This window comes from Toxorhynchites rutilus, chromosome 3 (genome assembly GCF_029784135.1).
Source record: "Toxorhynchites rutilus septentrionalis strain SRP chromosome 3, ASM2978413v1, whole genome shotgun sequence".
Taxonomy (NCBI): domain Eukaryota; kingdom Metazoa; phylum Arthropoda; class Insecta; order Diptera; family Culicidae; genus Toxorhynchites; species Toxorhynchites rutilus.
Genome location: NC_073746.1, coordinates 295,326,619 through 295,470,797, shown reverse-complemented (window position 1 = coordinate 295,470,797; position 144,179 = coordinate 295,326,619). Strand labels below are relative to the sequence as shown.

General features: G+C 38.8%; 4 protein-coding genes across 11 annotated transcripts; 3 read left to right on the top strand and 1 right to left on the bottom strand.

The window, feature by feature from the left end:
* Positions 1-5,707: 5,707 nt before the first annotated feature.
* On the top strand, positions 5,708-16,319 carry LOC129778816 (pupal cuticle protein G1A). Its single transcript, XM_055785929.1, has 2 exons — positions 5,708-5,816; positions 15,851-16,319. Exons 1-2 carry the CDS (start codon positions 5,805-5,807, stop codon positions 16,160-16,162), a joined length of 324 nt encoding a protein of 107 aa, XP_055641904.1. The 5' UTR covers positions 5,708-5,804; the 3' UTR covers positions 16,163-16,319.
* A 20,117-nt stretch (positions 16,320-36,436) lies between these two features.
* Positions 36,437-56,867, top strand: LOC129776429 (tetra-peptide repeat homeobox protein 1-like). Of its 7 annotated transcripts, none has more exons than XM_055782062.1 (3): positions 36,437-36,752; positions 39,312-39,731; positions 56,406-56,867. In XM_055782062.1, exons 1-3 carry the CDS (start codon positions 36,735-36,737, stop codon positions 56,658-56,660), a joined length of 693 nt encoding a protein of 230 aa, XP_055638037.1. In that variant the 5' UTR covers positions 36,437-36,734; the 3' UTR covers positions 56,661-56,867. The 7 variants fall into 7 exon arrangements, with proteins under 7 accessions (XP_055638037.1, XP_055638036.1, XP_055638042.1 ...); XM_055782061.1 differs by having other exon boundaries at positions 39,309-39,731; XM_055782067.1 differs by lacking the exon at positions 36,437-36,752 and adding an exon at positions 37,342-37,497.
* Positions 56,868-56,935: 68 nt separating this feature from the next.
* LOC129776430 (Golgi SNAP receptor complex member 1) lies at positions 56,936-58,292 on the bottom strand. The gene is made up of 5 exons (XM_055782069.1): positions 58,146-58,292; positions 57,806-58,068; positions 57,581-57,747; positions 57,379-57,513; positions 56,936-57,317 (listed from the first exon to the last, which is right to left on the bottom strand). Exons 1-5 carry the CDS (start codon positions 58,165-58,167, stop codon positions 57,215-57,217), a joined length of 690 nt encoding a protein of 229 aa, XP_055638044.1. The 5' UTR covers positions 58,168-58,292; the 3' UTR covers positions 56,936-57,214.
* Positions 58,293-75,139: 16,847 nt separating this feature from the next.
* Positions 75,140-140,253, top strand: LOC129775153 (uncharacterized protein DDB_G0283357). 2 transcript variants are annotated; one of them, XM_055779507.1, is made up of 9 exons: positions 75,141-75,444; positions 89,024-89,301; positions 90,422-90,518; positions 113,605-113,703; positions 124,985-125,683; positions 125,762-126,199; positions 126,276-129,399; positions 129,470-130,288; positions 138,197-140,253. In XM_055779507.1, the coding sequence occupies exons 4-9, from the start codon at positions 113,614-113,616 to the stop codon at positions 138,247-138,249; spliced, it is 5,223 nt and encodes a 1,740-aa protein (XP_055635482.1). In that variant the 5' UTR covers positions 75,141-75,444; positions 89,024-89,301; positions 90,422-90,518; positions 113,605-113,613; the 3' UTR covers positions 138,250-140,253. The 2 variants fall into 2 exon arrangements, with proteins under 2 accessions (XP_055635481.1, XP_055635482.1); XM_055779506.1 differs by having other exon boundaries at positions 75,140-75,444; positions 89,024-90,518.
* Positions 140,254-144,179: the final 3,926 nt, after the last annotated feature.

Below are 144,179 nucleotides of genomic sequence, written 5' to 3'. Positions count from 1 at the left end.
AAATTTATAGTACGAAGTGCCTGCGGGGAGTTGCGTCGTTCATCAAGAACTACCATAACATTTGAAGACGCGATATTCTGACCGGATCTGGCGTCGGTCCACTACTCAAAGCGAGCGTTAAGGCGCGTCCACATTATGCCGAATGATGCCGATCGGCCTGTACCAGGCGGCAAATTCGGTTCGTTATGTAATGTGGACGCAGCGTTGCCAATGTTCCAGTTTAAACTGGATTCTCCCAGTTTTTTTCTCTCGTTCCAGTCAAACAGTTGAATCCTGAAAACGTCCAGTTTTTTCAAATATTATCCAGTTTTATCCAGTTTTATTTTATATTTTGGCTTAATTATTACTGATTTTATGTAAAATGAATTAGCAATGTCTTAACATTATCCCTCACTCAACCTTGCTATCCCTGCGTGAACTGCGGAAAGAACTTTTTCTGAGTAGAACCTCGACAAATCGAAGAATAGAAACAGGTTGGGAAACATTATGATGAAAGGTATGCTAGCTACGAAAAGAGTATAAAGTTGATATATAACTACACAATGTACGAATAGATTCAATGATGTGCAAGGGAAAACGAAGAGGAGCAAACATGTAAAGTTTGTGTTTGTTACAATAAATATTTTATCAAAGAATTTGGTATTAATCTAGGTCATGCGGAGTCAATCAAATATATTTTTCAAGTTCGTACAAATTATTGCACCTTTTTTACATCGATTTTCTGTCAAATGTTTCTCCGATCAAATGAACAAACGTTTTTGTGACTCGGTATTTGTTTACTTACCTTTTTGACCGAACCAGAATTTCACCCAAGAAAGATTATCTATATTTCTGCTATACGCAGCAGCGTTTATTCGAAATATTCAAATTGATTGCCGGTTTCAATACTTATACCTAACTGTCATGATTTGAAGCGTTTTTCATCAAATCGTTGATACGGCACAGATTGAAGATGGAAAAACTTTGGAAAATGAGAAAAACAAAGTCTGACATCCGAAATATGTTCATTCAAATGTTATGCATTGATCCTGATTTACCATCTTTTGAATGAACTCGAATGAAATAAATGTGGTAATTTGTGTAATTCGTACTTTTCAGTTGTTTTAATGAAAGAAAAAAGTTCAAATAATATAATTCCAGCATTCACTATCATAAAAACTTAACATTTTGGGAGAAGTAAAATTGAATTATACACTGGATTCTTTTTTTACGCGATAGATGCGTGCGCGCAAAAAAAATCGCGTAATTTCGAGCAAATCGCGTAATTTTGAGCAAATTGCGTAAAAAAAAATCACGCAATTTTGAGCAAATCGCTCAAAGTAAAAACGCAAAAAAGTGTCCAAAAGCGCGGACGTAAGTGTGTGCGTGTGCGTGTATGTGTGTGTATTTTGGTTTGTTGGTTGATTAATTGATTGGTAGTAGAGTAGAGAGTAGAGAGTATAGATTAGACAGTAGAGAGCAGAGAGCAGAGAGCAGAGAGAGTAGAGAGCAGAGAAAGTAGAGAGCAGAGAGAGTAGAGTGCAGAGAGAGTAGAGCGTAGAGAGTAGAGAGTAGAGAGTAGAGAGTAGAGAGTAGAGAGTAGAGAGTAGAGAGCAGAGAGCAGAGAGAGTAGAGAGAGAGTAGAGAGCAGATAGAGTAGAGAACAGAGAGAGTAGAGAACAGAGAGAGTAGAGAGCAGAGAGAATAGAGAGCAGAGATAGTAGAGAACAGGGAGAGTGGAGAGCAGAGCTTTTAAAGCTTCCGGAATATATATTATTTTCGAATGGAGAGTTCTGAAAAAATAATGTATTACTCGTAACATTTTTGTTTGCAAATTCTCGCGATTGACATGTTCTTGATTCGTTTTTAAATAGAAAAAAGCTTACAGAACACGTCAATTGCGATAATTTGCACACAAAAAATGTTACAATGTAAGTTGGAAAGTTTTCAAAGAAAACATGAAGAATGTTATATTGGGGAAAACCTTTCCCTGTAGTAGTACTCTCTCTGCTCTCTACTCTCTCTGTTCTCTACTCTCTCTCTGCTTTCTACTCTCTCTCTGCTCTCTGCTCTCTCTGTTCTCTACTCTCTCTGTTCTCTATTCTCTCTGCTCTCTACTCTCTCTGTTCTCTACTCTCTTTGCTCTCCACTCTCCCTGTTCTCTACTCTCTCTGCTCTCTACTCTCTCTGCTCTCTACTCTCTCTGCTCTCTACTCTCTTTGCTCTCTACTCTCCCTGTTCTCTACTCTCTCTGCTCTTCACTCTCGCAGCTCTTTACTCTCTACTCTCTCTACTCTCTACTCTCTCTGCTCTCTACTCTCTCTGCTCTCTACTCTCTACTCTCTTACAAGAATTTGCGGGCGCGCAAAATAAAATCGCGTAATTTTGAGAAAATCACGTAAAAAAAATCGCGTAATTTTGAGCAAATCGCGTAAAAAAAATCGCGTAATGTGGACGCGTCTTTAGAAAAGATGGAGCGGCTCAATATCGATGTGGTACAAATATCGGCGATTCGCCCAACGTCACCCAGCTGCGTCCCATCGAGAATGTCTGGCCAAACCTGAAGCGTAAAGACGCGTCCACATTACGCCTAAATGTGGACGTACCGCCCGGGCTTGCCGACGTGCCGAAAACCGACTCGAATCAAACCGAACCCAAGCCGAAACAAGTGGGTCCGGTTCGAGAAAGTCAAACCAAAACAAAACGAAGTAAATTAGCGTTGACGACATTGTGCTTCGTGTGTTCGTGACGGCTTCGTACATCCGATGGGACTTCGGTTTCGTGCACCCGATGGGGCGTCCACATTACATAACGAACCGAATATGCCGCCTGGTGCAGGCCGATCGGCATCATTCGGCATGATGTGGACGCGCCTTAAGATCTACTCAAACAATTTTGTCGCGGAAACTGAGAAGTAATTGATAAATAAAATGAAAAAGAAATCAAAAACATGCCTACACGCATGTTTTCATCCGCTATGGCGAATGTTCCTGTTAACGACCGAAAGGCCGCTCGCAAGGGCCTAGATTTTTTTTTTTACAAATAAGCTAATATAATAACCTTCCATGGAAAATTTATCCAACTCAATTGGTCGGTGTTAAGTCAGAGCGAACCAAGTCGCAAAATTAAAAATTTCGAGTTATTGATTAGGTTAAACATCTTATAAGCTACATTCTATCGGATTTGAAAAATCACGCGTACAGTCGGAATAACTTATCGCAATTGTTTTGAACGCTCAATGAGAACCCCTTATAGCACCAAACTTTAAACTCGTTTTTCTCGAAATCATAAAAATGTCACATGGTCCGGTCTGACTTAACACCGACCAATTGTCTGTTCTAGTGTTTTTTTATCACCATCCGAAAAAAGTCCATTTTTTAATGCAAATATTAAACGCCCGAATAAATGTTGAGTCATGTTGACGGAGAAACTGCTCGAAGAATCCAAAATTCATTTCCGATAGAATACGAAGGCGAATTACTTCATAGTCCCCTGACTATCCTCAGTTGAATATGACTTAGCTGAGCCCTGATTGGTACTCCTGTCAGTGGTCCTAATGTCAATTTTGAGTGCGTCACCAAAGGCCAAATTCGTGGAAGGATATCACTTTTTTGGATTTTGGATTTTGCACCCCCGATAATGCGTCAGCGATCATTGTGTACGATTTTTTTAACCAAAAATGGCACGAATGTGATTGAACAAGTACCGTACTCTCGCGACATGGCCCCGTGTGACTATTTCCGAAACTCTAATTACCTTCGTGGCAACCATTTTGACAGCATTGAAGAAATAAAAACGAATTCGCTATGTGAAGCTAAGTGAAGGCAATTCCTGAATACAGCTATAAAAAGTGTTTCTTTGGCTGGATTGTTCGTTGCAAAAAGAATATCGCTTCAGAAGGGACCTATTATGAAAATTTTCTTTAAAAACACAAATTCCCAGTAACGTCTGGCAGAACGAATATTCAAGTCTCACGAGACTTTGTACGATTCATTGAAACCGAATTTGTCGTAATCCCCACAACACCCTTGTTTGCATTGATTTTGTAGCTTATTCCCCCAATTGATCACATATTGACATGATTGGAAATGACACCACACAAACCCATATCGAGCCGTCCTTCGAGAGGATTCTCGAGCGAGATCGGTGCCAGCTGCTATGTAGCGCTTCATTCCACCGCACTTGGTTCGCATTCTATCGGATACTAGAAAAGTTGCACATTTCCTTTGAAGCATCACTGATATTTTATTCATGGCGAACAGTTTACGTTCGTCGGTGGCGATGTGTTTACGCGAATAAAAAGTGCACGTCATTGATAAGGAAATGCTCCATTTGCGGTGGCATCAATATACATGTAGCAATATTTACATTCTCCTCGTCAGGCCGAGGGACCCTGGGAAAAATGGGGGTCGACGAAAATGCTAAGGATGCAAAGGCGGAATAGTCCATCAATAATTCAGCAGGTATCGGTATGTGAAAAAATTGGATTACTTCATGGATAACCCCACGCGGCAAGGATGGATTCGAGGAAGGAGGTTGAATCGAGCTTGTGAAACTTTGATTGACTCGTCGTCACCGGTTTTGTGGTTTGGTTTCTTGGTCGACCACCATCCGTTCTCCATCGGCGGATGGACGAGATAGCTATCGGCGCAACTATGCGGTACTATATTTAGAGAAGATACAAGTTTTGTCCATACCTTTGTAGGCATATCGTTTGCTAATTCGAGGCACTCAACGTGTTCCCATCAATGCTAGCAATTTAAAAATCGAATCACCGTTTGCGGCCGTGCGCAGCCTTTATCAAAGTTAGTTTTGTTTTCGCTTCAGGATATGCTGGATCCTTCGGAAGCATTATGTATTGAAATTATTCAAGCAAACTGGTAGTGGAAAAAGAACGGATACTTCGTTTTAGACCAGGAAGGGAAAATGCTCATTTGAATTCAACCTTTCGTAACCCGCATTCAATTTTATTCATAACCTCTCGCTGATGCAGAACGGTTCACGCTCGAATGAGCGGGGAAATCTGTTCCACGTGAAAAGTGTACGTCTCTCACAGGAGGCGTACAACCATGGTATGTTCAAGAGGACTCGCATTTGCGTTGCGATATTGCTCGTAGACCTTGAAGAAATTACGTCAGGTGGTCTTTGCAAAATCTCATTTCCGTCGCAGTTATAGGGGATGACTAACCAGCACCGAAAGCTCATTTGACCATGTTGGAAAGGTGTTTATCTCAGTTCCACAGCTGGCGCTTGTTTCGACCTGTATGGTGGAAACAATTTGGAGCACCACCAAAGTGGTCGTACGCTTAGCTGCCCCTGGTTCTGGTTGGACCACAGCTAGACAAGATCATAGGAATGCCAGACACACACATATGCCAACCATGGATTACCATTGTACATTTTAAAACACTCTCGTACGATAGCGCAACACGGTACGTGTTTACCCCGCAACTTTTGGGATTGCTTCGCGATACGCGCGCGCGCGAAATTGTTGTTTGTGTCGCACCATTCAATGATCGCGCCAATTGCGCCAAGAGAATGCAACGCTACCGACGGTTATGCTCGCGTATGTCGCGACATATTCGAGTTTTCAGGTCGATCTCTCCCTCCTCGCACGGTATGCCAAATCGGCGACCCTTTCGAGGGATCGACCCACAATCAGCGCCCTCCGACCGATCCGATACACACACGCACACGTTGGGCGTGTGCGTATAAAAGTGGTGACTTTTCCATGTTTAAGCTCATAAATCCTGCAAAGTTATTGCGCTTAAGTTGCACTTTTGAGTTCGCTGCTGACCAAAACCCTGTATCGGATTACTATCGTCATGAAGATCTTTGTAAGTATGGCCGTGGGGGATGGGATGGGTGTGATGAGTGATATCAGTGATGATCAAGTGATTCGGAGAAAATGTGAAATTTGATAAGAAAATTGAGGAAAGGTTCTTGGATCATATAAAGTACTTCTTAATTGATGTTTGGTGACATAGACCATTTAGAATGCAGTGTATTTTACAAAGATCCTGAGAAGATGATGTGTGAATGAATAAACTGTCAATGGAGTTTCAATGAAGTGTAAGATGAGGATCACATCCTCTCAAAGTGTCTTATGGGTAGCACGATAGTAAAAATTAAATCGTTTAGGATATTTTTGGATTGGATAGATTCAAATGCGAGTTTTTCTCGATTGAATCGAAAAACTGTACACAGATTTAAAATATGTTTTTACATGTATTATCAGAATAACATATTTATTCTAGAGCTTGTCTGAGTTTTTCGTCAATGCGGTTACGGTTCCCATCTGATCGAAATTTTCAATAATATTTGATCTAGTTATTTTGAGATGAATCAGGCTCCGTTCGTAGCTCCACTCTAATGGAATACCACGTCAATCCACGTTAATCCAATCAATCCACTTTCAGCTGCTCTGACTTAAACATGTCAAAGCAGTGGAAAAAGGTTTGTCTTATGCTCAAAACATAGGGACATATGTCCAGCATATTTCGCGGATTCATGTGTTTGGGCACAGTAATGATGCAAATCAAATCAGATTAGCTTCCGCGTAGTGACAGAATGATAAATCTGACTAGAACTCCACTGAACTCGTATATTGTTCACCACACCATTGCCTTTTGCCAACACTTTTGGCGACTTATGATTTGAGTTTTTTGCAAAAAATACCGTTGTGAATACATTTGATACAGATGTACCTACTTTTGACGTAGGACTACGTCTTACATTAAGGGTGCCAAATCAGAATCACGTTTTTATGAAATAAAGTTAACGTTAATAACTATTTTTGCGGCGAACGGATTTTAACGATTTGCACACCAAAAGAATCGAAAATTTTCTAAGATTTGTTCCATATGCTATGCATTACAATCCCATAGTCTGTCTATGGTTCAAATTGATGAAAATTGGAAGCATTCCCATTTCGCCATACATTTGTTCTGTCCATTTGTGTACTTTCCCGAACAGAGCTGTCGATAATGGGCAACTTATGCAGCTGCTAGAATAGAAACAACGAAGGGTGATAGCGAAACAAGAATATTTGCGAAGTGAACTCCACCCTTGCATACTAAGTAGGCTATCGCTAACGTATAAGTATTGCATCTCCTCTGAGGAATCTTCTCAGAATCTTTCTGTGCCCACAACAACAAAGGTCGCTTATTCTGCTCGTTTTGTGTTTTATGTTTCCCCTCGAGCTGTGAACGTTATCGAATATTTCACTTGAAGTGCATCTGGCATTGCAATTAGGTCGTTTCTAGCCATCAGTGTTTGGCTTTGTGTGTGTTGCTTGTTTTCGTTGCGCGAAACTTAGAACTTGTTCATTTCCTGTACATGTGAATAGCACACCTTCGATACTTTTAGTTGCCATTCGTATTTGCTCTCGTGCGCATCGGCTCTGTTCTGATGCAACAAGCTCCTAGCTTTGTTGACGGTTTTGACCGAAAGTCGAGAAACGATTTTTAATAAATGGTCATTCTCGCGATGTTTCATTTTCATCGCTGCAACTGGGTGCATCTGTTAGACGCGTGTTTGATGCTTGTTGATTGACGATGCACAGAAGATGCCTCTCGTTAAATACTCAGTGCAATGCGTGCAGTGATAAAAAGAAACAAATTGCGACATATGACCAATTAGTGAATTGTTCTCGCAAAGGCAAGAAAGAATCGTAGCTTCTCGAAATGATTGTAAAAAACCACGCAAGCAATTAAACCTTTTCATTGTCCCCGGAACTTTTTACTAAAGAGTTATTTATGAAATTTCGACGTATTCGCAAATACTATCCAAAATGATAAACCAACAAATTTCAAAAAAAAATATTGCGTAGGGTAAGTGTACCAATTATGGAGGAAATATGTCACCAACTTACAGAAATTTACGAATAAATAGTTTATTTTAGTTCAAAAGTATACAAAAGTATACTTTTTCTAGCAGTTCTTCTGTTCCTTTCAAAAGTTTTACCCACCAGGTCGATTATTACGGAACAGTGTGATCCGTGGGTTTGATGACAAATATTCACTAACTTTGAAGAGCAGTCAACATTTTTTTACTCCTCTTCTCGTGACAATATACATTTTGGCCCTGGTTTGAATTTGGTCTTCCAACATCCTCCAATTCTGAAACTTCCTTACGTCGGGGTGACATACTGCAAAACGTTGATAATTATTTCTAGATGTACAGTAGAACACTGATCATTCGCGAAAGTGAGTTCCATAGTAATTCTATACAGCTTCCCGAGATAATCGAGGTTCTACTGTATAACTATACAATATGTATAATTACCTGAAGCTTTAATGGTGAAAATGAAACCGTTATTCAGAAAGCTGAAAAAAAACCAACAAACAATACACTGTGACCAAAACCGACCGCGAAAAATAGTGATATTTCGTATGTTATGATAATCAAAACAATGTACCTTTCGCATGCTACGATTATGGGTCAGATGTAAAATTGAACCAACTATGGTGAGTACCTAATACAAAAATGCAATTGCACAGCTTGAAAACGTTAGATTTTCGTACAACAATAATAAGAGAACATAGCAGCTCTGCTTTTCAGCTTTGCAGCGATTTCGTACAACCATAATAGGAAGAGGGCAGATTTCGATACTACGATAATTAGCACATACATGTAAAATTGTACCAATTATATAGTACAAAAATACATGTTAAATCGTATAAATTGGTCGAATCACAACGTCAAGAAAGTTGTAATGCATGCGTCTACACTGTGTTTGCATCAAAATAGCCACTTCACAGCAATAAAATCCTATTATTTTGACCGCATATTCCTTAGCAAAATGCTAAGAAACAAGCATCAATGGGACACACTATTTTCAAACTAAATTTTTCAACAAAAGAACAATGTTTCGCATGAAATCAAATACAAAAATCGACAAAGAAGAGATTGCTGATGTTTAAAAATCATATTAGAGCATTTAAAAATAATATATGTTTTCTAAACTAATAGAAAACTCACTCATATTACCATAATAGGTACTAGTGCGATGATAGGTACTTCTACCCTAGTCCTACGTCCTGAGCGGTCGTGTCTCGGATACAACCCTTTTTCGCCACTTTGCGTACTGAATTGGTAATTTAAAGTTTCCTTGATTTTTTTGTCAATTTCTGGACATGCTGGACAGTCCTCGTTCGGTACAGAATGTAAATTTTATAATCGGCATTGAGGAGAATTATTTTTCGATAAAGCTTGATGCATTTAGGATCCGGAATAACAAAACCAGTTGTATCGCGGAATTCGTTAAAATTATTCCGTTACTGATGAAAACTGATGCCTTTAATCATAGTTTTGGAATCTCTGTTGGTCAACCTCAACGGCCACTTTATTCCACGATCTGTTTATGTCTGCAGCATGTCTGGAAGTCGAAAAATAATTAACTTTCGTGATTTTTTTTTTTCAGATGTTAGGAATAAAGTGAAGTGTTCTGGTATTTTGGTTATTGTTTAAGATATATTTGAAGATGTATTTTCCATTTTTTGAAGTACACGAATAATGATTATTACGATGTTGACAGCTGCATGAGTAGATGCTGTCTGAAAATCGATACCTTGCTGGTTATATCGGTTCTGAAGCAACGAGGTGCCGCAGAACGGATTCCAGTGAATCTTTTGAAACATTAAGAAAATACCAAAAGCGTTACATAGGGGTTTTTGAAAATTCTAAAAACGTTACGGCTACGTAACGCTTTAGATGATTCATTTTAGATTCTGAGATATCGATACCACGAGCTGAGAAAACATGGTTTCGAGAGAAACCCGTTTAAAAATTAGTACGGCAATACTATATCCCTTGAGGTGACCTCATACTTTTGGCTTTAATTTTCTAACGAAATCAAATAAAAAATCTTTCAGTACATGACATAAGCTTCCCAAAAATGCAAAAAATAAAAAAATAAATTTCTAGCTTCCAGACTACCTTCCCCCCTTAACAATTATTTTTTCAATTGAGCGGATCTTCTCAATATAATCGACCCCATTGTCACAGTACTATTGAAGCACCCCTCGACCGCAGTGACAGCTTACCAAATCTTCACCGGACCTTTGTGAGCTTCAATGAACGGAAGAAAATGTTTCTGTATGCACTTTTCCATATACGTTCCGAGTCCATTGTCTTATTTGTGACGAGAACATTCGTTTTCTGTCCACAGTCGCAAATCCCTTGCCAAATCAAGAACTTCCTAGCACACTTATTAGCGAATACGAACTCAAATTCGCTGGGGCGTTTCCTCTGGCAGTGATTGTATAGAATTTCAGGTCTGGGAGCTGTCCAAAATTCACCTTCACGTACGCTGTGTCATCCATCAGCATGCATTCTTCGTACTTCGTCAAATCCTTGTTGTGCAACTTTCGAGCACGTCTTTTGGCCACCAGTTTCCGCTTCAGGGTGCTGTTTGGTTACTTGAAGGCACGGAAATTGCGATAACCTTCTTGTATATGGATTATCCGGATTGTACTTTGATTAGAGTTGTGTTTTGGTGATGATTTCTTCTCTCAGCTTCAACCATACACCCAAACTAGCGTTGGCTGAAAACAATTCATCTTTGGCAGGAATAATGCCATTTCGTGTGCTGGAGAGTCAAATGCGCAAATAATGAGCTGTTTTAAAAGCTTTAAAAAAGGTTTGTATGTATGCGAGCGTGTGCTCCCGTGGCCGAGTGGTTAGCGTCATAACTAACATGCCGGGTGTTCGGGTTCGATTCCCGTTCTGGTCGGAGGAATTTTTCGTCAAAGAAATTTCCTCCGACTTGCACTGTGATCACGCGTGTTCTAGAGCTTGCCATTCAGAATGCATTCAAGGCGTGTTATTTGGCATAGAAATCTCAACTAAGTACTAATAAAGAATGACGCAAGTAATACTACGCTGAGACGGCGAAGTTCCTCTAGGAACGTTAGTGCCATTGAAGAAGAAGAAGAAGATGTATACGAGCAGAAATCTCTTTCTGTTTTCTTTTCTCATTTCATTTGGAATTGTGCCAAAAAAACGTTCATGCGACGTCAACAGGGATCGAACCAAGGCCGGCTGGAATGCAAAGATATTTCACACAACCACGCTATCCATATAGCTGCCAGCGCTAATATATAAAAGTGTGATAATATTACACCTCATCATAAAATGAAGTTGGAAAGTGTTTTCTAAGAGGATAAAGAAGAACATTAACGAGATTATATCTTTCTCTGTCTGGGCCATGTATTTGGCAACTATACGAAAAGCTTGCATATGCTTTCATTTAAATGTGTCTCCTGTTTCGCTTGCTCATATTGGCTCTAGCATATATATTATACAAATGATATACACGTATTGGGGAATAGACCATTTTCTGTTATTTTTCGGCTCATTTGATGCAATAAATCGGGATGACATAACATGTGCTAAAAATTAACTTTGGGTGTAGAGGTTTGCAAAACGGTTCATTTCAGTGATCGGCTCGTTTTTGAGCCGCGGCTCTTTTTTGAGACGAGACTCTTTCGAAAAGCCGCTCTTTTTTTGAACCGTGATTTATTTGAAAAAAAACCGTGGATCATACACTCGTTCTGACGAACCGGTTCAAATGAGCGGCTCGGCTCTCTATTCCATCCTGCACAACTTTCTCAAAACAAAACGGAACAACGTGAAATTTTTACCGTTGGAAAATACAGATTTGCTGTCGAAATATTCCAGATACGCCTACTGATACCGCTGCTATAAAATGAACTGTAATTCAACTGCATCAAACCGTAGTATCAACGTTGTAGACGTTATAGTTGTAGACGGAGTTGAGAATATTTATACCTTGATAGTTACTTCAGATGAGTCGTTGGCTCTTCTTGTAGATAAGGGATATGAATCCTTCCAATCAGTTACAACTAGTTTTCCTCGGTTGAACCTAAAATGTCCCGAAGAATTGCAGCTGCACAGCTCCTGATTTTAAAATTTCAGCCAGAATGTTGACTTTCCGTTTATTTTATAGGTTTTTAACTTTCTAAAACTCCTAAAATTGAATTGAGCATAAAAATTTAAAAAAGGTGATATCTATCCATACTCATACAGCATTTACCCAGGCAAGAAACGAGTTTGTGTATAATATATATCGGTCACAGCAGAGCATAAGGGCAGTATAAGAGGAGCAAAATAAGAAACTGTCTGCAAGTAAGTACGGATCGAAGGTTGCACACACAATTCTGATACTAAACATCGCTTCTCACTTGTGTGATGCATGCCTCGTTTTATACACAAACATAAAATTCTAGCGCCCGTTTTGTCTCCGCTCGTTCTAAGTAAAACATAAAAACAACAACGCGCGTCCATACCAACCGTATACGCTTGTGTGGAGAAAAATAACTCAACAGAGAAAGCCAACCAGATTCAAGCGGGGTGTAAAACAGGTATAGGAATACGGCGCGGAAAATGGTGTAAAACACAGTACAAAGCTCGATGCAAAACGGTTTCATCTGTGTTTCGGAACGTTGCTGTGTTGCTCATTCTCCAGAGCGCATGTGTATACAAAGAGTGAGAGCTCAATTGAGTTCAAAAAACATGTTACACATCAGCATCGCATTGCATTCTGAAGACTGCATAGCACCCGGATACGGTTGCACGTTAAAATAGGCTCTCCGTTCTACTCTCAGCAAAAAACTCTTTTTCGTGTATACTCATGAGATCCAATTTATTTTATAATGTAGTGTAATATTCGCACGCATCAGTATGACAGCACCAGTGGTCATGTGGATAGTGTGGTTATTCAATCCCTGCTTGGCACAGTTAGATTCATTTTTTCTATAATTCCAAACTGACATTCAGTATGAGAGAATGAGAAGTCTGCTCTAAAACATACAAACATTTTAAATTTCTTGAAAACAGATGCTTTTATTTGTATATTTTACCCTGTGGCACACGAAAAAGGATCTTTTCTGCCAAGGATGCACAATTCAACAAAGCTCAAAATTTTGCTTCCAACACCTAATTACCTCCACTTTAGCAGTAATCAGGTTCCCTTCGTTGCACGCAAGGGCGCTCAGTGCTGATGTTTCTAGCGATTTGGTAGCTCTTTATGATCTGTATTACAACTCGATGATTTAGAACAAAACGGAGGGTTCATCTCTTTCTCAAAGACGTCTACGGACTATCGTGATACCGCTGTTACGCATTCTTACTGTTGTGGTAACTTGTAAAATTCTGACAAAAACTTGACGAAACTCCTGTGGGGCCTAATAGTTGATTTTGTTGGAAGTGATGAAAACCGGATACTTCCGGCCACAGTAGCAGATTCCCTGCCAGATCATCAGCTTATCATCAAACTTGCCCGCAAAAGCAAATTCATATTTCCATAAGAATCCATAAGAATGCATCCGCCGAATTTTGGTTTACTGTTTTGATTAGTTTCTTAATACCTCGACACATGAAGAAACCTTCCCGAATGCGTATATTCCCAACTGTACTGCAAACAGGACCTAGTTTGTTGGCCTCATTCACAGCTGACAGTCCTGGATTCGCATTGAAAGTCGTCATATTGTTCTGATGCAGGTTCCGGCCCACTACACCGCTTCGATGCGTTGATTGAACCTTTTGGGAAACAGACAAACGTTCCTCGAAACCTTTGACAACTGTACAGACAGTAATTTTTCGGCCATTTTTAAATCTTTTGCGATCTTCGTACTCGACCAAGTCGGTAATTAGTAAATTGAGTGCAGAACTGATTCTTTTCTTCCATTGCGAAGAGATTCCACCAACGCCAACGCTGCGTTGTACTGGACAAAAGAAGTGCGCAGTAGGCCAGCATGAGTAACCAGCTGTCGGCGGTGCCGGTAGTGTAGTGGTAGTGGTGACTGCTATGGTTCACCACTACACTACAGAAACCGGCAACTAATAACTCATGATGGCAAACTGCGCAACCTTTTACCTAGTTTCAGCGAGAACGTTCCGAATACAACTACGAACCTCTCATTTAAATATAATCAACTCGAATAAATTAATGTTTCCATTCACTCTGGATATGACGATTGGAAATTTCACTACATTGCGAAGAATTTAAAGAACTTCAATGTGTAAACACTGTTTTCGACAGTTCAAGAGAAGAGATTTCGACACATCATTGCGCCAGATGGCAATGAGCTACTAATTTCAAATTAAAGCTCTTTGAAGCTTACTTGAAACTTTACACCCAGGAGGAGTCAACTTGTAAGGTCTCGCTTGTGAGAAGGCAGTAATTAGTGAACAAACATGGCGAAAGAGCTTCGAATGACCAGCACAGCAAATAGGGAAAGTTTTTGAAGATTCATACGAAGGCTTATTAGCATTTAGCTGTAACAAAGCCGAATTTAATTCGTGTACATGTCACATGTTTATCATTTCACTAAATAGAACATTACACAGTTGCCATTTTTCGGCATAAGAGTATTCCTTCTATAGCATTGCATATTGCATATGGTACACGGTAGCCATTTAGGCGTAAGAGTATTCCTTCTGTTCATCCATTATCCAGTTAGACCACCGGACAGCGGAGACAGTGGATATAATCATTGTTGTGTTGATAAAAGCACAACAGCCCCAAATTTCTTGCAGAGCAGAGCAGTTGTATGGATCAATCGATCTTATTTCAATCGATCTCCATCGCTGATAATTATTGCGTGGGCGTAGTTATGCTGTAACAACACAAAGATGGTCAATACGGGGACAAAACTGGTCACTTGAGCATCCTGAATCTTTTACCCATTGGACCAGCCTCAGAGATGAACAATGATTGGATGGAACCTAGCACCAATTATGACATTCCATACAGAGTGATCGAAGATTCTCGCTCAGTATGGGATGAAGGGTGCCCCAACGTTCGTAATGGTGCAATCATGTTCTACACTGATGGGACTGAATGGGAATCAGAACAGGTGCTGGAGTGTATGGTCCCAGAACAAAAATCTCTGTGGATATGGGAAACTGGCCAACAGTTTTCAGACAGAAATAGCTGCAATAATAGAATGTCTAAATGTCTGCCTCAAAAGAAAGTATAGACATGCTAACATCTGCATATTCTCTGACAGTCAAGCGGCACTTAAAGCTCTAAATGCCTTCAAGTGCTCTTCAAAAATTGTCTGGGAATGCATTGGACCGCTATAGCTTTCAGTCTACTCCTTCATCAATAAGTAGTAGATAAGCTTGAAGTGTAGTATAAAAAAGGGGTATACCACAATAGTTCAAAGTAATGGACGCAGTGGTTTTGAACTCACGATCGATCGCTTACTAAGCTAAAGCGCAACCAATGTGGCTACGAAGACCCCCAAGAATTTGCTTTGATGGCTAGTGAAATTCATATTCGGCATGTTTTTGCGTCTCCGATCTATTCTCCAAGGTTTGACCATTGTTTCATCGCCACCACTGAATCTTATATGATAATTTGTATGATGAGTGAAGTATCATATAATGAGCATTCATAAGTCATTGTCAACGGATAAATATTATAAATTTGCTGGAAGAGTTATAACAACGTAATTGGTCTAGCGCGTTTCTCCACATTGTAAGTAAGTTGAGTTGTTTTGTGTAGCTGATAAGTTTATACCAATACCATTTATATCGTCTATAATTAGCAGACGTTGTTAGTGATTTCTCCTTGATCATGTTGTGTTGGAAATTTGATCATAATTTTGAAATATTCGGCTAATAGCCGAATAATGGGATTTGTAAGAACATAGCTACAACAAAAATTGAGGCCTATTTTAGGAAACGATGCCTTACAAAAAATTACATTTGTTGGTAGTGTAGTAAGGTTTACTAAACTTTTCTAAACTTAACTAAAAATTTCAATACCAATAGAACACTGATAATAAGACATATTTCTGTTTTCTTTTTTTTTAAACATATCAATTCATTTTCCTTCCAGATCGTATTGTTGGCTATCGCTGCCGTCGTTTGCGCCGAGCAGATGTCCGAATCAATGAAGACCAAACGTGGTCTGCATCTGAACCTCGGATACCACGCTCATCCTTACTCTCATTCTTACGTAGCCCACGCACCGGTGATTGCCCACTCCGCGCCGTTGATAGCCGCCCCAGTCTACCATGCTCCGATCGCCAAGACCTACGTATCGCATACTCCGATTGTACACCACGCGCCCGTAATCGCCAGCTACCACCACGCACCTGCCATTGCCGTGGCCCATGCCCCTGTCTATCATGCTTTCCATCGCCGCTAAGCGCCCAGGCTACTAAGCGTAGGACCGTCACCATTGAAGCATTTTGTTAGATTAGTGTGAATTAGTTTTACTGTATCCGCTGAAAGTGTGTGTATATAGGTTTGGAGATGCCAATAAAATATCTTTGGAAATACATTGTACAACTAAACTGTTATTATTTATAAGTAGATTAAATTTCGTATTCAGGAACACCTCCAAGGAAGATTCATCATGTGAACTTGACAGCTTCATTCCCCCACGATACAATGTCACAACAAAGAAGACACCATATGAAAGACAATTTTCGAAACCCTCTGGAGTAAGTTTTTGCGTCCTTCAATACCGGTTGCAAAGTGTTAAGAAAAACACGCTGGAAAGAATAAATAAATAATTAAACCGTCATTGCAACAGTTAACCGTGACCTCATCATGCGAGGCTCTGGCATTTAACAACGGAACCAGAACGATGCAATATTGATCGGTAAATTAATACCGGGAAGCCAGGCAATACGTAGATGCTTTTTCTCTTCGCAACATGTGTTGAATTTCCACCATTTTATTGCAATGCGGTCGACGCGAAGCGTCAATGAAGGTCAAGGTTTGAATAATGTTTCCTCCTAAAATCGTTCAACATTCACAAAATAATTCCAATGAACTGCACTCTCAAGACGATTGAAATCAGAGAATAGAGTGCAATCGGATAGAGTGAAAGCAAATCTTATGAATTTTATAAGCATTGCTTTACTGCAAGCTCTCCATTTCGAACAAACGGAAAGGAAATGCAATCAGTAAATATGCTCACTGCCATAGACGAACAGATTATGTGTGTCTTATGCTAGCAAGCGCTCATTGCACAACATAGAAGAAGCTGGTAAGGGAATAAAATGCAGTTTCAAACTGCAAAGTCGTTCCCGCTCGTAATCAGCTTGTTAGCGAAAAACTTCTGATAACATAAGCATAATGTGAAGGAGTAATTTAAATCGTATTCATTTTTAATTAAATTAGTAATGCTTTCATTCCCATAGGAAGACGGGAGAAAATCTGTTTAACTGAGTTCGTTTTCAGATTGTGTAGAGGCTTTCCGCTGAGTTACTGCACAACACAGTTTGCAGGGTTATTTAAAGTAACTGCTACTGGTTTTAAAAACGGTCTTTTTCAAAATGGGTGAATTGAATACGCATTGCAGTGGTTTTATTTTGAAGTGTATATACAACTGTTCCATGCCTCACATAAATCATATAATATTTTTTTCAAAGAAGACTCATTGGTTCATTGGCTTCAATTTGATATGTCGATCATCGGAATCGGTTCTGTAGTTCAAAGGATATGAATTTTTGGAAAAATTCAATTTCAGAAAAACGGATAAAAATTGATTCTTTAGACCACCCCAAAATGGAAATGCGGGTCTAATATTTTGCGTTAAGGAACAAAACTATCAATTTTCACGAAAATCTGAAAACTACTATATCGGCTTGGCATGGAATGGCTGTATAAATGTGATTGTAATAAATGTAATAACATTGTTTTCGAAACTATCTATCGAGGAATTCAAGGGGACTGGTTCATAGAAGTGTCCCACATGCGGCGAAAATGGACAAACGGTGGATGTGCGAAATCCTTATTAATCTATATGGCCAGACAACTATGAATGTCTCAGTTATCCATCCAACGTATTTTGAAGAAGGAACTTCGACTTACAACTTACAGAAAATAACGCGTTCACGAGTGCACTAATAATCAGAAGGCAGCAATAGTTCAGAAATGGCGTGAGTTGTGAGATTCTTCGATGAGAAAATGTTTTTGGAAAAAGATTAACCTCACCTGCAGAATGATCGAGTATATGCAGCAAAACATTTAGAGATCCTCTAAAGTTTTCAAAATGTTTCTCGAGTGGGGATATTTGGATGTTTGCCAAAAAAAAATACAAATACCCCTCCTATTCTTCGCACGTATTTCCCCTGGTCAAACAGTAACTTAATTGTTTCCAACAAGACTCTACACCAGGGTTTCTCAAAGTGGGGTCGATCACGGTTTCCAAGGGGTTGACACAAACGAAAATTGAATTTGGAGGTCGACGAGGTCTAAAAATCGACCCTTGTTAATTAACATTTGTTCTTATTTGAAACTATCATGATACTGTTTATGATACTGTTTAAGTATTACGTGAAGCAATTTGTTACAATAATGACAAATATTTTAGTAGTACGAATGAAGCCATGATCCAATTCAAGTCCAAACAAACATAACAAGCTTGCATTTTGGTTGCAAGTTGATTGCAAAATAAGATGAATTCATTGTGAACAGTGCGCTGAGCTACCTAGTTCGGATCATTTTGGTTTACCACCAAACATACTTTGTTCATGGAGGACCTCGCTCCAATGTAGCATCGCCATGCGACAGAATGAGGATCTCTTTGACAAAGTCAAGTTTGTATATTCTCTTCTTGCAGCGCCTATGAATTTCTTCACCCACAAAAGGTCCAAACGTTCTTCATATCGACGATAGTTGTCTAGCATATCGCACGAACCCAAAGTATCCAAAAACTCGAGGAATTTCTGTTTACTTTTGTTCGCCACGGTATCACTGATTCTATTTTTCTCGACGAAATGTTCAAGAGCGAAATTCATGCGCTTTTTTGCAAACTATAAAAGCTGGATACACAAATATATCGTGTCTTTGTCGAGGAAACGACAGAGGTGATCGTTCCTTCATTTTTCGAAGACATTGAATGTAGTACTCTTTACAGTTCTGTCAAAAATCAAGATATTTATCTCATAAACTTGATTGTTTCCACAACACTGTTGATTGCAATGTTTACAGCGAATCCTAATTCAATTTTAGTCGCTGCTTAGCAGAAACGAATCATCGGAAAGATCGACTTTTATAAGGGACTTCAGATTCCCTTTCGAAAGTGCTGGCTTGATCAATTTATTCATTACTGGTTTAAAAAGGTTCATCAGTTCGAATAAAGGGTGTGTCACATCAAATTGCATCACGGAAAAAACGCTGTAGAAATTTAATTTTTAGGAATTATATCTTTAGCTTTCGCTTATAATCAGATAAGAGTGTATAGATCACGTTGGCCATGCTTCACTGTCAATTTTTCGTAAATTTGGAAAAATGTCGTCGAACGAAAAAGAACGTCGTGAATTAATCCTGCGCACTCATTTCGAGAATCCGGAATTGTCACATCGGGACATCGGTAAGATGCTGGAAATCGTCTAATCCACGGTCAGCAGAGTACTAAAACGATACTTCGAGAACCTAACCATCGACCGGAAGGTGAAGAACGGCAAAAATGGATGCTCCGTCGGTGAAAAATATCACAAGCGCGTAGTTAAGCAGTTTAGACGTGATCCGAGAAGTTCGGTCCGGGATGTCGCCAATAAGCTGAATTTGTCAAGTTCATTCGTACAGCGGACCAATCAGCGGGAGGGCCTGCGTACATACAAGGTTCAGAAGGCTCCTAACCGCGACGAAAGGCAAAACATGGTGGGGAAGACGCAAGCCCGGAAGCTGTACACCGGATTGCTGACGAAGCCGCATTGCCTGGTAATGGACGACGAAACCTACGTCAAAGCGGACTTTCGTCGGGCTGCCGGGCCTGTTGTTCTTCTCCGCAGAGGACAAATTCAGCGTTCCGGAAGAGATTCGCAAGCAGAAACTATCCAAGTTTGCCAAAAAGTACATGGTGTGGCAAGCAATCTGCTCTTGCGGAAAGCGGAGCACCCCCTTCGTGATGACCGGCACGGAAACGGGCAGGTTACCTTAAGGAGTGCCTACAGAAGCGCTTACTACCACTATTGAAGCAGCACGACGGCCCGACCATCTTCTGGCCGGATCTCGCTTCGTGCCACTATTCAAAGGACGTGTTGGAGTGGTACGAAGACAACGGGGTCACCTTCGTACCAAAGGAAATGAACCCGCCCAACGCCAAATAGAGAAATATTGGGCGATTATGAAGCAGGCCCTCCGGAAGAACCCAAAAGTTGTCAAATCGGAGGCGGACTTCAAGAGAAAATGGATTTCTGTTCAAAAAAGACTACAACCTGACGTTGTACAGAACCTTATGGACGGGGTAAAGAGGAAGGTGCGAGCATAAAAAGAAAATCTAAAATTTCTAAAATTTTCAAAAGGATCGGTCTACTGGGCGAATTTCTACAGCGTTTTTTCCGTGATGCAATTTGATGTGACACACCCTTTAGAAAAGGTGCTATAGGCTCGTCACTCTGAAAGCTCGTCATAAATGGTTGAACTGCAGCAGCTGATGTTAAGAAAAGCCCCCAACAATTTATCCTCAAAAGCCTCTGCGACTACTCTAAAGGTACTGGCTGTGACAACAGCAGCGAAGCTCCTACGGGAATCTGGATGTGTATCTTTGTACTTACGTTCTTTTTGTGCTTAGACTGCGGCTACGTCGGTTTTAAGGTATGGCAGCATGTCCAGGGCTATTTATCGTAGTTTTGGCTGCTTCGGATTTCAAGAATTTCTTCATTCAACTGCTTCACTACTCTCTAATTAACATGGGGACCGTCAATGCTGAGTTGACCCACTCCACACTAGGTTTAGCTTCAAAATATTTCTTCAATCCGTCGAACAATTCCAGTGCACGCGTTGAGCTTAGAACAGCTGAGCCAATGTACCTGGATTCCACCGTTCCCTTCATTACATTCCAGTAACGGACGCTAACATCCATTTGTTGCTTTTGTGAAATCTTATTTAACGTTTCGTCGAATCCGATAACGATATCTTTGCAATTTTCGAGTAAAGGATGGATGCCATTCAAAAAGTATGGGTCAATACCTATGTGATCAAGTAGCTCATTTTAGTTCTTCTGAGCTGCATCTTTGGTACCATTCCACTGTCCGGAAACATATGCGGAAAGAGCTCAACACTAGAGCACTAGAGATTCATGGGATCATGTCTACCACTTGCTGAGGAAGATTCATTACTCGTGCGTGTATTCTGCGTTACAGTGGAATAGTTTTTAAACAGCCTGAATTCTAAATCAATCGAATGAAATGGTGTAATTCTTTAAGTTTGTGTTTGCTGGAAGATGGAAAATCAATCTTGCGTCGACTTGAGACTCTGACTCTAGACGGGATTCAAGTGTCGACGAAAACTCCGTTGACTCTCTGATTGAAGATCAATGTATATAAAACATTTAAATAACAATTGAAAACATTAATCCACCTGATTCTTCCTGGTTTTGAATGAAAATTCCTGGTTTTCCTGGAGTGATAATACACTCGTCGACTAATTTAATTCAACAGATTACAACGTGATTACACAGTGAAAGTGGACTTAAATGAAGTGGTTAAAAATAATTTGAAAGAGCGTAGCGTTCAGGATACTTGTCACCGAAAGTTAATATGTTCGGTTTTCTTGGTTTTCGTTTTTTCTGTTCATTCACCACATTAATTTGATGCAAGGTGCGGCTACTTGATGAGTTTCCCCAGCACAGATTTCAATGAGCTTGGGGAAATCGGCATTGCGAAATAGATGCAAGATGCGGGTACTTTTGTATCCTCATGAATTTTTACACTCTGGAATATCTGCAGACTTCAGGAGCGATATGAACACAATGCTTTGGCTCGGTTATTCAAGAATGCATAGGAAGACATTCCTTGATGTCTTCAGCTAATTGAACTTCTACGTATACCGTTTGGCAAAATTCTGATAACAATTTGCTGCGATTGCGTCGATTGAACAATATGCGTTCAACTTACATGTCAAAATCAAAACTGAGTGCTTAAAGTTCAACAAATCAAGCCAATTTGCGGTTCGAGAAGTACGTACACTCGGGAGATGCAATAAATTCAGAGGGAAATTTAAAATACATTGATCCTTTAGCCATTCTTTCGTTCACATATTTTGGAAGTCCACGAGAGATGAATGAAATGAACAAGGCATCATGCTATACGACTTGCAACAAAGAGAGTAATCTTTCCACAATATATGAATTGACCTAAATTGGGATTTGTTCGCATCTGAATTCGGAAATTGTTTCATTTAATCACTGGTTTAATCAATAATTTAATCAATACACTCAAATGCCTACTAAGCCCACGGGAGTCATACGTCAACCTTGCGGTTGTATTTTAGGTATAACCCACCCATAGTTTTTGACGTAAGATTGCGTTTTTGCGGAACATATTTTTATCTTTACTTTGCAATTTTTAGATTAGTTTCAAAATTTAATTACCTACTTAAGTATTTGTAAGTAATGTGTATATAAAAATTATTAGTTACACTTGATAATCACAGGTTTTCATGTATATATTTATTTTGTTGAATTTTAATAAGAAAATAAGGTGGAGTTTTCTCATTTCAACGACCGCAAAGTTTTTAAATTGATGAGCATTATGTATGAATAAGAAAAAACTAGAGATTTTTAAAGAAATTTAGCTATGGGGGTCTTTGGTATCACTTCATTCTGGAAAAGGGGTCTCTCACCCAAACAGTTTGAGAACCCCTGCTCTACACCATCACATCAGTCAAAAGCTACCCAGGAACAAAGCAGGTACAATTTTCCGGATTCAAGTTCATATTCACCTGATTTGAATCCTCTTGCTTTTTGTATGACGTATATGATGCCTAAGTTAGGTACTAATGTGGTGCTCACCATGGGCTTACTCTGGATAGTTTCAAGAGACGTTCATTCTTTATTGAACAAAATTTCCCTAGACACCGTACGTTCCAACTGCGAAGCCTTTCCAAAACGAATGAAAAGTTGAAATCAGGAGAAAGGGGAAAAAAATCTTGCTTGACTAACCCCGGTTGGAGGTAATATAATCTTGCTTGAAACAAACTAGCAATCTAAGCAACTACAGTGTCGGACAAAACTTAGCGGTCGCGCCCATAATTACACGGAAACACAGTGGATGGTCATCTGCAAAATACCCAAGGTGAGCAGCAGTCAACGCGAAATCGCAGAGTACTTGGGACGATTCAAAACCTTCGTGTTTAATGCCCTCCACGACCGCAAAAAAAACCGAAACAACTAGACGCCCAAGGAAACCGACCGCGGAGGAAGAATCTGTTGTAAGGTGAGCCCCCAAGAAAGATCTCTTCAATGCCTCGAAAATGACCCAAGATGAACTGAACATGTCCGCGAGTTTACGGACAGTTCAGCAGCGGTTGGTGGAGCAGGGGCTAGGCGATATAAGCGCGCAGAAGGTCCCGATGCTGACGATTTTCACATGCGTGTGTGCAAGCGCTGAGCTTAAACCAAAGGTTTTGTATTTTTCAAATGTCAAGTTCCTATAAGACAAATTACATTTTTCCGTTGTTTTAGTTGTTTTGATCAATAAATCTGGAAAATGTCGAAGGGAAAAGTGCTCACGGAGAGAAAAGAAAGACAAATCGATGCATTTCATTTTCAAAATGTTTTTTTTATCCCATTTATTTATTTAAGGCTCATTAGCATTTTAGATGTAACAGAGCCGAATTTTAATCGTGTACATGTCACATCGTTATCATATCTATAATTATCACATTACACAGTTGTCATTCGCCAGTATTCCTTCTATACCATTACATATGGTACATTCACACAGTAGCCATTTAGGCGTAAGAGTATTCTTTCTGTTCTTCCATTATCCAGTTGGACCACCGGACAGCGGAGACAGTTGATTGATCATTGTTGAGTTATTTATAGAACAGCAGCCCGATGTGTCTTGCAGAGCAGAGCAGTTGTATGGATGAATCGATCTTATTTCGACCGTGGATCGATCTCCATCGCTGATGATTGTTGCGTGGACGTAGCTATTCTGTAACAACACAAAGATGGTCAATGAGGGCCCTGAGTTTTGAACTCACGATCGACCGCTTACTAAGCGAACGCGCAACCAATGTGGCTACGGAGACCCCCTTTGTTTTTTTTTTTCAAAATGTTGATATCAGAGAAATTTCTCGTCGAATTGGACGATCCCATCAAGTGGTGTTCAATTACTTGACGAATCCTCAAGGATACGGTAAGAAGGAGAGAGCTCCACATAAATCGAAGCTCTCTGACCGGGGTAAGCGGGAAATAGCTAAAACAGCTTCGAATTCCTCAAAACCCCTCCTGCAAATAAAGCAATATTTCAACTCAAATGTTACTCGGGTGACAATTCGTTAAGTTTTGGTAACAAATACTCACATAAAGAGGGTTTAAAAGGTTAAAGCTCCTCACCTTACACCTTCTCACATCGAAAGACGTTTGAGTTTTGCAAAAGCTCACATGAGTCGACAGTGGGACATAAGCTGAAAACAGAGCCGAATTTTAATCGTGTCACATGTTTATAATATCTTTAATTAGCACACTACACAGTTGCCATTTTTCGGCGTTAGAGTATTCCCTTCTATACCATTGCATATGGTACACATTTACACAGTAGCCATTTGGGCGTAAGAGTTTTCTATCTGTTCTTCCATTATCCAAGTTAGACCGGACAGCGGAGACAGTTGATTGATCATTGTTGAGTGTTGTGTGCTCAGTGTATAAATACACTGAGAGGAAAATTTAGTAAATATGACGAATTTTTTGGTACATGTTACCAATTGGTACATGTTACAAAAAGAGAATGATAGGCACATATGTCAAACAAACTACAAATTGTTGGTCCAACATTGGTGCAATAACAGTGAAAATTTTGCTTCATATTTGTGAGAGGTAATCATCAGGGATAATGACAATATTTTTTAATAATTATTTTTAATTTAAAAAATTGCATTTGATTGCGTTTAATTCTACATACTTAGAATACATTATACTAATAACTTATTCTATAAACAACATCAATAATTCTCGTTGGAATCATTCTATAAACTGCGTACAAGAGGCAAATTTTAATCGCAGCCTCAACCACCTCAATTTGATGAGCATTTCCAAAGCAAGTTCACGAGTAAGTTCCCGTTCCTCTTCCTGGTGCATCGCTCTGATTTGCATTAGCTGATTAGCAGCTGATTAGCAGAGTGACGGTAGAATTAGCACGTTTCATCCGTATTTTGTTCTCTCGTGTCCCTATGAAGAAAAGAAATACATATGTTAATGATATTAAATATGCAATAAATTATGTATGTTCACCTTAATTTTTTTACGGTCGATGATGTGTTGAAGAAAGATTCCAATCGCCGTTACCTTCAATCCCATAGCTTGGATGGTTTTTGGTAAACAAGTATTACGAGTCTGGGATCATGCCAGCTGTAAAGACAAGGAAAAAGGTCAATAGTGTTGTAATGTATAGAATATAACTGATGTTTATCCTTGGCGGGAATATGAAAATAGTTTCCCGACCGAGGTGACTGATGTAATGATGTAAAAAAAACGAATACTTATCTCCGATTTGTTTAAGATGAATGATTGTACTGCATATAATTTTAAGACCAACTAAAAAAGAAAAAAATGGTATTAGGTCAATTATGTTAATATGGATCAAAATTTCTTGTGATATTTTCCCCGCCGAAAATATGAAAACAAATTCTCGGGGGAGATGAATACATAATTGAATTCAATAAAAACAAAGTGCTTACCTCCGAATCGCTTCGTCTCCAAAAGACAAATGGCGATTGCAAAGTGCGCACATCACAGTTGTTAGGTATGACAATAAAAACAAACTTACTAATGGTATGAAGTAAAATATACGAATTCCTGGTAGGAACATTCATTGCGTCTGACATCTTTTTTACGCAATTTTAGTAATATTTACAAAAAATGTGTATATTTTACCAATATTTTTGCTACTAAAGATTTGGTAGCTGCTTTTACTAAACTATTTCTCCAGTGTAGAACAGCAGCCCGATGTGTCTTGTAGAGCAGAGCAGTTTGTTTGGATGAATCGATCTTATTTCGACCTCTATCGCTATCTCTATCGCTGATGATTGTTGTGTGGACGAAGTTATTCTGTAACAACACAAAGATGGTCAATGAGGGCCCTGAGTTTTGAACTCACGATCGATCGCTTACTAAGCGAACGTGCAACCAATGTGGCTACGGAGACCCTCATTCACGAAAGATAGAACAGTATTTTTCATCCAGGAATTTTGGTGGAGACTCGTGCAAGGTTTGGGCGGCATTGTGTGCAACCGAAAAGCTCAAGATAGCTTTCACATCATTCAAGGATTACATACATGTTCTGGAAACCTCTACCGTTTTTGCGTGGATATCGTCACAAAAAATTCACATGCCAGCAAAACATTGCTACTATTCATATCAGCAAGGAAACTAAGCAATGGATTAAGGACCAAAAACCTAATTTTTTGGACTGGACTAGTTCACCAGTCATCCTCGCTAGTCAACGCTAGTCAATTTATTTTCTAGTCAAGTCACTTTTTATTACCGGCGACTGCCGAAACAGTTCTAGTCGAAGCGAAGCTGCTGAGATTAGAGTCGGTCTTCATTTTTCACCTTCGAAAATTTCGGGCCCTGGACACTTTACAAGTATCAATAATTAAACGCAACAAAGCTCAATGGTCTTGTTTTCAAGAAATTGTACATATGTACGATCTCCCTTTGCTGCAATTCCAAATGAGATCGTCCTAAAAATGAAGATTTTAAAAGCATGCATTTTTTTTTTTTTTTTTTATAAATTCGTTTATTTTTACAGGCTCAGTTACATAAGTTTAAAGGAGCCGAAATCTTAAATATATTTTTAAAACTATATATATGAACAATTTTCTTAAATCTATGGTTAGTAATGTGAGAAACCAATTACTCGCGGTGGACTCGAGATTAGAAGGGTGACATATTTTTCTCAGGAAAAGGATGGGGTATAAGGAAATTATTACAATGTTGATAATCACACACACTCAATTCTTAAATCTATTCGTACATCTATTGTGAATTTACATTTCATTCTCCTGTTTATAGCAAGCGGACCAATTACTAACAAAGGAAGAAATGGAGGGTATAAGGATATAAGAATAATCACACACGAACATCGATAGATTTAAGGAAAACATATATTTGGGACATGTAATCAAGGTCTAACCGAGCCAAAAAATCTCTCACCGGCACATTGGGTTGCCTTCCTCTAGCCCGAAGGGAGTTCTCTAAATTCGATCTGGCAACAAGATACACCTCACACGACCAAACAACGTGTTCGATGTCGTGGTAACCTCGGCCACAAACGCAGATATTGCTGCCGGCCAGATTGAAACGAAAGAGTAGCGCGTCTAACGAACAGTGATTGGACATGAGTCGGGAGAAGGTGCGAATAAAGTCCCGACTCAAGTCCAGACTTTTGAACCATGGTTTGAGGCTAACCTTAGGGATAATCGAGTGAAACCACCGGCCCAATTCATCTTCGTTCCATTTGCGTTGCCAGTTAGCGATGGTATTTTTACGGACTAAAGAGTAAAATTCATTGAAGGCGATTTGACGCTGATAAATATCGCCTTCAATCGCACCTACCTTTGCTAATGAGTCAGCCCTCTCATTACCCGGAATTGAGCAATGAGAAGGGACCCACACAAAGGTAATGACATAACAGAGTCTGGATAAAGCACTCAAAATTTCTCGTATTCTCTCAAGGAAGTACGGCGAGTGCTTTTCCGGCCTCACTGAACGGATAGCTTCGACGGAGCTAAGACTATCCGTTACAATGTAATAGTGTTCAACAGGTCGTGAGGCGACGCTGTCCAGCGCCCAGTGTATCGCTGCCAATTCAGCAATATACACTGAGCAAGGAAACTGAAGACTATGGGAGGTGCTGAAAATTTTGTTGAACACTCCAAATCCTGTGAACTCGTTTATAGTGGACCCATCAGTAAAGTACATATTATCACAACTGATACCCCCATACTTTGCATCGAAGATCGTTGGAGCGATACTCGATCGTTGATAATCCGAATATTCATGTATATCTTGCTTCATGGACAGATCAAAATGTACAGAGGAATTGATGTAGTCAGGAAAACAAACACGGTTGGGAATATACGAAGAAGGATCAACCTGCATGGAGATGAATTCATGATATGAGCTCATGAATCCTGAATGAAAATTTAGCTCGATCCGCTGTTCAAAATTTCCGATCACCAATGGGTTCATAACCTTACACCGGATGAGGAACCGAAGAGATAATAAATTGAAGCGATCTTTTAGTGGGAGTACGCCTGCCAAAACCTCGAGGCTCATGGTATGCGTTGAGGGCATACATCCCAACGCAATACGGAGACAAAGATACTGAATTCGCTCGAGTTTAATTAAGTGTGTTTTGGCAGCTGATTGAAAACAGAAACTGCCATACTCCATCACTGAGAGAATAGTTGTTCGATACAACATTATAAGATCTTCGGGATGGGCTCCCCACCAGGTGCCGGTAATTGTACGAAGAAAGTTTATTCTTTGTTGACATTTTTTACTCAGATACCTAATATGGGCCCCCCAAGTACATTTGGAGTCGAACCAAACCCCAAGATACTTGAATGACATAGCATGAGTGATCGGTTTACCCAAAAGTTGAAGCTTTGGTTTTGCTGGTCTATGCTTCCTAGAAAAAACCACCATCTCTGTTTTCTCCGTGGAGAATTCGATCCCTAGCCCAATGGCCCAGGTTGAAAAATTGTTCAAAGTATCTTGTAAGGGTTCTTGTAGGTCGGATTCTGTTGATCCTACGACAGAGACCACTCCATCATCTGCAAGTTGTCTTAGGCTGCAATTTTGTGTAAGGCAATTGTCGATGTCGCTTACATAGAAGTTGTACAAAAGGGGGCTTAAACATAAGCCCTGGGGGAGGCCCATGTAAGAGACCCGACTTACTGCCGAATCTCCGTGAGAAAAATTCAAATGCTTCTCACAAAGCAAGTTATATAACATATTATTCAATAGAGGCGGCAGACCCCGAGGTTGTGCACCCGTGGCCGAGTGGTTAGCGTCATAACTAACATGCCGGGTGTTCGGGTTCGATTCCCGTTCTGGTCGGGGGAATTTTTCGTCAAAGAAATTTCCTCCGACTTGCACTGTGATCACGCGTATTCTAGAGCTTGCCACTCAGAATGCATTCAAGGCGTGTTATTTGGCATAGAAATCTTAACTAAGTACTAATAAAAATGACGCAAGTAATACTACGTTGAGACGGCGAAGTTCCTCTAGGAACGTTAGTGCCATTGAAGAAGAAGAAGGCAGACCCCGAGAGTGTAATTTGTCTGACAAAACCTCTATTGAAACAGAATCAAAGGCCCCCTTTATGTCCAAGAATACTGAAGCCATTTGTTTTTTCCGGCGTAAGCCATTTGAATTTCTGAAGAAAGCAACGCAAGACAATCATTCGTCCCCTTGCCCCTGCGGAACCCATATTGTGTATCTGAGAGTAGGCCATTCGTTTCAACCCATCGATCAAGGCGAAACAAGATCATTTTCTCCAACAATTTCCGTATACAAGACAGCATTGCTATTGGGCGGTACGAATTGAAGTCGAACGCGGGTTTTCAGGGTTTTTGAATAGCTATAACTCGTACTTGTCTCCAATCATCTGGAACAATATTATGCTCCAGAAACCGATTGAATAAATTCAACAAGCGATGTTTCGCCACATCAGGAAGGTTTTTCAGCAAGTTGAACTTAATTCTATCCGATCCCGGAGCAGAATTGTTACATGAAAGGAGAGCAAGAGAGAATTCTACCATCGAAAACTCGGAATCAAGATCGCACCTATCTTGTGGTATATCTCGAACATTTTTTTGCACAGGAGCGGAATCAGGACAAACCTTCCGTGCAAAATTAAAAATCCATCGATGTGAATATTCTTCGCTTTCATTTGTTGAAGAGCGATTTCTCATTTTTCGAGCCACTTTCCATAATTTTTTCATTGACGTTTCTCGTGACAAACCTCCCACGAAATTTCGCCAATACGCACGTTTTTTCCCTTTGGTCAAATTTTTGAACTGATTCTCAAGGGTTAAATACGTTTGAAAATTTTCAGGGGTTCCACGTTTCCGAAAAGCTTTAAATGCGTTCGATTTTTCTACATAAAGCTTTGAACATTGGCTATCCCACCATGGATTGGGAGGCCTTCGGCGAATGGTGGAACCTGGGATGGGTTTCGTTTGAGCGCGAACCGCGCTGTCATGGATCAAACGAGAAAGGAAGTTATACTCCTCCAATGGAGGTAAACCATCTCTGGAATTGATGGCTAGAGTAATCGCGTCCGCATATTTTTTCCAGTCAATCTGTCTTGTGAGGTCATATATAGATTCAGAAGAATTCGACCCAATGGTGATGGAAATTTTGATTGGCAAGTGATCACTACCGTTGGGATCCTGGATTACATTCCACTTGCAATCTAACGATAGTGAATTCGAGCAAAGCGAGAGGTCAATAGCGCTTGGGTTAGCAGGAGGTTTAGATACCCGTGTTGTTTCCCCAGTGTTCAAAACGGTCATATTGAAACTGTTACAAAGGTCATATATCAACAATGAACGATTGTCGTCGTACTGTTCCCCCCAGGCAGTTCCGTGAGAGTTGAAGTCTCCCAAGATCAATCGTGGCTCAGGAAGGAGTGAGCACATGTCATCAAGTTGTTTGCGGCTAACCGCAGCTCTCGGAGGCCAATACAAGCTGACAATACAGAGGTCTTTGCCTCTGATGTTTGCATGACAAGCAACAGCTTCGATCCCTCCAATAGGTGGAAGGTCAATTCGAAAAAATGAGTGGCACTTATTGATCCCCAATAGCACCCCTCCGTATCTATCATCACGGTCCAAGCGTATAATATTAAAATCGTGGAAAGAGAGATCATCTCGCGAAGAAAGCCAAGTTTCGGACAGAGCAAAAACATCACAATTGAACTTATGAATTAAAAATTTGAATGTATCCAATTTAGGGATAAGACTACGACAATTCCACTGTAAAACAGTAACATGCATTTTTGATTCCAATGAAAGTGTGTATTCCGTTTGGGTTGGAGGAAATATGAGTTTTTCACAGCAATTGGGATTTTTTTGACTCAAGCGTAACTTTTGAAAAGGGCGTATCGATTTTAGTAGGAGAAATCTTTGATAATTTATATCTCAAAAACTATGAGTTTTTTGAAATAGTGTCTTAGAAAGAGTTATAGAGTATTGATGGTTGAATATGAAAAAAAATGCACACTGAGAAAAAAAATTATAGGAGGTTGTGTTCAAGCCACGACCGCTTTGTTGACGTAGAACTACGCTGTAGTTTAATTCAAGTCGATTGTTTATAATTGCGGATATTATTTTATAATGCTACGAAAATTTTGAACCATTCTACCAGTTTGGTCGCCCTGAAATGTTTTTTTTTATTGTAGAATCATTTGACGATAATTGTTTGATGATTTATTCCTATGCTCGCAGAACAATACATGCTCAAGATAAACGCAGCTGCCATCCTTAGTGGAGAAAGTTTTGCTACTGGCAAACTAAACCAAATCACATACAACATTTCAGAACGACATTTACTTTTTTGGTGACTAAAAAAACGAAATAAACTCTATCTGTTAATCTCAACACAACCTCGAAAAGAGTAGCACTGCTTCATTATTATCAAGATTAGTGCAATGTAATCCTAGTTGAAAGCAGTTTTACGACTGGCATTCGTCTGTAACCTTCAAAAAGGCTCTTGGAAAACTTTACTTTATCCAGAATATTACCCCTCCACCCCCGTTGCCCTGAGAAAGGCATTCGATCCCTCGCTGTCCAGCTCGCCCAGCAACGATGTTGTTCAGTCGATTTCCTCACGAAGAATGAAAGTTTACCCCAGCGAGATCCACTCTAGGCAAATATTCCCCTTCGTTCTTCTTCTTTTCCTTTGTTTACGGAGACTTTACATCTTACGATTTCCCCTTCTTCTTCTTCTTATTGACTTTAAGAGGGTTTAAACATTTCAGTTCATTCGCCTCTAAGGTTTCCCCTTCGTTGCTCGTCGATAAGTTGCTCGTTATTGAGAGCTCTGTTCGGGAAAGCAACCAAATGGACAGAACAAATGTATAAGGAAATGGGAATGCTTCCCTTTTTAAATAATTTAAACCATATACAGACTATGGGATTATAATGTATAGCGTATCAAACAAATCTTAGAGAATTTCCGATTCGTTTGGTATGTGAATCGCCAAAATCCGTTCGCGGGAAAGATAGTTATTAACGTTAACTTTATTTCATAAAAACGTGACCTGTTTTCTGATTTGGCACCCTTAATGAAAGACGTAGTTCTACGTCAAAAATTAGTACTCTTTTTTTTATTTACAAAATAAAAATTCAATTTGCAATATCCAAAATACATATTTTTAAATTTTTTTTAAATTTTTTCATACAAAATAGAAGTCATGCAGAAAATTTAAAAAAATTGCGTTTACGATCGTTATGGTAAAGACATATGTTTAGGAGTTACGTCACGAAACATTCGAAGACATGTAGGTTAATACAAAACGTAGCGAAACTAAAAAATCTTTTTTATTTTAATACAAACTACAATCAATCAAAAAAATTGTTGGAAATTATAAGAAAATTCATAAAATTTCATGAACATGACGGTATAACACGACAAACATATTAAAAGAGATTATTTTATAAAAAGATTATAAATTAGAAATATTTTTTTAAATATCTCGAGAAAGGTTGCATTTAGAGAAGATTGATAATAACCTTTTTTGTTTTAAATCACATCAGAATTCACAATTTGTGGCTAAGAATGATTGCTAACATACAAAAATTCGAAGTTTCGAAAATTCCTAAAATTTCGTCAAAAATAGTTTTACCATCTTGGGCCCATTTTTTAAATTTTCTACATGACTTCTATTTTATATGAAAAAATATAAAAAAATATACAAAAAATACATATTTTTTTATATCTCAAATTAAAATTTTATTTTGTAAATAAAAAAAAGAGTACTAATTTTTCTTCTCAGTGTATATTTTTTTCAAATTAAGCCAACAATACTCTATAACTCTTTCTAACACACTGTTTCGGTATGACTCATATTTTTGAGATATAAATTATCAAAGATTTCTCTTACTCAAATCGATACGCCCTTTTCAAAAGTTACGCTTGAGTCAAAAAATGAACCATGATGATGTATTTGGAAAAGTTGTTGGAAATTATAACACGTATAACACGACAAACATATTAAAAGGGATTATTTACTATAAAAAATACAACATATTGAAAATATTTTTTTAAATATTTTGAGAATGGCTACATTTAGAAGGAGATTGATAATAACCTTTTTTGTTTCAAATCACATCAGGATTCATAATTTGTGGCTAAAAATGATTGTTAACATACAAAAATTCGGAGTTTCAAAAATTCCTAAAAATTCAATGTTCCACAAAGTTCGTCAAAAATAGTTTTACCATCTTGGGCCCATTTTCCAAATTTTCTGCATGACTTCTATTTTGCATGAAAAAATTTTGAAAAAAATTAAAAAATATGTATTTTGGATATTGCGAATTGAATTTCTATTTTGTAAACTAGCTGACCCAGCAAACTTCGTCCCGCCCAAAATTTGTTTTTTGACATCCGGCGATCCTTTTTTGTTATAGATAGAAGAAGATATAGGAGTGCGTTTCATCACATTAAAATCCATTTTCAGCTTCGAACAAAAATCAATTTCGCTAGCGCAAATCTAATTGGAGAAGATATGGGAATTTATTTTTTCGAATTTTCCCTTTTTCCTTCAAAGTTTACCGAAAAATTTCAATTGTCATTTTTAGAGGGGTGTCATACCATCATAGAAACATTTCTCATACCCAAAAACCTCACATCCCAAATTGTGCTTGATTAGTTCTCAAGATATGCAGAAGTTTGTGTTTCGTTTGTATGGCAGCCCCCCTTAGAGAGGGGGGTTGAGTGTATTCACCATAGAAACGTTTCGTGCCCCGTAAAACCTTCACATGCCAAATTTGGCTCCATTCGCTTGATTAGTTTTCGAGTTATGAAGAAATTTGTATTTCATTTGTATGACAGCCCACCCTTAGAGAGCGGGTGGAGTGTCTCACCACCGTAAAAACATTTATTGCACCCTAAAACCTCCACATGCCAAATTTGGTTTCATTAATGGATAGCCGTTAATTCTCGAGTAATGCAGAAATTTGAAATTCATTTGATTGGCAGCCCCCCTAAGAAAGAGGGGGGACGGGTATCTAACCACCATAGAAACATTTATTGCACCCTAATACCTCAATATGCCCAATCAGACGGACAGACAGACAGACAGAAATCCATTTTAATATATATATATATATATATATATATATATATATATATATATATATATATATATATATATATTTTGAATTACTCTTTGGTAATATTTTTCCAGCTAATCCCTAGAACCAAACATTTGCCCTTCCGGCTTTTCTCCTGTGTTTCTTCTAGCATATCTCTCTGAATGATTTGCTTCCTCATTTATGTTTCAGAAGCCATCGAATTTGCATTCCACAATGTCGGTACGAGTTTGAAGTTGTTTGTCTAATGGTTCTGAATGAATTAATCATTCTAATCCGTACTTTATATATCAGAGTGAGATATGATAGGATATCATGGTCATCGAACGACAATCTAGGAAACTGAGAGCGTTGGGAACTTCACCGCTCTCGTGATTTCCTCAGGAGACAAATTAATTAAACGGAAGGACATTCAAATCCGAAACCATGTACATTTATGTTTCGATATCGATTCGGTACATTACCGGAAGCATATGAATAATTCATAGCTCTCTGTCCCACAGGAGGATTTACATCGTCGAGTTGCAATTTGTCTTTCATTTCCTCCATATTTTGCTTTTTCAACCGATACCGATACCAGCAATATAATCCAAACACTATGGTGCTCGGATAGATTCCCCGAATTGCGAAATTCGTTATCCGCAAAGGCACACACGCACAAATGGGGGTGTGCGCCGATGTCCATTACAGAGAGTCAAGGTTGAACATCAATGTAATAACCAACGGAAGATTATTTCATAATCATCCCTATAAGAAATCCGTATACGTATAGTTGGAAAAGGTTTATGTATGCTTGTTATTAATTTCCACGCGGTGTTTACACACAACTCGATCGCATCCGAATTTGAAAACCCATCGAGCCAACGTGTATAATGTTACCAAATATCAAACATAATACTGCTTGAATGTCGCTCCTTCCCGGTGACCGGAAAGAAGGCCCGGAATGGCTTGGCAAAATTACTTTCACCGCCGTGTCCCTTAGCAGTTGAACGCAGTGGGGCCATTGCGAATCAATGTCACAAAGTGTCAGCATTTTGGACTCGGAGGTGATAAATTGTGCGTTATGTCATCTGATGTTTGTGTATTTGCTGTATTGTGTTATTGAAATAGTCTGTTTGAGAGTTGTGCATAAATTGAAAGATCTTACACAAGACGCTTAGAAGTTTACCGCCAGGGGGGGTCAATTCGCCAAAACCATTTTAAAAGTTATCTTGAACGTCTATGTATAGTTTGTGATCTCTGTTCAATACGACACTTTACGTTGCAAACGTTTTGTCTATTCTATACGCAAAACGGTTATCTTTGAGTAAACTACTAGTAGCAGCTAAATATAACTGAAATTATTGGGAGAATGCAGAATTTCAATTACTTGTGATCAATCTTTCTCTTTCACGCTTCAGGTGAACAATCCTCCTTCCGCCTTCTTACGTACTTCTTCGATATACCACCCCCAACCCACTTAGTAACCAAACGACGGCACCTTGTACCATAGACCGATGTGAAGATCCAATCATATTACCTTTTTTTTTAAATGATGAGAGCCTAAATCTCATCGTCAAAAATGGTAAGTCCTCATATTACGACAAGATTATTCAGGATAATATACTTCATCAGAGATTTCTCTGGATTTTACGGATACAAACGTATCTTGATCTTTCCCATGAGATTGATGAAGTGGTAGTAATAATGATATAAGTAATACTGCGTTGAAGTGATGATTTCTGCCTGGGAACGTAGGGACCATCGCGGTCGAATAGTCTCGCATTTTTCAAATAAACTTTCTCTCCATTGGTCCTTGAGGGGTTTGCGGTTTCCTTGAGATTGCATGACTTGTATCACTCAAATTATTGATTGCCCCAAATATGTCCGGTCTACAGCCGGCCTGCAACGAAACCTCTGAAGTAACAAAGTAACATCGAAAAATGGCTCACCATTGCACAAAAATGCAACAGCTGTCAATCACGGTCGTCACAAAGAATGCACAAAGCGCAACACCGATTAAAGGGGGACACAATCGCACAGGTGAAGTCCTAGGCCCTCCAAACCGAAACCGAAAAACAATTCGCGCGTGGGAGGCGAAGCTATAAATCAGTCACCAAATGAAAAATTCAAATCAAACCGCATCCAACACTTTCCGCGTGCCATTCAATTATTTAACTTTAACCTCTCGCTTGGGAGGTCTGTTGGTTAGGAATTACAACACCTGTTGCGTCGTACCTTGTGTGTATGTGCGAGCGTTTGTGTGGTACATCTTCACCAGTGCCAAACTCGTGGCCCGCAAGGGTGTTTTGGATTACGAGGAAGGTACAATAACGGGGTGACAAGTGATAAAAAAGGAAGACAACTGTGACCAGAAGTGGGCGTTCACGGGCTTCGATATCGATTGATACAACAAACAGTGATTGAAAAAGCGCCAAACAAATCGACGAATGAAAATGAAACTAATGGTACGTGATTATATTAATAAAAATATTAGTTGTGCTGAACAATTATCAATAAAAGCTTATGCATAATATGGAAGGATTATGCAAGCAACACATTACTATTCAGATGTCAAAGATTGTCAAACAATCAAATTTGAACTCGTGTGGTTACATAAACAATCTAATAGTTTCGTGATTCCCGGAAATCCTAACTCAATTAATAATATGCTATCCCCGTAACCAGGAAATCATTATTTTCGTGCTCAAGATGCTTCCTATACGGAACTAAAGGTTTTTATTATTTTTAAATCAAAGATACCCTTATCGAAAACGTTGTGTGGAAAACTATTTCGAATGAATTTTCTTCATTTTGTTAAACCAGTGTTCTTTCTGGCTCATACAGGGTTTTCTATTTTATGGTTTCAAACGTAAAGTGAGAATATTATCTTAAAAGTTTAGATTTCTATTATTTTTATAGCATATTTCTGACACTTCTTAGCCCAGACACAACCTAGCCAGAAGCTCGCACCTGCTCCTGAACTTTCCTAATGCCAAAAGGGGACTGAGCTCTGCTTAATGCATACACTTGCTTTTCAGTTCTCCCCAAGCAATTATCTGACCATCACGTATGCGCTACGTATGATGGCTCTTGGTTTTCGTTCAATCTCATCACCATATTCAAAACCTTTCCCATCATTTTCTTCGGGACAGTTTCAGTCCCAGAAGGAATGACTGCGACAATTTTTGAGATCTCAGCCCCAAGAAATCTGTGAGTTCCATAACAATGCTCATTTTCGTGACCGGAATAAATCGCCCCAGAAAACAACTGCAACAGAAACAACCGCTAAGAAAAAGTGTGTTAGGCTAGAAATATTGTGGCGTAGGAAAAACATCATGGGTATGAATCCCTAACAGAAAAAAGCGTAATTTTTATTATAATTTCGTTGTCGTTTATCGAAATATGTTCTGAGGCCAAAGTAATGGGGACGAAGTCTCCATTTAGCGTGGATAAGGAATCAAGGCGAAAACGGCGGTATATAGGGGAACCGGTGGTAAAACGGACAGTGGGGGTATAATGGACAGGTGGTTGATTTGTATAGTTGCATTGTGAATTTCAAATTTCTGTTGATGGGAACCTCTTCTACATGTTATTCTATAATATTTAAACCATCCTATTACCAATAATGCTGATCAAAAGTGGAATAGGGAAACAAAAACCGAAAATCAAACATGATTCCGCGTGTGGATGTAATTGTTGTGGCTTCGATATTAGGCATTTTGAGTGGTTTAATTGCAAAATTGAATTCGCTGATGGTTATATTTCGGTTTGTGAGTTGACAGAGAAACGATATTAGGTATGTACGGAAAAGTAAATTCATTCGTAGGGGAAATGGGGGTAAGTCGGACATATTAAGGAGAACTTCAATTGTATCTTTGGAAATTAATGTTTTCCAAAACTTAAAAGCAGTTTTGGAAATAATTGGCCAAACATTTTACAAAAATGTGTTTTATATTATATTATTTTATATTTTTATATACCGCGCAATATTTTACCGATATTTTTTGATACCGCGCAACACTGAAAAAATCTAAAAAAAATCACACATATCTAGAAAAGCCGTAGAAACACATTAAAATATGAATTAGAGTAGTACTGAATCTCTAAATCCTAAAAAAAAACAATTCAAAATTAAAATATTTTTTTAGTACTAAAATTTTTGATGATATTTTTTTTGATAATTTTTTTTTATATACCGTAGTAAGATACACATTCAGTATTTTTTTCAAATTTTTATCTCGGATCTTTTGAGGATGGCGTGAAATAATCGAAAAAGTACATTTTTCACTATAGATCCTACGTCAAACCACATAGGGGTTCAAATAAACCACCAAAATTTCTTATTTAATATCCTTTACAATATTTGCCATACAGCTAGTGATTTGGTTTGGGGGCACTTTTTACTCCCTTACCCGGCCAGGCCCTTTATCAACGAAAACGAGCTTAAACTTGCTTGAGCCATTTCCTCGGGTTGTTGCTCTAGAGTAGTTTTGTCTTAGAAACTACTAAAATATCATCCTCAAATACGTTCAAATCTTTGTGACGTTTTGCTATAAAACTCCCCAGCGCGTATTTCTGTTACTAGATTGTGTCTTAGCACCGGATTTGATTGATAGTTTATACCAAAAATATAATTAGAACCTACGAAGATCCTACGAAGTTCTAAGCCGCGTTCGATCGACAGGGTGCCTCGGGAAGCGCCAAAATAAAAATGAGCCCGAAGTACCTCGTGTGGCAATCTGTACCTGCAGACTGAAAAACGACGCTTTCGTAACTTCTTGTATCATGAACCAGGAAATTTATCAAAAGGAAGAGGATGATAGCTTTTTAGATTGATTGTTTTTATGGTCCGACTCAACAAGCTCACTCTTTAAATTCGATCAAACAATGGTACATCCATAATAGGATCATCTGTGGTTCCCAATGAGTGAAATCTAGAACTAACAAGCTTAACGTTAGTTCGAATATCAGACCTTCATAATCTAGAAATTGACATATTATTCTGCGTCTCTCATCCCAAGCAGGCACTGCTCCTGCTGCTGATGATCGTGGTGTCAGCAATGGCCATCACGGTAAAGGATATCAGTGACGACCGAAACGATGACAACTCCATCATTGGCCGAAAAGACAAGCGCGGCATTTTTGGTTTCGGAGGATACGCTCCAGCCGCACCAGTGTACGGACACTCGTTTGGTCACACACATCCGTTTGCTCATGCATATGCGGTTCCCGCTGCAGTTCCCGCCCCCGCCGTTCCCTACGCGCACCACGATGGTGTGGTTGTAAGCGCCCCAGCTGCCGTTCCCTTGCCAGCCCATGTGCCGCACGAACACGTGCTGGGTGCACACGCCCACACCCACACCGTCGTGACGAAAAAGATTGGAATCCCAATTCCACAGCCGTATGCTGTTCCAGTGGATAGACCAATTCCGGTACCAGTGAAGGTAAGCATACGAAATCCATATGATTTTTTGTTTTGTTCTGATTCAACGATTTTGCCTTCTATATATATATATTTCACTAGGAGACACAGTTAATAACTGAAATACTTCTCTGAAGAGCTTATTGGAATTTGCCAATCGGAGTAAATCCCTTTCTAAAGAGCAATAAAATTGCCCAAACATGGCGAAATTATTCACTCCAAAACAAATTATGAATTCCATTTGAGCTAGAAAAAATATCATGTTAGCTAGTCATCATTCCGAAAGTTTCCACCTTTCGGTAGCTCTTCGTTCCTTCGCTTTTCTCCTGAGACCGCAATAAACTTTATTGAAAGATTCTTCTCACACATTTATTGGTTATGCTATTAACCGCGCCGGGAGCGTTTTACGCTCGATTATGGACCCGCGGTGGGACGCTATCTACAATCTGGATTGTTCATATTTCACAAATCCCTCTAGAAGTTGTCGCACTGAAATAATTGCGATATCCCTATTTTATGCTGCTGCGAGGTCGGTTGTTTAGGTTCGGTTCCTGTTTTGGAATAAAAAAACAACTAACAGTTCGGCTGAAATGTTTATAAAGTAGCACAGTAAAACGATTTTTTTTGCAAAACTCAAACTCGATCTTGCAACTTTTCGCTACCATTTTTATAGTACTCTTTCTGTTTTTCCAAAATAGGCCTAGGTTTCGGTAATCACTTCATCATCGGTCTTAAATTTCTTGCCAGCAAGCATTCTCTGCAGGTCTGCGAACAGAAAATAGTCGCTGGGGGCCAGATCTGGACAGTACGGTGGATGCGGAAGCAATTCGAAGCCCAATTCATGCAATGTTGCCATCGATTTTATTGATTTGCGATTTCTCCATTTTATTCACAAAAAAAGGTTGCTTCACTCTCAATGCTGTAACTCACGGACCTATCGACCGATTTCTGTCAAACTTTGGCACGTATCCTTTGAAAGATGGTGCTTTGTGATAGTCAAGTAGATTTTTGTAAGAGACGCTAGATGTCAATCTTATGAACTATTCAGCCGAACTTTTATGCCGGGTGCGTATGATAATTGCTGAGCATAGGGCAAAAAGTATATTCTTCTAAAACTTTTGAATAATGAGATTATTGCAGGAGTGATTTGTTGAGTGCAATTCTGGAAATTGTGATGAACCTCGCTTCACTCGGCCAGTCACTGAAACAATTGATTAAATATTGCAATTAGTCGAGCAAGACCGTCATGCAAGATGTCGGGAGATAGACAATGCACTAGGAATCAAAAATTTGGTGACAGTTTGGAATCATTTGAAAAAAGTCATAATGAACGCGATGCGTTTGAAGGAAAGCTCTTTCGTTCGCGAAAGTGGAAATCAAACTCAAACCGCCTAGACCTGTGATAATTAACGCGATGCGATAGGGATGTCAATGCGGTGAGACTGTTGGAGAAATGTTTTGCCACGTGTTAACGCAATGATGATTATCGGATGATTTCCTTAAATATCTTCACAATCAAACATATCGAACGAAATTAAAAATTGAGCTATTAAATTATTATTTTCTTTTTGTTCGATACATCATAACTTTGTTCTCATTTACATAATCCATATCAAGAACCCCATTCTTGACGTTTTTATATCTATTGCAATGAGTTCTAAAAAAAACACGATATTACGCTACAGCCTTTCATTTTACCATGTTTACAAAAAAACCACCTGCAATAATGTTGACCGTGGCTTATCATAAAGCTTTCAGGAAAATACATCCACATGGAAATGAAAATTGCCGTTGATTGAGTGAATAAATATAATATAAGACACTGAAGAAAAAGAAACCAAACACCAGGGAGAAAAATGTGTCATTTGCTATACTTTAAATTTAGATGTTCGGTGGAAGTTTCTTTGAGAAAAATATCGCATACTTATATTTTTTTACTAAATTGAATATCTCACAACAAATCTATTATTCAAAAAATGAAGACATGTTATCATATCTAGAATATACTGGATTGTGATATTATTGAAATCAGTCTTCCATGTGTAAATGTAAATAATTATTAAAAAGTTCAACTAGAAGATTTTTTTTATTAATTCGTTTATTTTTACAGGCTCAGTTACTTAAGTTTAAAGGAGCCGAATTCTTAAATATAATTTTAAAACTATATATATAAACAATTTTCTTACATCTATGGCAATGAGGTACATATAGAGGTGGAGCAGTAGGCGAAATGTATCTGTATTGGCAAGCAAAATATCGTGTCGTAATTATTTGCATTCAATATGGAATGTATATGGAAGAAACAAAACAACGTTGACAGTACTCACGGTTGCATGCTTATTTGAGCCAAAATTCTCAAGAAATCATTCAACTGGTTGTTTTTTAACAGATGACAATGGTATCTTGGCATATTTCGAATATTCATGGGGTGAAAAGGTCCAGAGAACAGTCGTATGCTTAGTTCTCGAAAGCAGTAACATTTTCGGTGAAATTTTGATTGATTGGCGATTATTATCTCACAACATACACACCGACACTGAGAGCCTTCGAAACATTAACGGTAAAATAATGAAACTTCGTTTGTTTCTATGAACGTGGGGGAGTGAAAATGTCACATGGAAATATCACTTCTATTCGTCTTTTTCGACGGGGTTTCACAAATATTCACTCCACGCTGTCACATTAGCCTCACATTCAGCGGGAGCTCTATAAAAATGTACGTTTTTAATTGATAAATTACTTCCTGAAAATAGCATTTTTGCCTGAATGCGGTGGACAATCAAAGATAAACACAACGACTGACGTCACTATTTGCGAAATAGTTATGGCAGCGCATGCTATGTCGCTCGAAACCATCTCCATTACCTTTTTTTCCAGGACATTGCATCTATGGTTAGTAAGGTGAAAAACCGATTACTCACGGTGTACTCGAGTTTAGAAGGGTGACATATTTTTAGGAGAAGGATGGGATATAAGGAAATTGTAACAATGTTGATGAACACTCAATTCTTAAATCTATTCGTATATTTATAGTGTATTTACGTTTCAACTTATTTCACTATTTATAGCAAGGGGACGAATTACTCGCAAAGGAAAAAAAGGAAGATACACCCAAAGTTAATTTTTAGCTCATGTTATGGCATCCCGATTTATTACATTAAATGATCTAAAAAATAACAGAGAATGTTCTACTCCCCAATACATGTATATCATTTGTATAATATATATGCTAGAGCCAATATGAGCGAGCGAAACAGGACACACATTTCAATGAAAGCATATGAAAGCTTTTCGTATAGTTTGCCAAATACACGGCCCAGACAGAGAAAGATATATTCTCGTCCATGTTCTTCTTTATCCTCTTTAACACTTCCCAACTTCATTTTATGATGAGGTGTAATATTATCACACAGCGTGGATGTGTGAAAAAGCTTTGCATTCCAGCCGGCCTTCCCAGCAAACATTAAATCGCATAACAAGCGTATATATAACATCATATGCCCTAAACTTTGGTTGGCATATGCATGTAAAAGTGGAGGCCATATACATACATGACAAAAGCTTACCGAATTAGTTTGGATGAATATGCAACTTTGACCGGCTATAATAACGATTATGTTGAAATTGAATGCGATCTAATATGAATATATTCATGAATTGTCAAAGCACCAAATACGACTTTTGCCATACTCATATACGATTTATTACAGACATAGAAAAAAAACAAATGGCGCAAAATATTTTCGTAAAATGTTTATTATAGCCTCACGAATCCCCATTTTTATATATGAGTATTTATATTTGTAGAAATAATAATTATTAAATTTACTTGTTTTGGGAGTGGAATATAAATGTTTAAAATGACACAGATTGATGTTTGGTGAAAACTGATCCGATGTGGGTTCGAACTCCGGTCGTCTGTATTATCGTTTTGCTGCATGTTTCATTAGAAGCATGTTTCATCGAACATCAGCAATTTCGAGTGCTGATATTCAGCAGTCCATTTTTGTAAATCCATAAAAAATCTATGGTTTCCTGTAATAGATTGAAATTAAACACGTTTTATGAAATCATGAAAAATTAAAAATAAATTACCATCATCAATGAAGTCATTGAATTGCTCTATTCCTGCAATCAAATCAAAATCCAAATTGTTTTGTTTTAGTGATTCATTCAACATTCCATTTTCATCTGTTAATTGGTTATGAGTTTCGCTCATATTTGTTTCGATCCGTTTAGCTTCTCTCCAGCGGTTGCGATGTTTTGTGCGTAATCGACTATAAGAACCACTTTTTTTGAAATTTAATTATTTTATTCTTCCGTATGTGTTCAGACACTGCTGTTATGAAATGAAACGTGTCAATGTTAAATATAATGTCATATGTTCTTTATTACGATCTAATATGATTTACTGTTTCTTTATTTTCATCAGCATACAACACGATTTACTGCAATACTGAATCGATTTAAATTATACGCTTATACGACATACAAACTGCATCAGCGTAATATATGCATATGATGTGGATTAAATATTTTTTTATGACAATGTACATCATAAAATTGATGTTTATTATACCGAATTGCTACTTAATTTGATAATGATATATAAAATCGAGTTTTTACATTTTATGCGATTTCAAATATACACGATACATACTTTGATTGATATTATATGCAATTATGATTTATTCTGATTTCTTGTAAGACCTAGCACGTGCAAAATTATACGATTTAATGTTTGCTGGGTTAGTTCGATCCCCATTGACGTCGTATGAATTTTTTTTTTTGCACAATCTCAAATGAAATGGGAAAAGAAAACAGAAAGAGATGTCTGCTCGCATACATACAAACCTTTTTTGAGGCTTTTAAAACAGCTCATTACTTGCGCATTTCACCCAGATGAACACAAAATGGCATCTTTTCTGCCAAAGATGAAATGTTTTCTGCCAACGCTAGTTTGGGTGTATAATGATATAGGGACAATCACACACGAAGATCGATAGATTTAAGGAAAACATATATATGGGACATGTAATCAAGATCTAACCGAGCCAACACATCTCTCAGCGGCACATTAGGCTGTCTTCCTCGGGCCCGAAGGGAGTTTTCTAAATTCGATCTGGCGACCAGATACACCTCGCACGACCAAACAACGTGCTCGATGTCGTGATAACCTTGGCCACAAACGCAGAGATTGCTGCTGACAAGATTGAAACGGAAGAGTAGTGCATCTAACGAACAGTGATTGGACATGAATCGGGAGAAGGTGCGAATAAAGTCCCGACTCAATTCCAGACTTTTGAACCACGGTTTGAGGCTATTAGGCTTAGGGATAATCGAGTGACACCACCGGCCCAATTCATCTTCATTCCACTTGCGTTGCCAGTTAACGATGGTATTTTTGCGGACTAAAGAATAAAATTCATTAAAGGCGATTTAACGCTGATAAATATCGTCTTCAATTGCACCTTTGCTAATGAGTCAGCCCTCTCATTACCCGGAATTGAGCAATGTGAATGGACCCAGACAAAGGTAATGACATAACAGCGTCTGGATAAAGCACTCAAAATTTCTCGTATTCTCTCAAGGAAGTACGGCGTGTGCTTTCCCGGCCTCACTGAACGGATAGCTTCGACAGAGCTAAATAAGACTATCCGTTACAATGTAATAGTGTTCAACAGGCCGTGAGGCGACGCTGTCCAGCGCCCAGTAAATTGCTGCCAATTCAGCAATATACACTGAGAAAGGATTCTGAAGACTGTGGGGGGTGCTAAAAAATTCGTTGAACACTCCAAATCCTGTGGACTCATTCATAGAGGACCCGTCGGTAAAGTATATATTCTCACAATTGATACGCCCATACTTTGCCTTGAAGATCGTTGGAACGAACTCCGATCGATAATAATCTGGAATTCCATGGATTTTCTGCTTCATGGACAGATCAAAATGCACAGAGGAATTGATGTAGTCAGGAAAACAAACACGGCTGGGAATATACGAAGAAGGAGTAACCTGCATGGATATGAATTCATGGTATCATCAATCAATCCAGAACAAAAATTTAGCTCGATCAGCTGCTCAAAATTCCCGATCACCAATGGGTTTATAACCTTACACTGGATGAGTAACCGAAGAGATAATAAATTGAAGCGATCTTTTAGTGGGAGTATGCCTACCAAAACTTCGAGACTCATGGTATGCGTTAAGGGCATACATCCCAACGCAATACGCAACGCAACGCAATGTTAATGAACAATTCCACAGACTGAACTTAAACCGATAAAGCCTTAATCCTATTATTAAACTGTTTTGGCAGCTGATTGAAAACAGAAACTGCCATACTACATCACTGAAAGGATAGTTATTTGATACAAAATTATAAGATCTTCGGGGTGGGCTCCTCACCAGGTGCCGGTAATTGTACGGAGAAAGTTTATTCTTTGTTGGCATTTTTAACTCAGATACCTAATATGGGCCCCCAAGTACATTTGAAGTCGAACCAGACCTCAAGATACTTGAATGACATAGCATGAGTGATCTGTTTACCCAAAAGTTGAAGCTTTGGTTTTGCTGACTTATGCTTCCTAGAAAAAACCACCATCTCTGTTTCCTCCGTGGAGAATTCGGTCCCTAGCCCAATGGTCCAGGGCCTCCCCCAGGGCTCATGTTTAAGCCCCCTTTTGTACAACTTCTACGTAAGCGACATTGACAATTGCCTTACACCAAATTGCAGCCTAAGACAACTTGCAGATGATGGAGTGGTGTCTGTCGTAGGATCAAACGAATCCGACCTGCAAGAACCCTTACAAGGTACGTTGAACAATTTTTCAACCTGGGCCATTGGGCTAGGGATCGAATTCTCTACGGAGAAAACAGAGATGGTGGTTTTTTCTAGGAAGCATAAGCCAGCAAAACCAAAGCTTCAACTTTTGGGTAAACCGATCACTCATGCAATGTCATTCAGGTATCTTGGGGTCTGGTTCGACTCCAAATGTACTTGGGGGGCCCATATTAGGTATCTGAGTAAAAAATGTCAACAAAGAATAAACTTTCTCCGTACAATTACCGGCACCTGGTGGGGAGCCCATCCCGAAGATCTTATAATGTTGAATCGAACAACTATTCTCTCAGTGATGGAGTATGGCAGTTTCTGTTTTCAATCAGCTGCCAAAACACACCTCATTAAACTCGAGCGAATTCAGTATCTTTGTCTCCGTATTGCGTTGGGATGTATGCCCTCAACGCATACCATGAGTCTCGAGGTTTTGGCAGGCGTACTCCCACTAAAAGATCGCTTCAAATTATTATCTCTTCGGTTCTTCATCCGGTGTAAGGTTATGAACCCATTGGTGATCGGAAATTTTGAGCAGCTGATCGAGCTAAATTTTCACTCCGGATTCATGAGTTCATATCATGAATTCATCTCCATGCAGGTTGATCCTTATTCGTATATTCACAACCGTGTTTGTTTTCCTGACTACATCAATTCCTCTGTACATTTTGATCTGTCCATGAAGCAGGATATCCATGGATATTCAGATTATCAACGATCGAAGATCGCTCCAACAATCTTCGATTCAAAGTATGGGGGTATCAATTGTGATAATATGTACTTTACTGATGGGTCCTCTATGAATGAGTCCACAGGATTTGGAGTGTTCAACGAATTTTTAGCACCTCCCACAGTCTGCAGAATCCTTGCTCAGTGTATATTGCTGAATTGGCAGCGATATACTGGGCGCTGGACAGCGTCGCCTCACGACCTGTTGAACACTATTACATTGTAACGGATAGTCTTAGCTCTGTCGAAGCTATCCGTTCAGTGAGGCAGGAAAAGCACTCGCCGTACTTCCTTGAGAGAATACGAGAAATTTTGAGTGCTTTATCCAGACGCTGTTATGTCATTACCTTTGTCTGGGTCCCTTCTCATTGCTCAATTCCGGGTAATGAGAGGGCTGACTCATTAGCAAAGGTAGGTGCGATTGAAGGCGACATTTACCAGCGTCAAATCGCCTTCAATGAATTTTTTTCTTTAGTCCGTAAAAATACCATCGCTAACTGGCAACGCAAATGGAACGAAGATGAATTGGGCCGGTGGTTTCACTCGATTATCCCTAAGGTTAGCCTCAAACCGTGGTTCAAAAGTCTGAACTTGAGTCGGGACTTGATTCTCCCGACTCATGTCCAATCACTGTTCGTTAGATGCGCTTCTCTTTCGTTTCAATCTTGCCAGCAACAATCTCTGCGTCTGTGGTCAAGGTTATCACGACATCGAGCATGTTGTTTGGTCGTGCGAGGTGTATCTGGTCGCCAGATCGAATTTAGAAAACTCCCTTCGGGCCCGAGGAAGACAGCCTAATGTGCCGCTGAGAGATGTGTTGGCTCGGTTAGATCTTGATTACATGTCCCATATATATGTTTTCCTTAAATCTATCGATCTTCGTGTGTGATTGTACCTATGTCCTTATACCCTCCTTTTCATCCATTGCGAGCGATTAGCCCCCTTGGTATAAACAGTAAAATAAGTTGAAATGTAAATATACAATAGATATACGAATAGATTTAAGAATCGAGTGTGATCATCAACATTGTAACAATTCCCTTATATCCCATCCCTTTCCTGAAAGAATATGTCACCCTCTAAACTCGAGTAAACCGCGAGTAATCGGTTTTCCACCTTACTAACCATAGTGTTAGGAAAATTATTTATGTATAGTTTTAAAACATATATTTAAGAATTCGGCTCCTTTAAACTAATGTAACTGAGCCTGTAAAAATAAACGATTTATATAAAAAAAAATAACGCAAGACAATCATTCCCATATTGTGTATCTGATAGTAGGCCATTCGTTTCAACCCATCGATCAAGGCGAAACAAGATCATTTTCTCCAACAATTTCCGTATATAAGACAGCATTGCTATTGGTCGATACGAGTTGAAGTCGGACGCGGACTTTCCGGGTTTTTGAATAGCTATAACCAGAGATGCCAACCTGATTTTTCAGGATTTCCCAGACTTTTTAGCACGCTCCGTGATATCCTGACGAACACTCAATTTATCCTGATTTTTCTGAAATGATCCTGATTTTTCCTGATTTTTGTACTCTTTACATTATTCGTTATAAATATACTGGTTTCCATGCCAATGTTTTCTGCCATGATATTTCTCCGGTTCGCACTTGTATATATCTTACATTAAGTTGAACTTAGTACTTAACTTTTTTATCTCTACCTTAAATTGTTTCGTGGCTTCCCAAAACAGTGCTAGAAAATTTCATGAAACCAGATTTCCTGAGAATTTATGAAATTACACCGAAATTAATTTTGAGGAACAACATTGCTTTATTGAGGATAATGTGTATGTGAATGTATCCCCAGAGCTATTAATGTAGGAATACGTTTCAGAGTATAAAACGGTCAATATAAAAAGATTTTATATGTAATTTGTTCGTCTGACTCAAAGTAGAATCAACTTTAATGATGGAACTATGGTAAATATATCTATAACCGTACTGAATATCATAAAAATTAGAAAAAATTCAACAAGTCTTCCACTGCTGATATGCTTTCCTCATTTGTTGAGTAAAAATCAATTCCAAAGCATTGATGATGAATTCAGTGAAAATTTGAATATTGATTTCTCTGCAATTGACTGTAGTGATGCTGTAGATTTTTCGAAAAAAATATAAACGGTCAAAAAGTCAGACGAAACACTAGCATTTCGCTTATGCGAGGATTTATACCAAGCTTATTAATTTATTTACATATCTGGTCTTCGCCCGAACGAAGATATACTCTGTTTCTGGTGGGATTTGGAATGGATTCTGTATTATGAGCTACTACCAAGCAACCTGTTTCTCACATGTATGGCTCGCAGCAGTTTTCAACGAGGAAGCAAACATGTTCTTGGAGGATAGAATATTTAAGCTGTGTGAAAGATTGTAAAACAGATCTATGGATATAGAATTAAATTACGATGCTTTGATTGAAAATAAAAATATTTTCCCAAAAATCAACATTAACTTTTCGGACAACCCAATATGAGCTATCCTGATTTATCATGATTTTTATTTTCATTCTTCCTAATTTTTAAAAATTATAGTTGCCAACCATGGCTATAAATCGTACTTGTCCTCAATCATCTGGAAAAAAAATTATGCTCCAAAAACCGATTGAATAAATTCAACAAGCGATGTTTCGCCACATCAGGGAGGTTTTTCAGCAAGTTGAGCTTAATCCTATCCGATCCCGGAGCAGAATTGTTACATGAAAGGAGAGCAAGAGAGAATTCTACCACGAAAACTCGGAATCAAGATCGCACCTATTTTGTGAAATATCTCGAACAATTTTTTGTACGGGAATGGAATCGGGACAAACCTTCCGTGCGAAATTCAAAATCCATCGATGTGAATATTCCTCGCTTTCCTCCCACGAAATTTCGCCAATTGCACGTTTTCTCCCTTTGATCATGTTTTTGAATTTATTTTCAAGGGCTAAAAACGTTTGAAAATTCTCAATGGTTCCACGTTTCCGAAAAACTTTAAATGCATTCGATTTAAGTGCGATTCACATACAACCTCCACGTCACGTTCACGTCACGTTACGTCAATGATTCTACCATGCAATTCTCATGAAAACATTCACATACACCAGCAACGCAACGACCCGTCAGCATACGTTCAACGAAAACGACCGGCAGGATTTGTAGAAAAGAATAATTGACGGAGACGGACGGCTCGTTTGGTTTTTGTCTAGGCATTGTGTCTCGGATTTTGTTTTGATTTGGTTGTACAGTAATTTACATCTAATTCGACATTAAGCTAATTGAACAGATCTGTGATGCAACACGTTTTATTGGACATTTTTACCTCTAATTGGACATTTTTGTAAACATTGAGTTTGGGGTCCAAATTATTGTCCTACATTAGAAGTCGCCACCAGTCGTGAAAGTCCAACTACTGGTCAAAATCGACTCCAATGCGACACTGAGTGGTGCCTCAGCATATCCAAATTTCGGAGTGAAAATCATTCGCGACTAGCTGAGAGAAATATTCTATTTAGGCGACGTGCACAAAATACGTAACGCAAAATATCCGGATTTTGAAACGCCTACCACCCCCCCCCCCCACATAACGCAATTTCCTATCTCTAATACACAGAAAGTAACGCAACGGCTACCGGCCTCCCCCCCCCCCCACCTTAACGGGGGGGGGGGAGGCCGGTAGGTTTTTCAGCAAGTTGAGCTTAATCCTATCCGATCCCGGAGCAGAATTGTTACATGAAAGGAGAGCAAGAGAGAATTCTACCACGAAAACTCGGAATCAAGATCGCACCTATTTTGTGAAATATCTCGAACAATTTTTTGTACGGGAATGGAATCGGGACAAACCTTCCGTGCGAAATTCAAAATCCATCGATGTGAATATTCCTCGCTTTCCTCCCACGAAATTTCGCCAATTGCACGTTTTCTCCCTTTGATCATGTTTTTGAATTTATTTTCAAGGGCTAAAAACGTTTGAAAATTCTCAATGGTTCCACGTTTCCGAAAAACTTTAAATGCATTCGATTTAAGTGCGATTCACATACAACCTCCACGTCACGTTCACGTCACGTTACGTCAATGATTCTACCATGCAATTCTCATGAAAACATTCACATACACCAGCAACGCAACGACCCGTCAGCATACGTTCAACGAAAACGACCGGCAGGATTTGTAGAAAAGAATAATTGACGGAGACGGACGGCTCGTTTGGTTTTTGTCTAGGCATTGTGTCTCGGATTTTGTTTTGATTTGGTTGTACAGTAATTTACATCTAATTCGACATTAAGCTAATTGAACAGATCTGTGATGCAACACGTTTTATTGGACATTTTTACCTCTAATTGGACATTTTTGTAAACATTGAGTTTGGGGTCCAAATTATTGTCCTACATTAGAAGTCGCCACCAGTCGTGAAAGTCCAACTACTGGTCAAAATCGACTCCAATGCGACACTGAGTGGTGCCTCAGCATATCGCGTTATAAGTGTAACATACTGTACTTTTTATGCCAACACATCTCTTAGCTCCAAATTTCGGAGTGAAAATCATTCGCGACTAGCTGAGAGAAATATTCTATTTAGGCGACGTGCACAAAATACGTAACGCAAAATATCCGGATTTTGAAACGCCTACCATCCCCCCCCCCCCCCACATAACGCAATTTCCTATCTCTAATACACAGAAAGTAACGCAACGGCTACCGGCCTCCCCCCCCCCCCCCACCTTAACGCGTTACGCAATTTGTGCACGACGCCTTATTATTACTGTTGAATAAGGGTCGGACTACGGGGTTTAAGCATTCAAATAATTGATTTCAATGATTTTCATTGAATTTTTCAAAATTGAGCACTGATTCTAGGCATGCTGATTTGAAAGAGGGCATTGCAATTTAAAATTGTTGTAGGTTTTTTAAAATCATTCGTTTGACATTTGACGTGACGGTGCTGGTGGAAGCATTGACTGCATGTGTGAATTGGTGGAGACGTTGACGGAACGTAGACATTCTTCTCCGTAACGTTCTATGTGAATCGCACATTATCCTGATAAAGCTTGAAACATTGGCGTGCTCCCACCCTGGTTTGGGAGGCCTTCGAAGAATAGTGGAACCTGCGATGAGTTTCGTTTGAGCGCGAACCGCGCTATCATAGATCAAACGAGAAAGGAAGTTATACTCCTCCATTGGAGGTACACCATCTCTGGAACTGATGGCTAGAGCAATCGCGTCCGCATATTTTTCCCAGTCAATGTGTCTTGTGAGGCCATATGTCGTGTTTATAGATTCAGAAGAATTCAACCCATTGGTGATAGATATTTTGATTGGCAAGTGATCACCGTTGGGGTCCTGGATTACATTCCACTACAATCTAACGATAGTGAATTCGAGCAAAGCGAGCGGTCAAGAGCACTTGGGTTAGCAGGAGGTTTGCAATGAGAGTTGAAGTCTCCCAAGATCAATCGTGGCTCAGGAAGGAGTGAGCACATGTAAAAAAGTTGCTTGCGGATAACCGCAGCTCTCGGAGGCCAATACAAGCTGACAATACAGAGGTCTTTGCCTCTGATGTTTGCATGACAAGCAACAGCTTCGATCCCTCCAATAGGTGGAAGGTCAGTTCGAAAAAATGAGTGGCACTTATTGATCCCCAATAGTACCTCTCCATAACTGTCATCGCGGTCCAAGCGTATAATATTAAAATCGTGGAAAGAGAGATCATCTCGCGAAGAAAGCCGGACAGAGCAAAAACATCACAATTGAACTTATGAATTAAAAATTTGAATGTATCCAATTTAGGGATAAGACTACGACAATTCCACTGTAAAACAGTGATATCTCCGACCTCTCTATTTCAATTAGACATCAGGAGAGGTAATCATTGCAAGGAGGGGTCATTTTGCATCAGTTGTTGTAAAATTGTTTTTAATACTGGAAGCATTGAGATGACAATGGTTCTGATGGTGTCGGAAACATTAAAACACGTGAAGATTTGATCCAAAATGTCAGTCAACTTTATAAACCCCGATTGGGAAGTTGAGCTGGACGGAAAAATAGGGACATTTGAGGTTTTTGATGTCCCCTCGAGTGCTGGGTCGTTCGAAGGTGAATTATTCCCACGGAAACCAGGAGGAACCTGATTTTGCTTGTCCGCTGCACTCGATTTTTTATCCATGCTAACAGGGGATATAACCGGAGGGGCTTGTCCTTCAGCTTTGGGAGTGGTCCCATTTTTGCGCCGGGGATTCCCTGTGTCCTTGTCCGCTTCTATTTCATCAACTGGCAACGTGGAAAAGGTATTGTGTGTTGATATTGGTTGTTGTTGTTGTTGTTGTTGTTGTTGGGCCAGTGGAGAAGCGCTCTTTAAAATTTCCGCAAAAGTGCGTTTCGAGCGCTTCTGTTTCTCCCAGCGACTCTTGTAAGTTTCACAAGCTATGAGCACATGTGGGGTCCCCCCGCAATATGGACACTTATGCTCAGTCGCACTGCAGGATTTGTCCACATGTTGCTCCTCGCTAGTGGCACAGCGCTCCTTGTTGGCGCAATAATCTGCTGTGTGACCAACTGACTTGCATTTGTTGCAAGTCATGGGGTTTGACACGAAGAGTCGCAGTGGCCTCAATTTGTCCACCATAACGTAGTCAGGGAGGGCGGAACCAGCAAAAGTTACATCGAAACGAGTCGGACGGCGTGAATTTTGTGTTTCCTTCTTCCTGAGACACTCTCCCTAATTGTTGGCAGTCCAAAATTTAAACTTTTGTCAAAGGGAGCTTTTCAAATCTGCCATAAATTCGCTGGTCAGACCCGTTTCTGTAATCACCCTCGAAGTTTCAACGTTATGACAGGGCACATATGTGCGATATTCTAAAATGAACCTACTGTCGACAACAATCTCGTTAGCTTGCTTCCGATCAGCCACGACAACACGCAGTTTGTTCGGTCTAACCATTCTAATTTCGACCACGGAGGAATAATGACGTTGAGCGATTTCCCGTTAGGTTTGTGCCGGAAGAAAACAACCCAGGGACCAGTTCCAGGTGCATCTTCTGGATAAACCTAGAGACACGGGTAGAGGACACAACATAAGGGGAAGACGAGGACGAGCTTTGCGCGGAAACGGTGACGTTAGAGTGGAGAGATGAGTTGGATGGTTGAGAGGGGATCGAGAGCAACAGATGAGGAATGCGAGGTCGATGGTTGAGTGGAAACGGGAGGGTTCGGGGGATGAGTGGCAAGGTTTGCGGATTTCTTAATCGTCGACTCTTCTGTATCACACGGAACGCGCTTAAGCGACTTTACGGCATCTTTTTGTGCAACCGAAAGGGAGTCATCGTAAGAGTTTTCCATATTGAAAGACCCCCCACCTTCGTCCATCATTTATGTGGCTGATAAATACAATGAGTTGAAATGATTTCTATAACCTAAGAAAAAAAAACAATAATAAAAAGTCACAGGAGGGTTGTGTCCGAGACACGACCGCATAGTTGACGTAGGATTCCATTAGGTTATCTGTTACATGCTGATTTTGGACATGTTTGAGGAATTACATTGTTAATCTCTTGGTGGCCCAAGGGCCGTTTTGTCTGGTTGTTAGGTATTCTTGGTTCACTCCACCAATGTCCATAACAGAGTGATAATGATAGAAAGATGGTGATTAGTCATTTGATGGTGCGTAACACGATAGGAGATGCCTAAGTGGAATGAGATATGATGAAATCCGCGCTCTGTGGCCCTGGACGAGATGACTCCTGTGTTATGTATGGATGAAATAAAGAAAAAACTCATCAATGTAATATAAGATAATTATCATTATCGAACACAATTATCAAGTTTTCTCACCAGAAAAAAAGTGTTGTTTTATTATAGAGAAAATATATTTGAAATGGAAATGGCATTTTCGCTTTAAACCCAACGGAACACGATGCTACATGCCTTAATGCGAATTTCAATTGGACAATAATATCGGTCATTGATATGAAATTTCACGAAGCAACCAACATAAAAGTTCCAAATTTTAAGTTTATTTATATTCTATCACACATAGGTTTTATTCAGTTCATTGAAATATCATTCTTCAATTAATCCATCGAAAGATTCTTATTGGAACGAACATAAAAAAAACACTCATTCATCGCTCCCTACTAATTCGCCAGCAAGTATGCAATCAGCAATGCCCACGCTAGTTACAATAAGCACTATCCATTTGTGCGTCGGTCGATAGTTAAACTATCGACCACGAGCATATTTACATGCTGATTTCCCCCAGACACCTTGGATTTGAAATCTCTGTTAGGGAATACATGTCGGTGGAAACAAAAGCTCCCCTACTTTCATGTATTTGCAATGCCGATTTTCCCCAGGCAGCTTGGTTTTGATGTCTCTGTTAGGGAATACACTTTGGTGGGAGCAAAAGTTCCCTCTACTTTGATGTGCCGATTTCTCCGTATATTCAATTTCGACCAATCAGAACGAGGTATTTCCGTTTGGAAATTTTTTGATTGTTTGCTAGTTAGTTTCATATGATATATTATTTTATCAATTGTGATGGATTGTTATGGAGTGCTCAGATCGATTGATGCAATTATCTCGTAAATCCATCAGGAAATAACTGACCAAAAACTGTAAGTACATGAGCCACCGCATGTGTCGTCAATTTCGACCAATCAGAAGTGTGTATTTCCGTTAGGATAGGGGTTGAGATTTTCTAATTATTCGTTAGTTAGTTCCATGACATATATTATTCGATTCAATGTAAAAAATTGTTATGGAGTGCCGAAATTGATTAACGCAAAAATCTCATCAATCCATCATGAAATGACTGAGCAATAAGCGTTTGAAGTTGGACAATTTTCATGATGTGCTCGATTTTCGATTTTCAATTTGTACCCCAATATGTTCCCGAAAGACGTAATCCTACGTCAAAACTACTTGCTAGTGCACACCAGTGCGATGATTGCTCTAGACTAGAATACAGCATTAAGTCCGATTGAGCTGATATTTTGCCTAGGGTGTGTTTTCGAAGTGGGGTTATTTTTTTGAAACTCGAGACAACCATTTTCATTGGCACCCAATGATGTACATATATTTTCCAGGACATTGATTGGCACCCTAACCTACATACTTAAAATAATATCATTCATCATATATGACTTCGTTTAGGTTCATGTGCCCATCCCAGTTGATCGCCCCTATCCGGTCGCTGTCCCGAAGCCATTCCCCGTACCAGTGGACAGACCGTACCCGGTTCCTGTGGATCGCCCATATCCGGTTCCTGTGGATCGCCCAGTACCGATTCAAGTTGTTAAACACGTCGGCGTTCCCGTGCCGGCACCTGTTCCCTATGCTGTCCCGAAACCGGTTCCGGTTCCGGTGCACACGCCCGTAGAACCCTGGCCCGCTGCGAAACTTTGGTAGGAACACGTCGATCAGACGTAAATCGAAAGAATACACAAGTTCAATTCAATCTAGTACAAGTTATGCTCCGCTGGAAAGGAAACTGTAATTCCTCCGAGGGCAATTATTATTAAATGTAATAATAATCTAACTCTTGCTGTTGCTCTCAAGTGTTTGAGAATATTTATTCTTAAATAAGCTAAATAAATATCTGCAGACTGGTTTCACTATAACACAATCACAATTCTTTGTGTCCGGATCAGTGATAAATCACAACGTTACCGTAAACCCTACCATTACTATCACAAAACTCCGTCAGAACTTCGGTTCTTTATTACCCTCCTGATAAATACATTTTCGATCAAAAGATTCTACAATTCTATCTACGGAATTGATTTTAGTCGATTCCCCTTGCTTAGTTCGACCATTTTTAGCACAGCTAGTGCTTTCTTGGATTAGGATTAATACACAATAATAAAATAATGATAACAACTGTGTGATATAGAAAGAACAAGCTTTTAAAAGTCTGATAAATTAGGAAACCGCTAATATGGTTCCCTGGATGCTATCCACGATCAATGGAAGGCGTACAGTAGCAGGAGTATCGTACAGATCGCGATTACTGCCCCGAGGATGAGCGATTCACGCCGCTTGCGAATGTTGATTCGTTGCACGAGACTATATTATATGAAAATAATTTTAAAAACCTTAAATTCTCCAAAATAAGAGACAACATCACCTAGAAATCATAGGGAATCTATTGGAGATGTCGTGCATTCTAGTCTGGAAGCGTTTCATATGCTGCCGCTGTGAGGTCAAGTGTTCCTTCGTCTCCATTGCGATGCTAATCTGATCATTAACCATGGAACTCGAACTGAAAGAAAATATCGCCAATGAATTGATTAACTATGTTGACTATAGAGAATATCCAAATAAAATACTTGTGTATATGAGTGTTTTCCTTCAGATACATATCCCTCCGGCTCAGCCCGGATGTGGCAGCAGAGCTCATCGATGAAGTTCCCAGTCCGGATCCCCGCAGGAGTTCCTCTCGTTCCATTCGTGTTGTGTGGTTGGCCTGAATTTTAAGATACTCCTGTCGGTAACCCTGTAACGCACATACTAATTAGACGAACCCTGTTAATCTAACCCATCATTCAACATACGTGCAAAATCTCTCGATGCCGCTGCAATACATGCATGACGGCCGCTCCCGTGCCCGGTATCTCTGCCATTTTTTCGTTAATGCTGGACAACTTATCCAACATCTGCTCGATCTCGAGCGAAAGCGACTCGAAAACATGATCGCCCAACAGGGGAGCCGTATCCGTTGCCGAACTTATCGAGCTGCTCCCAGCGCCAACCTTATTGAAGGCGATCAGTTTCAGGTCGATGTCATTCTCCAAGTGACGGGCCTGCTTCCGCAATACTTAAAGTAAATAGTACATTTTGATGAGTTGATACAAAAAAAGTTATTAACGTAAACATGACACTGAAAATACTGACTATCCCAATCCGTAGATCCCATATTTGTTGGATTAACTACAGTGAGAAATCCTTTTTTTGATGCATTTAATGGTTTATCGTTAATCTCATTGAAACGTAACTCCACTGTTGTCAAAACGAATCAAAACATTGCAGCAACATCTCGCTGGAGGATAACAGGGTGCAATGAAATGTCAATTCATCAAACAACGTCAGTAAAGTCATCAAGGTGACGCAATGTTGAGCTTGTGACATCGCTACGTGTACGAACGATATCTTGTTTTTCGCTGTAATTTACGTCACTAATTCTGTTATTAACAGGAACTGATAGTAAATGCTACCAATCTTTAGGGTGATGCCAGAGTGAACGCGACATGCGTTGCGATGCGACACTACGTGATTTTTGACAAGCCGCGCGTTGTCGCGCGAATAAGCTCCGTTTATTCAATTCTGGCAAAAAACTATTTCATATGCCAGAGTAAGGCCGATTACACATTATCCGGTTTCTGCCGGACCGATTTCAAAAAACGCCGCTGGGTTTGGACGGAAAACCGGATAACAATGTGAAAAAGACCTCGCGCTTCACAAAACCGTGCATCTCTCACATACACATACGTGCATTTATTTATATAGTGGATTGACAGATAAACATTGCTGCAAATACTCCTGCTACATGCAGCCGTCTGCATACGGAAAACCTTGAAAACACGGCTGCTGCAGCAATTACGCGTCTTCTCAAATTTGCGTTCCTTTGGAGAGTATATACGGCCGTGTTAAAATGTGGCACACCAGGAACACGGCGGTTCTTGCGAAAATGACGCGCACCCTGCATCAGAACGGTATTATTACCGATAGGTGCGATCGAGCGGTCGAAGGTGTGAATCTTCTCGCCCCATTTCAGAATACAATTGCAATGACAAATAAATTTAAAAGTCCAGTTGCGGTGTATTTATCCATACGCTAAATTGTTTTATTTCCAAACTTACACAAACAGTATTATTCAATCCATACGCTCTGTTGCCACATATTTCCAATAGAATTTGAATGAACCAATAAAAAACATTTCGTAAGCTAAGGGCACTACTCAATTATTTATTCACTTCCTGTGATTTTCTTAGAATTTGCCTACGAGATAATCCATCTATTCTAGAGTGTCTTTTTATTCCACCATTGCAGTATGAATCTTTACGATTAAAACAACATAATTTTCCTTCAAAAACTATTTTATCGCTGCTTCCGCAGATTCTCATCCAGAATCGCGCTCAGCATATTTCGCAATTCCTCGATCGCGTACTCCCGGGGCAGGGACGGCTTCTCAAGCGCATTTCGCATCAACACATAGTTATCAATACGCGGATCCTAGGCGTATTGACCGAATCAGATATGCCAACCGCTGGATGATTTCGCTCTGACAGAGCCGATGCTTCTGCATCGGGCAGGAGAACATCTTGATCACCGGTCACATGGCAGACAGTTTGGTCTTGAAATCCTCGAGCCGAGCCCTGTCATCGATCGCTTTCCGGGTCAGGTCGAACTGTGTGGAATACCCAATAAGAATATTAGTAGAGAGCTATTGTTGGTGTGTTAAAATTGACGAAAACTGACCTTCACATTCAGCTCGATAAAATCGCTGACCATAGCTTTGCTTTGAGCAGAAACCTGCATCACTAAACTTGTTCCACAGCATCGAAATAAAGGAGTAAAGTAGAAATCCATCCATATCACTTGCAAATTCTGAATTTCAAAAACAACAAACAAACGTCAATAGCACACATATACTAATACACGGGACGAAAAACTGCCTGAATTGTACTAATACTAACAGACATGACAAACAACTGTCAATCCGCGCTGATGGCATGGAACTTCGTACTCTGCTTTTGGGAAATGATAGTGATAATAGATTTTCAGGTGCAATAAACACATGTTTGAAAATAAAAGTTATGAATGAAAATTACCTTCTTCTTATAAAATATGTTATTTTCGTAATGGAGTAACACGTTCTTTTGCAAGTGGAGAAACCCCTCTGAACAAGAACTGTGTTTGATGATGTTTTTATATTACAATTATGAGTTTCAGTGAAAATATGAAAAAAAATATACAAAAATGGTTAAATAAAAGTCAGTACTACGTGTTTGAAGTAATAAAATAACATGAAGTAAAAAATTTTCATTCAAAAATTAAGCAACTTAAAACTGTTTTAAGGTCTAATAATCTTATAGACGATGATTTGCTTTCCCAAACTGATGTCTCCAGACGTCGGCACAACACTATTGTCATCGCGTATAATGCTTGTCCGGGGCCGGACATTGTAGTCGCAGTAGACGGCTGCATCACGGCGCCGTAAAGAAGTTGGTACGGTCGAAATTTGCTATTTGGGTTTCAAACCGTTCCGGCTGAAACCGGATAATGTGTAATCGGCCTAAGGCTAGGCGCAAATTGAGAAGCGTATAGCGCTCGTAAGCGAACGCGAGACTACCAACACGACTCATACGTGCCACAAACGTAGCGTGGTGGAGCGCATATTGAGTCGCAGTTTGGTGTAAATAACATGCCACTCGCATACAATGACTGATTAACACAGAGTTGCGCGATATATTTATTTACTAACACAATCACTCGACCAGTACAGCCATACAGTATCAAACCCACGGCGCTATATGATTGTTCACCAACACAACTACCACAACCGGCATGAGCAGCACGAGAAACTGTGGTTCAGCCACAGCATCGCGCGAGTCGTGTCTCACGAGCGCTCCACCATCTCGCGTCATTTGGCCAATTTGCGCCGTTCTATCTGTTTTCATTAGCCACAAAAACAGGCGCTATATTGCGCCAAGTTACTCGCGCTATATGCGTCTCAATTTACGCCATGCCTAAACGCGATGCGATACGACGCGACAAGCGAATTTGTGCGCGACACAAAATCAACCTCGACATGCACAGCTTTTTCGCGCGATGAACACGCGACAAGTGAATGTCAGTTATATATTTTGTTTACATCATGGCGGAAGAAGATGTGTCTGTGGATGTGGAAGCACTAATCGGAGCTATATTTCAAAGAAGTGCACTTTGGAATCACAAACTCGACACAAACCGGGTTCTAGTTAGTAAGTGTTGGAAAGAAGTATCGAATGAATTAGGAATCACTGGTAAGTGAGACAAAGGGAATTGTTTGAATATATATTGAAAGGATTTTTCAAATTTCAGAGTATGCTGCTAAAAAATGGAAAAATTTACGGGATACTTTTGGTCGTTAACTGCGAAAGCTGCCGCAGTCGAGATCTAGGGATCCCGGTGATGACAGCATTTCCACTAACTGGCCATACTTCAGTTGTCTGCTATTTATGAAGCAACAAATGAAGCCCAGTATCCCGTTGCAAAAGACCTAGAAAGCACAGATAAAGGGATTGCGAAATAATGCCGGAAAACTACGTGAAGGGAAAAGAGATTCAAAATCGAACATAAAGATTATTTATGAATATTTTCTAACCTCAGTGTGATCAAAAGTTTTTCGCCAGACTCAATTGGAATTTAAATAAAGTTGGTCCACTTTTTTATGAGAACAACTTCAATATGTCCTAAAATATATTCGAAAGTTTCGATGTTCATACGGGTATAGTTGCGATAGAATGGATTCCGAAGTCTTTTTTGTTTCCGAAAAAAAATACTTACGCTTTCGGACATTAAATATTCTTCGTCAGAATCCATTTCGAAACTTGAACACAAAATGAAAATGAAACCTGTTGTTTACGTCTGTCGCGTATGTCAGTCGCATTCAATCGCGTCCACTCTGGCCACTATGTCGCTTTAAAAATCGCGTTCTTTTCGCGTCGCATTGCATCGCATCGCATGTCGCGTTCACTCTGGCCTCACCCTTAGTCATTTTCTACCGTACTGATAAACATATATGTCAAGCAGAACTATGATTCGTAAGCCCAATGTCGTCTACATTTTCCAAAGTATTGCATTATGACAACAATAAAAATGTTCAATACGCGCTTCTCTCACCAGTCTTCAGACATGACAACATTCAAGTTTACTAATGTTATCTAGTAAATTATACTAAACTCTGGTAAGGATGCGGGTTTGTCGACAATATGTACAAAAAATTGTACATTCTACTAATGTTTGCATTACCAAATGTAATTGGTAGTTTTCGACCGAGGATTTTTCTAATTGTACCGTTCCGAACCAATGTGCTATAAGGAATATTAGTAGACGTAGTATATTTGAATTGGTAAACAGTGCAGTGAGTCGCAGTGTTGAACAAAGTTGTAAGAAAATAAATGAATTATTTAGTAAAAAAATATTTTAACACGTATACACTATTAAAAAATCGTACTCAAAAAGTTTATGGATCTGAGCCTAGGGGCACAGACGGGATCTTGACATAGGACTGTGATTGTGTGTAGTAATTGCATTTGAATTAAGTTTTTCCGTTGTTCAAAATCTGTATTTTTTTCTATTTTGATACATCAAAAAACGGTTTCCTGTATAAACTAGTATCCTTTAAACAAGTTAGATAAGATAACGTGGAAGAATCTGTATCAATAGTTAAGATTTACATAAATATGAGCCTAAGTTTAAAAATTCTATGACTACAGAAATATATTATATATAAAAGTAGCATTTCCTCCTTCGTTGCCACGTTGTCCGGAACATTGTTTGTAATAACGTTATAGCCCGGTGATGTAAATTGAGTATCCTATGGCCATGTAGCTGCATTCGTGTAGCTGCTGTAGTGAATTGATCTCATTGGGTGCTAAGTTCTGCTTATGTATAGGAAATGGAAAGGAGAATAGGCTACTGCATTTGAGGAAGTGAAGCGGGCTTCTAAGGAATACATATATGTAGAACATAATATTAAGATTGCGACTATTCATGCTGTCAAAATTTGATATGCGTGAGTATATCCTTCCGAACTTCTAAATCAGTTGCCAAAATGGAGAATAACTCCTGATACGCATCGTTTCACATTGTGAGCTAACGCCGAAATGCAGGCAAAAAGGTTGCTCGTTGCGTCGGGGAGGAAAGCGGGTGATTAGTGCAATCGAAAAACAGACCCATTTCAATCGTCAATTTGTTCAACTGTTTTACTATATTTCCTGTTGGTGTTATAAGACAAATAAAAAGCTGGATTAATTTCCTGTCTAATGGTATATAACATAACATATGTCGCAATAGCGATTTTGAGTAATATGTATTTGAAAACTCTTAATGAATCGTTACATTTTTCGTAGAGTGACCCCCCCTCCATATAGAAATCAAAGACATAGTCCTATGTCAAAATTGATTTTGATATTAATAACTTCTATACTTCATTAATATATTGTTTTGAAGAAACAACCAATGGATTAAGGCATACATCTTTACTTAACTTGGACTGCGAGATACTAGTTCATATATTGAAGCGAAAATTAGAACAAAGAAAACAATATTTTGAATGTTTTATTCCATAAAACGCATTGATAGAATTTACCTCTTGGCTGTGGTTCAGAATATGTAATCTAATTCCGGATTCAAAGCCCCTCTGAAAAAAAAACACGAATGTCGTAATAACATGTGCTTATTAACGGAAATCTCATTTGTAGCATCACAATCTTTCGACCGGTAGGAGCATACCTAACCAAGCTGTATCAAAGATATCGTCGCAAAACGGATGCTAAGTTCGGGAAAAATTTGGGAACGAGGGTACTACCCATCAGAAAAAGTGGGCTGAATCTGCTTCTTTCAGTATAGAGTTCTGCACATGAACTCTGTTTTTGAGCTGGTATTATAAAAATTTGGATAGCACTCGTTTTGCCCTTCTCAAATTATTTGGAATTATTCCGGTCATTTCATCATATTATCAACATCCCACTCTGCAGATACAAATGTATCAGTAGTTCGCTATGTCAATTTTACTCTCACGTAGACCTGGACTTAGCGTGGAAACACACTAGACGGCTCTCCCGCGCGATTCTCGCAATGACAAGTCGCAGCAGGAGCTCGATGAAAAACACATTCAGCGGCTTTCGACGGCTTCACTAGCGGCCATTATCATATTTTTATAGACGGATGCAAGACGAGTCTATGGTACAAGGTACAACTGTTTGGACAGTAAGCGGATTAGAGGGGAGGTATATAAAGACAGAATGGTGGAAAACGGAAGAGGGATGTTTACCTGAGCGAGAGGGAGAAAGAAGTTGATCGCACACGTCTGAAATATTGCATTTCTCGATAATTTGGGTAGTATTCGAGAATCCGCAGCTACATGACCGCAGAGTGATTTTCACGTATTGGCTCACCGATAGTACATTAACTATTACCTTGCTTCATGTGCACCGCATAAACACTAATACTATCACAAAACCGTTGCGGCGCATCATCTCCATCGAGCCACCGCAGAGAATGAGGAACCTTACAACAGTGACTTTAGAACCGGCCGTACCCGCTCCGCCTTGTGTGTTTTATCTCATTCACATTCCATTATCGAGGCCCCGCGGCGGTCTGTCATTGCAAAATCCGCGCGGGGAAGCCGTCCAGTGTGTTCTTACGCTTAGAGCACAGAGTTCAATTTATGCTCAAATATGACGTTGTTTAGAAGTTGAAAACGAAGATCCTCCACTACCAGTGGAAGCTTGATCGCTCAATGTTTATGTGACTTTCATGCAGGATACATATTTCAGTGAATAAGTTCTATGATGTGGAAAAATATTCGACATAACCATTTTATGGATAAATATGGAGTACCCAAAATGGGCGGAAAGCTTAAACATTCTTGAAAATGCAGAAAAGATTTCATTTATTTCTGAGAACAGAACTGGGGCTATACTCAATCAATCAACGGTTTATTAAGCCAATTATCATTTCTGAACTCACAAAATTCGGTTCGCAGTTGCGCGATATATTCTTTGTTCTCATTTATTTAAAAAAAACTTTGAAACCGTAAGGTAATTTTACTGAAATGTACTATATCCCAGTTAAAATAAACATTGAATAAGCTGTTGATTTTGCAATGACAGGCTACCGCGGGGCCTCGATAATGAAATATGAACGAGATAAAACACACAAGGCATCAAAGTCGCTGTTGTACGGTTCCCCCTTTTGCTTCGGTGGCTCGATTCGCGTTGACGGCGGAATGGTGTCGCCATCTGGATACGACATTAGTTTGTATGAGGCCAACTCTTCTCTATCAGATTAGTCGATTAGTCGATTAGACCCTAAGGCAGTTATAAATTACTAAAATTTGTATGAAATTTTTTTCTTGTCATTATTTATCTACTAGAAGTACGTTGTTCTGGCCCTAATTTGAACTAATTTCTATGAATTTTCAGATATTCTCTCCAAAACTTACCATTATAATATAAAAATATCTTCAGACACAATTTTTGTATGATATTTTTCCACTGCTTGCAAGCAAAAATGATTTGCATTTCAATAGAGTACTTATTTGATTTGGGAAAACTAATTTTCATTCATAATTTTTGTTTTAAAAGTGTGTTCATTTCCTTTGCATACCCATATTGTCATGCCTACTCCCCCATTTCGTAATACGAAGCTCAATGCCGTCAACGCGGATGGAGATGATGCGCAGCAACGGTGTTGTGAGAATATTAGTGATTATGCGCTCTTGAAAGGTGCACATAAAGCAAGGCAATAAGAAATGTACTATCAGGTGAGCAAATCCGTGAAAACCACTCTGCGGTAATGTAACTGCGGATTCTCGAATTCCATCCAAATTATCGAGAAATGCAATATTTCAGACGTTTGTGATAAATTTCTCTTTCATTCTCGCTCAGTTAAACATCCCCTCTTCCGTTTTCCACCATTCTATCTTTATATACCGCCCTTCAAATCAGCTTACTGTTCAGACCAGGGGTACCAAATGTACTGCATCACGACAGTAATCTCATGACTGTCGCCACCATTGTCCCGTGACAGTCACGCGATTGAATTTTTACTACAGTCACACAGTGGAAATGTTATGCGACATTTATTGTTACTGTCGTGTACTGTACACGAAAACATTCCCTTGTGAGAGTATTTTGGTCTTTCGTCTGCGACAGACCCGCTTGCTCATTAGTGATGTTTTTGTAGATTCTGAATGCAATAGTTATACGTTGCTACCGTCGTTGATGATTTTTTTCCCTCGTGCTGATGATGTCGGGTGTCTTAGTATGTATTTTTCCAGTACAACGTCATTTTATTTCATTTCATTTTCGCAAACTAAAGAGATTAATCTGCTGTGCAGCGAAGAATTAATAACAATTAATAACTGGCGAATTCTGCAGCATATTCCGATATGGGAAAATTTAATTTGTCGATGACGCGGCTATTCTATGTAGAGAAGTTTTCGGGGGAAATAGTGTGAGCAACAGAAGAGAATCTGTTGAAAGAGGTGCGTGGTGAAGTGTCGTGGGTGGAAGTCCTGTGAATGAAAGTTACGCGAATGCAACTGTAGGGCCAGATTAGAGTGCGGCTGGGGGAAGTGTTGCGCACTTAGCAATGTAGGTTTGGATATGGAGGAGATTTTATTTTATTTATGTATAAAATATGTTTAGCGCGTAATCTTAATATTATCAACAAAAATGTAAAGTAACATTTTAGTATTATTATCATTATTACTAACTGACGTTATGCTGCCATTTAGATAATTTTTAGCGAATATATTCGTTGTTATATGACAAACAACAAGTGTATTGCAAGTGTGTTTCATATTCATATCGATATACTGAATTTGAAATACAGCCACATTACTGCCCTCATTCATTCATACTTTTACCTGGTGAATTAGGTTTGCCTGGTTGATTCTTGCTTTGAAATATATGATTCATTGACATTCAAAACTATAATTATATCATGATCTGAAGAATTTTCCACATATAGAGATATTTTGATTTGAACATTCAGCTATTTTTGAAAGTGTGAAGTTAATAAAAAAAAATTGCCTTTTTTATGTACAAATTTATTTCCATCTTCTACGTGCAAAAATTTTCGTTATACTTGTTTTATTTTATTTTTTCAGGTATCTGTTTAATGGGGGAATCAACTCTGGTAAATTGAAAAAATGGTTTTTATGCAATGTTGTACCGGAAGGATTCTTCGATATTTCATTTCGTTGAAAATCTGCAGTAAAAACTATGGGGTCATCTCAAGAGTAACATGGCTGTACGAATCTTCAAGGGCATTTTTTCAGCTGGTGGTACGTTTATCTCAGAATCTAGTGGACCAATTTAGCAGAAGTTTTTTTTCAGCATGCAAAAATGAATTCTGACCTACGAAAAGGACCTATCTGCTTTGATCGATTATCATCATTGATAACTTCTCTGATAACCACGGCCTTACGATTTTTGTTGATTTTTTTTTTATTATTCAAATGGCCGACATTTTGGCAATTTTCATAATTTTCAAAAACCGCTACGTAACAATTCAGATAATAAGATTTTTACATGCTAAAAAAATCAGCTATATCGGTCCACTGGATTATGAGAAAAACGTACAACTAGCAAGAAAATGTTTTAAAGATTTAAAAAAAAAATATCTTTCAAATGAAAGCAACATAATTGGCTTACGTAGCGTACTTTTTAGTGTAGAGCCAGTTTAGTTCTATAACTCTGTCATTGTTAAAATTCGAACATATGCGTAGGAGGGTTTTTTCCATGAAATATGATCATCTATCACCTCCTGAGAGATTCTGGGAAAATATATTAAATTCTTCTTTTACATTCAATAATCAAAAATTATATGCATGAAAAACAAACTTAAAAAAGTCGGGTGGGTAATGTCGGGGACATAACCGGAGTGACGTAGGACTATACAAAGGGGACAGCTTTTGTTAAATATATATTTTAAATATATTGTTTTATTTCCTTCTCCTACGTGAATACCTACCTATCTACCTGAAAAATGGATTAGTTTACTGTTTACTCTTTATGAATATGTTGATGGTTCTGAAAAGAACCTTTGGTGTTGTGTTTTTGTTATCACTCGATATTCCCATCTTGTTCGGTTAAACCTTCCTGTTTAGCTATTGCGTTTGCCACTCGCCACAGCTTTCACAGTTGGAAAATTTATTCCCATCCAGCTTGTGACATATTGTTCAGTAAATTACATTTAATGCGACGTGCCGGAGAAACACTTTGCCACTCACTGAAACTAATTGTTGCCTTGATGAGCGCCGAACCGAAGCTGCTCTGTTCTTGATGCGGGTTTTCTGATTGTCGTGAGCAGCTTTGCAAGCCAACTCGAGCACTCCGACGACCGAAACTCTATAATCGCTGTTAGGTATACTGGTGCTCCGGCACCAATCCGTTCGGCCTAGTTACCCTTGCGGAGCAATCAGTGAATGCGACCAACAGGGAACTGGAGACCTGCACGGTTCGAGTGAGACTTTGCCTTTCCTTAACTTGTCCTCCTTTGTTACGTCCACGATGCCGATGCCGCACAACCACACGGGTTTACGGTTTGAAAGAAAATAAGATATTTTTTTGGGGTCCGCGTGTTTTATACTCTAGCGGTACACACTCACAGGATAGAGACAAATCGGCAGACTCAGCCAGAGGGGCGAGTCCAACGAGACGAACGAATGAGCGTTAAAAGGGAGCGATTGCAAAAAATACATTTATTACGATTTGTTCGCTCGTTGGATTCACATGCAGGCTAAAAAGGGTCCTTTTCAGGATCACAAAATTATCTTCAATCTAAAGAGTTTATTGTTTTGTTATCACTCGATATCCCCATCTTGTTCGGCTAAACCTTCCTGTTAAGCGATTTGTTGCCACTCGCCACAGCTTTCACAGTTGGAAAATTTCTTCCCATCCAGCTTTGTGACATGTTGTACAGTAAATTACATTCAATGCGACGTGCCGAAGCGCCACTCAGTGTCGCATTGGAGGCGATTTTAACCTGTAATGGAACATTTGCGATGACAGTGGACAGTGTCGACCTTCAATGTGGGGTCATAATTTGGATCTCTATGTACACAAATGTCCAACTAAATAAGTCGCATTACATGTCCGTCCAATTAGCTAAATGTCGAACTAATTGTAAATTACTGTACTTTCAATCTGGAAACAATTTAAGAATTGGTGAAAATTGAATAATCAGGAAAGTCCCCAACTATCAATAAGCTCAGAACAACTGCCAAATTCACATACTCGTCAGATCCTGGCAAACAAATTAAGAAAAAATCAATTTGTGTTTTATTATTATTTTTGATAATGTTTTAGAAAGCATTGAACTGTATTCCCTAAACTCTTTTTTGGAAGGTTTAATGGCCCTGAAAAGCGCCTTGTTTTATGGAATGGTTCCAATTTAGAAAACTTTGTACTCGTGGTTTTGAAAAAAACCATTTCGAACGCCCTCGATGCCGCCTTGTTCTGGATTTGCCACCAAAGCAGTTTGTATAAAGAACAAACTTTTTTCTTCTGCTACCTGATGCCGTTTTGCGATTGCGTTTGCCACTCGCCACTCGCTGCAACTGCCTGTTGTCTTGATGTCCACCGAATCGAATGTGTTCTGTTCCGAATGCGGGTTTTCTTATCGTCGCGAGCAGCTTTGCCAGCTAACTCGATCACTTCGGCGGCCGAAACTATATAACGCCGACTAGGTGGACTGGTGCACTGGTACTAACGCGCTCGGCCTAGCTACCCTTGCGGGGAACTCCAGATCAACACGGTTCGAGCGGGATTTTGCCTTTCCCTTCACTTTTCCTCCTTTACCATGTCCAGACATGGCTGCTTGGGTTGGTTTGTTGATGTGTTGTGATGCGAACCGATGTGGTGTACGGTTTGAATGAGAATGATCGTTGCGGCAGCGGAGCGGGGATTTTTAAGCTGACTGGCTGGCTCGAGAATTACGCATGTGTGAGACTGCGACCAATGTTTCGTTCATTTTTTTCTTTTTCCTTTCCAATCGTGCTTCATTCTATTTCGCTGCTGCTCTGGTTGCCCGTTTTGGTCGGTACGATTTGAGGAGCACAAAATGGACCAATCAAAAATGGGCACATAGTGCATTTTGACAATGCTTGATATTTCACAATTATTTAATTATTTATCTCAAGAAAAATGAAATGTTATTCGTTATGATAGATGCGTAGATATATTTCCTATCAATTGATGCAAAAACCTTTGCGATCTATTGAGAAATGCTCGAGTAATAAGCGTTCCAAATCTTGCATTTTTTCCTACTTGTTCAGTGCCTAGATTTCCATTTCCCTATATCTTCCGGTTAGACGTAGTGCTACGTCAAAAACATTTTTTTGACTCGATTATATACAGGATTCGATTATATACAGTGAAAAGAAATCGGAGACTGTATATAATCGAGTTCGCGCTGCATTAGTTTCCAACTTGGAGGATAAATCTAAACACTCCCAACACTGAGTATTTCCGACGTCACCAATATATTATCGAAGAAACTCTCGCCTAGAATTATTAAGCTGTGCGTGTTTTTCTCATATGAATTGTTGATCATTTGTGTATCTGGATTCAGGCATCCCAACAGTAAAGCATTCTTATTACAGTCGTTACAAAATGTCATGACATTTTTCTGGCGACAGTCACGTGTGACAGTAACCCGGGTAAACCGATGAGATTCATCGCTTCGTCAGCGACTGTTACGGCGACAGAGCGAACGGAATAGCAGACACGAAAAAATCGGAAACGAACAGTCTCCCCGGCTCACTACGGTCGTGCACGACAAATTAGATGAATTCGACGAAACACCGACTGTTGCTGTATAGTATTACTTTATGCATTCATGCTCTGTCGCTTGTATACGAGTGTAGCGCGCTCACAGAGACTGTCGATTCAATTTCATACCGACTGTTATGAAAATGCAGTACTTTTGGGATGCCTGGTTCAGACAGTTGTACCTTATACCACAGACTCGTCTTGCATCCATCTATAAAAATATAATAATGGCAGTTATTGAAGCCGTCGAAAATCGCTGAGGGTGTTTTACATCAAGCTCCTGCTGCAACTTGTCATTGCAAAAATCGCGCGGGAGAACCGTCTACTGTGTTTCCACGCTAAGAATTGCATGGGAAAATAATTGACGCAACGTGACGTGACGGAACGTGAACGTGACGTGATGTTGTATATGAATCGCACTTTAACATCTTCCCGAATTGATCCTTGCTATCTCAAAAAACCACAAAACAAATACTCATTTTCTTTTATTACCTCTATTCGCGTTGACAATATTGAGCCTCGTATGACAAAATGGGGGAGTAAAGTACGTAGAATAAGAAGGTAGTCTTCTCCCTTTTTTTGTTCAAGTAGTGGTAGGCAAAGAAAAAAAAGGAAACAAAAATGATAAACCATCGATCGAATTCATACAAAAGCATACAAATTCATTTTTTCAATTTTTAAAATTATAACACATGAACTGTCTCAAAATATGTTTCGAAATGATGAAATAGCAGTTTTCTTAATTATTTTAAAATTTAGAACGGTAAAATCATCGCACCTGTACTATAAAAATAATGCAAAATCGATTAACAAATGTGTGGAGAGCTTATATCGAAGCAGTGTCGTTCCTGTTCCCGATCCAAGGAGCGAATGCACGGTTTAGCTGAAAACATCTCCGATTAGTTTATCTCATTCGAAATTATTCTGTTCCGGCATCGCGGGACGTGGTACTTCAACATTTTGCTGAAGTAAACAAAAACTGTTCAGTATGAAATCGATAAAAAATCACATAAAACGTTACTTGCAGTGAAAAAGCGGTACACTATCGTGTTTGCCATCGGCTCGACTTGCGATTTTGTCAATTTTTTATGATATTTAGAACTTTTAAAATCGAGAAATATTGAAAAAACCTTCAGAACTTCGCACAAATTGAGAATTTTTAATCACTAACTTCATTGTGTGTGTAACACATGTGCTCTCCGCGTGTATATATAGGAAATATCCCTTACCTTCTATTGTACGTACTTTGATGGGGGAGTAGGCATTACAATTCGGGACATCGAAGCTGAGTTTGACAGCCAGTTTATATGAAGCAAAGTTAAACAAAGGGTAAATTTACGAATCTGGTGGAAAGAAATGAAATGCGTTGATATGAAGATTTCAGGTACGGTTGTACGGTTGTCAATAGTTTAATCTTCATCCTGAGCCGTTTAAGCTATTCGAGGTATCAGGTTTCACCCATTTTCGATGAAGGATTATACACTATTCTGGGCCAATATTTTAATTTATAATCTGGAACGTCTATACAAATCGAGCGACAGTTAAGTTCAGCGTTATAATCATATTTTTCAGTATTACTAACAAAAGAAATTTCCTTATTGTAAAAGCAATTCGTCCAACTTTTGAGGTCCACTTTTCAATGGTTCTGGTAAAAAGATTTGGGAATTTTTTTTAGTAATGATTATATACGGATACGGACTATATAACCTGACCACGAAAACAACATTTCAAAATAATTGTCATTCAATGTTCGAAAATTTACAACTGCCTCTGAGCATGCTAATCCCAATGAAGGTACTCTTATTCGATTCTGTATTGTGTGTCAACGAAATAATTAAACGGTTCCTGAAACGAAAACTGCTTTACTAAGCTTCATCCTATCACTACGTATTCGTTTTTTCTGTAAACTACAAAAAAATTCGAGAAAAAATAGCACTTAAAGTACAGTTGAAAAACACACGGTTTGTTTACTTTTTCCTCATACATTCATAATATCCGTTAGATGGCCACATCGTACCTTCCATGTCGCGAATATGGGTTTCCAGAAGATATTAACACACTTTTAAAATCAAAATTATGAATGAAAATTATTTTTCATCAAATTAGTACTCTATATAAATGAAAACCACTTTTGCTTGCAAGTAGGGAAAAAATATCATGCAAAAATTGTGTCTAAACATAATTTTATATTATAATGGTGAGAATATCTGAAAGTTCATAGTAATAAAGATGGTAGAGTTTCGGGCGACATAGTATACGCTGCCGTAACTATTTCTCAAATAGTGACGTCAGCCGTTGTGTTTATCTTTGATTACCCACCGCATCCATGTGAAAATGCTATTTTCAGGAAGTAATTTATCAATTAAAAACGTACATTTTTTTAGAATTCCCGCTGAATATGAGGCTAATGTGATAGCGTGCAGTGAATATTTGTGAAATCACGTCGAAAAAGATGGATAAAAGTATATTTTCATGTGCCATTTTCACTCCTCCACGTACATAGAAACAAACGAAGTTTCATTATTTTAACGTTACGAAGTTGATGTTTCGAAGCCTTAGAGGTGAATGAACTGAAAAGTTTAAAACCTCTATAATTCTTCACGTTCAACAAAATCGAGAAGCGGCAACAAGTAGATGCTGTTTACGTCGATTTCTCCAAAGCTTTCGACAAAGTACCCCACGACCTTGCTATTCTGAAAATGGATTGACTTGGTTTACCATCCTGGATCATAAACCTGCCAACCTTATATTTATCATCCCGCAAAGCTTTTGTCAAGGTACTAAATCCAACGAATTTACGATTCCATCTGGTGTGCCACAAGGAAGCATTCTCGGTCCTCTGATTTTTGTATTATTCGTTAACGATCTGTGCGAAAGGTTATGTTCGGAGAAAATTTTATATGCGGATGATTTGAAAATTTACCGAGTAATACAATCAAATTTAGACTGCTGCATACTGCAAGCTGACATTGAGCGATTAACGGTTTGGTGCCAGGAAAATGGAATGCATGTAAATGCTGAAAAATGCAAGGCCATAACATTTACGCGCTCTCGCTCCCCTATTGTACACGGATACATGTTGCATCTCTCGCCACTGCAGAGAGTCAAAATAATCCATTAGACGCTTGCTGCCGCGTCTTTAACGAGGTATCTGAACTGTTCGATTTTAATATTAGTAGGTTAATCTATAAGAATAGAATTAAATCCCTATAAGCAGTTTGTACAACCAGGTCGAAGGTCGAAGACGTTTGACATTAAATAAATAAAAAAATAAAGTTCGTTCGTTTCGAAGCCTCACAGTGTCGGTGGGTACGCTGTGAGAGAAAAATCGCCAATTAATCAAAATTTCACCAAATATGTTACTGCTTTCGAGAACTAAGCCACAATACAGTTTTTTTTATCTCATTTATTTAATTATTAGGCTCATTAGCATTTTAGCTGTAACAGAGCCGGGTTTTAATCGTGTACATGTACATATGTTTATGTTTCTATAAATTGTAAATTACACAGTAGTTAGTAGTAGCCATTTAAGCGTTAAGTTTTCTGTTCCATTACATTATGGTAAATTACACAGTAGTAGCCATTTAGGCGTAAGGGTATTCTTCCTGTTCTCCCATTGTTCAGCAGACCGGACAGCGGAAACAGTTGATATTGATCATTGTTGGGTTATTTATAGAACAGCAGCCCGATGTTTCTTGCAGAGCAGAGCAGTTGTATGGATGAATCGATCTTTGTTCCACCGTGGATCGATTTCCATCGCTGATGATGGTTGCGTGGACGTAGTTATTCTATAACAACACAAAGATGGTCAATTGAGGGCCCTGAGTTTGATCTCACGAACGATCGCTTGGTAAGCGAACGCGTAACCAAGTGGCTACGAAGACCCCCAGCACAATACAGTTGTCATCTGTTAAAAAACAAACAGTTGAATGATTTTATGAGAATTGTAGCTCAAATTATCATGCAACCGTGTGTACTTTGAACATTGTTTTGTTTCTTTCATATACATTCCATTTTGAATGCAAATAATTACAACACGATATTTCGCTTGCCAATACAGATATACTTCGCCTAACGCATCACCTCGATATGTATCATTGATGTCACACACTGCTACCACCTTCACTCTTTATATACATTGTAGTTTTGTGCTACGAGCAAATTGTCACAAAGAAATCACGACACCGGGGAAAAACAAATAAATAATCGTAACCATACAGAATCGGATGACTAGAAGCTAAAAAAATGATTCATTGGCCCAAACCGTAGTGATCGCGGAAAATTAGATTTTCAATAACCCAGTAATTTTCTGTACATGGTGTGAATCATTTTACATTTAAAGATGGATATATTTTATTTTACCAGCTGTTGTTAAAACTGTTGATTTTGTTACTATGAAAAGTGGTTTTATTGAAGTGAATTCATTAGGACTATGATACAGGATGAGGGATAATTGAAAAATGCATCGATCTCGTATGGAAAATATGAATGTGAATATTAAGCAAAAGTGATTATTCATCACCGACGCAGTGATGTATTTCCAGCAAACAAAATGGAATTTTCTCTAGCTACTTATGTACTTGTGTATAATTAAACTTAACTTTTGAAAAATCACTACGAGTCGATAATTTTATCTGTTCAAGGTAAGCTATAAAGCAAAATCATCTTGTAAAATTCTTTTCAAACATTTGACGAGGATCTTGTGATAATGCCTTGGATGTTTCCTTTGTGAATTCCAGGTGCTATGGTCGAAGGATTTCGCGTGTTTATTCGTTTCTGGAGTATTCGCTCCAATAATTGATATTTGCGGCTCTGGTATCTGATTTAGTAGCATCGCTGAAAAAAAAACCATTGGAATAAATAATACAAAATTGGTTGAAAACAAACCTGCTCTTCCGATCCGTACACGATCAGATGCATTTCTTTGAGTTGATGCTTGAAGCATAACTGGACTACAGGCAAACCTTTTTTTGTGCGGGGGATAGGGACCGCACAAAAAAGTCGCATAAAAAATCGTGCAAAACTTCACCAGTAGCTTTAAAAAATCATGTTCGGTACACATTTTGAAAAAAAACTTTTTTTATGCGGTAGATAGGGACCGCATAAAAAAAGTTTCCCCCAAGACCCAAATTCACGCCATTCACGTTCAATTTCCTTTGGGACACTTTGCCTTTTCGGTTGCTCGTGGCTGTTTTGTGTTTTTAGTTGCATGTCGAAACGTGTTGCTGTTAGAAATCATGTCATGCAAAAACTTAGAGCATTTGATGAGAGGATGGGAATGAATTCAAAAGTGGATAATTGAGACGCAAATATGATTTTTTCGCACTGAAATGCAAACAAAATGAACGATAACTTCGTCGAATATGCTTCTTTTCATACACCGCACAAAAAAAATCGCCTAAAAAATTCGCACAAAAACAGGTTTTACTGTATCTCGCAATTGCTCTTCTACGTTTTGTTGTTTTTTTTTCTCTATTTGAATTTCGCCCAACTACTGCGCGGGGTTCTCTCCTGAATGCACCTTCTTCTAGAAGCGCCAGAAGGGTCGCTTCTATAGCTTGGTTCCAATGCGATTATCACGGGAAGAAAAATTGTCAGTGCGAATGGGTACGAATAATCAGGATTCGCTAAGCATACGACTGCTCTCTGGATCTTTTTACCACATAAATAACTAAGGATTCACTGATCAGGATTCACAATGTGATTCTGCATACATGACCTCTCAACTATTCGACGAAACTAGATTTCGAAAATGATATCCATTCTGAGAAGGTCACTGAAAAAACTCTCTAACGATATATTTTCATTCATCACTCGTATTAACTTTTCAAAAAAAAATGTCAACTGTCTCAACCGTGGTCATTTTTTACAACCTGGGAAGGTCACCGAGAAACTCCTTTCATATTCCTTTTAATAGATGATGTATTCTTTAACCTGAGTAGGTCTCAGGGGAAATTCCTGACTCAGCGGTTTATCCAGTGGCATCGTGTGGGAAGTGCGGGGATGCGGACCACACTCGGGTACAGAATTTTGGGAGTTTCTGAATGTAGAAAGCATTAACAAATAATTGGACATTTGGCATACAACATACGAGGTCTGTTCAAAAAGTATCGGGACTTCCGAATTTACGCGGGTTACGTATATTCAATTCTAGATTTTTTTTGTGGCATTATGTTGGTACTCATGTCTCTCACATATGCTGACAAATATGGCTATTTTGAATGCTCAGTAATTTTCGACAACTCTAGATCAACATGTCAAAAGGGTCTATCTTCTTTGATCGATTCTTTTTCATTAATAACTCAGCAGTAACAGGATTTCCTGATTTGTTCGACGACAAGGAGTGTGAAAGTGGACCTGGTTATCGAAAGAGAAAGATGGTGAAGAGAATCGATCAAAGAAGATAGACCCTTTTGGCATGTTAATCTAGAACTGCTTTTCTTACACGTGCTTCGGTTCTTCATCGATTTTTGCCTATTGCCTATCTCTAGGTAAATCCCCTCGTAGTACTGAAGCAAAATCGACTATGGCTATGGAAATGCTTAATGGAATGGGATAGAGTGGATCACTCTATCTACAAGAGCTGTTCTAAAAGTATCATGATTTTTGTATACCCACTGATCACTCACATTCGATCTCAGTTGTTGACGTGCTCGGGCTTCCGACACGCTTTGCGTCGTTTACATTTTTCGACCCTCCGAGACATTTTTTTCGAACTCCGATAAACGTTGTTTCGCTCCAAGGTAGATTCACCAGATGTCACAATCAACATTCGGAATGTGTTCGCGCACTTAATTTTGTTGTTCACACAAAATTTGATACAGATTCTTTGATCCATTTTTACAATAGGCAAAAATCGAAGATGAACTAAAACACGTGTAAGAAAAGCAGTTGTCAAAAATTACCTGAACATTCAACATAACATGATGGCGGGTTTACATTAGGGAGATATATAGCTATAGATGGATTTATTCACTTGAAAGTAGATGTAAACGGGTGAGAATAAATATGATACACTTATTCGAGGTATATATAACTCGAATAAATTCAGCATATGCAAACGCTTGTGAATTTCTCACTGGTGAGAAATCACTAAAGTTGGATGCAGTTCTACTTCAGGTGAATAAATTCACCGTAAATATGAATATATTCATTATAGAAGTTCACGCTAGTGTAAACGGTTGATACGATTTCTATAAATCTCATCATCATGAATATATCACTAGTCTAAACCCACCCTAAGATCAGACAATAGGGGGTCTTTTACGGACCAAATTTCTGTCAGTCGTTCTGATTTCTGATTGGCTGATTTCGATAAATTTTGTAAACAATGCCGATTTTTTAAGTGTTGCCAATAGAAATAAATAGCGTTGGATTTGTATTGAATTTAGAAATGGTGAATTTAATGAATATTACGATATTTCGTTTAAAGGAAATGTGAAGGAATTTTATGCAAGTTTATGTATGTGTTTTTTCACAATGGAGTAAAGTGAACGGCAAAACACTCATTTATCAATTTAGCTTCGTTAGGTCCATCCAGGTTGTGTTTTGCTGACTACCAATTGTTACACTGCTGACATGTTCTTTCTCGCTGACTTATTTTGATGATGTAAAGAGCTACGAATTTTGTTTTGTTCTGTCGAGGAAAGTTTTCGCTTCATCGACGGTGTACTCATAGTTAAATTCAATATTCATGTCATCCACATTATCACTAAAATGAGATGAAGCAGAAATTCGATATGATGTCGATGCTGCTTCACTGTCCATCAATTTCTGGGCTGAACATTTTCCTCGCCGCTTTGATAGCAAGTCCATCATGCTGTTCTTGTGTATCGGCTGTATGCGAAGCATTCGGTACTATTGTCATGTATTGCGAGAGTCACGATTTTCAAGTTGTTTCTGAATTACAATGGAGTTGAGCGCCGTTGTTTTGCACGAATCAACGAGAAAAGATTCTCCAGACAATTTTGGACGAGTTGTAATGGATATCATTATGATATTATAGATATGGGTATTTAAAAGACTTATTTTATCCTTATCCTTTTTGAGATTGCCTTACTGAAAATATGCAAAATCATTAAATTCGCACCAACCAAATGTTCTTCTTCTTCTTTAATGGCACTAACGTTCCTAGAGGAACTTCGCCGTCTCAACGTAGTATTACTTGCGTCATTTTTATTAGTGCTTAGTTGAGATTTCTATGCCAAATAACACGCCTTGAATGTATTCTGAGTGGCAAGCTCTAGAATACGCGTGACCATAGTGCAAGTCGGAGGCAATTTCTTTGACGAAAAATTCCCCCGACCAGAACGGGAATCGAACCCGAACACCCGGCATGTTGTGAGGCTAACCACTCGGCCATGGGAGCACTACCAACCAAATGTTACGATTCATAAAAACAGAAATTTAAAAAAAAAATCCAAAATTTTCTAATATTTGACAACTCTGGCATCCACATGTCATGGCTTCGTTTTTGTGCGAAGAAGAAGAGTAAGAAGCCAGTTGTATTATAAAATATTATAAAATTTCGGATTTTTTAAATTTCTGTTTTTATGAATCGTAACATTTGGTTGATGCGAATTTAATGATTTTTAAGTCATTCTCAAAAAGGATAAAGGATAAAATACGTCTTTTAAACACCCATATCTATAGTATAAAAATGATATCAATAACAACTCGTCCAAGATTGCCTGGAGAATCTTTTCTCGTTGATTCGTGCAAAACAACGGCGCTCAAGTCCATTGTAATTCAGAAACTACTTGAAAATCGTGATTCTCTCGCAATACATGACCGTAGTACCGAATGCTTTGTTTTCAAAATTTATCTAAATCAGCCAATCAAAAATCAGAACGACTGACAGAAATTTGGTCCGTAAAAGACCCCTTATTGTCTGATCTTATCTTAGAGAGACATGAGTACCAACATAATGCCACACAAAAGTTCTAGAATCAAATATACGTAACCCTCGAAAGTAGCGATACTTTTTGAACATACCTCGTATACAGGTAGTTTTGGTGGCATTGCTGGAGCATTATAACTTCTTTGAGACGGAGTATATGAACAGGAACTTAAAGGGCCCAAAGACTCAAAGCTTTAGATTTCATCTGTTATGTGCATTCCTAGTGTATTCCTTAAATCATTTGCAGGGAAATAGGGTAACCATGAACAGAGTTGTTGTGAAGCTTAAGGTTCTGGAACTTTTCTTAAATGGAAGCTGCCAGAATCTGGAATCTGGTAGATAAGTTCTTAAGACATACGACATTCGATTGCATCGAGCTTAATTTATCCATCAAAAACGCGACAAATTTAAGAAGCAGCCTCTCGATCGTTGCAGAAGAAAGCACGGGAGGCGATGTACGAATGTTTGGATAATTTCAACTAGTGATGAAACGGGTTTAGTTGCGAGGCCGTGCAGCCGGATATTATACAGATTTTCTTCTTATAAGGATTTTCTATTACAGTGATGACAATGGTTTTCTAGGGGTTCTTTTAAATGATATTGGTTTGTCCGATTTATAGTATTTTCACGCAACTAGTAAATGCAAATCGATTTTTCTTGATGAAAATCATATGAGGGGCGTAAGTGACTTGATCGATTTCTCTTCATCAACTTTTTTTTCAATCAATAACTCAACTGTAAAAACAGGAAGTGGGTTATATCTCTGGTATAACCGCAAGGGTGACGTAGGACTATCCTTGATTTAGAGATAATTTGTTTGAAGTTGAATCTAAATCCATTCTGAATGAACGAATAAATGAATATTTGGGGGACTTCGAAAACGAGAGCGTTACACGTTGGAGGCACAAGGTTTTATGCATCCAATATAGGATACGAAAAACCTTGTTCTGAAGAATAATCTTCAGAAGCTTTCCTGCTAACTGCACTTGATTGACAAATCACAAAACCAAATGTATTACATGGATATTTTATGGATAGAAAACATTAAAATAAACTCTTTCACATGAATGTATTTTTAAATTCCGAGAGGAACTGGCAGGTTATTTTCAGTAACGATTAGATATTTCCACATTTTCCTCGATACTGGAAGCCACTGGTCGGCTAAATGCTAACTCGATAACCACCTGTTAATAGCACTTGATTGAAACATATTTGGGCACAGTGTTACATGGATAGAAAACATTAAAGTAAACTCTTTCACATGAATGTATTTTTAAATTCCCAGAGGAACTGGCAGATTATTTTCCGAATCTTTCTCGATGCTGAATGGCATCCAAACGAAAAGAATTCCGTGCGTGTATGTGTGTGTGTCTACGGTTGCTTCGATGGTCACCTTCTCTTCTCCTGAAGGATCGGCTTCTTTGTGCTCCCTCACAGTTTCAAACAAACTGCTTGCGTTTGTTTGCGGGCAGATCTCGATCCTTCGCCGTCCAGCACCCTCAGCATCGATGTTGTCTTGTCGATGTCCTCACGAAAAATGAATGCGTCTCACCACCAGAATATCGCTTAAGTATGCTTTTTGTGCGTGATTGAATCGAGAGAAGGCGTGGTTTACTATGGCAATTTGGAAGGTAAACTAGAGGGGAATGAACTCTCTGAGCTCGGAACTTTCGGCGACTGAGCAATAATCGATTACGTGCGCATACAATATTGGATACGGAAATATCCTACTGATGTGGAAGAATAATCTTCAGAAGCTATCCTGTTAATTGCGATTGATTAAAAAATCACAAAACCAAATGTATTTGGTCACAGTGTTACATGGATAGAAAACATTAAAGTAAACTCTTTCACATGAATGTATTTTTAAATTCCAAGAGGAACTGGCAGATTATTTTCAGTAACGATTAGATATTTCCACATTTCTCTCGATACTGGAAGCTCACCAGTGGTTAATGCTAACTCGATAACCATCTGTTAATAGCACTTGATTGAAACATATTTGGTCACAGTGTTACATGGATAGAAAACATTAAAATAAGCTCTTTCACATGAATGTATTTTTAAATTCTCAGAGGAACTGGCAGATTATTTTCCGGATCTTTCTCGATGCTGAATGGCATCCAAACGGAAAGAATTCCACGCGTGTATATGTGTGTGTAGCGGCTGCTTCGAGATCTTCCCGGAGAACCGTTTATGGCATCACTCTCTTCCTGATGGATTCCCTTCTGGCCTGAGGTGCACAAACAGGCTCTTGTTGACACCGTTCATCCGCGCTTTCATGATACGAAGAGCTTCACCACAACAGCGACAACATGCTCCAATCGCTGTTCAATTAGAACTGAGTTGATTTCCGAGTGGCGCTCGCTTATATACCGATTGGTGATTTCAATAGCCTGTTTTGAAAGCAATTTTAAGACTATTGAAACAAGTTTTTGGATCAGAAAGTAACAAGTATAGAACGCGTAGACATTTTATCTTTCGAATGAAGTGTTTATCATACCATTTCGTTCAGTTGTTTAGGAGCTATTAACACTCAAAATCTCGGTCTTCGGCGTAACGCTTTCGTTTTCGAAACTTTGATTTTACACCCCGGTATAGAAATGAAAGACGTAGTCCTACGTCAAAACGTTCCAATTTGAGTTTACTATAGAATACGATAGATGAGGTTCTGACCTATCTTCTACATTGTCACATACAGCGGGAAATGAGTTTGCAGCTGAGTTATGGCCAAAAGAGGGAGTCGATGTAGAGAAATCGATCAAATCACTTACAGCCCTTTCATTCTTAGGCCCTCATATATAATCAAGACGAGTTTGGGTTTGTTACAAAGCCCCATGTTTCTAGTTGCTAAAAATACCATAAGGCGTCCCAAATTTTCATGTTTTTTTTCAACGATTTTCTTCAAAGCGAAATTATGATCATAGTGTGCCCACCACTCATCATGATTGGTCCGAAAAATAATTATGGTTCGTTCGGTTTTTAAAATCACTATTTTTGAATGAATAAATTCAAACTTTCGAGTAGATGTTGCATTTATCACTACTTGAGTTTACTGTAATCATATTGATCTATCCATAATTTAGGCTATCTGCTGAATATTGCTTTTTTTTTGGGCATTTTAAAAGTGAACATCACTCAACATTTACACCACATTCCGGAGGCATATTACTTAACATATAATTAAGAGATTCCATATTTCAGATGTTGGATTTAGAATTTTTTATTTTATGTTCGAGTTTATGAATATTTCCGAGTTTCAGTGTTCAACTGCTGTACAGGTTTTTCATATCTAGATATGTTATTATGTATAATATAATTTTGATTTTATTTTGTGTAGAATCTTGTTTTTGACTAAAGTTAAACTTCTCCAGGACCACGCAAAATATCTCTGTCATTAAGATGAATAACCAAGGATGTTCATACCTATTTTAGAAGCGATAGTTGGAACACTCACTCCCGAGAATTTTCCAATCTAGCAATGAACAAATTCCATATTGTTATTGTTCCATGTTAAGATTTGATAAAAACTTGTTCCACAGTCGTGGTAGCAATTTGAAGTTCGGAGTGCACTACTACTAGGTATAGCATAATATCACTAACCAATTATTATGTATATTTATATTTTGAATTTCATATTATCTTTTATACTTATTATAATAATACTTTTCATGCAGTTATCAATGTGACAACGGTCGGAAGGCAGAACATTTGTTACATTCTACGATTTAATTTAATTTTATTTTACTAACCAATTCCCCCAGCAGCCACCATTTTTCACTAAGTAATAATAATAGTAATAAGAAATAAGTAATAGTATTACTATAACTATAACCATAAGTAGTAATAGTTATAGTTATAGTTATAGTTATAGTTATAAGTATTAAGTACCGCTAAATAATTAGTAATAACAAGCTACGCCAGTAACACCGGCTGAGTGTATCCTATGGCTTACCTTCCATACTAACACATTCCCGAATTCCCGAGACATTTTTGAGAGGTCGTAGAGTTCTCTGCATCTCTCTTAAGTAAATGTTGAACTAACATTCCTCCCCTTTCCTTAGCAGTTGTAAGGACGTGGCCAGGACAATTCTTAACTGTTGGAGAAAGCATGCCTTCATCTAAGAGATATTACTAATCATCAGCAACGAATGGAGGCTAGCTTTTAACTTGATAGTTCTGAATTCGTACCACCTACGATATTGTACAACTTGCTCAATGCTAATGCTAATGCTAATGCTAAATTTTAAAAGTGAACATCACTCAACACAGAGAAACTTCATTTTTGCTACGCACGAAGGACAACATAAACAAAATGCAGCGCGCCAAGTGGCTGCCATAGTTACAATGTGATTAAACCAGCATCATAGCATTGAACAAACCATGATCGGAAATAAGGTCTGAATACGTACCAAATAATCATCTGGTGTTTGATTAAAAATTAGCTCAAATGAGGGGCGCTTTGACACAAATAGAAGGTAGACTTCATAAACCTTTAAAAAATGGAATCCGTAAAAATATCCTATAAAACCACTGTAAATCATGAAAAAAACAATTTAATTTATATGTTTGGAAACATTTGAATACCTGATTTGACACAGGAGCGCTGAACTAGAGTGTTCAAAAAAGTGAAAATGATCATATTTTCGACTGGACAAACCAACATCATTTACCTTACTATGAATTTAAATAATCACAGAACATCAATCAATTATTTCCATTCAAGATTAACAAAAACTCAAAACTGTCTTCAAGGATGATAATCTGAGGGAGGGCACACAGACTCACTAATTAGACAACACAACAATGGTGCCTCCTGAAGCAATGCATCAGGATTCTATAGGTATTTGAAGAAATAACCAAAAATACAAGTTCTGGCCTCTCCTGTATATCCGACGTAATTTCGCATGTTGCTGCATAAAAAATTATTTGGACAACGACGAGACTGCACATAGAACACCGAACTTATCTCGAATGAAAGAATCTTCAAACGCTAGATTGGGAAGTCATTTCAACTACTTGGGAGAAACCCCAAATAAACTTGTTTGCAACCATTTTAGGCCCGAGGTTCAAGTCAGACTATTTAGGAGCTCTTGAGATTGAAACAGCAGGGCAGAAAATGTTACTAGAATATATAAAATATCTTGCGATGAATCTTCTGAGATTTTTAGAACATCATCGAGCATTTGAAAAAATTGTAATGGGTTGTATCTAGGACACGACCGCAGTTTTGGACGTAGAACTGCGGAATTATATTATTCAATCCACTTGTCTATTACTTCGGATATTATTTGAGAATGCATCGAAATTTTTGTAATAACTTTTTAGTTATTTAATTTTTTATTACTTCAGTAGATTCGAAAAGTCGAGTAGAGTTGAAAGCTATCAGCACTTCTCGTTTATTTGGTTCAACTCGCATCAGACTCTCTCCTTCCTACTCAAATATCGATCACAAACTATGAATCCTTTTGCTCCTATATTACGCTTGAGATGTGATCGAACCCCACAACACGCAACAGTAGGATGGCTGCTGGAATTTGAAAGCACACTTTCATGAAATATACGTTTATCTAAATAAATGCAGTGTATATATATTCCAAAATTCTGGTTACTCTTCTAAATCCGCACTAGCACAAAAAATTCTCGTATGCTGCTCTTCTTTGTCGTAGCACACCTCGATCCAGAGGGCTTCCTCTCCTTGTATCGAGCTGTGTGTGTATGTGTGTGAAATCGGCATCAGGCATCAATGAAATCCGCTCGTTGTGTTGTGCTAGCTCACTCGCATCTGTGTTTTCATTCTATTCTATTTTTGGTTTCTGCCTCTAGCCCTGAGAAGGGCCCTTGTGCAAAGAAACTCTATCCCATACTCCTCCTTCACCGGTCAAGAAAACAATCCTCTCCCGCTCGACGCTTTGCGGCAACCATGTTGCTCCGATGAACACCAAACGAGAAGTGGTTTGGCTTCAAATCGCGGATGGCTTATTTAAACCAAATATGTTGAAGACGGGCAGAAACGAATGTATTAGTTGCTCGTTATTGACATCGGGAATGCACACAAATCGGCAGAAATGCATGGAAAAATGAGAATGCTTCCAGTTTTCATTAATTTAAACTGTTTAGGTATTAGTGGATTGTACTGTAGAGTATATCAAACAAATCTTAGGGAATTTCCGATTACATTGGTGTGCAAAGTACCAGAATTTGTCCGCTATGAAAAATAGTTATTAACGTTAACTTTATTTCACAAAAACATGACCTGTTCTCTGATTTGGCACCCTTCCTGAAAGACGTAGTTCTACGTTAAAAATATTCCAGAAAGGGAAAAGTTCGGCTCATAACATCCCGGGCCCTGTTTAACCGGGCCGGTTCAACTTGTCTTGAAGATCCTTGTTGTTGTCGCCGATGACCTGGTTTGCTCCGTTTTCTCGAACCACCGTCTCGATTGGCAAAACGCTGACCTCAGTAATGGCTCGTTTGTAAACTCTACGCCAGGTACGAACCAGTACTACACGCTAAATAACCCGGCAGTTCCGGCATAGGTCTTCACCACTCTTCCAAGAGGCCACATGAACGGTGGGAGATTCTCCTGCTTAAGAAGAACAAGGACTCCAGGCTGGATGTTGTTCGTTGCTAACTTCCATTTCGAGCGCTGGAGTAGATGTGAGAGGTAATCTCTGGACCAACGTTTCCAAAAATTAGGTATGGGAGAACACATTTCCTGAAAGTGAGAAAGTAGTTCGCGCATCTTACGATCAGCCCCGACGAAAGCTGTGGCGTTATCGCACCGAAGCGAAGTTCGGAACAATTTCGACGTGCATAGCTTTCACCGACAGGCACACAAATAAGGCGACATACATTTTCACGCTTGGCCCTGTTCCATACGACGGGTGCAATGAATGTTCTTAGGGTGGTAAGACTCTCGTCCCCCCTCTCTAAGGGGAGCTCCCATACAAATGAAACACAAATTTCTGCATAATTCGAGAACTAATAAAGTAAATGGAGCCAAATTTGGGATGTGAGGGTTTTTGGGTACGAGAAATGTTTCTATGATGGTATGACACTCCTCTCTCTGGAATGGAGAGGGGGCTCCATGAAAATAATACACACATTCCAATCAAACATGACAATTGAAAATTTCCAGGAAACTCTGAAGGAAAATGGTAAAATTCGAAAAATTCAATTCGCATGTGTTCTACAATTACATATTGACAAGCGTTGTTAGTAGTAACGTTTGTAGTAACGAAATTGATCTTCGTTCGAAAGTGAAATGGATTTAAATGTGATATAACACACTCCTATATCGTCTTCTATCTATATAAATAAAAATGAATCGCCGAATGTGTTGATAAGAGCTAAACTCGAGAAAGGAATTGTCCGATTCAGGACTGTCTTCCTTCTATCATTTTCTGTATCAAACATTTATTCCATGTAACGGAGGAACATGTTATTTTCAAGTGGATGAAAAATCTTGCACGAGAATTCTGTCTGAAAATAATCTGATATTATGATGTCGAGTTTTCATAGAAGTACTGGCATTTTATAGTAAAAAAATAATTTTTTAAAGGGTAGATTGGAAGATCAACCAATGAACAGTTCTGTGATTGGACCCATGAACAGCGCTTAGTAAAAAACGTGGATGTAATAACGAAAAATAAATTTTGGGCGGGACGAAGTTTGCCGGGTCAGCTAGTAAATAAATAAAGAAATAAACATCATCACTTTAGTGGTTCTGAGCTTCAATGTAGATGTCGCATGAGCTGATGCAGCTTTACGTAGATTCGTTAATTTGGCATGGTATTACTATATAATCCACTGATTATAATACTTTTGCGATTTCTTCATCCTCGTGGAATGAATGATCTTGTACTATCAATAGCAATAGCTGGATCGCTCCCAGTATGTCTTGATGAATATCGAATATCTGAAATGACTTTTTATTTGTAAAAACCAGTGCTTTTCTCTACAATTGGTCCAACTTTTCAACCAACTGATCCAAAAAGTCACAACAACAATCTTATTTTAATACGAATTCGTCAGAACAGTTGCAGAAGAATAACGATGTTCAAGGATCAGAAGAGCTAGATCAATAACTTTGCGAATTATGAGTGATTCACTATTCAATTGTGGCTGGAAGCAACCACCTGCATGGAAATGAAAAAGCTGGAGAGATCGGACTTTTCAAAGCGTTTTAAAGCGAACTGTGCGATTTGTATCATAAATGTATATAATATACATAATAAAATAATGTACAGAATAGAAGAGTTTCTGTTTTCAACATTTCAATAAATAAAAATACCTCTTTTACAATGAAAAAATCTGCATCTGTTGTTTCCTTCTATCACATAGAAAATCTGTTTATTACGGAAAAGTTAACTTCAATTCACATATTTCAATTTCGATATTAATTAATATTGATTCGGATAGAGTTCGTTGTACTATGGATTGCTTGTTTTCATTTTTATAGCTGATGAAGAGATGTTACAAACGTTTGTTATACTTATGACAGACATACAGCTGTACTACCGTTGTACTTCGAAAATTGTATGTCTGTCGCCATGTACAGCGCTAGAACCATGCAAGCAACTCGGTACAATCGCTGTATCTGTACCGACCTGTTTCACCGTTGTACATGACTACAGTCGTACTGTGCGCAGCGCCACAAACGGTTAGTGGTGGGTAGCATGAACAAACTGAATCAAAACACTTGGTAAATATTCTTTTCATTAACTTTCTCTTGAGTTAATAACTCAGATTGGAAACTTGTTTGTTGTGTTTGATAGTTCAGACGCTAAATAAAAAACTTTTTCATTGAAACATGAGGTGAAAATTGGTCGAATTTCTGATTGTCAATTTGACATGCGGTGCAATGTACAACCAAAGTATGTCTGTCATGCTACGATGGTATCAGTACAACGCTGTACACGTACAACGCAAGTACAGCTGTATGTCTGTCCCTGGCATTAGTAAACCAAACAGCAACCGCAGCACCCCTAGTTACTTAAATTATTACAAATACATTTAATTATAACGGCAAACAAATTCTAGCAAATTAGTAAAATTAGTCTAACTAATTATTTCTCTCAGTGTGGCGATTAATCGATTATTTGGGGCGATTAATCGTGTCGAACCAACGAACAGCTGAAAAAGATTCGGTTAGTTGATGAACGATTAATTTCAAAAGTCGGGGATCACTAATTGCAATGCATCAACTCCACAAATCTCCGAAAAGTCTCCACATGACGGTCAACGAGAGTGCTTGAAAATATTTCCCATGTATTGAGTTTTCTCAACTGAACGGTGATTTACTTCTTTCTCCTTTGCAGTGTTCTGCTGGCAGCACAGTTCACATATTCGGACATTGTGTGGAGAAAAGCCATCGTATCGTCAATGCGAATGTACTCTTCTACTACTCTTGCATTAGCGAGTCGAGTCTCGTCGTCGCCCCATTCGTGAAAAGTGCCAGTGCAAAGAAAAAGCGAGTGTGTGCTGTTCTCGGGTTGATGAAGAAGCAGAAAAAAGACATTTTTCGGTTTGCGTGCGGCTAAAGTTTACTGCCCACAGTCTGCGGGACATTTGCCGATAGGGCTGTGATCAATTGACGGTAAAAATGGTTAGAACATTCCGTCTGACTCGCAAAAGAAGAACTTGTTCGAACCAGCGGGTGCAGAAGGAAATGGTGCAGCAGAAGTGAATCAGGGTGTGAAGTGAAGAAAAAGGAATTTTTTTTTGAGACCCTCATTCTCTCGTCGTTCGAACCAACACACTCACACTGAAGTGCGGCCAGTTAAAATTTGTAATTCGGTGTCGGTCAAAAGCACACGGCAGTCGAAAAGTACAAATAGCAGCCAGTCCATCTTCGATGCGTTCCGCGTTAGTGTGCGTGTGTACCAGATTGGATGCGTGTGAATGTGTGTATGCGTGTATGGTGGTGACATTTTCTTTTTCTACACACTCATCGCAGCAAGTCGTCGCGATCGCTCATCGTTCCAGAGAATAGGATTTTTTTTTTCTTGCTTTCAAATTTTGCGGAAATTACTAAGGAAGAAGAAGTGTAGAAAGAACACGGGAAAATGTGAGCCGTGGAAGGCGTAAATTTGTGAATACAGTGCTAACTTTTTCTTCAGACATGGCCATCGAACGATCGGTTCTCATTTGTCACTACGGGGAAGAATAAATAGGATTCGAAAATAGTAGTAGAATAAAGTGTCAGCGAAAGTTTTCGGAGTGAAAAAGTGTACTGAGAAGTCCCCGATAAAACCCGTGGTATTAGAGGAAATAAGTGGCCCATTTTTCGGAGTTTTTTTTGTTTCTTTTAAATTTGGGATTCCAAAGTGAAAGCACAGGTGTGTTAGTGGGAAATTTTTGACAGCGCTGAACACACTCTCGGTGATATCGCTGTCTTGAGGTAAAGGAAAAATCAGTAATCGTATTAGAGAGGACAGTAATATTCGGCAAGTAGAGAAAAGAAACTCCGTTTCTCCGGATATTATTTTTCTTCGCTTCACGTTATCCAAGATGGCTCCGTCTCCGGAGCTCGGGGGCCAACCAAAGGCCCCCGATAAAACTGGAACGGAAACAAACAGCGCGGCAGTCATTCCACTGCCGGAAGCATCGTCTATTAGTGGCAACAGCCCACAACCGTCGTTGTCTTTGTCTGGAACAAAATCCCCATTCCCAGGGGGAACGGCAACATCTAATCTGACATCTTCGTCTTCTGGCAGTTCCAATATTAACAATAACATCAGTGGAGGACCATCAACAGCGACAGGAATCACGGCCACAACGTCCCAACCGTCTACCCAGCAGGACAGCAGCAAGGTAGGCGAATGTTCTGCTCTATTTACATCCGTCATGCGGCAACGAAAATCGGAAACCCCAAAAACGCCCCTTTTTGTCTCTTTTTCCTTTTCGTTGCTCCTCTTGTCAGTGAGGTTATCACACTCGCAGGAAAATAGCTTCATGAAGATACACTGACGCAGTGAATCTGTCGAAAAGATGAAAGAAAGCGCAACAAAGAGCCGCTAGTCATCGATAAATGTTGAAGCTTGAATTTTTGATTAAAGGATATATGCATGAGAGATGATCATTGTGTTGTACACAGAGAGCATTTGTTTCACTCGTCGAATGAAACTGCACAATTCGGCCATATTTTTGACGTTTTGTGTCGACCGCGGAAGGGTTGCCAGAATGAGTCATTTCGGCTGTGAATCAAAAGATTTTTTTTGTTTCAGCGAGTTATGTGACGTAATATTTGTGTTCGCGTAGATATTTTTTCTCAAACATAGTGGAGGTATCAGATTTCACCCTTTCTTACATCGGGGGCTTTTGTCAAGTGTTTTTAGAAAATTCATAGATACTATTCTGAAAAATTGATTTTCCAATGACATAGTAAAAGGCTTCGTATGAAGCGAAAATGGTAATCGGTTATCAGGCGAAATAACGCACTTTGAAAATAAAAATTATGAATGAAATTTATCTGTTCCATATTAACCTTTTGCGGTCGGGATTGATATCCCTTGAAAGAGATCCTCGTATCCACGCTAATAATCTTTTGCTTACACCGAGTACCGAGTGTGTTCGGGTTCGATTCCCATTCTGGTCGGGGGATTTTTCGTCAAAGAAATTTCTTCCGACTTACACTGTGGCCACGCGTATTCTAGAGCTTGCCCCTCGGAATACATTCGAGGAGTGTTATTTGGCTTAAGAAATCTCAACTATGTATTAATAAATAACGCTAGTTAATGCACACGTTGAGACGGCAAAAGTTCCACAGGGAACGTTAACGCCATTCAAGAAGAAGAAGACACCGAGTACCGTTATCTATTACCTCTAGAAGCTCCGTAATAATTCTTAAACAAGTTCACTAGACATTAAAATTCGTTTGAAAAAGGTGTAATCTTGAACGAGAATTATGTCTAATAATCTTAAATTATAACGACGAGTGTTGGTAGAAGCATTAAGATTTTTTTTGTAATAATCAATTACTACGTGTTTTCAAGTAATAATTTTCTATATTATAGTATTATGATGTTAGTTACAAATGTTGAGTAATAGCGGTGAGGGAATGAAACAGAATTGGTTATCGTTTGTGAACCCACAGTGTACGTCAGCTACGAAAAATACCGCCGCGATAACTGCGGAGGAAACACGGCAATGTTGTGGTAGGGTGCCAAATCAGAAAACAGGTCACGTTTTTATGAAATAAAGTTAACGTTAATAACTATTTTCACTGTGAACGAATTCTCATGATTCGCATACCAATCGGATCGGAAATTCTCTAAAATATGTTTGATATGCTACACATTACAATTGGCTAATCTCTAAACGGTTTAAATTCATGAAAACTGGAAGAACTTCCTTTTTTCCCATATATTTGTTCTGCTGATTTGTGTGCTAACCCTACCCGTATTTCGAATGCTTATAACTTTTCTTAACAGATCGGAAAGATGTTTGCATCAATTGATAGGAAATATTCCTACGCGTCTATCACAATTAGTAAAATATTATTTTTCATGCGATGAGCAATTGAATAGCTGTAAAACTTCAAGCGTTATCTAAACGCCCTAACTGCCAAGGGTTGATTGGCCCGATTTTCGGTTTCCCCAACACAGACATCAAAATCGATGTACCTGTGGAAATCCGCTTTGCAAATATACATACAAGTTGGGGGTATTTTTGTTTCCACCGAGCTGTGTTTCCCGAACACGGACTTCAAAATCAATGAGCCTGGGGGAATCCGCTTTACAAATACATGCAAGTAGGGCTTTTTTTTTGGTGTTGAGTACTTTTGTACTCGTTTGTCGTTGTGCAGATCGGAATATGTTTCCCTAAAACGTACTTTTAAACTGAGAAGCCTCGGAAAATCGTCATTTCAGATACTAGAGATGAATGAACTTTCGCGGTTCGAGAACTACATAAACATGAGATGTGCAATAATTTCAGAGGGAAATGTAAAATAAAATGATCGTTTGACAATTTTTCCGTTCACAGATTTTTATAGTCATATCAAACGTAAAACAATGTTCATCAAATTTATTTGTGACGGAGAACAAAATATATTACAAAACTTTCGATGCATTCTAAAATAATATTCGAAGTGGTAAACCAAGTGGATTGCATAATATAATTGCGTAGTTCTACGTCGAAAATATGTGGTCGTGTCCTAGATACAACCCCTCACAATTTATTTTTTCTAAAAAATAATCCTAACTAGTTTAGAAAATATATAATAACTAGCTGTACCTTGCCACGCTTTGCTGTGGTACATTGCAGTTGCACGGTTGAGTTGAATTTTTCATTTTTTTATGTTGTAACAACAATCCAAGATGTGTTTGGTTGTTTTGTATGTTGTATCATAGTTTGAGCTCAATCGGTTCCGTACTTTTCGAGTTTTACGCGCACACAAACGGACAGAACTTTTTTATGTATATAGAGATAAATGAGGGAAATCGATAAATTTTAAATCACTTCGAAACACAATTTCTGTTCATTATTTTGTCAAACACGTGGGAAAAATAATAAAAACACGTTCATCACATAGAACCCATATTTATTGCTGAATAGTCGATTTTCATTAGAAGCTTAATTTCAGAAACGCACTCTGGTCATATATAAAATTATTTTTCTTCCAACTTTCCATTTTTTTATGCCGTAACAGCACTCCTTGAAGTGGATTGTATATTGTGTACAACTTTGAGCTCAATTGGTTCCGCACTTTTCGAGTTTTTGACGCGTACACAAACGAACAGAACATTTTTATATATAGAGAGATATACATAACTATGTTGTTCATTTTACAACACATCAACTAGAATAAAGAAGACCTTTCTTGAGCATCGTGATTATTTTTAATAATCATTGATTCTGATAACTTTTTAGAATAAGGCACGTACAGAATCAAAACAAAACAAATAGTTTTCTAATAACTATTGAAATTATTTAACTTGTTATACTGTGGAATTTTGATTGAGACTAGAATCTTTAATAAAGAAGCTGCAGGCTACGGAAATGACAGTTTATAAAAATCGAAGAATTGAGACCGATTGTTTACCGAAGTTAAATTAAATGGACGAGATGGCTCCTGCATTTTGTTTAGATAAAAATGTACGCTACAAACGCAGTCCGATCATCGTGCAATCTGGTCGACTTGATTTGAGTTAAATCCGACCGGAAAGCAAAAATATATTCAGCAAATCGCATCGATGGCATTAGATTACGTGTTCCGTTAATTTAGAGCAGGAAAGGTGATAGATTTTTTGGTGGTATAACAGGGTGTCGACTACCTAGAAAAACCTTGAAAATCAGGGAATATTTGGGAATTTAAAACATGTCAGGGAATATCATGGAATTTTGCCGCCAACCTGGAAAAAAATGAAATTCTGCCAATTATAATTTTCATTATTGCAGTAATTGGAAATTTCATGATAAAAATATTGTTATTTGACTAGTTTGAAACTCTGTAGGCTTTTCAGCATATTGTTTGCTTTTCTCTGTAGGTGAAGTTAGTCCTTGAGAATATTACTATTATCTGTAACATAGCATGCATAAGATAATATTAGGCATTTCTGTAATTATCTGTAACATAGCTAGGTACGAAATATTAGGCAAAACCACCCTCCAAGGTATTTGGCCGCAATATCACTTATTTGTGTAATCAGTATCTGCAGTTTAAATCCAACAACTTCCTTTTTTCTTCGAAAAGTGTTGATATATTTATGCTTAATTAACAGTCATAGCTGAGATTCTGTGGAGTCTGGAAACAGTTAGGTGTCAAAAATCACTCCGTGGTTGCATCGAGAAGAATGTCTCATGGCAGCCAGAAAGCTGAGAATTACTGATAGAATGAGCTTTATGATGATGTTTGGCATTGCCATTGCCATTCTTAATATGAGCTCGATGAAGTTGTGCGTCATAAAAGTTACACATTGTCGTTAGTTTCGACCTAAGACAAGTCGTGACAACTGGCTTTTTACTCTTTGACCAAGTACGAGCAACAAGGATACCGAACCACTCGAGATATCAAGTTTCCGAATGTGCCTGAAGACTATGTTTTCACGTCTCTAACATATGTTTTCGCATCAAATATTGGTTGCAAAATGGTTGCGTATTTCACAAAAAAATGTATTTTTCTGTTATGCTTCATCATGAAACCTAGTGTGAGAGTACATACCATGAGTACATTATGTAGAAATGTATTTCCAAATATTATTGGTAACCCTTTAAAATTGATCAATCAACTGCTTGGTTCGAAATCGAGGTCCTTCTGTCAGGTCTTGTCTTAGGTTTCGACGAGTCTTTGAATAAGACTACAAAAAGACTGCAGATGGGTTTGAACAATTTTTCTCATCTCATTTGCAATGAAATTTATGAATTCCTGGCTAAACATTTATTGTTTTTTATTTCAAACAATCCAGCCATCGAGCCATCTTCGTAAAAAATGCTGCTCAGCAATTGTGTTCTATCGATGAAACAAATTACAATCAAGTCTGGTGAAAATGTAGCATGCGATAGTGGACCCCTATTGAGTAGCCCAATCGTTTCTCTGACCAATCCTGCTCGGTGTGACAGATATTGTCATTAAGAAAGATCACTTGGTTGCCTTTATCTAATACACAGAGTGTCGACGGCCTTCAAAATCAGGGAATATCAAGGAATTTTGTCACCAATCTGGAAAAAATTAAATTCCGTCAATTAGAGTTATGATTATTGCAGTAATTAGAAAATTTTGATGACACCAATATAGCTCAGGAGCCTAGCTAGGGGGTTATAAAATAAGCTTCATGATGATGTTTGGGCTTTTTCGAATTCTAAATCTGAGCTCGATGAAACTTTGTGAGCTATACTTTGACGTTGATTTCGACGAGTCTTTGAACAAGACAAAGAGGCTGCAGATGGATCTGAATGTAAGATTTTGGGATGAAGAAGATATGGAGAAGATAAATCGTTACAAAACGTAATTGTTCTTGGAACGTTCTCAAGTATCAGATACAAACTTGCAGTTTTTAAAAAAGATCTTGGAATTATACATTTGAACAAACATCTTCTTGTGTCGATGGACTGTACCAACGTGTATTGGTCATACTACGCAAGCCTCAACAGGACATTCAAAATGGAGAAGAAAAATTATCGAATATAGGTTGCTCGGATTGCATATTTTACACGGTTCATCATTAGACCAAAATTTTACGACAAACAAATCATGAAGTTTCGTCTGGGAAGCGAAGCACTGGTTTTAAAGCATATGTAGCATTGATATATCCTTCATCTTGTCGTCAATGATTCCGATAGAAAAAAGGCTTTTTGATATTTGACGTATCGATGGAGCTCCAACAAACTTAGTACTGAATCATTATTGATAGCAACAAAAGCAACAAGTTTGCTCATTATGATTCGAAAAATGAAGGACTTGAGCATTTTTGGAAAGGATAGGTCCGCGGAACTTTTTACCAAAAATGGTCTTCTGTCTCTCTTGTGGAAACCCCAACGTTTAGAGAGCTTTTCCATTGATACCAAACGTTTTTAGAAAACATTTGTGAAGAAACGGTTGTGCTATGGGACAAGTTATTGATGGTATGCTTCACTTTGGAAGGATAGCATCAATAAAATTTATCTAGAAGACTAGGAAAGTTGGAAGAAATAAGATTTTGCGTTAAATGAGTTATTTAATGAGTAAGGTAATGAAACGGCTACAGGAAGCAGAAGTGAAATCTCTAGAAGTGAAACGAATAAAACTTTGGAAAACGCGTAGAAGATTGCAAAAAAAGCATTTTTTTAAAATCGTACCAGTTTCGTGAAATTTATCCGAATCAAAATGAAAATGACTCATTCAGCACTAGTGTTTAAGGGTCCTTCAAGATAACTTTTAACTGTACTTGTATCAATCGTCGTTTAACTCAATTAAAAATCACAAACCATTCATTCATTTATTGGGAAATATCGACAGACGCTCTTCAATTTCATTGTTCAAGCTAAAATGTTTTAGGAACTACAGCTAAAAAGTACTAGTAGAGAATTTGATTACATATGGAATTTTCATGAAAAATTACTATAAAATCAGGGAATACCGGATTTTTTTCGGGTTTTGAGTCGAGCGGATGATCCATGGGGTAACGAAAGTACGTTAAATCGGAGTTTCCCTGTATATCCACTTTTCATTCCCGATCAAGATCCAACGTAGAAGTGATTTTTTTCTGTTTCTGGTAAGCGGTTTTCTGATTTTTTTTTCCATTGGGTTTAAACGTCGGAAAATTGTTGATTGATTTTTAAGTGTTTTGATAAGTAGATCATTTAATATCACTTTTGTATGGATTCCCTCTCATTGTTCGATACCAGGAAATGAAAAAGCTGATCTTCTTGCTAAGAAGGGCGCTACGGAAGGACTGTTATTTCATAGGCCAATTACTTTTGATGAATATCTCCATTTTCCTCGTGAACGTGCACTTCAATGTTGGCAGACAAGTTGGAATGGTAGTGATAAAGGTCGGTGGCTGTATTGGCTGTACATTCCTAAAGTTTCCCTCAAACCATGGTTCAAAGGATATAATTATTCTCGTGATTTCATTCGAATAGTGTGCAGACTCATGTCTAATCATTATTCCTCGAATGCACATCTTTTTCGAATTAACATCAGTGATAGTAACCTATGTATTTGTGGTACAGGTTACCACGATATTGATCACATTGTATGGTATTGCTCTGAATTTCAAAATAAAAGGTTATCTTTAATAGAAAATTTTCGCAAAAAGGGAATGCCACTCAATGTTTCGATCCGTGACGTTCTGGCTACTCGTAATCTCGATGCAATTATGTTGATTTATTACTTCCTCAAATCCATACACTTTCAAGTATGAGTATGTGTGTATTTTTCTTTTATTTTTGATTATCGTTTACTTCTCCAACTTTTTTGTTTTTTGTTATGAATATTTTTATTATTTATCAATAATATATGGTTATTAACGTTTTCATTTTTCTTCAACTATTTTCCTCAGAACTCAAAAATACTCAGATGCACGCAATTGCTCGCAATCTTCAAGGAAGTGGTTTTCTCTATAAAAAATCCTCAAGAAGAAGTCTTAAATAATATTTCATAATGAATTGTTGTATAATTATTTATATTGTTCTATTTCTTGAAAAAATCATAGGGTTTTTATGCCTTTATGAGAAAGAACATTTGCATAGTTCTACTCACAGAGGCTTTTCCCTATACATAAACGCGGCTCATTGATGCTTAACGTTGCTGAACCAGTTGAAAATAAATTAAATTAAAAAAAAAAATTGTTGATTGGCCAACATTTAATTGTTCAGCAATTTGTTGAGTTTGGCAATCGCTTTGGTCTAATGTAATTTGCAATTCGGCATCTTTAAACACTTTCGATGGTTTTCCACGTTCCTTGTTTCGCACACCAAAATTGTAACTCAGACTCAGATACAACGCATCTTGATTATTTTGTATTTTATATTACAGAGGCAAAGTTACAAAGTTAAGGTTATTGCCCGCAACTTGTAGTCCGTGTTAATTGAAACGCGGTTTGCACAAATGTATAGGAAATTATGAAAACATTTCATCGTTTTTGTCACAAATCAACTAGTAAAAAAATATTATATTGCAGTAGATGTTTAGGACGTGTCCAATGGATTGGTGTAAAGATCTCGTAAATCGATCAAGAAATGGCTGAGCAATAAGTGTTCGAAATTAGACAATTTTTCGGGATGCTCAATATGTATGTTGCCGTCAAAAATACAATAAAAAGTACCACGTTCGATAAGTTAGGAAATATATCACTGGTCTGATCGGTTGTTGTCTTAGGTTGTCCAAAGATCGCCTCTGAAATACATAAGACTTCAATTACTCCATGATAATGACTGTTAGGACCTGGTTGGTGTCATTTTTGACTATTTGAAGTATGAATCGTCGAAACTTGCAAAATGAAAATAATTTGATCATTCCCAAGCGCCATTCAGTGATTTTTTTGTTATTTCGCTGGTTCAGGCCAATCACAGAGAGCAAATATCCAAGTTCAAGCTGGTAAAAGCACGAACGATTTACCTTCTACGAGGAATTTTGCATCTGGTAAAATAAGAATCGAATATGATACTCCCATTCTGGCAATCCTGCTGTGGGCGCAATGAAAAAAATAATAGAAATACAATGTCACAATCATTCGAATTCTCGAGCGCAAATGAATTTATGTTTTCTAGAGACAATGTGTATTCAGACCGCTTGAAGTTCTCCAGAATTTGATGTAAAAGTCGCATTGTTGTTGAATTCATTCTATATGTTTGTGGATTTTCTAATTGGAAAAGTAAAAAAAAAAAGCAAATGAATGACCCGAGACAAAAGTCTCCGTTGATTACTAATAACAAAAGTAAACTGCTAAAAAAGTAAGCGAATGACACTGAGACATAAGCCCTACGTTTATTGACGATATTTTCGGTCAATAGTTAGAATTTCATGGAAATAATATCTCTCAAAAACCCACGCACGCTATCATACTGAAATGTCTTCACAGCAAGTCAAATGTCTTCGAAATAAAGACATTTCTTCCAACCTGGCATCTCTGAACACATGCCCCCCTGACTTTGGAGCGCCTCCACTGAAAAAAAAGTTCCGAAACACGACCATCAACCCGATAAGAGATGTCTAAATTTTTCGTTTATTCGATTGTCGATTAATCGTGGGGTCATTTTTAAATATTCGATTCATTCGAATATTTAAGTATTCGAATAATCGAGCGAATATTTATTTCTTGTAATCAAAAAGAACAGACATTCATGATAAAAATTATGATGGCATAATTTTAAAAGTTACATTAAATATAATTTTGTAATAAACATGGTGCAGAATAATGGATTTTGAATGAAATGGTATTTCAGTATATTGATAAACGATTGACGACGACGATTGAAAAAAGAGCACACCATGAGAATGATGCACAATATTTTTATTACACCAACATAATTTTTTTTCTGTTCAAAATTACCTATTCTTCGAATGTTGTTGAAATAGCTGATTTGTTTGAATATTTATGCTTAGTCCCTATAGCTACTAGTTCAAAAGAAGTATATTTATAGAATTATTGACCAGGAGTATAGTATATTTTCCTTGGCACTCTGAATTTGGATACTACTATTTTAGAACAGGAACTGAGGCTACCTTCTTCAAGTCTGCATTTTACTCCTGCAGACCCTGATTTTTCTTCCCAGTCTCCTCCACCGCCAGGGAATCGTTTTTATGCTTCAACCGTAAATGGTTTAGCATATTCGATGGATTTCGACGAAACACCATGAAATCAATAATTCGTTCATTTCTCAGAAAACATCAACACTATGACATTGCGATTCTCTCTAATTTCGTCATTCACTGTTCCTCATCGTTTAGCGTATCGTATGAGTTGGTACGAAGGGGGCGTGTATCACTTTTTCACCACTTTCGGTCTGAGACACCGACACGAGTATAGGAGTAACTTTTTTGGACAAGTGACTTTCTTGATATTTTAGAATATTGTTCAATGAAATGTATAAATTAATGTCAGTGGAGTGGAATATTTATTAAATAAAATGCATAGTATCATTTTCGGACTATTCTTATTTGATTTTAGTCCTTTTTGTCACCGGATTGAACGTATCCATATATTATTCGTCGTTAGATTCATACGTGCAAAAGTAAAGTACAAATGTTTGACATTCGTATAGTTGTTTACTAAATACAATAGTCACGCATATACACACTTGTGAAAGAATTGCACTTGCGATAAATTGTAAACTGTAAACTATAATGACTATTGGCTTATGGTTATTTTTACAGTTACAGCTTCTGGAACAATATCGACAATAAAACAAGTCGCAGGAGGTTCCCAGAAATCCTTTTGTCATCTTTTATGCCCCATAAAAAACAGGCATTAAGTTTTTGTTAACCAAGAACAAAGAAACAAAGCATATTAGATATAGGAAAACTTGAAATTCCAGAACCCCTATCATCTGGTAACTATCTAGATTCTAGAAGGTCGTTATACATTCTCTTCAAAAAAATACCCTTTAAACACGCTATAACTGTATGAAATGTAAAAAATATGTTTGTCTCGATCATGCCGTTATGGTATGCTCTGATTTTTTTTTGCTAATGAAATCTGAATCGATAAATACATGTTATTACGAAGAAGTTCAACTTTCGGTCTGTGACACCGTGCGCGAGTATATGGGCCTGATTCTCGAATACACTTCACGATGGAAACGAAATAAACGGCACGCCATTGAACTACGTTTTACGAGTTAGTGAAGTGTCGAAGATAATGATGAGTTTTCAGGCAGAATGAGCACCTTTCAAATAAAAAATCATTAATGAAAATTAACTTCTTCGTATCAAACTGGTATTCAATGTGAGTGGAAAACTTTGTTTTCTTCATGTGATATAATAATCTCATACAAAAATTTAATCTGAAGATAATTTGATACTATAATGATAAATTTAGTGGGAAACTAATCTCGCATCCAGATGTCGACACCGTACCGTTGTCATCGCGAATGCGTTTCATACCGTTTCCACAGTGTACTCGAAGTGTATTCGAGAATCAGGCCCTATGTGTTATGATTTTGCACGCAAGTACAGGAAGGTTAAACAAATTTTGCACTGATTTTTTTTTGAAAAAATGGTTCTCTTTTCCATTATTCACGATTACTTTGATAATTATTCGATGTATTCATATTTTGATTTTTCATTATTTGATACAAAATTCCTCGAATAAAATTGCAGATATTAGAGTTTTTGAATCTATCGAACGATTAACCGACGTCTCTAAACCCGATGTGTTTTTGTTAATTTGATCATTTTCAATTTCAAGTTATATTTTTTTTGGAACACTTGACTGCAGCCCCGTAATAACCACTTTTGTCAGATATGTCATCAGATGTTACTATTGCTGCTGTGTGCAAATGTGACAGTCCAGTGGGCCAGAGTGAGACGGATGAAATCGATTTTATTTTTCCTGTGTTGATTCTATTTTTCCTTCACTCTTTGTTCGCGATAGTGTGCGTCGAATCGAATCGAACCTCTGCTCTGGTAGTGAAGGTTCCCAGTGTTCCCAGTACTGTGGAGGTGTGTGTGTGTGCGTGGTTGATGCGATGTTCAAGCACAAACGTTTTGACTTTCAACGAATGAACGGATAAAAGATGACGGCAATGGCGCTGTGCTGTTTTTGGTGTTGTATTTGATGTGTGCGTATGTGTTGTGTTGGGTACTGTTGGTGTTATAAGAGGAGCCGTCAAGGCAAGACAGGACTCGGGAAAATTGCAAACATGGCGAAATGTCAGAAAATAAGCGAGATCTTGCTACAATTATCACCGAACGACAACGGGAACGAGATAGACGAGATTTGTTGTTTCTCCGTTTTGCTTATCCTGTTGGCAAATGCATATGTTCGAGATCAGGTTTAATGTACTGTTTTTCATTGTGTTGAGTGTTGTTCGCCGGGCAGGTAAAAGTCTTTGGTGTGAGACAAATCCATTTCCTGAGTGAGTAGTTTTGTGTTATTCGTCTTTTTGGTGGAATTGCTGCTTGCTGATTTCTGAAGCTATCGCTCGGTGGAATTTCAGGAATTTTAGAATTGTAATCCTATGACATAAATACGTAATCTGTTCTCCAGGTAAATTTCAAACAAAACATTGGTTATTTCCGTTATTCCGGTTATGACAGAATTATAGCATAAACTAGCATTTGAGTCATACAGGTAGAAATAACATTACCTTTGGAAATGCTATATTTTTCATTTAACGCCCATTTTCTGTAGCCCAAAGCGCTTGGTTGATCCATTACGAAACGTGGAAGCAAAGTGGAAACAAAACGAAAATAGTACTCGCCGCCGACAGGTTTGTGAATGGAGTGATTTCATCGGTACAAGATAAAGAAAAATATTTTTCTATAATTGCTTTAAAATTTAGAAAACAGATATTCAAATCATCTTCCCGTGTATGATTGTGCGTCATACACTTGCTCCGGAGAAATTGATTAAATTGAAATTAAAGAAAGGTACTGAGCAAATGTTTGAAGTGCATTTTGTGATACAGAAAGCGAATTCATCTTCGAAAACAAAAACGTACTTTTTCTGTTCAATTTTAGGCTTTGGCAGGTAACTGGCACGTAGCACGTGCATACAGAGATTCCAAGTTTTAGGACATGTCTTCATTTTGAAGACATTTGACTTACTGTGAAGTCATTTGATTTTGTGAAGACATTTTGAAAACGTTATGAAATATTTGAAGACATTTCAGTATGATATTGTACGTGGGCTTTTAAGAGATATTTTTTTCATGAAATTCTATTTTATCTGTGTCACTTGTTTACTTTTATTCTTAGTAATCAACGGAGACTTTTTTCTCGGGGTCATTTAGTTGCATTTTCTAACTTTTCCAAGCAGAAAATCCACGAGCATATAGGATGAATTCAACAACAAATTGATTTGAATACATATTGTCTCTAGAAGACATTAGTTCATTTGCGCTCGAAAATTCGAATGATTATGTATATTTATTATTGTATTTTTATTATTTTGGGCCTATACTATACTGTTGGGCGGTAAACTAATCGTTGATTTTGTTAATTTATTTATTTTAGTTATTTCCACGAGTATTTTTAAAGCAAAATCAACTCATTATGGTGATTCGCTACCGCTTTTAACAATTGTTTTGTGCAATCTAGCGTTGCTTCACTGGCTTAGTTGCCTAACCTCGCGGAGTGTTATTTAGATATGTTTAGAGATTATAATTCAAATTTTAATTTAGAGCTGGATGAATATTTATTATATATTAAACGTATTTTGCTATTGAGTTATACGGTATAATTAAGAATTCGGAAATATTCTAGCAGTTAGAAAGTTTGTTTGCAATCATCGGTTCATTATTATTCTGACTTTTGACGTTTCAAAGCCACTCATATCAACAATCCCTCGATCTCTCCCATGGGTGTGGTAGTGTAGATGTATAGAAGTTACCAGCAGTGGGAACCTTGAGGCTCGTCGTGTCACTGAACGCAAAAATCGTCACTCTGTGACTTCGGAATAAGAAACGAAAAGTATGGTTTTGAGTGCCAATTAAAATAGTTATCTCGATTTTTCATTCGGAACCTGCTACGAAATGTTGATTTGCACGATAATATACCCTATGCAAAATATTAGCTCATTCGAACTTCATTTACTGGTGACACAAACGTTACAATTTAAGTTTTTTCGAAAAACTCAAAATCACCGAAAAGGTTTTCAAAAAACAATAGATGCCAAATGTCTTAAAATTGCATTACTCGTTGAGATTTACAGTTATCCCGAATTTTTTTTCGAGAGAGTTATCTCGATTTTTTTTTCGATTTTTGACAACATTTTTTTTAGATAACTACAAATCTTGACGTGTCAGAAGAGTCTCGAGAAGAGTTGTTTGAAAAGCACCGCTGCCGTCTGGTCGCTAATTGACATTTGGCATCAACATTTTTTTTCTCTAAAACTCCGATTTCGTTAATCTCCCCCCTTGGGTGATATTCAAAAAACTCAAATTTTGACCGCTCTGCGCCACTATCCCTTAAGTGCGATTGAGCTGAAATTTGGCATAGGGTGTTTTTTCGAGGTGGTAAACATTTTGTATTAGGGCAACTTTTTGAAGTTTTAGGGTTGATTTTTTCCCAAACATTCATTGGCACCCCAGTGTACATATCCCGTGTATTTTTCTCGCGAAAACTAGAATGTATCCTGAATCACCTTTCTTTAACAGCTTCTGAGCAATTCCACACCAAATCTATCAGCCGCTGTCCCGACTCTGTCCTGTTTTTCGAAATTTTTTACACATGCACAGCTACTCAAAATCACAATATTCAATATCGTGTGACTAAATTTGATTACGACTGATTTTTTATGAAGGCGCATGTAGACACAATACCATTTTTTTTTTTGGAAAAATCGTAACTCGAAACCCTGACTAAAATATGGTATGCAGAAAAGTTGGAAAATCAATGAACAACTTAAGAAAAATAACATTTTAAATAAACCACTAAAAAAGAATACTCAAAATAGAGTTTAATATTGAAAACATTTATATCTGAGAACATCATTAACTGGTCCAATGATAATTATGATTTTGGCAAGCTATTAACCCTTTTACGGTCGTAATTGCAGCTGGCATCTGGCAATGGACTGATAAATCGTGAATTACTTATTGGTGATTTTTTTACGATCGATCAATTAATTTTCATGAATTTGAGCATTGTTTTCGAATCAAAAGTGACGTTAAAATGCAGCGATTGCGAAGAATGTATTTTTCAGCGGCAGCGTTTTTTCTTGAATATGTTTGTTTCTCGCCGGCTATAATTTTCTTAATCTCAGGGAATTCCAAATCTCAGTTAACCCATTAACGACCAAGCTGTAGAAATTATTATTTTGACGAAAGCCATTGGTACAATTTCGATTATTGACGCTAAATGAGCTCCAATGTTCAAGAATTTTTTTTTTCCATCTTCCATTTTCCCGGAAATGACTGTTCGAAAAATCGAACATTGGCCGAAACACGCACTTTTTTTGGCAAGTACAAACATATTACGAACTAAAAGTCACTTCAATTAGCAAGTATACGGTACTCATGAATGCATCAATTTTGGATTCCGGGAAGAACAAGAACAGGAGAATGGAGGTCTCTAAGTATAAACCCAAATGAATCCACCTAAGGTGAGATGTGGCATTTCTTATTTCATGTAATTTCAACTAATTACTGGCAGTCTTTTTCTTTCAAACGAAAGCATATGCTGTTATTTTTATTGTTAACTGTGGAGAAATGACAATGCTTAAAAATTAGTCTCCTCATAACCTGCAAAGTACCAGAGTACTGCGAAAAAACAATGGCATAGAGGGTTGGGAGATCTGGCAGAATAATATTCACACAAAAAATCTCATTAGAATCCTCGTTACACGCACTGATCATTTCCTCCAGCTCCTCCATAAAACAAATTCAACGGGTCGCTATCACCTAAAGTATTACGGACAAAAAATCATACAGATTTTCAATAATATTTGCTAAATTAATTGATATTTGCAAACATTCACAATTGAAAAAGCAATAATAAATGAGAAACCTTCCGTCTTCTAAAGTAAACAAATCAAAATGCGCAACGGAGGTTAGATGTGTTGGTGTTGATTCAGCAGAAAAAAATGTTCGTTATGGCCAACATTCGATTTTTCGAACACTCATTTTCCTCGGCTGTTATTTTCCTATAGGAGGCTCAAACGAATGATTTTCGCTCTATATCACAATGTATGGCCTTTTGTCGAAACAATACTGAAGAAAAGTTCACATATTTTTGTATTTTATTGGGTTTTTTAATTGAAATTGAAAACACCTTCCAAACATACTTGCTTTAAATCGAATTTATTATCCAATAAAGTTACTCAAAATTGAATGAAATCGATATAAGTGGTAACTAATAAATTAAGCTATCTTGGTGCAAAAATATTACCATATGGTTCCATTCCAAAGACATGAAAAAATATCAAAGTCGCTGTTCGATTTTTCGAGCGTTGGCTTAAAATAGGTTAAAGAAAATTCATTCTCTTTTTCGTTCCGCTCTGCCTTCATGGAATGTGAGCAAGAGGAAATATTCCTAGTTTTGTCATTCATTGATAATAATATACCAATTCCTTCAATATCAACACCATTCTCGGACGGTGTGAAATTCGTTGAGGAAGATAAAGAAGTACAGAAAATTCACAATAGTGACAGCAAATTAGGATAGCGTTGTGGAGTGTGATGGAGTCGACAATGTAAGCCGAGGAAGAGGCGATTTTAAATTGTTCAAGCAAGCAAGGTTTTCGTCTCAGTTGGAATGCTTTCATTCTACATAGTGAATATGCAGTTCCAATTCCATTTGTCAGAAATGCTTCAAAAGACTCCAATTCCGATGTGAAAAAGTTGGATGAAGGATGGTGTCCAATACACGACCGCATTGGGAATAATTGGAGTTCTTTTCACAGACGGGTCAAACTGTGTTATAGGAATGGCGGATGAAAATACCAACATCTAGCTCTGGCTGACGAAGTTTGAATTCGCTACTCGGATCAATTCTTCAGAATGCTTCCTCGCCGTTCAAGCCTATGCAATCCTTAACCCTTAGTAAATCTTTTGTTGACATTCCCGCTTGCACCACCGATTTGCGTTGCCATTTCGGAGCAACTTAAAAAATAACTGAATAAGCAAGGCACTGTCTCAATGAGAAAATCGCCATTTATCGGGATATTCAAAATGAACAGTCACAACATTCCTTACACTTCAATCACAATAAATAAATGTGTATGAATTCTCATGACTGGATGACTGGAAGCTCAGATCAAGGTGAGGCCGTTTCGTCACTGAGTTGGTTAGGGGAGCGGTATATGAAAACAGTACGGAAGAAAGCAGAAGGGGAATTATTTGCTTGAAGCGTGAAAGAGACAGACTGATCAGGAGCGAGCTTCGGCACTAGCGCATTGTGCTTTTAGCAAGTTGGCCCACCTTAGGATATACAGCAATTTCAAAAGAAATCGTCCTAAAAATGCAGATTTTAAAAACTTGTATTTTTGATTCCAATGAAAGTGTGTATTCCGTTTGGGATGGAGGAAATATGAGTTTTTCACAACAATTGCAAATTGAATTTTTATTTTGTAAATAAAAAAAAGAGTACTAATTTTTTTTCTCAGTGTACATTTTTTTCATATTCAACCATCAATACTTTATAACTCTTTCTAAGACACTATTTCGGTACGACTCATAGTTTTTGAGATATAAATTATCAAAGGTTTCTCTTACTCAAATCGATACGCCCTTTTCAAAAGTTACGCTTGAGTCAAAAATTTCCCAATTGCTGTGGAAAACTCATATTTCCTCTAACCCAAACGGAATACACACTTTCATTCGAATCAAAAATACTTATGTTTTGTCATTTTTCGATTTCATTTGGAATTACTCTATACTTCTAGGCGCCTTGGCTCAGATAGCACAGAATGAATATGAATGAACACAGTTGTAAATTCGTTGGACGTTGAATGAATGACAACAACATCGACAAGCAAAATAAACGCGTTACACTGATAAAAATCTATTTTCAATATTACTCAACAAGCTCAATTTTTCCAAGCTCTGTACAAACCGTTAACGACCCAGTGCCGAATCTAGAATATGTTTACGAAACTCGTTCTCAATCGCCCCAACACCCACAGATCGGACATCTTCGTCGCAGCACTTATTCAAAGCGTACAGGGTCGGTCTCTATCTGGACCCTTGCTGAAAATCCTCTTCGCTGGTCGCTTCTTCGCCATTCACACTACGTGAATAACCCACTGTGGCCTGCCGTGTTCGATGTAAACCGTCAAGGGTGGCACGAACAAGCTTAATCAGTTTTTGGACAACCATATTCTAACATAATCTTGATCATATTCATACGTCACCTTGAAGTCTTCCGACAACGCCCTCAATCTGTAGAACAGGATGCGGGATAGAATCTTGTATGCGGAATTGAGGAGGGTTATGCCTCGATAATTGTTACAGTTGAGTCGGTGTCCCTTCTTATACATAGGGCATATAGCCTTTCCAACCAATCCGAAGGCAATTCTTCCTCGGTACATACCCCCAAGATGATCCGATGAAAAGAACTCTACAGCCGTTCGATTCTAACTTTGAAATGTTCGGCTGGAATTCCCAGCTGCTTTGTAGTGAACTCTCCACAAGGGTTTTTCACCTCATCCAATATAGGTGGATCCATAGCTTGTCCTTCATTCCCAATTTCCATACTGTCCTCATGAGCTTCTCTGTTTTCCTTACCATTTAAGAGCACCTCGCAATATTGCAATATATATCCAACCCGCGCCTCATCGACAATCAGGTTCCCCTTCTTGTCGTTGCACATAACAGGGACTGGCACGGTACTGACAGGAGGCCAGGGTCAGCCAAAACACCATATCCTCGTCCGGATTATATTTTTGGATGAAGAAGGATGAAGACTTCCGGCAAGCGCTGTGTGCTGAAAATCTCCCCGTTCACATGTCTTGAACGAAAGAACGACTTTGAAACTCCCTTTTCGCTGATGGTTAACCACAGAAGCACCTGTTTTGGAAACTTGGTGTGGGAGATGTACTTCACGTCGGAACTTACCTCCTTGTTGGGCGACGTAAAGAAGCTGGTTCTCTATCAGTCGCAATCCTTCAATCCAATCATCTCCGCTAGGTATTTTTCACGGTGGAAAGAGTAAATATTGCAATTTAAGCTTTGCCCGGTGACAACTTGTCACATGGTCAGAGCGTAAAAGCAAATTTTCTCTTAACCAGTCTTGCTCCCGCCAGCGAGCGGTCAACATCACTTTGGAGGGTCACTAGTGTGTAGTGTTGTGAACAGTGGCGTCTCGTCCATATGTGCACCTCGTACACTGCACAACCTAATATTTAAAAAGTGAAACGCTCCTACTTTGCTATGCACAGACTATACCTCAGAAAAGAAACGTATGGAAAGTATGAAAAAACAAACGGCTCTCCCAGTCCACGCACTGTGCAGAATTACGTATATTGATTTCTATTTTGTACCATTTATTCTATGCTCTCCCCAGTCAGTTCCCATCGATGAGTGCACAAAACTTATTTATATCTACACAATGATTGATAAAATTGTGTTGAAGCTTCGGGTAACAATGTGTTGGCAACGATTTCGTGCAGTGGACTCTGTGCACAAGAGAAGAGAACGGAGAACAGGTCTCCTCATCATAAGTCTATCTTATTTGGCCATCCATGCACGCTCCGGATTCGCAATTGGTGTGCTTTGCGTAAGCTACTTTGATATAGCATCTCTCTGAAAGCTCACTTGGTGCCGATTATTTATCACGTCATCGACATCAGACTCTGTGCACTTTTTCGGTGAACAGATAGAGCGGCGCTCACACGCTCTAGTAAATTGCCAATGTATTAGTGTATGTATCGTGCATATTTTGCTTTGCACGTGAGGAGATCCATGCTTTAAGACTGGTCCACATCACGTCAATCGGCCTTGGTCGCCCGGTAAAGCCCACTAAATGTGGACGTACCGCCCGGGCTTGCCGACGTGCCGAAAACCGACTCGAATCAAACCGAACCCAACCTGAAACCAGTGGATCCGGTTCGAGAAAGTCGAACCAAAACAAAACGAAGTATATTAAGGCGCGTCCACATTATGCCGAATGATGCCGATCGACCTGTACCAGGCGGCATATTCGGTTCGTTATGTAATGTGGACGCCTTATCGGGTACACGAAGCCGAAGTCCCATCGGGTGCACGAAACCGTCACGAACACACGAAGCACAATGTCGTCAACGCTAATTTACTTCGTTTAATTTTGGTTCGACTTTCTCGAACCAGACCCACTTGTTTCGGGTTGGGTTCGGTATGATTCAATTCGGTTTTCGGCACGTCGGCAAGCCCGGGCGGTATGTCCACATTTAGTCGGGTTTACCGGGCGGCCAAGGCCGATTGGCGTAATGTGGACGCGTCTTTAGCTTTGACGACATTGTGCTACGCGTGTTCGTGACGGCTTCGTGCATCCGATGGGGCTTCGGCTTCGTGCACCCGATGGGGCGCCCACATTACATAACGAACCGAATATGTCGCCTGGTACAGGCCGATTGGCATCATTCGGTATAATGTGGATGCGCCTTTAGATTCGCAGTCGGATTGGCGCACTCCAGATGACTAAATTTCATCCAGTTTTTTCGATGTATCAATTGAGATTCACGAAAAATCATCTCAAATCACAAGTAAATATGGATACTGTTGGGTAGTTTTTGAAAAGGCCGTTTGCGAAAAGAACTGTGGAAGTGGAAATCTTTTTACGAAAATAGATATTCCGCGGCCAACACTGGACAAGTTAAAAACGACTTGCGTTAGAAACGATAAAATAGTTACACGGAACTTTAATGCTACAGCTCACGGCGCGAAGTGGCTTTGTGGTTCAGGGACAAGAGTAAAGCTATTCTGTTGGCCTTGTTTACTATTACAGAGCCAAGCTGAAAACAATATAAATATACAGAGTAGGATAAGCAGATTTGAATCATCTATCTTTCGCTATCTTCTGCTCATTCAGCTACCAAAGAGCACACTAACAACAGCATGACATGCCGCACGTTTGAGAAAACTTGCATTGAAGATGCCTTAGATCATGCTAATGAAGTCGCAAGAAACAAGCATAATTCAATTGTGAAGAAATACAGAGAAGGTATGAAGATCTTCATTGAATTAGTTTGTTTTCTCAGTTCACATGGGCTAAGCTTCCGAGGTCACGATGAAAGCATAACGTCTGTAAATAGAGGAAACTATAAGGACATGTGTAACTTTTTGGGTACGAAAGATATGTCGTTTTCCGTCTTCATAAATGCCACGTCAGTTTTTACAGTATACATCAGAATAAATTCAGAATGAGTTTAGTTTACTGCATCAATTTGGCGACATTCGGTACCATACACTACAAAAACGAGAACTCTAATTTTGACAGAGTGAAATTGGGAAATGAACTGCGAGTGTTCTATCCGAAGCCAGAATTTGCCAAAAAAAATAAAATACCGGAGATTATAAAGACACTGATCGGCAGCAATATTTATGCAATGTAGTATTGAATTTATATACAATCTACTACGCAGGATTATGAAAAATAACTCAAAATAAGAATTAGACTCCGAAATGTTTGAAATATGAGGAAACACGAGATAGTTCAGTCAATCCACAATATTCGAGAACTAATCAACCCCTTTCTTTTGCAATGTTGAACAGAAATTTATCAAATTTTGGGTTTCTCTCGTTCACCGTGTAGGTGCACAACTAGTCAATTTACTCACGAGACGCCACTGGTTGTGAATGAAATCGTGGTGCGGTTTTGTACACAGCTTCCAAGATGGCACTCAATGAAATGATACAGAGCGTCAGTTTTCATGTCGCCTGGTGGAGAGCGCTTGTGTATTTTTGCATTACACGCACAAATTGTTGTTGGTTTTGATGTGTTGCCAAATGTGGATTGAAATGGTTACAATCAAACAACTAAAGTGATGATCTTCAGTTGATCTTACGAAACTTTGGTTCCTTTCACACCACTGAAACTTTTTACTAAGGAGTTTCAAAAATTTCGATGCGTTCTAAAATAACATCTGAAGTGATAAACAAGCGGATTGAATAAAATCATATTTAAAGGGTCATAACCAGGGCCCGAAATCTTCGAAGGTGAAAAATGAAGACTGACTGCTCTCAGTAGCTTCGTTTCGCCTAGAACAGCTTCGGCAGTCGCCGTCAACAAAAAATGAATTGACTAGCGTTGACTAGCGAGGATACCTGATGAACTAGTCCAGTCAGTGGTTATTCTAATTGACGCGACTAATGAATACAAATCTGCCTCTTCATTCAACTGACTTCAATCCACATTGCAACTCCCCCCCATGAACGAAATTGTTACCCGCGTACGCAATCTTATTTTTACGTTCATGTAAAGAGGAACAAAAATTTGATTTCTGATGCAAAAAAGTAGTTACCCCATTAATGGACGGTTTATTGTCTACCCGTCGTGAACTCAAAACCAACGAACTCAGACATTTATCATGTATGCTATAAAATTCTCGCGTTAGTATTAATAAATAGCGCCCAAACTGGCGTACACACACTGCACGCCAGTCTTCCATGTTTCACAAAAAAACACTGCGTCCGGGATAAACATGTCCACGCTGCTGTTCACAGTTTTGTGTTTGAATACAAACATGATTTTTTCGTACCTATGTTTGAAAATGTGACATGTTTGTATTCGTAGCATATTTGGACATACGATGTTTAATCCTAATGTTTCACATGATGTTCGAACATGGTGTACAGTTTCCATTTGGACATCAAAACAGATCAGCCATGAGCTGAATTTTTTGTTCGTGGATAATTGCCTCTGCCTATTTCCAATTACATAAAATTAGTAACAATATTTGATACCAACAACGAGACCCAGACCCAGGTCTTGATTAACAAATACTAGTGCCTTTTGGCGAAAAAAGTCGACTGCAATTTTCGTGAACTACAATCGGGCGGCTTACCTTTCCGCTGCCATGACTAAATGTGATATGGGTGCAGCCCGAGGAACGATTGATATTACTCATTTACACATTGTAATCGCTATCTTATCTCAACCGCGACAGCAACAAAATGCAACATCTGCTGCTCTGCCGGTTCGTCGGTTCTTATTGGCTTTAGAACAACTGATAGAGCAAACAGTGATTGGAAATTTCGTTACATATGTGTTACAAAAGAAATAATTTGATTTCTGGGGTTGTGAAAGTTCAAAACAAATGTATGACAAGTCGAACGTCGTCCCATTGTCGTCGGAAGTGCGCAAGTCATCACCAGAACATATGATTTTGACCGCTCCGAACTGAAAATCTGTGCATGCTTTCTTTTTCCTTGTATCATTCGATCTTTCCCCCTTTTCAGAGAACAGTGGTAGGAAAAATCAGCTTTGCTCTTGTGCATGAAAGTTGTTTTGTTTCCATTGGCTCGGAAAATTCGACTCGACGTTTTCGATGAAGTCACGTGCGTGCCGTTGTGTTTATTTAGCCCTTGGAAACGTTGAACCGATCTAAACCACGACACCCATGAATACAGTGTATAGTTTCAACGAAATGTTTGAAATAATGGATGTGATTTGCACCCTCCGCACGGAGCTCCATCCGATTTACGCTGATAACATCCCCGATTTGGCTTCCACAAACCTCCTCGGTACAATGCAAGGTCGGCGCTGTGCTCTTTTCTCGCGGCGTGGGAAACGCGTAATAATTGTTACAGCATATATTACATACACACTCTTCTTGCGTATGGATTTGAAATAGTAATCATTAAAACTAGTTTTTCTTTTCTTTTCTCTCCACAACAGCTCGATAACATGGCGGAGAGTGATCTCAAGGCGCTTCTGGAAGAAGCCATTACCTACAAATGTCCCAAGGATCGGCAGCACAAAAGTGCAGTGTTCAATGTGAGTGTCTAGGAAGCGAACTTATGATAGGATGTGGATTTTTGTAATATACAAACGCCATAACATAACAGTATCCCGAATGGACGAGATGTTTTTGTCAGTTCTCCAGCAGCAAACATAAATCTGTTTCGTCACAATTCTCTGTCGTCTCGGGCGTTGTACACACTAGACCGGTTGCTTTTGCTTTCTTCCGATCCACGAGACACGAGGCGCGCATGTGGCTATGGCAGTAACGGTATCGTTAGTTAAAGCTGTATCAATTAAAATCGGAATCTCTCCCCATTCTACAACGGGTAATGATTGTTACATGATCAACAATGTGGTCATTGATGAATGTCAATCGGCCCTGTCTGTGTCTAGCAAAACATACTGGTATTTGGATTTGTTGACGAAAGAGTTGCTTGCCGTTTGAAGAATTTGGATTTCGTGCATCTTCCAGGGTATTGATTGCCTTTAAAAACATTAATAATCAGCGAATGTCAGAGAAAATCACAGAATTTCGTTACCAACCAGGAAAAATGTATTTTGAATACTTATAAGCCGATTAGAGTTTTAATAATTGCAGAAATTGAAAAGTAAAAGATACAAAATTGGTTGGTGGGGTTTTTGGGGCCGGGGAAGGTTTTCGTGATAGACCCCTCCCCCCTCTCTAAGGGGGGGCTGCCACACAAATTGAACACAAATTTCTACATTACTTGAGAATTAATCAGGCAAATGTAACGAAATTTGGCATGTGGAGGTTTTAGGGTGCAATAAGTTTTTTCTATGATGGTTAGATTCTCCACCCCTCCACTCTAAGGGGGGGGGGGGGGGGGGTTCTGCCATACAAATGAAACATAAATTTCTGCATTATTCAAGAATTAATCAAGCAAATGAAACCAAATTAGGCATATTGAGGTTTAGGGTACAATAAATGTTTATACGATGATTAGACTCTCCACTCCCCTCTCTAAGGGAGGACTGCCATACAAATGAAACACAAATTTCTGCATTATTCGAGAATTAATTAAGCAAATGCAATAAATGTTTTTATTGTGGTTAGACAATCCACCCCCTCTCTAAGGGGGAGCTGCCGTACAAATGAAAGACAAATTTCTGCATAATTCGAAAATTACTCAAGCAAATGGAGCCAAATTTAAATTTGTCATGCGAAAGTTTTAGGGGACACGAAACGTTTCCATGGTGAATACACACTTCTCCCCTCTCTCTGAAGGGGAGGGGGAGACTGCTATACAATTGAAGCATACATTTCTGCATAATTCAAGAACTAATCAAGCAAACTGAACCAAATTTGGCATGCGGAAGTTTTAGGGGGCAAGACACATTTCTAAATTGGTTCAACACTCCTCCTACCTTTCTAAGGAGGGGGGGGGGGGGTTGCTGTCGTAGAAATGAAACACAAATTTCTGCATAACTCCAGAACTAATCAAGCACAATAAATGTTTCTATGGTGGTTAAACACTCCACCCCCCTCTCTAAGGGGGGCTGCCATACAAATGAAACACAAATTACAGGGGGCACAGAAACACAAACTTCTGCATAACTCGAGAACAAATCAAGCACAATTTGGGATGTGAAGGTTTTTGGGTATGAGAAATGTTTCTATGTGATGGTATGACACCCCTCCCTTTTCTGGAATGGAGAGGGGGTTCCATAAAAATATTACACATATTTCAACTAAAAATATTCCAACCAAACATGACAATTGAAAATTTTTCGGAAAACTCTGAAGGAAAAGGGAAAATTAGGAAAAATTAAATTCCCATATGTTCTACAATTACACAAGTGCTGTTAGTCCATTTGATGTTTGCGCTAGCGAAATTGATCTTTGTTCGAAACTGGAAATGGATTTTAATGTGATGAAACGCACTGCTATATCTTCTTCTATCTATACCAATAAAAAAGTATCACCGAATGGGTTGATAAGAGCAGAACTCGAGGAAGGAATTATCCGATTTAGCGTTGTCTTTATTCTATCATATTTTCTGCATACAACATTTATTCCATGTAACGGAGAAACATGTTATTTACAAGCGAGAATTGTGTCTGCAAATAATCTGATTTTATTATGATGAGTTTTGTTAGAAATACTAGGAATTTTATAGTAAAAGGTAAACTCAACGGGGTTGACTAGAAGATCAATCAATGAACAGTTCTGCGATTGGACCCATGAACTTGCTCATAGTAAGAAGACGTGAATGTTTGAAGATATTGATAACAAAAAACAAATTTTGGGCGGGACGAAGTTTCGTCCGAAGTCGCCAATAAAACAGTTTGAAAACATTTGGGCAAAGCAGGAATCAAAAAGAATGTTGGGTGCCACACAAATTGACACCGAATGGATCGAATTTCCATTTGCGAAGCCCCTTGGCCAAACAGAATGAAATCGACCCATTTCTTAAACGGATTGTGACTGGAGATGAGAAATGGGTTACATATGACAATATTGTGCGAAAACGTGAAGCAGCTCAAACGATCACTAGACCAGGACTAACGGTCAGAAAGGTCCTCTTGTGTATTTGGGGCTTGAAAAGAATGATTTATTATGAGTTTCTTCGGTATGGCCAAACACTGAATTCAGATCTCTACTGTCAACAACTGGAGCGTTTGAAGCTAGCGTTTTGATTGATCAGAAACGGCGGAATTGGCCAACAGAAGAGGTGATTCAATGATTCAAAGATGTAGTGAAATGAAGCGTACAAGTTTGCCCTAAAACTTGCGGTCCTTAATGTGTTAATGCATCCACCAAATAATTCGGACCTGGCACCAAACGACAACATTTTTCCGCATAGAAAAAAATCGTGAATGATAAGAAATTAAAATCAAGATTGTAAAAATCGATTACTTTTTTGCCAATACAGACCAAGACATGATACAGGCATTATGTATCTACTTTTAAAATGGCAACAAACTATACAACAAAACGGTGCATATTTGACCCAAATTGGACAATCCGATACATCTTACATAATGTTTTGAATTTTACGGAAAAATAATGGATTTTTTCCCGAACCTAATATAGTTTTTGTCAGATGCGATTTGTGCGCGAGCCTTGAGCGTGAACCTAGCTCTATGCTGCCTACGCTCAATTTGTGTTGGTTGGGATAGGGTTGCCAGGGCCCTGGTTTCATCGAATCTTCAAACGAGACTACAAAGAAGCAGTAGATAGATCTGAATGTCATCTAATCTCTTCCGCTACGTCTCTGTCGTCGTTTAACTAAAGCAAAAAATTACGAACAATTCATTTATTGGAAGGTATCGACAAGCGAAATGGCAGGGAAATCAGGAAAAATTAAGTGGTCCAATCATTTACAGACTTCCAAACCAAATTACTCAATCATTTCCTTCCCGTTTGATTAGCTCATAGTAGATCAAGCCCTTCTGATCCTATACCACAACCTAGAGTATTGTCTTCCGTCCAGAGTTTGAAAATCTGTCAATATCCAATGAACTACAATGTGTCATGCTACTTACCATTCACGAATATATAATCGGAAATGAGTGGATGGTTCTGATTCTTCAACAAAATTATAGTATTCACTTTTGTTGCGCCAGGTGAATAAACGAAGCCTGTTGATTGCATATCCGAGCTGAACCTAACAACGCACAGCACTTTTGATGACTGTATACAGCTTTGGACCGCATACATCATTTCTTTCTCGCTGTCGTGAACCATCGCTGCACAGACGAATACAACGAGATGGATGAGTTTATTCATCTTTACAAACGTAATTAATCGGTCATCATCAGCGGCGAACGGCTGTCGGTTTTTGGACACCCCTACATAGCAATAAGTAACGCAAGACAAACCCCCCTTCCCTTCAAGTTACGTGACGCTAGGGTAATCTGTGCATAATGTCAAAGTAGTTTGTAAAAAATTCATAATATTTTACTACTGCAAACTGTATTTCTGTATCCGAGTCATCGTCCGTCCAAATTGACCCATTACTTTTCACCACTAACACCTCCTTTCTTCGATTTGAAACAGCTTTTTTTTTGGGAACTGACGTTTACGTTTTGTGATGGGAAATAGACGGAACATATTTGACAAATCCTGGTTTTTATAACTGTCTGTTGAGATGGACAATAGGTGTCATACGCATGTCCCTTATATGCATGTACAGGGTGAGCATTTTAAAGTGGAAGGATTTGTTTTTGCAATAGCAAAGTAAAGAAGTGGAATTTTAAATTTTTTTTTGAAATTCATTTATTTTGGTCCAAGGAGATTTGTTCTAACTACTTTTTGATTATGATATCTCGTAAATGACCGCCTCTGGCCTTGACCGCAAAATGTGCCCTTTTTTCGGCATTTTCCATCACTTTGCCCAATGTTTCGGCCGATATGGCAGCAATTTCTTGTCGGATATTGTCTTTCAGCGCAGCCAGGGTCCTTGGTTTACCAGTGTATACCTTGGATTTTAAATATCCCCATAAAAAAAGTCAGGAGGCGTCAAATCAGGTGATCTCGGTGGCCAGTCATAATCGCCGTTTTTCGATATTAATCTTCCGGGGAACATTTCGCGCAATAATTTGGTCGTGGCAGCCGCTCTATGGCATGTAGCGCCGTCCTGTTGGAACCAGTAATTGTCCAATTCATTTTCACAAACAAATGGCAATAAAAAATCAACACGAATTATGCGTCGGAGAGTGGTTCGAGCGATGCCTAACTCTTGCGAACGATGGCGACCTGATGTCGATGGAGTCTCTGCAACACTGGCTCGAACGGCATCAATATTCTCGTCGAAATGTCTTGGTCGTTGTCTGGACAGATGACTGGCATTACCAACACTACCAGACGATATAAATTTGGCATATAATCGACGTATAGTGTTGTCTCCAGGCGATGTTTCAACTTTATTTTTATTTTTCCACGCACGTTTAGTTAACACAATTGAGAAATTATTTTGAATGTACAGCTGAACAATTTCAGCGCGTTGTTTAGGTGTGTATTGTTCCATGGTTAAAATTGCATTGAAATGACGCTTCCAACGCGGTATGACATTTGTTAATCTGACATCTCTGTCAAAAGTTATGGGGTTGCCAGATGCTTCCACTTTAAATGGCCCACCCTGTAGTAACTTCGGAAGAACTTTCGACAAGTTAATAGAATTTCGAATGAACAGAGACGGAAAATTAATGCTCACATCCGTTAGTATTGATGCTTTAACCCCTTAGCGCAGGGGTTTTCAGATTTTTTTTTTATGTCAGAGCACTTTTTATAGCAAATACAATAGAGGGACCACTTGCATTTTTAAATCAATAAAACAAATCCTATTTGCATTGACATTACCCAACTGGGAACAACTCTATCTCGGTTTGCGCGTCGCAGTAGACGACATCTGACCCGGAGTAAGCAATATAAATCAGTAAAATTAAATTAAAGAATTTTCAATGTGGGTTTTCAAGTGGGAGCATTTGTTATTACTTTGCGGAGCACAAATTTCCCGCGGAGCACCATTTGAAAACCCCTGTCTTAGCGTATTATTTAATACGTCACACATCAAGTGATTTCACTACTATGCTGAGTGTTCTAGCGATCTATGTTATGCAAGTACATCATGAGTGAGACTCGATGATGTACGCAAAGGGGTTAAACTCCCTTGCTGAGAGGAACAGGAGCTGCTATAAATTTGTGTTGATTTACACAGAAGTGACTACTCCTTGGTTTAATGTAACAGTTCTTGTTACATTTCACTAAGTGCAAAAAGTGCTGGGATGTCCTTACGTGATTAGCAAACCCCTCGCCTGAATATCCTACTAATTCTGCTTCATCGATTTGGGAAATTGCGAAATATATAGCCATTCCATGCTGAGCCGATATGGTGGTTCTCAGATTTTCGTCAAAAGTGGTAATCTTGTTCTGTATCACACGGTTCTTTAACTGGATATTCATCAATCGCTAGGTTGTTTAACACATCAGCTATCGATTCCCCTGCATACTCAAAATATTTCTGTTTTTACTGTCTTCATACTGTCATATTTTATGTATCAAACATTTATTCCATGTAACGGAGAAGCATGTTATTTGCAAGTGTATGAAAAATCTTGCACGAGAATTGTGTCTGAAAATAATCTGATATTTATAATGTCGAGCTTTGGTAGAAGTACTGAAATTTTATAGTAAAAAATAATTTCAAAGGGTAGATTAGAATATCGATCAATGAACAGTTCTGCGATTGGACCTATGAACGTGTGCTTAGTAAGAAAACGTGGATGTGATAACGAAAAATAAATTTTGGGCGGGACGAAGTTTGCCGGGTCAGCTAGTAAATGAATAAAAAAAACCTTTTAATGAAAAACCTGGTTTCAAATTATTCATTTTCTTTCAGCAGGAGTTGGAGTCGTTACTAATAATTGTGTGGAGTCGGAGTCGGGAATATTTCTCCTTTGTTTTCATCCAATTGTGATCCGTAATGATCAAGAGGATTTACTAAACCTACTAACTCCCGGGAAAGATGAACCATCCGCGTTCAACTCGGTTAAAAGTAATGCGTCTGAGCAATTGTAGCAACGAATATTGAATCAAGATTCAATTGATAAAAATTATGTTTCGCCATAACTCGACCTTTTTATAACGAGAGTTCGCGTTATCACACAGTATTTTGATTATTCCTTGATACCGAATGATTTTATCGAACCCTTTCAAAATCGAGCCCATGAGAAAATACATTCGAACAACAGTGCCTCCCTGAACAAACTGCTACGTGCGTTCGACCACTATTACCAATTGCTTCAGCATGGCCAAGGTACCCTAGTTTTGTTCTGCATTCTGCGATTACAGATGGAATAAGCTTACGTTTAGCAGCCTCGATAAAATCATGATCCGAAAGTTTAACGCGATATTTGAGATGCGTTAATATCGATGCCTGCTTATTGGCTACTGTTAAACCCATCACAAACAATGCCAATCAAAAACCAAACAAAAACAATGGGCCCTATTATGTAAATCGAATCGAGAAGTCGATACAACCACTATCACTATCACACCGAGCAAAATTTCGTATTATTAAATCGAGATAATGGGCCTGATCACGAACGTCACTTAACGGTGAAAACGAAAAGAAATGCATATAACCTTGCATACAAATCATTTCGCTTTCACCGTGAAGTGACGTTCATGATCAGGCCCAATCCCAGTGGCGTCTCGTCCGTCTGTTCAAACTGTTCATAGGACAAGTAGACGATCTCAGAAAAAAGTTAAGAAAAATATTATTTCACATTTGTAGATGAGGATGAAGAATCATCGAAGATATATTTGTAATTTTCATATTATCCCGAATATTCTTATTTTCTTTTCTGTTTGGGTGAAAATTTTCCACCGTAAAAATGTTATCTGATGGCTACACTTGACTACACCTTGACTACACCCGTACGCAACATAACACTACGAAACAAGCCGGGTTCCGGGTTCAAACCTTTCATCTGAATCGCTGTCATTCTAACATTTTTCTGCATCTTCAAATGCGACAGGGCAAACGCAATCAGCTATGTATAAAGCGATCAGTATTACTAATGCTTTATTTAACATACTTAAAATTATCCAATTTAAGTCAAATATGCGCCGTTTTGTTCGCAAACTTGTTGTCATTTAGAAGGCAACTTCATTATCCCCCCCTTATGAAAACCCCCCTCCTTATTTGAAAAAAAAAACTCAGACAGCCAGTTTTCGCGTTTTGCATGAACCGAAAGAGATGGTAATCACTTGGAGCCAGGTCCGGACTATACGGTGGATGCAAGAAGACATCCCATCCGAGCTCCCGTAGCTTCTGGCGGGTCATCAAAGATGTGTGAGGCCGAGCGTTGTCCTGGTGGAAAACAACACCATTCATGTTGGCAGCACTTGCCTCAACGCACCTTCATATTTTATCACGCCTTGGTCAACACATACAGACAGTGACAAGTAGATCGACATGTGACTACAATGAAAAGAATAATAACACACAAAACAATTGAAACAAACGTTCCCGGTGCGGTCCATGGAAATTTAATTAAGTTTTATCTACTTATATTCTATTGTACTTAAAACTATGACTTAAATCCAATAGTCAAAAACATCCAGTATTGGTAAGAGGTTAAATATTTATATATAAAGTCTAAACTAGAACTTGCTGACTAGAAACTACCTAAACTAGAACTAGGACTTATTCAAAATTATGACTACGGCTACGATTATGTACTACAACTATCTAGACTAAAACTAGGACTTATAACTGTCTAGACTAGGATCTACAACTAGATATACCTACGACACCATGCTTAGAATATCATACACTATAAAAAGGGAAACTAAAGTTTCAAACCTATTGTTTACCTTTAAAACTGTGAACAAAATGTATTTAGTAAATTATTTATTTCATAGGAAATTATATTCTCCTTATAACCGGATTACACGATTTTGATTCGCTTCCGGCCGAGAATTATAATTTTGGAAACTTCCCGTTGAAATTTATTTTCAACAACTCCTATTGATCATTTCTGGCCGCTTCTGGTCAATTGCCTGCTTCAAACGGTCAAGCTGCTCACAGTAGAGAACCGAGTTGAGGGTCTGGCCATAGTTGAGCAGCTCATAGTGGATGATTCCCTTCCAATCCCACCAAACACACAGCAAAACCTTTCTGGCCGTCAATCCGGGCTTGGCGATTGTTTGGGCCGGTTCACCGCGCTTCGACCACGACTTTTTTCGCTTTAGGTTGTCGTACGTGTTCCACTTTTCATCACCAGTCACCATCTTCTTCAAAAATGGGTCGAGTTCGTTCTGTTTCAGCAGTGCATCGCAGGCGTTGATTCGGTCTAAAAGATTTTTCTGCGTCAACTCGTGTGGCACCCATACATCCAGCTTTTTTTGGAATCCAATCTTCTACAAATGGTTTCAAATGATTTCATGGTCTATACCCAGTTCCTGGCCAATCGAGCGAGTACTCACATGCCGGTCTACTTGGATGATTTCAACGATTTCATCGGTTTCCACGACGATTGGCCTACCAGTATGGGGTGTATCTTCGACAGCCACTACACCAGAATGAAATCGATCAAACCAACGCTGTGCTGTGCGAATCGTTACAGTATCGGGTCCATAAACTACACGATTTTTTTCGGCCGCCTTCGTTGCAGTTTTACCTCGCAGGTAGTAAAAACGTAAAATATGGCGAATTTCTTAATTGGTGGACTCCATCTTTGACACGCTATAACTTGAGACTGAAAAGGACAATTACAACACTGTCTAAACGACACTTGTAGCACGGATTGTCGTCTTTAAATAGCCGTATAGTATGGCCCGATGCGATTAGTACAACACAAGATATGTTTAAGTGTTGCCATATATTGACAATATACGATATTTCTTTTTCCCCAACCCAATACATAGCAAGGCGCGTAGAAGTATATCCTAAGGTGGGCCAACTTGCTAAAACCACTCTTCAGCCATCTTGGAAGTCTACTGTGTTTTGTTTGTAAACAAAACACAATACGCTTGTGCCCAAGCTCGCTCGTGATCAGTCTGTCTCTTTCACACTTCAAGGAAAAAATTCCCCTTCTGCTTTCTTCCGTACTGTTTTCATATACCGCTCCCCTAACCAACTTAGTGACGAAACGGCCTCACCTAGTACCATAGACCCGTCTTGATACATAGTTGAGATTTCTTAAGCCAAATAACACGCCTTGAATGTACTCCGAGGGGCAAACTCTAGAATACGCGTGACATAATAGGGCCCAATGTTTATATATCACTGGCGAATCAAGCGCGAGCAAATCGGTCGCTCGAAAAGCAAATACATGAGTAAGCATTGCCACAAGTGAACGGACAACGTGAAGAAAATATATTTAAGCTCCGTTCATTTTCAACTTATTGGGTATAAATAAGCCATTCTCGATTTCAATTCACATTCATGATTCTAAATCAGGGATTCTCAAAGTGATCGATATTGGTTTCCCGGGGGTCGACAAGATACTGTATAATTGGTGTTACGTGAGTCAACTTGTTATAATAATGACTAATATTTCAGTAGAAAGTATTGATGTTGCAATTTGCATTAATAACTATTAATTACACTTGATATTTCCCGAATTTTATGTCTATGAGGAAATGATGTCAGGTTTACTCACATGACCAAAGTTTTTGAATTGGTATGTATTTTTTGCATGAATAAGATAAAGATTGCTTTTAAAGAAATTTAAATATGGGGATCGATGGTATCACTTCATTCTGGAAAAGGGGTCTATGTCCAAAATCTGAGATTTTGATCGATACAAATCGATATAAAGCAATAAGTCTCTGGATCGTTTGGTGGAGAGTGCTTCTGTATTTTTACATCACACACAGAAATTGTTGTTATTTTCATGCGTTACCAAAGGTAGATTGTGGTGGCATGATGAAAGAAAAAATAATCGCCTCATTCACGATTCATCAGTCATCTAGCAAGCGAAAGGGGTGGTGGAGGCGTGATGCACGGGCTTGAAAAGCTTGCGCTAACGTACAGAAGCAAAGCAAGGGAGAATGATGAATTGCATTAGCGAAAAACGTTCATTCTTCAATCAGCGAACGTAGGTTTTTCTCGACACTGAATCGCTTCGTGGGAGTTAGGTGAGAGTGTTACGTAAGCATTTTTATTTTTCTGCGTTGTCATTAGTGATGATAAAAATATAAGAGATGATGTATTAGACATAAGATGTATTATGTACATTGGCAATAAGGACTCAAATTTCGACATATGGCCAGCATATGTATTGTTCTCACGAGAACACAAGCATCTCCAGCTGCTTCCATGAAATCACCCAAAGTATCGGCCCTTTTAGGGCCTTCAAAACTTCCCACTAAAGAGTTATTGCAAGAAGTTCGATAAAAAGTGAATTGATACTTATGATTTTATTGCCGGGCGAGTTCCTTAGTAATTTTATTAACTTTCCCAAAATTTATCAGTGAGTGGTAGGCTTTTGCTCTTTTGTTTTGGTCATGGTTTTCACATTATTTGACCACTGGTGTACACGACCTTACAGATCGATAGTTTAATAATTACTCTATTGATAAAACATTGTTATCTTACTGGAATATGTTTCTTTGTAATTTTTAATCATTTATTGCGTTATCCGCGATTTTCATAATCCGTAATTCCGTTGTTCACTGTATTTGTACTAAAGATTTTAATTCTTAAATTTTTATCTCGGCGAAAATAATTTCATAGTCCTACAGTAACAATGCGGTTGTGTCCTGGACACTCCCATTTCATTTTTCTACATCAGTACGATTAGCATTAACTATTGTGATGTTTTCCTCCCAACAAAACAGGCACTTCTCAGCAAGACCGAGATGGAGGATCAGGAGCAGAACTTCTCCTTCACGAGCCGTGCGGTGCAATCAAAGCGTGCCTCGGGTCGGCCCACTCAAGGCGGCTCCCTGCAGGACCTCCAGGAGGCCAGCATGCAGGACTTCTTCTACTCGGAGTTCTCGTTCGCGACCGATTACTGCGCCAACCTGGGCGGGTTGGGAGTGCAAACTGCCCGGCGGCATCACGGTAGCAGCAGTTCTGGGCCCAGCTGCGGGCCAGGTGGGGGCGACCGGGTGATAAACCCACGTCAGCAAAAACGCTACACAAGCTCGGTCTCTTCCCGGCAGCGAGAGGGCGGCAGTTTGCCGAGTAACGTCAACGTGGACTGTCCGTTCTTCAACGAGGTCGGTCACCATCACGCCACCGGAACGATTACTAAGTTCAAGAAGCGCGAAGGTGGCGGTGGGGGAGCCAAAAGCGACTACGGCACAATGCTGCTGACGGCCCCTCTCACCAGTGCCGGTGCAGCAGAACTAATCAGTGCCGTGGCGGAAGTCGCAGGCAGCACCGGATTGTGCGGCGGAATGAAAAATACTGAATCTCAGCTGATTGACGACTGCGGTGGTGGCGTCGTCGGGGCTGGTCATACAGTTATCGACATGGGAGAGTCGGAATCTGACGAGACACAACATCTGCTGGCACATGATGCAATGCAACAGGTGAGTCAGAGCGAGATCCATCTTTTATTCTCGATGGGAATAATTGTGAATGATTTGTCCTTTTTCGCTCTTTCGTAGAATCTGTACGACTCGGGTCTGGATGATCTGGATGGGAGCGGTGGGGATCTGTACGTGAGCAGCACGAACACAAGTGGCGAAAGCAACACAGTAAGCAGCGCCGGCAGTGCTGGAGCATGCAGTGCTCTGAAGAAGATACCGCGCTTCCCGGCGGCGAGTTATACTAGTCACGCCAAGCTGGAGATTGGCGAACCCTCGTCGACGGTGCGACCCTCGTCGGTGCACCATGTTGATAAAACAGTCTCGCTGCCACTACTCGAGAGTAACAAGAACGTCGACATTACCCCGATCCAGCTGGGTTCAAGCTATCAGGCCGTCAAGTGTTTCATGTCTAGCGAAAACAGTAAATCGGAACAAACGAAACACGTGATGATGGGAATCAGCGGTGGAAATACCAAGTATATCACCACGCAGAACTTCAACCAAATTATTTCCCAGGTATGGTTGTGTGGTTGAGATTGTGATCGTTTTCATTACATGTTTTTTTTTCTTTTCTACTCACCACTACTAACAGCCCAAATATTTGGACGAAAATGGCAACTCGGTGCAGCAGTTCAACAGCGGACTCAATTCATCATCCTCGTCGGCCGGGGGTGGCAGTAGTGGGACTAGTGGCAATAATAGTTCATCGATTGGTGGCATCACAGGAGGGAAGAAGAACCGGAAACCAAAATCGGACCGGAATACCGTGTTGGTGATACCGGAGAACATCGCAGGTTACCGAGGCAAAGAGGTCGACATTGAGTCGCTGGTTGACTACATTGAGAATAAGGACAAACAAAAGGATACCGGCGGGGGCGGTGGCAGTGGTAAAAGCGGTGGGACTAGTGGTCTATCTGGCAATGGACCGAATCCGAAGAACGGAACAGTGGTGAAGACCAGTGCTGGTGGAGGCAGCAATGGCAATGCCATCAGTGGGGTGGAGAATAGTGTTGTCGAAGAGAAAGTACCGAAGAAGAAAAACGAAAAGAAAAAGGAGAAGGCCAAACTGAAGAAGAGTAATTCACTGGAGGAATTGAGTAGCTGTAGCAGGAAAAAACAGCAGGCTGAAGATGAGCAGACTACTCAGCAGAACGACACCGGTGGTGAACAACAAGAATCTTCACTTAGAGCACAGGAAACGGAATCAGCGGTCGTGGTGACATTGAGAAATAATAAAGGCAACAAAAAGGGCCAAAACGTAGCCAATAGCAGTGTGATATCTTCAACTTCTTCAGCTTCTTCGACCACTTCATCACAGTCCTCGAAGGACACTTCAAGTGCTGCGAATAGCGCAAAGCGTGGTGAACGACGCTCCTGGGGAACAGAAGAACTGAGCTACTTGGTGGAAGACAACGCTCAGCAAGCGGTTTCTGCTGCCGGTGGTATAGTGGACAAATTGGAAGAGAAGTCTTCGAAAAAAGAAAACAAAAAGGAGGCGAAATATATGGCGGAACCTATAATGCCTACGTTTAACCTCGCGAAGAAACGTGATTCGCTACGGATGTCTGTCGAATCGTTGTCGGCTGTCAGCACCGGAGCTGCCGAAACAGCCGAGTTTCACGTAGTAACCAAAAAGAAAAAAATGAAGAAAAAATCTCACGGTTTGTTTGCGGAAGAGGGTTCTATTTCATCCAATGTTGGATATGCGAGTGGCGCTGGGAACAGACGTCACTTGTCCGCAAGTCACAGCTACGGCATCGGTGGAAACGCAGCCGGTCGAAGCGCAAACATCGTTGGTAAATACCAAACCAGTAATAACTTCGCTAACGATCGAGACATTTACATGAGCTCCCTGGCCAGCAACAGCGATGTTTCACGAAGAAAGTCAACTTCATCGGTTCCGCCCTCCGAGAAGTCTGATTCCAGTGATGCCGACTCGGTACAGTCGCTGCCAATTGAACCCTCGCGGAAGCAGCAAAGTGGACAATCGAATCGCAACTCAGCGGGTGTTCCTCAATCCTACGCCGACATTGCCCGAATTCCAAACGCGGATAAAGTCAACAACAATCTGCTCGGCAGCAGTATGAGCAGTAGCACATCACCGTTGGATAGCTCCAGCGTAGAGAAGTGGCCACCGGTTCAAGCTGCAAGCGAAGATCTGGTCCAGGCATTGAAATCACCCTCCGCGTTCCCAGAACTAGTCCCAGAACCATCGATGGTGTCACAGTCACAGCAGCTACCAAACCAGCAGCAATATCAGCATCAGTATGTGAATAGTAACGTTAATAGCATTAATAGTAACAATGTAGGTATCAATAATAAAGCGACATATTCGCAAAGTCTGCTGATAGCGGCAACGACCAAAGCAGCAGCACCAGAGGAGGACGATTTTGGCAAGCAGCACCGATCGGCGACGGTGGCCAGCGGAAAGTTAGTAAATAGCGTCAATACTGAACATAATGTGAATAGTAGTAATATTAATAGTAGTAGCAGCAGCAGCAATTCAAAGCTAGCATTACACAAATCGAAAAGCGTTGATAATAATGATATTTATTACTCAAACGAGCACTATCCGGCGCTGGAAAAGACTGTCAAAGCTGCGAAGGTGATTGCTGCTGTTAACATTAACAGCAGCAACAGTTTGCAGGAACCCAAAGGGTCGTCTTCCGTTGGGAAAATCAGTCCAGTATCTTCGACCGGACAGTCGAATAGCACGGTGCCTCTCTGCGCAATAGTACCGTCAGTGCCCACAGTGCCCTCTACCACTCACAATAACATAACCAACGCTATACCCGGTGCCAAAAAATCAAAAAAGAAAGATTACTCAGCGGCGAGTACTAATTTTACTTTGCCGAATGAAGTCGAAACAATCAATAATGCTAGAAACGTGGCTGCTGTTCAGACATCGCTGGATACAATCAACAACAATAGTTCCGCACTCATCGAAACAGCGGATATGATCTCAAATGCCGAGTTCACTCAGAATAGTTGTCTGATTAACCGTAGTCCAAACGGTGAGCTTAACCTGCAGCCTCAACCTCAGAGTACGCCCAAGAATAGTTCACCTGCCAACACTATCATCGCTAGCGTCACCTGCAGCAACAGTTCTAGCTCCTCCGCCAATGTGGTTTCCACCAAGCGAAACAGAAAGGAAAAGTCTACCTCCAGTAGCGGCGGCGGCGGGCTGCCGCACTACGCTACGCAAAGTAATTCTGTTTCCAGCGCGAACGCTTCCACCGCCGGTACAGTTACTGCCAACCCGAATTACCGCCCGGCTGTAATTATCATGAACGACAACAACGAACCTAACCCGAAGCACGAATTCACCTTCGGTTTCGATATCGATCAGGAACTACTCTTCGGTGACTTCCAGGAAGATGAAGTAAGCATGCTTGATCAGCAGCATCAGCAGCAACAACAACAACAACAACAACAACAGTACTCACATGATCAGCAGAAGTCTTCCCATCACTACCATCATCAAATGTATAGCAACAACAATATCGAGAGTGATCCGTTGACGAGCAGCATTGCGTCCAACCAGTCAACTGATTACGGTTACAGTTCGATGCAGCAGTCATCCGCTTCGACGACGTCCCCTTCTTCCAACTCTTCGCAACAATACAATCAACAGCACCAACACACCTACCATGGTCACAATACAACACAGCAGCATATGGAGTCGTACGAGATGTTGAACAACTCAACTGACCCTGGTAAGAGAAAAACCTCACATCGAGAAATCGAGGGCGTTTCAATTTTTAATTTCATTTGTTTCCATTTTAGACACCTACCGGGACAGTATCGAGCACAAATTCCACCAGCCGCCACCTTCGATGATGCTACCACCGGCCCCACTGTACTCGCAGCCACCGCCTCAGCTACCGCCGCCACACGTGTTGGCAGCCCAACAGCAACAACAGCACCAACAGCAGCAGCAGCATCAGTCTCGCCAATCTCGCCCGGCAGCTAACGCAGCTCCTGCCGCTTCGGCTAATCACTACAGTTTACCGCCACCGCCGGTCATGACCACTGGTCATCACCAACAACAGCAGCAACTGCCTCCACTAGCGCTTCCAATTAAACAGGACAGCGCTACCAACACTCCCCCAATGGTATCTGCGACATCCCCACCCGCAATCATTACCGTGCCACCACCGCCACTGCCACCGGCTGTTCAGGCGATACCCCTCGTGGCAACGGTCGTGCCTGTGGTCACGGCAGCAGCCATTCCCGGTGTAGTGGCCCAACAGACGTCGCCAGTTGTGATCCTTCCCGTGAACATCAGCAATATCGCCTCTGCCGTTGTCGTCAGTGGTAGCAATATTAATAATACTAGTCTCGCCAACCAAACCAATATGGCCGTCACCGCCGTCGTCACAAGCAGTTGTAGTAGCAGCGATAGCACCAGCTCAATGGCAACCCCTCAGCAGGAGCCGAAGCCACAGAGGCAGCTGCAAAATAGTACGACGACACCTCAGCAGCAGCAGCAGCAGCCAGTTTCGATCAGGGAGAAGATGAAGGAAATCAATTTGCGGTTTATTGCCCCCGAGCAGCTGCAGACTAATCACAATCACGATAAAATCGTGAACTTTGTTGGCATGGGTAAGTTGGCAATTTGATGAGTCCACTGGTGAATTATCGGCGGGCTTTCCTTTATTGAAACCATCCAAGTACGAGTTATAGAAATTTCCGGATTCTCGTTAACTTGATTTAAATTTACGCCGATGTAACACGACGTCTCGATTAAATTTGCGTGTTGACACTCAAAGAAGTTTCATCAATTTATCACTGTAAATGAAGCATAGATTACATAATCTACTGTGTTTGCACTTTACGTTCGACAATCTTAACATTTTGACGTCGTAATGTCACGCACGAGCGTGCGTGACATTATCGGGATATTATAAATTGTTAAGTTTTACTAATCTCATCGTTAGTTCTTATAAGTTCTCAACCCTGTTCCCCTACTTTCATGAAATTTCGAAAATATACATTACTAACCTGACCATCAAGCCGATGGAAATGTTTTTCCATCAAGTGTACACAATTTGTACAGATCAGATTTTCGTAATGTACGCGTATGTTGATTATACATGCAATTTTACGAAAAGTCTCGTAATGAAAATTTTTCCTTCTGGCGCTTGCGTCACATTGCGAGATTACGGCAAAATTGATAGGAAATATTTCTACGCATCTATCACAATCAATCTTTTTTTTCTTTGAAATAAACAATGAAATAATTGTTCAATGTCAAGTATTTTCCAAACGCGCTAAATCTCACGTTTTGATTAGCTCGATTTATGCTCCTCAAATTGTACCGACCAAAAGAAGGCAACTAGAGTAACAGAGGAATACGGTTTCTCCAACACGGACTTCCAAACCAAGGAGCCTGGGAAAATCGGCATTCTGATTTACTTGGAACGAAGAACGTTATCTATCACAATTCATGAATTGACCTAACATGGTATTTGTTTAAACTCTTCACCTACAGAATGAATATGTTGATATTTTGATTCAATAAACCGATTTCTATTTCAAATTAAATTTTGATAAAATCAATTGAATTCGGAAAATAATTGTTCAATCAGTAATTTAATCAATACAATCGAATGAGGACTAAGCCAACGGTAGACCTACGTCAACCTTATGGGTATATCATGCATATAACCCATAATTTTTGTTTTCTATTATGCATAATATCTTATTATCGCTGCATGTGATATTTCAATTTTTACATCTGTAATATATTTCGGTTTCCGACAAAACTTTCGTAGATATCTTTAATACTATGGAAAACAATTGAGGGGCTTAGAATGAAAGGGGTGTAAGTGATTTGATCGGTTTCTCTACATCTACTCTCTCTTTTGGTCATAAATTAGCTGCAAATACATTCCCAGCTGTATTTGACAATGTGGAAGATAGGTCAGAACCTCATCTATCGGATTGTATAGCAAACTTAAATTGGAACGTTTTTGCATTTGAGTTATTAATAAAATAAAAAGTTGATGAAGAGAAATCGATCAAGACACTTACACCCTTTGCATTCTGAGTCCCTCAATTAACATTTTCCAATACGTGTTCAAAATTCTAGATATTTTTCAGCGAATGGATTCGAAACATTATATAAGTGCGGACCGGAGAGCGTTTTTTTATTTAGACTTTAATGAAAGATCTCAATTGCAACCAGGAAAATTTGGCAGAGATCCTAGTAGGAGAGGCGCGGGTAAGACGGACAGTGAGGGTAATATGGACAGGTGGTTAAATTGTATAGTTACATTATGATTTCAAATTTCTGTTAATTAGAACCCCTTCTACATTCTATATTTATAATATTTAAACCACCTTATGACAATGAGTAGTGAAAATGGGGAACAACAACCAAAAAATATATATTAAAATGGGTTTATGTCTGTCTGATTCTTATGGACTTGGAAACTGCTGAACCAATCGACATGAAAATTGGTATGTTGGGGGGGGGGTTGTTCTGATGATGGCTTGAGACTCCTTTCCCCTCTAAAGGGGGGCTGCCATACAAATGAAACACACAAATTTCTGCATTACTTTACAATTAATCAAGCAAATGAAACCAAAATTGTCCGATTTAGGGCTGTCTCCATTCTGTCATATTTTCTGTATCAAGCATTTATTCCATGTAACGGAGAAACATGTTATTTGTAAGTGGATGAAAAATCTTGCACGAGAATTGTGTCTGATATTATAATGTCGAGTTTTGGTAGAAGTATTGAAATTTTATAGTAAAAAATAATTTTAAAGGTTTGATCAGAAGATCAATCAAATAACAGTTCTGCGATTGGACCCATGAACGTGCGCTTAGTAAGAAAACATTGATGTGATAACGAAAAATAAATTTTGGCGGGACGAAGTTTGCCGGGTCAGCTAGTGTAGTATAATTCCGTGTGTGGATGTAATTTTTGCGGCTCCTATATTAAGCATTTTGGGTGGTTTAATTTCAAATTTAAATTCACTGATGGTTATATTTCTGTTTGTGAGTTAACAGAGAAGCGATATTGGTTGTGTATGGAAAAGTAAATTTATTTTTGAGTGGAAAATTTACATTATAAAAATAATTGTATTGGTGGGGTGAAACGGACAGTTGCCAGTTGGAGTGAGATGGACTGTGGAAAGTCCGTTTATTCTATTCCTAAGGAATAATCTGCGTCTATAAACGGAAATCAAATCGCCAATGTTGGACTGTCTAGAAGCTGACTGGAACAAAAATCAAAATAGTTGAGGGCCTGTCCGTTTATACTGCTGAAAAGCAAAATATCACTTCTAGGTGTATTAATTCGATTTTTTCATCATTTAACGGACATTCGCTATGAGTTCAGACCTTGGTTGAAAAAAATTTATTCCTTTCACGAGCGTTGGAATTCTACGCACTATATTACAAACCTATCCATATTCCTTCAACTATATGTCCATATTACCCGCATCGAAAAAAATGTTCTACTTTTTGGTCTGTTTGAATTTTAGTATAAAACAGTGAACTGAAGACAGATCTGTTAACGATGAAAATTGGAAGCATTCTCATCTGCCCCTACATTTGTTCTGGTTTGTGTGTGTGCTTGTGTGTGTCAATAACGGGCCACTAATGCATTCGTTCACAATTCATTTGGTTCAAATAAACCATCCGCTATTTGAAATCACAGGCTTAATCCAGCTAGCGAGTAGACAATAATCATTTCCAATGCTGATATCAAACACATATACACACACAGCTCCGATACAAACGTTTGCTCGGAATGATTGTTATGTCCGAATTACGACACTCATTACCAACAAGCGTGCGTTATTTTATGCGATAGAATTGAATAATCTGTTCTCAGTCATTTGCATTTCAGTTGCCTTCCGAAAGACGCTGATATACGTGTAATACACGAATCGAATGCAGAGTTCGTCCTACGGGCATTTAGAGAGGAGAGATTTAATTTATTTTATTAGATTTGGGGACCGTCATTTGTCGATAGATCGCAGAGATATTTGCATTAATCGATAGAAAATATTTCTATGTATCTATTAAATTAAGAAAATTTAACATTCTTTTGAAACAGTTGGAAAATGTCAAGCATTATCTGAATGAAAACCCCGCTTTCTGATTGATCAAAATACATAAGCAATTTGTGCTGTAAAAGGAGCAAGTAATGTAGCGATAATGATTCAACATGTCATTTTTGAATTAAGTGACGGCGACATTTTTTGTTTGAGACTCTTTAGACAGCTATCAGCCAACGTCATATGTGGTAGCTGAGAGTTGATTTGAAAATATTGCTGCGTTGCCGATTGCTCACCTAGCTCAGTGCAGCCATTCTGTGTAATGAATTGTGCGTTTATGGAATAGAACAAGGGTTTGCTATAAAGTATACGTGGTTGGTCTACCAACTAGTAAACCTAAAATCCTTACTATCGGCCTCGAGAGCTTGAGTGTGGGTATACTGTACACTTCGTAGTTGCTCTCCGTGATTGACCTGAACCAGCGAAATTGCACAAAGAACACACTGAACGATTGGGAGTAGCAAATCATTCTCATTATGCAAATTTAAATGATTCGGACTTTAAATAGTCACTAACGACGCCGACGATGCCCTTAAAGTCACCAGGGGAAGGGAAGGAATGTTAGTATGATATTCGCCGCCCGAAGGTCAGAAGAATCGCCTCTATAGCGTGGTTCCCTAGCGATTATCAAGGAGTAAGGGGAATGTAAGAATGAGGATTCAGTGATGTGATTAGGAGTTTATCCATTTCTTTCTTTGCATAATAACCATAGATAACAGCTATTACAACCATCCTTATTAGGGACTTTGGAGCCTCTGCTCTTGTTCTCAATACTTTCAGCTTCTTTTTCGTACATGCATACATGCATGCATACATACCATAGTGATCCGTCGTAACTATCGGCCTCGAGAGAAGTCATTTTCGAGCCTCGCCACTGCTGCTATCGTCAGTAGCTGGATGACTGATGAATCGTGTCTGAAGTTTGCATCTCATGCTCTTCTTTGTTTGTTTACGGAGCCTTTAAATCTTACGATTCATTTGCTTCCGGCAGTTAATTTAAATATTACCAAAAAAGTAGAAGGGTCTGAGCCTAGGCCCCTAGGCTGACGAAAGTTTGACGTAGAGCTGTGATTGCTTAGAACACTTGGTTATTTCAAATGTAATCATTTTCATTGTTCAGAAATTTGTTAATTTAACTCTTTTGAAACTCTAAATAGTAGTCCTGAAAAGTGCGGTTTGTTGTATGTACTCATATCCTTCGAACGGTTTTTAACGAACAACGAAAGACAATAAGCTTTTGGCAGGAAGTTCAACTGTCTAACTGAAAATGATTAATGAATATCAGTGGGACACATAACAGGATTAGAGGCGAATGAACTGCAAAGTTTAAAGCCTCTTAAAAACAAAGAAAGAAAGAACATAACAGGATAGAATGGTAGATGAAGTATAAGTGAAACGGTAAACAAAAAAAAATACACCCAGTTTTTTTATGCGGGGGATACGTACAGGGAAACTTCGATATAACATACCCTCGTTATAACGTACCCTCGATATAACGTCACTCGATAGAACGTATATTTTACCTCGATATAACGTACACATTTCCAAAGTGTAAAAGGATTTTTTTTCTGATAGAACAATGAATTATCTGTATTATGATGCTAAAACAAGTTTTGTACCTTCAATCAATCCCGAAATACAGCTAGTTTTGTGATTCCGAATTCTAAATGAATCAAGCTTTAATCAACAGTACGAAAGGAAACATCATGAGAAAGGCTGGCTTCGTCTTCTGATTGAAGTTATTCATTAACTTTACTAAAACAGCAACACAATAATGTATCATAGACTACGTTTGTGAGTACTTGATTATGCTTCGATATAACGTACAATTCGATACAACGTACAATTTTGGAAGTGAAATGTACGTTATATCGAAGTTTACCTGTACCTCGTAAAAAAAACCGCGTTAATTGGAAAATCCGCATAAAAAAACCATGTCACCTAATGATAGATATCAAATGGGACTATCCTTACGAAGAATGGAAGTAAAAAGTTGAGTGCTACTCGCTTCCGAAAACCCGTAGTTTTTTTTCCTGTAATTTCGTTGGTTACTGGTAGCTACAGTTCGGTTTTCCTCACGAATGAGGACATCTGCTGTTGCTAGAAGATTCCCTTGTGATTAGTACACTCTACTGCCGATGCACGTGCAGTACCACTGTTGGACAGTCCAGAGCTAAGTAGACAGGGAAATCCATTCACGAATCGCACCCGCACCGTTGTACAGCCCGCTGAGCTACCCGTTACCTAGCACCTAAAATCCACGTAAGAATCGTGATAAGTTGCGGCACTAATTTCCTTCATAAGCGCTAAGCTCCGTTACAAACACTAATTACCGTAATATGGTCTGAGGGAACATAAGAGAAAAATGTGAGCTGAGGGGGAGATGTGATATTGCACTAGTCTTTTTTTACGCGGGTACCGCGTTAATTGGAAAATCCGCGTAAAAAAACCGCGTTAACTGGAAAATCCACTCAAAAAAACCGCGTTAATTGGAAAATCCGTGTAATAAAACATGGGTGTATCGTCATTGATAACATTGAATATGAAATTTATGAAAGTTGCTTTATCTTTACACATGAAATCATGAAGTTGCTTTATTTTTAATGGATAGCTATGGTATTGTGATTACTTTCCATTATATTATTCGGGAGCATCGGGAGCAGGAGTTTTTTCGGTGAATTAATGTCCGTTTGCAGACTATCACAATCAAGTCGTATTGGTTCTACTGCTCAATTTATCATAGAATGAATTGAGTCATTGGACCAGTTAGCGAACGATTACTGTTATTTGTTAAATTGCTCACTTGTTTTATTATTTCTTCAGTTGATGTCTCAGGCAAAAAAAAATGCTGGAAAAAATGACTATATCCCAGCAAAGGCAGACCAGACGTTTCTGGAGGCTCTTCTTTTCTACCCTTGCCAGTCGGCTTGTCGGCGACTGTTTCCGAGAGTATGCGTTTGTTGCTTGGTTAAGCTTATATGAGTTCGGAATTCATTTTGTTTTTCACACAAAATTTGATACGATTCTATAATCATTTTTTGGAGTAGGCAAAAATAGAAGACGACCCAAAACATAGCAAAACAGCTGCAAAAAAACGAGCGTTCAAAATGGTCGAATTTGTCAGCAGAAGTAAGTGATATGATGTCCAACATAGTGCCACAAAAAAACGTAAATAATACCTTCTAAACAGACCTTCTATATAACCGCCTGTAACCGAAATGTATCAGTTGTGAAAACTTTCATTTCATTGTTTGACCGAAATTTTGTGGGTTTTAGAAATTCTTGTAAAAATGTAAGCAAAAAACATTAAGCCCTTTTCAACATTTTGTTTTAAGATTTCATGTATACAAAGTTGCTTAAATGGCCAATGTTATTACACCCACAATGTTTCACTGAGATGGTGTTGACAACTTCTAGGACGAGTTGACGTGAAATTCGTCACTATCACTTCCCCTATTAACCAAAGTTGGCTGCTTTCTGATAATAGTTTTTTTGAAATGGTTCAATTATTAACAGTATAAGTCCGAATTATGAATCTGGCTACAGGGGAAGCATCTCATAAGGTGGCCGTACACTGTTTGCCCGGAGGTCAAATATTTGATATTTTTTGACAGATAAGGTTTGATTTGATATTTGTACAAACACTATTTTGTTTGCCACTCTTCAATTTAAAACAGTAGTAAACAATATCAAACACCGAACATGGAAAAAAATCAACTGAAATATCCAAGGTAACCTAACCATGTACCGACAGGTTCGAAGAACAGACTGAAAAAATATTTTAGGCATCCAATAATTGAATATTTGCTTGTCGTGTTTTGTGTAGAATATATTTGATCAGTACACGTTGACCAAATTTTATCTGTCAAAAAGAGTCAAATATTTGGCTTCGGTCAAACAGTGTATGAGCACCCATAGTAGATGTTTTTTCCTGTCAATCCCACGAGACACAACCAAACCTTCCTGATAAACCATTCGCTCCAGAACTTCGTCGATTGTCTTACGATTTGTAGGTGAAGATTCGGTCCAATAGATTTTTGTTGTGTTAACTCCTATGCTGCGCGAGTCGAGCTTCCAACAGTCGGGTTTTTTGAGTTACAGTATCTGAACCATTAACACTATTTGAATTTCCATACATCTGGTTTGCGTTTTCGCCTTTAACAAAAGCTGTAAAATGAAGCGTAGTTTCTGTATGCTGGTGCGTTTCTTTGACTGACTCAAACAATAATGAGCCAAGCAATTATAAACAGTCGGAGAAATGTTCTTATTTTTCTAATGTCACCTAGTAAGAACCGATTAAATTTATACACCATCATATAACGCCATTTATTTTATTACAATCATGGTTTTCTGTTTGATAAATTTCGTATTTTGAAAATATAGTTTTTTTCACAGTGTTATTCTGTAGTTCAAATGTCGTTTCATTTTTTCTTCCAGCCTGGGAGGATATCATCTGTATCGGCAGCGCCAAATACTACGATGGACAATAAATCTCAAGTGTGGTCCGATGATGTGTAAACAAAAAAAAATGATTGAGGAAAACAAGTAACGAAACTACTCCAACAGAAAAACACACATACGCAAACAGTCATATAACAACCGGTAAATATGGTTTGAAACGATATGCTGATATGTGTAGAATACAAAGGAGGGAAAAGTAGGATGCTACTTGTCAAAGAAAGTCCAGTAGAGATGAGATGGCAACGTGTAAGACTAAAACGAGCAGAAACAAGATTCTATGTCATTGCAGGAATGATAAAAGCCTGAGAAAATTAAACCTTAACAATTTCAAAGTTAATAGAGAGAGAGAGAGATTGAGAGAGCGAGAGAAAAAAATGCCAAGCATTAACAACAACAAGAATAAAAGGTTCATAAAAAATACGAGTGTGAAAGAGGAGTAGAATATAGTGTAATATAACATGAGAGATCATATATAAATAGGGAGAGCGAGAGAGAAATAGAAAAACACACTTACACTCACAAACACTCACGCAACCAAGGTTAAATGTATCTACACAACACAGGTTATTGTTTTTTGTCGTTTTTGAGTGTCCACTATTACGACTGATAGTAGCAGCAGCCTGTGTATTTGAGATTGGATTACAAGGAAGACTAGCATCGCAACACCAGTCTCACAGGCTGTCGTCGATCGCCGGAAATGCGAAGTTCATCATGTTTTTTTAGCATTAAATTAGCCCAAATTTTGTTTTGTGCAACAAAAACCATAGCAAAGATATATCCTGTGTCTCGGAGCGTGTTCGCTGAGATATATTCGTTTGCAGGGCAATGCAAAACGATGACTGCTTCATTTAACTACTACCACTATTATTATCATTATCATCATTAACATACTGTTTATTTTATTCAAGATTCTTTAGCTTGTTTTCTTTTTTTTATAAATCGTATATTGTTTCAGCAACAACAAAAAATAGTTGAGAGAGGTAGATAACAGATTCCGTTTCGTATGGTGTGAATGAGTGTTACGAACGAGGGTATGTTAGGAAATCGATCAGAGCGGAAAACAGTTAATAAAATGAATCAGCTTTTGTGTAAGAACATGATATTGCTATTTTTAGTCATTGGCTAGAGTAAGGTGGGGTGCGTGTGTGTTTGTGATGCGATCCTCGGCGCATAGAAGCGTGCGTGTATTATCGGAAAAAAATAAAAAAGCGCAAGTGTCCGATACACCCAATGTGATTTTTTAGTATCTAATCGATGGGCGATCGCCCGAGAATGCTGATCAACCAGGGGCTTAGGGAGGGTATATTTCCTTCCCGCTCTGTCCGATGGGATTCCGCTTTTTTAAACTCCCCCAACTCCCCTCGGGAAGCAAGGTGATCTGGATAAAAAAAGTAAGCTCTAGGGGAGGAAAAACAAGAACTGCTGCAGCTTCGAAACTGTATCAAAGTTACTGACTGTATTTAAGAAATATATATAACGAAAGAAAAAAATATATATTTAATTGAACGAGGAAGAAAACAGAATGCTTACATATTTAGTGACTAATAGCATCAACAAAAATATATACAACTATATATATATAATATATTAATGAGCAGACGAACTCTAGGAAGGAAGGCTTCTGTGAATTAAGTGGGAAATAAATAAGAAATTGGAAAGAGGACAGGTATGCAAGGAAACAACCACAACCGAGGACGATCCATTAGATAGTTTCGAAAAAAAATGAGAATAAAAGAATATTAATTTATAATTAGCAACTAATTGAAGTCACGACGAGTCAGTGTCAGCAAAAAAAACACAATTGCGACAGAAAAAGGATTCACTCATACCTACGAGAACGTATGTGTGTGTCAACGTGTAACACACATCCGCATCATTCATTCACATCATCTTCGTTTGTGATTGTGTGTATACACACATACATACATACATCCATACAAGCATATAATCATCATCACCGGCCGTTTAGTCGTCCCATTTTTGCTGTGCAATGACAAGTATGAGATGATGGTGGTGTGTGTGTGTGTGTGTGTGTGTAAAAGAAAGCGAGAGAGGGAGAGAGAGGAATCAAGCAAAAAAATTCAATATTTTTTCTTGTTATGAATTTCTGAGAGCAGTAGCGAGCGGGTTAAATGAGCGGAGCGAGTTAGCTCTGTGAGAGGAAGTCTGTTGTGTTTCATTTTTTCTACGTCGGAAAAAGGGGAAAAAACTGAAACAGAAAAACAGAACGACTTCAAAGAGTAGGATCGATATATACACAAACACAACAAAAATCAGAAGGGAAAAACAAAATCTAGTTTAGCAACAAAAATAAAATAACGATTATATGTAAAGGCACGAAATAGGTGAATGAGCGAAAATCTTTTTTGTTAAATAATTATTAAGTGCGTAAGGCGTGAATGGAGAGATAGCCGTGTGTGTATGTGTGCGTGAGGGCAATAGTTAGTGCGCGCATGTGAGTGTATCGCATTGTTGTTTCTCTTTTTCTTTCGCTAAATCGTAAGAATACGCAAAAGGCTAAAATTCACGGCGGATGAATTCGGTGGTTGTGGAGTGATGCTTCAAACAGTAGTCTGTAAAAAAAAAACGAAAAAAAAATTAACAAAATAGATTTCGACAGCCGCGCGAGGGGGCCTCTCAAAGCAGGTTAACGTGGAATACTAGGGACAACTGGGTTGCAAGCGGAATAAATGCGCTTTTGATGGGCATATGTGATTAACTTATAAATATTAATATGAAAAGAGCTAAATAAGCTAATCTATTCGAGCAAGTAAATAAAGAAGCAGATACAACTAGCGGCGTGTGCGTGTGAGTGTGAGGAAATAAAAGAGAATGTTAATATTATTACTACTAATAAACAAATCGAGTGTGTTCAGTGTGGGCATGAGAATTCTAGTTCGCGATTGGTTTGCTCGGCATCTAAAAAGATATGATCAGAAAAAAGAACGAATGAGAAACGAAGGTAACGGAAAGAGTAAAACACAGAAACAAGTCATTTCATGGTTGCAACTAGGGGAAGCATGGGAATAAAACGAGTCTACAATAGCAATAGAGTGATGGCTCTTCCGCTAAGACATTGGAAGAAAGGTTGACTGACTCGTTCATTCGCGATAGCCGGCAACAACACATGCTATTGTGGAATTTTGATAATGAGCAAAGCAAACCCATAGAATAAAAATAATAATAGTTGCATCAATATTTAGGGAAAAACAAAGAAATAAATCACGGAAGAGAGAAAATGAAGGAATGAAGAATGTTTTTAATTTATGTTTGTAAATTATTATTGAGAAAAAGAGAAAAAAATAATAAAAGAAAAAAACATGAAGTGAGCCAATTGTGTGATAGAGAAAGTCCTGATTTTAAACAGCAGCGTGAAAAGTGTGGAAACTAATTGAGGGGCTCAAAATGAAAGGGGTGTAAGCGACATAATCGATTTCATTACATTGACTCTCTCTCTTTTGGTCATCACTTAACTGCAAACACATTCCCAGCTGTATTTGACAATGTGGAAGATAGGTCATCTATCGGACTCTATAGCAAACTCAAATTGGAACGTTTTTGCAGTTGAGTAATCAACTGAAAAAAAAGTTGATGAAGAGAAATCGCTTACTTTCCTTCTGAACCCCACAATTGCGAAAAGCTGCAGCTTGCGGAAGTGGTTCATCGTTGAATGTGTTAAGGGAAAATGCAATTCTCCGATCTACAAGAAGCCGCAGAAACTATACTTACGATTATTTTCCGTGCAAAACAAAAAAAACAGGAAGTGGGTTATATCTATGGTATAACCGCAAGGGTGACGTAGGACTATCGTTGATTTAGAGATCATTTGTATGAAGTTGAATCTGAATTCATTCTGAATGAATGAATATTTGGAGAACTTCGAAAACGAGAGCGTTACGTTGGAGGCACAAGGTTTTATGCATCCAATATAGGATACGAAAAACCTTGTTCTGAAGAATAATCTTCAGAAGCTTACCTGCTAACTGTACTTGATTGACAAATCACAAACCCAAATGTATTATATGGATATTTTATGGATAGAAAACATTAAAATAAACTCTTTCGCTTGAACGTAATTTTCAATTCCAAGGGGAACTGGCAGATTACTTTCCAGCAACGATTAGATATTTCCACATTTTCCTCGATACTGGAAGCCCACCAGTGGTTAATACTAACTCGATAACCACCTGTTAATAGTACTTGATTGAAAAATATTTGGTCACAGTGTTACATGGATAGAAAACATTCAATTAAACTCTTTCACATGAATGTATTTTTAAATTCCCAGAGGAACTGGCAGATTGTTTTCCAGCAATGATTAGATCTTTCCTGAACTTTCTCGATGCTTAATGGCATCCAAACGGAAAGAATTCCGCGCGTGTATGTGTGTGTAGCGATGTCTTCCCGGGGAACCGTTTGTGACATCACTCTCCTCCTGATGGATTCCCTTCTGGCCTATGGTGCACAAACAGGCTCTTGGTGCACCGTTCATCCGCGCTTTCATGATAAACGAAGATCTTCACCACAACAGCGACAACATGCTCCAATCGCTGTTCAATTAGAACTGAGTGGATTTCCGAGCGGCGCTCGCTTATATACCGATTGGTGATTTCAATAGCCTGTTTTGAAAGCAATTTTAAGACTATTGAAACAAGTTTTTGGATCAAAAAGTATCAAGTATAGAACGCGTAGACATTTTATCTTTCGAATGAAGTGTTTATCATACCATTTCGGTCAGTTGTTTAGGAGCTATTAACGCTCAAAATCTCGGTCTCCGGCGTAACGTTTTCGTTTTCGAAACTTTGATTTTACACCCCGGTATAGAAATGAAAGACGTAGTCCTACGTCAAAACTGAACATCAATACAAAAGTAAGAAGTCAGATATTGGATGAACTACGTGTTCCAGTTGAACCACCGAGTTGGGTGAAGAATGATGGCAGCAGCTAGCAGCTTTCTAACAGACAGAACTTTCAGAGTAGCAGTTGGGGATTGCCTCTCCAGCGAGAAAATTGCCGAAAACGGAGTTCCCCAAGCTGCAATCCTATCGGTTACTCTTTTCCTGGTAGCGATGAATTCAATTTTCGATTTCATCCCTGATGGAGTGAAGGTCTTTAGAGGCGAATGAACTGCGAAGTTTAAAGCCTCTTAAAAACAAGGAATCAATCAATCAATGAAGGTTATCCTCTATGCGGATGACATACTTCTAATATCATCAGGCTTATGGCAGAAATCCAGGAATCGATTGCGAAGCGCAGTCAAGAGTGTATCGATGTGGGCAGACGAACTTGGTTTCACGATTTCTAGTTAGAAATCAAGTATTTTAGCAATTAGACGACGGGCCAGGGGTGCACAAAGAGCCCCCCTTTTTTATAAATGGCAAAGCTATCCCCGAGAGATACAGTTCTACACTCCTCGGAGTCATGATTGACAGAAACTTGAATTTCAAGCTCAATGCAAAACTGGTCCGGAAAAAGATCACGGATCACCTGAACTTCTAAAAGCGATCAAAGCAAGGCAGCCCACGGGGCTTCCTTTTGAATATTTTCAAAAGCTGGACAATCCCACGACTGGTGTATGATATCATCCTCGCTAGTGAAGCGGATAAATATTTTAAAATGCTGGAATCAGCCTATAACAGCAGAATTCGCATAATCACGGGAGCGTTTTACAGTAGTCCTATTAAGAGTCTACTAGCTGAAATAGGTGAACCACATTTCGAGATGGTATGTGTGCAGAGGATTGTCCATGCGCTAGTCAAGTGGGAGGAGTGCCCAGCCAACCTATTGCTTGATACCCTATACGGAGTTAGGGCCAGGCAAAAATATCAAACCCTAACGGGGTAGATACTGCCTCGCCCCATGCGGTGAAGTCGATGCTCTCCTAGAGCCTGGGATGCCGTTCCTCCCACCACCAGCTGGAGGATAAAATGGTTCATTAAGGCTGGGGATAACCCCCAGC

What these genes read in the sequence shown, in the direction of transcription:
- LOC129775153 (XM_055779506.1), top strand. Translation starts at nt 90,216, where the DNA reads ATGGCTCCGTCTCCGGAGCTCGGGGGCCAACCAAAGGCCCCCGATAAA. An exon ending in ACAAAAGTGCAGTGTTCAAT is followed by an intron (nt 113,704 to 124,984) that starts GTGAGTGTCTAG and finishes CCAACAAAACAG; the next exon opens with GCACTTCTCAGCAAGACCGA. An exon ending in CGTGAACTTTGTTGGCATGG is followed by an intron (nt 130,289 to 138,196) that starts GTAAGTTGGCAA and finishes TTTTTCTTCCAG; the next exon opens with CCTGGGAGGATATCATCTGT.
- LOC129776429 (XM_055782061.1), top strand. An exon ending in CAATTCCGGTACCAGTGAAG is followed by an intron (nt 39,732 to 56,405) that starts GTAAGCATACGA and finishes GACTTCGTTTAG; the next exon opens with GTTCATGTGCCCATCCCAGT.
- LOC129776430 (XM_055782069.1), bottom strand. Translation starts at nt 58,167, where the DNA reads ATGGGATCTACGGATTGGGATA. An exon ending in GGCATCGAGAGATTTTGCAC is followed by an intron (nt 57,748 to 57,805) that starts GTATGTTGAATG and finishes TGTGCGTTACAG; the next exon opens with GGTTACCGACAGGAGTATCT. An exon ending in AGATTCCCTATGATTTCTAG is followed by an intron (nt 57,318 to 57,378) that starts GTGATGTTGTCT and finishes CATATAATATAG; the next exon opens with TCTCGTGCAACGAATCAACA.